We start from the raw sequence: 144179 nt of genomic DNA, 5'->3' as shown, positions 1-144179 counted from the left end.
GGTGAAAAAAAGACTGAAAGGAGCAGCTCGCAGAGTAAAAAACTTGCATCAGGCGTGGATGCTGTTTAAAAACACCATCCTGGAGGTTCAGGACAAATATATTCCACGTATTAGAAAAAAGGGAAAAAAGACTAAACGTCAGCCGGCGTGGCTAAACAGTAAGATAAAGGAAATCATTAGAGCCAAAAAACAATCCTTCAGAAAGTGGAGAAGAGAACCAACTGAAAGTAACAGGATAGATCATAAGGAATGCCAAGCCAAATGCAAAGCGGAGATAAGGAGGGCAAAAAAGGACTTTGAGAAGAAATTAGCGTTGGAAGCAAAAATACATAGTAAAAATTTTTTTAGATACATTAAAAGCAGGAAACCGGCCAAAGAGTCGGTTGGGCCGCTGGACGAAAATGGTGTTAAAGGGGCGATCAAGGAGGACAAAGCCGTAGCGGAGAAATTAAATGAATTCTTTGCTTCGGTCTTCACCGAGGAGGATTTGGGGGGGACACCGGTGCCGGAAAGAATATTTGAAGCGGGGGAGTCGGAGAAACTAAACAAATTCTCTGTAACCTTGGAGGATGTAATGGGTCAGTTCAGCAAGCTGAAGAGTAGTAAATCACCGGGACCTGATGGTATTCATCCCAGAGTATTAATAGAACTAAAAAATGAACTTGCGGAGCTACTGTTAGAAATATGCAATCTGTCCCTAAAATCGAGTGTAGTACCGGAAGACTGGAGGGTAGCCAATGTTACTCCGATTTTTAAGAAGGGTTCCAGAGGAGATCCGGGAAATTATAGACCGGTGAGTCTGACGTCGGTGCCGGGCAAGATGGTGGAGGCTATTATTAAGAATAAAATTGCAGAGCATATACAAAAACATGGACTGATGAGACAAAGTCAGCACGGATTTAGTGAAGGGAAGTCTTGCCTCACCAATCTAATGCATTTTTTTGAGGGGGTAAGCAAACATGTGGACAATGGGGAGCCGGTTGATATTGTATATCTGGATTTTCAGAAGGCGTTTGACAAAGTGCCGCACGAAAGACTCCTGAAGAAATTGCAGAGTCATGGAATCGGAGGTAGGGTATTATTATGGATTAAGAACTGGTTGAAAGATAGGAAGCAGAGAGTAGGATTGCGTGGCCAGTATTCTCAGTGGAGGAGGGTAGTTAGTGGGGTCCCGCAGGGGTCTGTGCTGGGTCCGTTGCTTTTTAATGTATTTATAAATGACCTAGAGATGGGAATAACTAGTGAGGTAATTAAATTCGCCGATGACACAAAATTATTCAGGGTCGTCAAGTCGCAGGAGGAATGTGAACGATTACAGGAGGACCTTGCGAGACTGGGAGAATGGGCGTGCAAGTGGCAGATGAAGTTCAATGTTGACAAGTGCAAAGTGATGCATGTGGGTAAGAGGAACCCGAATTATAGCTACGTCTTGCAAGGTTCCGCGTTAGGAGTTACGGATCAAGAAAGGGATCTGGGTGTCGTCGTCGATGATACGCTGAAACCTTCTGCTCAGTGTGCTGCTGCGGCTAGGAAAGCGAATAGAATGTTGGGTGTTATTAGGAAGGGTATGGAGTCCAGGTGTGCGGATGTTATAATGCCGTTGTATCGCTCCATGGTGCGACCGCACCTGGAGTATTGTGTTCAGTACTGGTCTCCGTATCTCAAAAAGATATAGTAGAATTGGAAAAGGTACAGCGAAGGGCGACGAAAATGATAGTGGGGATGGGACGACTTTCCTATGAAGAGAGGCTGAGAAGGCTAGGGCTTTTCAGCTTGGAGAAGAGACGGCTGAGGGGAGATATGATAGAAGTGTATAAAATAATGAGTGGAATGGATCGGGTGGATGTGAAGCGACTGTTCACGCTATCCAAAAATACTAGGACTAGAGGGCATGAGTTGAAGCTACAGTGTGATAAATTTAAAACGAATCGGAGAAAATTTTTCTTCACCCAACGTGTAATTAGACTCTGGAATTCGTTGCCGGAGAACGTGGTACGGGCGGTTAGCTTGACGGAGTTTAAAAAGGGGTTAGATAGATTCCTAAAGGACAAGTCCATAGACCGCTATTAAATGGACTTGGAAAAATTCCGCATTTTTAGGTATAACTTGTCTGGAATGTTTTTACGTTTGGGGAGCGTGCCAGGTGCCCTTGACCTGGATTGGCCACTGTCGGTGACAGGATGCTGGGCTAGATGGACCTTTGGTCTTTCCCAGTATGGCACTACTTATGTACTTATGTACTTATGTACCTAAGTGGTTTACAGTTTCATTTTACAGGTACTGGGTCTGTCCCTAGTGGGCTCACAATCTAAGTAGTACATTGTACTACTGTTGTACCAGGGGCAATGGAGGGTTAAGTGACTTGCCCAGGGTCTCATGGAGCTGCAGAGGGAATTTAACCTGGTTCCTAACCAGGGGCATAGCCAGACTTCGACAGGAGGGGGGTCTAGAGCCCGAGGTGAGGGAGCACATTTTAGCCCCCTTGGCGTCGCTGCCCCTCTCCTGTCCCTTTTGACCCCCCCTCCCGCTGCCAATGCCAGGTACCTTTGCTGGCGGGGGTCCCCAACCCCCGCCAGCCGAAGTCCCCTTCTGCGTCAGTCTCCAAGTCCGATGCGTTCGCTGTTCTGGATTCTGCTTCTGTGAGTCCTGATGTCCTGCATGTTCCTTCATACAGGACATCAGGACTCACAGAAACAGAATCCAGATCAATAATGCGCCGGAGACCAGCGCTAAAGAGGACTTCAGCTGGTGGGGGTTGGGGGACCCCCGCCAGCAAAGGTACCTGATGGTGGCGGGGGAGGGTTGGTGGCGGGGGGGGTGTGTGTGTGTGAAAACAGGGGGCCAGGGCTAAACCTGCAGGGGCCCATGCCCCTGTGGCCCCACCTAGCTATGCCCCTGTTCCTAACCCACTGCCAACCATCAGGCAGCAGCAGGAATCAAACCAAGTTCCCCAGGTCCACAACCCGCTACACTAACCATTAGGTCATGTAAGCATGTGTGTATTTATGAACATATTCAGGGCTACCGGGGGGGGGGGGGCAGGGAGGGGCAAAATTCCCCGGGCCCTGTGCTGGGGTCTCTCTCTCTCTCTCCTGCTCCTGACGGGACCAAGTGATCACATCCCGAAAGAAGCGAGAAAGAGAAAATTCTAGTACCGTGCCCCCCTTGGAGGCTGAGGAGGACCCGGAGCTTCCTCCAGTGTTGCTCTTCTGCCCATTGCTGAGCGGCTGCTTTTCCTCTCAGGCATGTATGCTCAGTTTTGAAACCAAGCATGCCCCAAGAGGAAAAGCAGCCACAGGGGCAGGCAGTCAGCAATGGAGGAAGACGTCTTCTGCTGACGGGGCCTTGGGATCCCCGTCAGACAAGGTATTTCAATCCTGTAGCAGCAACAGCAGTGATTCATGGGGAGGGGGGGGGCAGCAGCGGCAGCGATCGGGGACAGCAGCATTCGGAGGGGGGTGTGGCAGTGGACAATGATTGGTGGGCAGCAGCGGCCCTGCCCCGGGCCCAGTTCAGTCTCTCAGCAGCCCTGAGCATATTCAGCCATGTGATTTTAGAAAGGCCTCCTCTGCATGCAGAAAATCCCTTCAAAAATGACCATCAGGGAGTGTTTCTCTTCCAAGAGGTTAAGCTGAACTGGCTGAGCCGGCAGATGGATTTCACCGCCCAGGGAACACTTTCTTATCCACATTTCCTTTAGACCACTCATATATCTAGCAAAGCCCCCTTCAGCTCCAAATTGTTCACCTCAATCAGTCTAGAAGTTTTTTGAACTATCATTGCTTTCTGACAAATACAGCAAGCCATCTTTGTATTTTGAAAGAAGGGAATTCTTTGCTTCTAAATGTCAGGAGATTTTGCTTGTGTTAATGAGAAACATTATAGCAAAGGAGCAAATGGTACCCATTTCCATTTATATAGGAGTTTGATTCATACTTTGCTAATTGGTGCATGCAAAAAAGGGATTACTTGAATTCACTGTTCCTCACAGCTCAACAACTGTAATTTAGGACCTTATTTAGTTTTGAATCTTTTTTTTTCTTTTCGGTAATCATCTTCCTTTTGTTGAGAATAAAATATCAAAGTGCCAGACTAATTAGATCTTACTGGTACCTTGTCAATGAGCCAAGTAAAATTATGGAACATATCAATGTACATTGAACATGATTTTGAAGTCACTCACTTTGGCAACAAGTCTTTTACATGGTGCACCGGGGAAGAATATCTTATTAAGTCAATGAGGGTCAGGTATAATAGGGAAATAATAACTGTAGTCAAACGCCTAAAAGGTTGTTTTAGAAGGAAGTTTTATTGCTGTTATGCTGTACTGCCATATAGAATTTAAAGAACCAACATTTACTATGGATTACAATATTGTACTCCAAAAACTGACAATTTATTTTCCTTAACCTTAGAGCAGGGGTTCTCATTCTAGTCCTTGAGACACACCTAAACAGTCAGGATTTCAGGATATCCACAATGAACATGCATGAAATAGATTTGCACAGAATGGAAGTAGTACATGCAGATTTATCTTCTGCAAATTCATTGTGGACATCCAGGAAACCTGACTGGCTAGGTGTGCCTGAGGACTGAGTTGAGAACCCCTGCCCTAAAGGAAACTGTCTCCCATGGCTTGCAACCTATTAAAGGTGGAAAACAGGCTAGACAATGATTGCACTAAAATGTTCTAGAAGTGTGTTTTTGTTTTTAAATTATTTGATCTTTATTAACATTCTGGGATATTCATTACAGTAGTCTATAACCTGCAGTATAGTACTTGTATATAACAACTAGAATGTATTATTACAATAAACTGAAAAGCAAAAAACAAAAAGAAGAACCTACATAAGAATACCAAAAGATACTCAAAAAAATGAGAACATAAAATAAAATAAAATATGCAATCCCTCCTCCTCCTCCCAAAAGTAAGAAATCATAAATTTTTAAATACATACGTATTCATATCTTCACAATCGCCTCCTATGGCCATCATACAGATATCCCATCAGGCCCAGAACCAAGCTCATATACGAATTTGAATTACATAATAACATTAAAGAATATAAAGTACAAATCTAAAAGAACATAGTAAGGAATAACTGAGGTACATATGTTATATATCAAAACAGAACACTTAATTCTCTCTCCTCAACTACCTTACGACACCCTGTTACTCATTAACTTTAACGTAATTTACTACTCTGTATTTCTGACACCGGAATTGGCGCTCCCCATCACGGTACTATGTAAGCCACATTGAGCCTGCAAATAGGTGGGAAAATGTGGGATACAAATGCAACAAATAATAATAATAATATATTATCAGACCATAACTGTATCCCATAAACCTGGAACATCTAAACTGTAGGCTTTACCTTCTCCAAAAGTACAATGGGTAACATGCTGTATACCATGTATGGAAAGGGGAGCTGCTCCCATCTACCAAACTATTGTTTGCCATTTTCATTCAGATTTGTCCCTCTGACTTTGCAGTGTATCAGTGATTTTTTCAAACTTCTGAAGTTCTGGGCAAATAGTTTTCCAAGACTGAATTGTAGGGCCTCAGCTCATGCATTGTGTGGAGAAAGGGATGTGATTTCTCAGTTTACTTGCTAGATGAAGGTTTCCTAAAGTCCCCTGATCTTTTTGTATAACGCCCAAATTTCTGCAGAGGGGTGCCAGAAAGGCGTGCTGTCATATAAACCCACCGCCACTATAACCCCACTGTTTAATCTTGTCTGCAGTATTCAATTTAGTACAGTCAAAAATGGAGAATGGAGCTAGGACTAAACTTTCAGGTTGTACCCAATGTTTTTCCTTCCTATAGTCATAATAGTCCTTTAGAGCCCTAATGACTCTGGCTTTATATTAGCAGTGTAAATTTAGAAATCCCCCTCTCAGGAGCTAATTTCAGTCTCTGTAAAGATATTTTCGGTCTCCTACACTGCCATAGAAAGATTTATGAATCTATGAAGTTTGTCCCATGCTTTAAAATACTTAAGGGGCATCTTTATAGATAACTGGGTGAAGAAAATAAGAACTTAGGAAGGATCATCATTACTGCTATTCTGCCCCACTGATTCAACATCAAAACAGCCACCCACCTAATTGTTTCCAAATGGTCCCAATAAGGGAGACATAATTTTGACTAAATAAGTCTGCTGGAATCTGAGAGCCTTTCCCCTAAATATCAAAACCCAGTGGAGGTTGCTTTGAAAGGAAATTCCCTGTGAATATTGTTCCCACCAACAGCTTCTGTTTTGACTTTATTGATTTTATACATTGAAAATTTGACAAATGTCTCTATTTCTTCTAAATGATGGGATATAGGATCTTTAGAGTTATGTATAAAAAGTAATGTATCATCTGCATACAATAAAACATTGTGGTCATCTCCCCCAACCCCCATGGGTTGACCAGAAGTATGTTTGTAGTAAACACTTTCCAAGCTGGATTAAATATTAAATTCCTGATAGCCACTCCAGGACATCAAGTAGTGAATTTCACCATTGGACAAGAATGAGGACAGAAACTACTACCTGCAATGGAGTTTGCAACATTCAACATGGTCCAGGATTTGGATGGCACTGCACCAAATTTTGACAGGAATTCAGGCCCAAGTCTCAGCCTGCATGTCTGACATTGCTGCTTGGATGTCTCATCACCAAGACTGAGCTTCTTATCTTTCCCCCTAAACCCACCTCTCCTCTTCCTCCATTCTCTATTTATGTGGATAACACTCTTGTCAGTTCATAACCTTGGGGTCATCTTTGACTTCTCTCTCTCTCTCTCTTTCTCTGCATATATCCAACAGACTGCTAAAACCTGTTGTTTCTTTCTCTATAATATCACCAAAATTCTTCCCTTCCTTTCTGAACACACTACCAAAGTCCATAACTACACTCTTATTACCTCAAGCTTAGACTTCTACAACTTGCTTCTCACAGGTCTCCCACTAAACCATTTCTCTCCCCTTCAATCTGTTCAAAATTCAACTGCATGACTTATAGTCCATCACTGTTGCTAAGTTCATATCAGCCTCTCCTCAAGTCACTTCATGGGCTCTCTATCCATTTCCACATATAGTTAAAACTCCTCTTATTGCCTTACAAGTGCATTCATCCTGCAGCTCTTCAGTATGTCTCCATTCTTATTTCTCCCTATACCCCTTCCTGATATCTCTGTTCATCGGGCAAGTCTCTCTTATCTGTACCCTTCTCAACTGCCAACTTCAGACTCTGTTCCTTTTATCTTGCTGTACCATATGCCTAGAATAGACTTACTGAGTCAGTACTTAAGCTCCACCTCTGGCCATATTAAAATCTAAGCTAAAAGCCCATTTTTATTTTAGGCTGCTTTTAAACATCTAACTCCTATTCACTTGTTCAGTACCCATATTGATTTGAATCATTCCCACAATAAGTAATTCCTTAATCCCTTATTTGTCCTGTTTGTCTGTCCCAAACATATTGTAAGCTCTGTCAAGCAGGGACTGTCTCATATATGTTTAGTGTACAGCACTCATACATCTAGTAGCGCTATAGAAATGATAAGTAGTAGTAGCAGCAGCATGCACTAAGGGTTGTTACTGTTTTGTACCTCACTGCCAGGAAAAGTGCTTCCCCGGGTGGGTCACACAGTAGGAGTTCTATGGATAACGCCACAGAGTAGAACCCAGTTATTTCAACTCAAATATCTGTAGTACAGATGACCTAGAATCCCCAGGGGATGTTGGAATGATAGCTCGATAAGTCATGGCCCTCCAAACTAACCAGAATTTATGTCTATTTTTCTGGGAATCTGAGTCCTATGTCTGCATTTAGTTCTAATTAACAGTGCTATAAATTAGAATGAATAAATGGCTGCTTAAATGACTTGCTAGAGGCCAACAAGACCATGAAGCAAATAGCAGGGTAGTAACCTTTCTTCTGCCTTTAGGAACGTGATAGTAAATCTTTGTCTTTATTGCCTTATAGTGGTTAAAGTACATATTTATTCAGTTTTAAATGGTGTAACACAGCAAATTGATGTTAATTCAAAAACTGAGAAAGACTTTTTATTCTGTGTTCATGTTACAATAGTTTTACATCATAGTATTTTGAGACTGTTGTTCTTGAAAACATTGTACATCTGGTATGCAGTGTGCCTTTATTGCCATTTTTGAAAATGTAATCTCTGTTAACCGAAAAATGAAATAAAATGCCCATAGTCGTGCTGCAGACTGCCATGCAGAAGCCCTGAGTTAATTTTTTGGGCATCACTTTCCATTTCCAGACTATCCAAAGGTGGGGATGATGGTTGGGAATGTGTTTCATGCATCACTCAACAGTTGAGCCTAATGGATGGATTTTGGGCCTGCGTTTGAGGCAAAGACTTTCACTATAATGGTGGAGAAGGGGGGGATTATGAAATTTAAAGGACCCTTCTCCCACCCATTAATAGTGAAAGGATTCTGTCACTATAGCACACCAGAGGCTAGTTCTGATTGAGGTGGAGAAAAAACCAGGTGGACCAAAAAATAAAAATAAACAGAATCAACACAAATAGCATAGAAACATACAAATAAAAATTACTACTACTACTACTTAACATTTCTAAAGCGCTACTAGGGTTACGCAGCGCTGTGAACCATACCTATATGATTTTATAAAATGCTAGCACAAATCCTGCAGAAATCATGGCTGTAAGGAAATCACAGCAATCACAAAGCCCTTGCTCCTAGGTGGTTAAGGAAAAATCAGTTTCAGGACTGGTTTGCCTCTTTTAGGTCCTCTTTTAATGAACCGTATTAGTGATTCCTGGTGCGGCAAGCTATTTCAGCTGCAATAACATTATTATTCTGAGCACCTTCATTGTAAATTTTATATTTACATTTAGAGATTTATGTTGAATCATTTAGGGAGTCTTTCCATTATTTTGTTGGTATATATTGTTATGGAGAAGACAATTTATTCTTCCATTTATTTAGTATTTGATAGGTTCAGTTCTAGATGCCATACCCCCAAAAGTATATAAATTGGATTGAGGTAGTCTAGAGAAAGGCTATCAAAATGGTGCATGTTCTGCACCAAAAATCAAATGAGGCTTAAGGATCTGTGGAGCCCTTTTACAGAGCGGCAGTAAGCACAATACGGGCTTACCATTTGCTCTTCCGGGACTATGGCCAGCCCAACGCGGCCACCAGCGGTAGTCGCACCTCAAGCATGTGCCATTCTCAAGGGAAAAAGAAAATCCCAGGAAATGGCTTGTAGTGCAGTAACCCGTCATTATCGGGCATTGCCATGCACTGCCCGGTTACTGCCAAGTTAGCACTGGAGCCCTTATCGCCACCTCAGTGGTTGGTGGTAGGAGCTCCCTGCCACATGGCTATGCGGTAAGAGTTCTCTTACCGCATGGCCATGTGTGTCTGGGGGCTTTTTACCTGGTGCGTGGGAAAAATGGCCCCCGCTGCTAGTGCAGTGTCCTTTTTCCTGCAGCTTTGTAAAAGGACCCCTAACTATCTATACTCTAGGAAAGAGAGGAGAGAAGAGACATGATAGAGAACCTCAAGTACAGCAATACCTCGGTTTTCGTTAACTTCGGTTTTCGTCGATTTTTTTCTGCGAAAAATTTGTCTCGGATTTTGTCAGCGTGCCCACGTGACCTTGCTGCTAATTTTGCGAAAACAAAAAGCGACCCATGCGTTCTCATGCTCAGTGATTCATACAGAAATAATTGCCTCGGTTTACGTCGGTTTCGAATTTCGCCAATTGTTTTCAGACGAATTATTGACAAAAACTGAGGTATCACTGTACCTCTATGGTTGAACTCATTTTCAGAACAAGAAGCAATCATATGAAGCCCCAAGAGGCAGATTTGGGAGCAACATCAGAACATATTACTGAATGGGTGATGGATGCATAGAATAAATTAACAGATTAAATTATAACATTTTTTAAAAAAGGCATAGCATATGTGAAGAGCTCCAAAGATGTGACAGAATGAAAAGCGTTAGCCCTGCCTACTTTGTGACATCATCATCAGCAATTTTCTGCTTAACAACATGAAAAACAAAGCACAATGATGGGTGAATTCAAGTTGGGAGGCATCTCGGTTAGGGACGACCAATCATATGGACCAATATTTATGGAACAAACTAATCTGACCAAGGAATAAGGAATAATGAAGGAAGCAAAGTAACTGAGGTTACCGGATCTGTGTGCCTCAAGCTCGTCACTGAAGGGGCATGCCAAAGGGGCGTGTTCTAACCCTGTTTGCCCCTTTTTGGGTATTTATATTACATTGTGAGGGTATATTGTTAATGTTCATTGTTTTTTTTTTCATTGCAGTGTAAAATGCAGAGCTGAATATGGTATTATTATTGCTTCTATTTTTCTCAGTTCTGGAGAAGGTGAATCTAATGGATAACATCTTGTTCTGAAAATAAACAAGATCATCAGCAAAAGACCTGTCCCCCACAGATTTTACAGTTGGAGTCATTAACAACATAAGAATTGCCATACTGGGTCAGACCAATAGTCTATTCTTTGGAGGAAATATTTTTTCACTCAAAGAATAGTTAAGCTCTGAAAACTCACTGCTGGAGGATGTGGTAACAGTGGTTAGTGTCTGGGTTTAAAAAAGGTTTGGACAAGTTCCTGGAGGAAAAGTCCATAGTCTTGTTATTGAGATGGGCATGGGGGAAGCCACTGATTGCCACAGGTTTGGTAGCATGGAATGTTGCTACTAATTGGGTTTCTGCCAGGTATTTGTGACCTGGATAGGCCACTGTTGGAAACTGGATACTAGGCTAGATGGACTACTGGTCTGGCCCAGTATGGCTATTCTTAAGCTCTTAATGACTCCAACTGTGAATTCTCTGGGGCCTAGACCTTTTGCTGATGATCTTGCTGTTTACTTTCAGAATAAGATGTTATTCATTAGATCCACTTTCCGACTCCTCTATTGATCAAGAGGGAATGACAGATCCAGTGATCACTGAACCTGTACAGCAAATTCCAGTTGATCAGATCTGGGATCACTTTGGTGTAGTTTCACCTGAAGATCTGTCTAGCTTAATTTGTAGATTGGGCAAGAGTTTATGTGGTCTTGGTCCATATCCAACTTATTTAGTAAGATACATCTCACAAGAAGATATTATTTGGCTGTTGCTTTTTAAAAATCTTGCATTGTCAAAGGGGGGTGATGGATGCACTGCTTGGATATGGCATGGGTGGACCAAAAAACTACATATGCATTTTACAGTGGGAACACTATATATATAGGAAGAAATTTCCCCTTCAAGTTTTGCACCAGCTCAGAGGCAGGTACAGATTTCTACAAAGTGCTTGTTTGGGTCAAGGCTTTACACAAGGGATTAAGGTAAGGGAGGAATTCTCCATAATCCTGCAGTTTATTTTTGCCTCAAAAAAATTGTGGCCTCAGTATTTAATTGAGGGTAGTTATATATAGATATAGATATATATATATATATATGCAAGTTTGTAAAATGGGCTTCTACACATGGATTCACTTACATATAGAAGCTGCAAAATTGCCCTTCTTACATGGAAGTGCCAACACCTTCACATAGCAGCTGTTAAATTTATGCCACTTATTTTATCCATATCCTATATAATAATTCTCACCTCCAAAGTTCTGACTTGCTGCCTGGGACCGTGGCTCATTCCAAGTTGGTCTGCTAGGCTCCGTAGATCAGGCTGACATCACCGTAGCCATTATGATGTCAACTTCAGAACCCGGGGGGAAAAAACATGCCTCACAGCTGATCCATGTCCAGAGGAGGGTCGCTGGACATGGGTGGCTGGAGGGGGAGCAGGGGAGAGAGGAGGGTCGCTGGACATGGGTGGCTGCAGGAGGGGGGCAGGGGATCACTGGACATGGGTGGCTGGAGGGGGGCAGGGGAGAGAGGAGGTTCGCTGGACATGGGTGGCTGCAGTGGGCGCAGGAGGAGAGGAGGGTCGTTGGACATGGGTGGCTGCAGGGGAGCCAAGGAAAACCCTGCTAGCGCCCGTTTCATTTGTGTCAGAAACGGGCCTTTTTTTACTAGTACATATATATTTGTAAAAAGGTTGAGAGTGCTGACAAATACATTTTTATACGTATTTTACAAGGCAAAGACTTCTGTAAAACACTGCTGGAATTGAGCATGTCCACACCTGGATGTCTCAATTCCAATCTCAAAGTTCTATGTCAAAAGGGCCTTTAAATCTCATGGTAGATGACACCAATCTTTATTCACTTCACTGCTGCCATACGGATACCTTGTCAGATCAGATTTGGTCCCTTGAATCTCTGTAGTAATTTTCCATTTATATTATGATTAATCATCTTGTCATACAACACACAACATCCTCTATTCAGGAAGGCTGTTTTTATACTTGAAATGAGATTTTAGAGATGCAGATGTAGAAAAAAAATGACATCCTATACCTTACCCCACAATAAAAAAAAAAATGGCAATTCCAGCTCAATATTCATTTGTAATTTACAGATTCAACAGGAGCTGTAAGAAATGCAGAAGTGAAACAAAAGAACCAATTTACTTATATTACATCATAGATTTGAAATTTGATCAGATATACTAACATATAATAAATATTTCATTTCCTGAAAGCATAGTGTGGGCAGTTCTGACCATTGACATGGAAACTAGTTCTCACATCTGAACAATGCAGAATCCCAATGTGCAAATATAATCACAAAACTTCATAATCCTCTGCCTCTTGTAAAAACCAGTGACAAGCTGTACCACTGGTCTCTTCAACATGGCCCTTTTTCTTCAGGTTCCTTTTCCCCTAAGAGGTAAACTCAGGTCTATAGTTAAGCATAAGCAACTGTCTTCAGTACCAAATTTTGATAGGTGCTGGTGTGTGGCCCTTGCTTGCATGTCTTTATCCAGGGCTGAAGCAGAAGCAGCTGATCCTGAACAGGAGTAGCTACAAAAGAACATGCCCTTCAGATTCAGTGGGGGTCCTGCAAACACCCTCTGGTGCTGAGTTATCATTTAATGCCCCTCCCCCTCCACTCATGCTCCCAAGCTCCACACTGAGTTGTACAAGGAATGGAGGGGGCAGGGAACCTCAGGTATTGATAGCACCAGAGGGCTCATCAGCCCTGCCCTGAGCTTTACTATGAGGCAAGTTTTCATTACTTCTACTACTTATCATTTCTAAAGCCACAAAGTGAGGGGTTCTAACTGCCTATGAGAAGGGAAGATCTAGGTAGGGGAATCAGGGAGTGGAGCAAAGGAAGTCCCCCTCCCCCCCACACACTTTATGTATGGGTGTCCACACTTGAAGTCCAACCCTGTGTAAACCTGACGTAGACGTAGTGACACAGAAGGGAGAAGTATTTTCAGAGGTGTTTAACTCACTGGCCCAGGACATCACAAATGCTGCAAAAAAGGGAGAGGAAAAAAAAATAAAAAAGAGAGGAAATATTTGAAAATAAATTTCTAACTCAATACTTTGTTCTCTAGCTCTTGTTCCAGATTGGGAGGAAAACTGGAAAAGATGATATTCCAGTGGCTTTTTGTTTTGTATTCAATGTGCTGTTGCACTTTGTAAACATTATTGGATCAATATTGAGCCAGCAGTGGCCGGCACTTTTATTAACGCTGACTGCTGTCATATTCGGGCACCGCACTGAATATCTGGGTCAACAGTGCTACCCAGAAGTTATGTGACTATGGCCGATATTCACTGCCCTACTTATATAGCTAACAAGGCAAACATAGAACTACTATTTACATGGTCCTACTTGCCCAGATAGCTATGGGGACACCAGCATTGAATATCACTGGTGATCATTTAACTCTAGGCTCCACTCAACTGTCCCAGCACGGCCCAAACAGTGCAGAGGCAGTCAGAGGGGATGTTCAATGGCACTGCAGACCTGCCAAGTCTCTTGCATTCAGTGGAAGACACCCACTTTCGCAGGTCATCTCTCGCACTCCCACTTGGGAGCCCAGAACTCCCTCTCAGCCGCCTCCCCCTCTGTCGACAACAGGAGATGCATTAATAAAACATCATCTCCTGCTGCTTCAGGACCAGTCTTACAATAAGAGCTACAAAATCTCACAGCTCTCATCCTGAAACTGGCCCCGTGGCAGCATGAGATGACTTTTTATTAAGGCTTCTCTTGCTATCAGAGTGGGAGGCATTTTATTGGTGCTACAATAAGGTGTGCCAGAGGGTGGAGCCAGGAGGTAGAGTGGGTGAGGCTGGACAGAGTGGAGTAGGGCTGGGGGCATGTCCTAAAATCCCCCTATCAAAAATTGGGCCCCCCTTGGCAGCTCTGTAACTGCTGCTGAGAATCCCCTCCTGAACCACTCAGCGTGATATACCCTGGCAGAATCCTCTCCTGCCTGGTTACATTATTTTGAATATGAGGCTTTTAAATGTCTGTTAAAAAGAAGTGTTCAGGTCCTTCCCAACCATGATGGATCTTATCTAAAGAAATCTAGATCTAATTGATTAGTGTCAAAGGAAGGTCACACAGAATGGTCCAATTAACTACAGCACAGTTGTTTAAAACATGAGGCAGTGAATCATAGTTAAGAAACCACTGACAGAAAGTGAAAATATTTTAAATGAGAGGTCAGCTTGCCTATTATTTCAGGTTCTTGTTATGCATCTGCTGGTGTTTTCCCATTCATATTATAATCATTTTTGGGAGTGCTGTTTGCCTGCTCAGGATTCCAAATACTGCATTTCAATTATTGGTTTCTGAGCGAGTTTTGTTTACTATTGATGAGCTGAACTAATGCATTTATTGGGTTTTGAAAATACTAAGTTTTAGCATGAAATTTGTTTCTTTATCAAGTAACAGTGTGGTACTGTATAATCCCTAAATCAGCTAATTCGACATACACAGCTATTTTAGAAGCATCATTTTTTATGGACTTTATTTGAAATTTCATTTGAAGGTCACTTACACCTGCACACACATGCACATATTCTGTACACATCCAATATCCTGTCTTTAGAGAAGTGCTGTGCATTTTTAATGGTGTCTTTCTGCATTTTCATACAAGCAGGCTGCTACCTTTTCCTTTTCAATATATAATTTAATTGTCACTGTTCCTGTAATTAAAGCAAATGTTAAGAGCACAGAGATCTTAGAATGTAATGCAAGACAGCTGAAAGAAATATTGAAGACTGGTAAGAAAGAAATGATCAGAAATCTTCTGATGATATGCAAAATGTCTGTATATAGCAATCAGTCCTATATTAGATATAGGCCAGTCAACACATCTTAACTGTTCTTAAGTATTACTCTTTAACTGAGTCAGTTTTTGTTTACTTTCTCATTAGTTTTGTACCAGCCTGGATAGATGGTTATACAAGATCCCGGTTTTAATCCAGTGCTCAAGACATTCCACTCTCTCCCCCCCACTCCCCCCAAAATCCTATCCTTCTATAATTTACTCAGCTACAAATATGAATGAGGGTGGTACCCAAATATCCTACCTCCCAGATCCCCATAGTCTGGCTGAACAGTACCTGGTCAACACTAACTTGCTGGTATAGATTCAATTGGTTTCTGGGGAGCTATATACTACTGGTGCCACCCCAGCTACCCCATGCCGTGCAGTATTACTTGGTTGAGCTTTTATTCTCCTTTGTTTTGTCCTTATCTCTCCCCTTACTTCTCATCATGAGGTAGTGAAGGGAGAGTTGTTTGCAGTACTAAAACCTCATAACTTGTTCCTATCACTGTCATTGAATGTGATAGCACATAAAAATCACTAGATTCATCTATTCTTCACAAGTTCATTCCTGGTGCAATGCCACCTATTCAAAGTACTTAAGTAAATGTAAAAATAAATGTATATTTTAATACTTAAGTAAAAGTAAAGTGAAGAACACATGAAAAAGTTTACTTAAGTGAAAGTAAATAAGTTATTGCATAATACAATACTTATTGAGTAAAAAGTAAAAGTACTGCAGTTACAATGAATGGAACTATTGTTAACATTTTTATACAAACAGCTTAATTGCTCTACAATTCAATCCATTTAACTTTTAGTAAAACTACATTTTGAAAATGTCACTCGTGCACTTATGAGTCATTAATCCAGTATCGCTAAAAAGGTGCTCTACTGCACTAGCAAGAAGTGGATTGGTCAGTCTAATGAAAGGTTTCTCCAAATCAGGCCAGGCTCCAATATTACTGATGTCTTCTGACTGGGTCTGCAGATATTAATCAAGGGAATCTCTGTCTAAAATAATTGATTTCTGTATAGCAAAGAATACTTTATCATTTCATTGTCATTATCATCTGCATTAGAAATAGTGCTGTGTAATCCGTCACTTGCATCTTCATCTTCGTTATCATTGTCATGCTGTTCAGTTTCAGAGTAGGCTTTCACAAAGTTGAAAAAAAAAACAATGTCTGTTGTTGTTCTAACAATTTTTTTGTCTAATGGGAAACTTTTAATATCTTTAAGAACAGATGCAAGAATGTAATTTGTGTGGGAACCCTTCAGTCTTAAGGCCAGACAAGCAAATTTCCTCTGTAAAGACTCATTTAATCCAGTGGACAGTCACCCCAATATAAAATTTTCCATGAAATCCCAGCAGTCTGTTGTGATAGAGACATGTGTCTGTTCACCAAGAATTGCAACCAGCTTCAGCTTCCCCACTGCTGCAAAATGACCCAACTCATTGCTGTTCTGTTTGGCTGGAGACCAGCAACCAGTTCAACAAATACAGACAACTCCATTGTTCTCAAAGGCTGTATTCCATGAACAGCAAAATTTAAGATGACATGATCCACTGTTTGTGTGATAAGATTTTCAATTGCAAAAGCTTGTTCCAGGTTTTGCAATTTAATTTAGTTTACTGAGGAATTGTCATTTATGTCTCACGTCCACTTTTTTTTTTATTTTGCATTAGCAATACATTCAAAATAAATTAAATAAGGATAAAGGATTAATGCAGAAATATTAAATCAAATTAAAACATTAATATTTACACCAAAAACTAAAGAATTAATCCTATATAGTCCCAAAATAGGGAGAGGCAAGAGCCCCTAAACCCAAGGAAATAGGAAAATCAAAAGAATCATTAATACAAGAATAACAGCAAGTTAAATGTCAACATTATTACAGCTCAGACACAATGAGGTGATTCAGTCTCCACTTGGTGCAGAACCCTTCCCTTCAAGGAAAAACTGCAGTTGGGAAACATCATAGAATATATATTGATGATCATCAAAATAAACAACAGATTTACATGGATATCTCAACTAGAACCTACCTCCAATATCAATCACACGTTGACTAAGGGAAAGGAATTGCCTACGTCTGGGCTGAATGGAGCTTGCCATGCGTCCATTTTGGGTCCGAGACCTTACCGCAAGCCATTGACCTAGCGATAATGTCTCACGCGGTAACTGGGTAGTAATGGTCTAAGCGCGTCAAATGCCACATGATCTGCGTAACTGTCGCAGATGCATGTAGTGGACTTGCGCCAAAATTGAAATTACAGCAAGGGCCATATAGTAACTGGGCGGTAACTCCAATTTGGCACACGGGCGCATGTAGGCGCTTACGTTGCTTAGTAAAAGGGCCCCTAAATTTGCAGATGAAATTTATGCAGATGAGGAACTTTCACCAATGCCTTATTTATGTATGTAACCTTCCTTCCCACCTACTCACAGAAAAAAAAAGAATAGTATTTTATAAAGAGGGTGTTAAGAGTTCTACTCTCTTTAACTCCTCAGTCTATTTTTACAACAAGCATCACAGTATTTAATGTGTAGCTTTCCAGCTCTAAACAAAAGGTGTTTACCACTGAGTCAGGGGATCAGTTCCTGTAGCTCAGCTGGTAGGATAACCTGGTCTATGTATGCTAAATTGCTGATTTCCTTCTTCTTACATTAATTGCTTTACCCTGTCACACTGGACACAACAGGAAGCTCCCTTTTGTCACTTTTCATTCTATAATGCACTGCTGTGTTTTTGTTTTTTCCAGGTAAACACTTAAGAATGCCAAAGATTAAACATGCAATCCTCTCAAGTGCCCAGTTTGCCCAAGACTTCCGAAAAGACTAACGATATTTAATTCAACTCCAAATAAAGCCCAGTAGTTGGGATCTGCTTTAAATAAAATGTCAGCTGTGTAACTTCTAGTTTTGTTGTTTTCTTATATGATAAGTATCGGGTATAACAGCCCAAACGATAATAATCCTCTAATGGGTCATGAAGTTCTTGATTAAGGAGAATATTCAAAGTAAAGGACAAGCAGCCTGTGTCACTATAATAAAACTGTGCCAAATCTCTTTAGGTTAAAAGGGAGGGACAGATCCTTTATTGTGGAGTTCACTGGAAAAGAAGCATTCTGCCACTGGTCTTCAATGTAAAATGTGATGGAAATATTTCAGTATGTGGGCATTATGTATAGCAGCTGTCAGGAACCTGGATGTGGCTGAAGAATGTAGCATGGACCCAGGTGTAACTAGAAAAGCCAGTGTGATTAATGCTCCCTGGTCTGAGGGCTGCACAAAGCTCTGCAGAACATATTTCAAGGGTTCAGTAGTGTCAACTTTGCTCTACATGAACCCATGTAAAAGACAAGCACTCAGACACAAGGCACATATTGAGATCACAATGCAGCCTTTCATCTTGAAGGATGGACGGTCAGAGATTCTTGTTTATGATTTCACTGATGCCAGGCATTTACAAGATTTGAAATATAGCAGGGGTAACTCAGCAATGATGGATGGACAGTCATTAATTGATAAACAAGGGTAATAAATGCTACAAGAGAATGACAATAAACACACATTCACAGGGTGCTGGCTCAAGGTTCTCTAGTAGATCAATCTGAGAATCCTGCAAAGTTTGACATGTACTATCTCTGTAATGTTTTAGAGCTCTGAGCCTTTGCATAGCTTTTCAGCATTTGCCAGCTTTGTAAAATGAGCCTGGCTGAAGCGCATCTATAAATGCTACAGAATCGATGCAATACTACAATCCACAACTCGAGTAAATGAGGACCTGAACTCTACACTGTACAGGTAATTAAGAGATATCAGAGAAGAATTACAGAGAACAGGTGCCAACAAGAAGACTCTATCTAATATAATAAAACGCACCGTGAACGTTCTGAAGTCACTCAAACACTCCCTGTAGGGTTCGTGGATTCATGGTGTGAAGCCAGCCAGCCATCTCTGCCCCGCCCTCGCGTCAAACGTCATGACGTCGAGGTCGGAAAAAAAAACCCCAAACAAACGGATCGCACCCACGCACGGTGCGTTTTATTATATTAGATTTACCTCCGTGGTGGCGGTTGCAGAAGCGCAGCGTCAGGGAAGGAGGCGGAGCTCCCGACGTCTCTAAACTTCCCTTCGCTGTGTTCCGCCTTCTTCTGACGTCAAGGATGACGTCAGAAGAAGGCGGAACACAGCGAAGGGAAGGCTAGAGACGTCGGGAGCGCCGCCTCCTTCCTTGACGCTGTGCTGCCGGAACCACCACGGAGGTAAATTTAAAATAAAAAAAAAAAAGGGATGTTGGGGGGGGGGGGAGAGAAGAGGGTGGGCAGTAAAGCGGGAGGGCAGGGGAGAAACGACAGCATGGATGCAAAGGGGGGGGGGAGAAGAGGGCGGGCCAGGCTGGGACATGGGAGAGAGAGGAGCATGGATGCGAGGGGGGGTCATGGAAGGGAGAGAGGGGAATTGCTGGAAAAGGATGAATGGAGGGGGCAGGGGACAGAGGAGCATGGATGGGCATGGATTGGGAGGGCAGGGCTCAGGGAGAGAGGGGAATTGCTGGAAAGGGATGAATGGAGGGGGCAGGGGACAGAGGAGCATGGATGGGCATGGATTGGGAGGGCAGGGCTCAGGGAGAGAGGGGAATTGCTGGATAGGGATGAATGGAGGGGACAGATGGGCATGGATGGATATGGATTGCAGGGCAGGGCTCAGGGAGAGAGGGAAATTGCTGGATAGGGATGAATGGAGGGGGCAGGTGACAGAAGAGCATGGATGGGCATGGATTGGGAGGGCAGGGCTCAGGGAGAGAGGGGAATTGCTGGATAGGGATGAATGGAGAGGACAGATGGGCATGGATGGATATGGATTGCAGGACAGGGCTCAGGGAGAGAGGGGAATTGCTGGATAGGGATGAATGGAGGGGGCAGGTGACAGAGGAGCATGGATGGGCATGGATTGGGAGGGCAGGGCTCAGGGAGAGAGGGGTATTGCTGGAAAAGAATGAATGGAGGGGGCAGGGGACAGATGGGCATGGATTGGGAGGGCAGGGCTCACACTCTCTCTCTCATATACAATGTCTTTCTGACTCTCACTCTCACACACTGTCTCACACTGTATCACATTCACTCTCTATGTGCCACACAGTCACTCACACACTCGCTTGGTCTCATACACTCACTCTCACAGAGAATCTGTGTCTCACACACACTCTCTCTCTCTCACACACACACTCTCTCTCACACACACACACACTCTCTCTCACACTGTGTCTCACATACACACTTGCACACACTCTCATTCTCACACACACACTCTCTCACAAACACACTCACACCCAGACTCACTCTCTCTCTCACACACACACACTTTCACTCTGACTCTCACACAGTCACTCTCACATACACTCTCCCAAACATACACACTCCGAGGAAAACCTTGCTAGCGCCCGTTTCATTTGTGTCAGAAACGGGCCTTTTTTACTAGTTAAATTATAAGTGACTCCAGAACACAAACTCATAATTATGAACAACTGTTCCCAGAAAGCTAACTTTGAAATCAGAATGACCTGCTAGTCATTCAAATTCTTGAAGAAGCACTGGAGGTACATCCTGGTTATTTTCTTTAATGTTCCTGGATAGAAAAGAAGAAATCTTTTCTTTTTCTTTTTTGCTCTCTTGTCCATGCAACTCTGAAACTGTGGTCTTTTAGGAAGTGTATTTAGGAACAGAAATAAGATATGGGCAAAATTTTCAGACTGTCCACCTAGGGGTAATGTCTGATGGGAATTTTCCTTGGAAAGTTGCAAGTGGTAAAACTTTTCACTTACGTTTTGTGCAGATAGATTTTGTAAGGAATATAGCTTGCATGGATTTCAAGACAGAACTGTGTTACTATGCTATCAAACCCAACACAGTCCCTGGGGAAAACCACCTCTAAGTGTGACCAGAAGCACATGTGTAGTTACATGTTATGGAACACCTCACGTACGTATGGCCACAATGAAGACAATTCTCAGGTAGTCAACGCATCTGGGTAAATCACTGTTTAATCACACTGAGGTCCTTTTACTAAGGTGCACTAACAGCATGCACTAAACCCATTAGCACACCTTAGTATAAGGACCCCATAATGTATTTGAAAATTGTCCTCCAGGGGACAAAAATACTGGCTAAGTCTGGCATAATTATTTTGTTTCAGAATGGATAGCATGGTGTGATATAAGCTGAAGAACATATTGATCGATCTTCAAGTTATATCAGTCCATGTCATCCATTTTAGAATGAAATAATTGTCAGACATACCCACTATCAATTTTATCATTGACTAGATAAAGATCAGGATTAATTGCTTTACCCTGTCACACTGGACACAACAGGAAGCTCCCTTTTGTCACTTTTCATTCTATAATGCACTGCTGTGTTTTTGTTTTTTCCAGGTAAACACTTAAGAATGCCAAAGATTAAACATGCAATCCTCTCAAGTGCCCAGTTTGCCCAAGACTTCCGAAAAGACTAACGATATTTAATTCAACTCCAAATAAAGCCCAGTAGTTGGGATCTGCTTTAAATAAAATGTCAGCTGTGTAACTTCTAGTTTTGTTGTTTTCTTATATGATAAGTATCGGGTATAACAGCCCAAACGATAATAATCCTCTAATGGGTCATGAAGTTCTTGATTAAGGAGAATATTCAAAGTAAAGGACAAGCAGCCTGTGTCACTATAATAAAACTGTGCCAAATCTCTTTAGGTTAAAAGGGAGGGACAGATCCTTTATTGTGGAGTTCACTGGAAAAGAAGCATTCTGCCACTGGTCTTCAATGTAAAATGTGATGGAAATATTTCAGTATGTGGGCATTATGTATAGCAGCTGTCAGGAACCTGGATGTGGCTGAAGAATGTAGCATGGACCCAGGTGTAACTAGAAAAGCCAGTGTGATTAATGCTCCCTGGTCTGAGGGCTGCACAAAGCTCTGCAGAACATATTTCAAGGGTTCAGTAGTGTCAACTTTGCTCTACATGAACCCATGTAAAAGACAAGCACTCAGACACAAGGCACATATTGAGATCACAATGCAGCCTTTCATCTTGAAGGATGGACGGTCAGAGATTCTTGTTTATGATTTCACTGATGCCAGGCATTTACAAGATTTGAAATATAGCAGGGGTAACTCAGCAATGATGGATGGACAGTCATTAATTGATAAACAAGGGTAATAAATGCTACAAGAGAATGACAATAAACACACATTCACAGGGTGCTGGCTCAAGGTTCTCTAGTAGATCAATCTGAGAATCCTGCAAAGTTTGACATGTACTATCTCTGTAATGTTTTAGAGCTCTGAGCCTTTGCATAGCTTTTCAGCATTTGCCAGCTTTGTAAAATGAGCCTGGCTGAAGCGCATCTATAAATGCTACAGAATCGATGCAATACTACAATCCACAACTCGAGTAAATGAGGACCTGAACTCTACACTGTACAGGTAATTAAGAGATATCAGAGAAGAATTACAGAGAACAGGTGCCAACAAGAAGACTCTATCTAATATAATAAAACGCACCGTGAACGTTCTGAAGTCACTCAAACACTCCCTGTAGGGTTCGTGGATTCATGGTGTGAAGCCAGCCAGCCATCTCTGCCCCGCCCTCGCGTCAAACGTCATGACGTCGAGGTCGGAAAAAAAAAACCCCAAACAAACGGATCGCACCCACGCACGGTGCGTTTTATTATATTAGATTTACCTCCGTGGTGGCGGTTGCAGAAGCGCAGCGTCAGGGAAGGAGGCGGAGCTCCCGACGTCTCTAAACTTCCCTTCGCTGTGTTCCGCCTTCTTCTGACGTCAAGGATGACGTCAGAAGAAGGCGGAACACAGCGAAGGGAAGGCTAGAGACGTCGGGAGCGCCGCCTCCTTCCTTGACGCTGTGCTGCCGGAACCACCACGGAGGTAAATTTAAAATAAAAAAAAAAAAGGGATGTTGGGGGGGGGGGAGAGAAGAGGGTGGGCAGTAAAGCGGGAGGGCAGGGGAGAAACGACAGCATGGATGCAAAGGGGGGGGGGGAGAAGAGGGCGGGCCAGGCTGGGACATGGGAGAGAGAGGAGCATGGATGCGAGGGGGGGGCATGGAAGGGAGAGAGGGGAATTGCTGGAAAAGGATGAATGGAGGGGGCAGGGGACAGAGGAGCATGGATGGGCATGGATTGGGAGGGCAGGGCTCAGGGAGAGAGGGGAATTGCTGGAAAGGGATGAATGGAGGGGGCAGGGGACAGAGGAGCATGGATGGGCATGGATTGGGAGGGCAGGGCTCAGGGAGAGAGGGGAATTGCTGGATAGGGATGAATGGAGGGGACAGATGGGCATGGATGGATATGGATTGCAGGGCAGGGCTCAGGGAGAGAGGGAAATTGCTGGATAGGGATGAATGGAGGGGGCAGGTGACAGAAGAGCATGGATGGGCATGGATTGGGAGGGCAGGGCTCAGGGAGAGAGGGGAATTGCTGGATAGGGATGAATGGAGAGGACAGATGGGCATGGATGGATATGGATTGCAGGACAGGGCTCAGGGAGAGAGGGGAATTGCTGGATAGGGATGAATGGAGGGGGCAGGTGACAGAGGAGCATGGATGGGCATGGATTGGGAGGGCAGGGCTCAGGGAGAGAGGGGTATTGCTGGAAAAGAATGAATGGAGGGGGCAGGGGACAGATGGGCATGGATTGGGAGGGCAGGGCTCACACTCTCTCTCTCATATACAATGTCTTTCTGACTCTCACTCTCACACACTCTGTCTCACACTGTATCACATTCACTCTCTATGTGCCACACAGTCACTCACACACTCGCTTGGTCTCATACACTCACTCTCACAGAGAATCTGTGTCTCACACACACTCTCTCTCTCTCACACACACACTCTCTCTCACACACACACACACTCTCTCTCACACTGTGTCTCACATACACACTTGCACACACTCTCATTCTCACACACACACTCTCTCACAAACACACTCACACCCAGACTCACTCTCTCTCTCACACACACACACTTTCACTCTGACTCTCACACAGTCACTCTCACATACACTCTCCCAAACATACACACTCCGAGGAAAACCTTGCTAGCGCCCGTTTCATTTGTGTCAGAAACGGGCCTTTTTTACTAGTTAAATTATAAGTGACTCCAGAACACAAACTCATAATTATGAACAACTGTTCCCAGAAAGCTAACTTTGAAATCAGAATGACCTGCTAGTCATTCAAATTCTTGAAGAAGCACTGGAGGTACATCCTGGTTATTTTCTTTAATGTTCCTGGATAGAAAAGAAGAAATCTTTTCTTTTTCTTTTTTGCTCTCTTGTCCATGCAACTCTGAAACTGTGGTCTTTTAGGAAGTGTATTTTAGGAACAGAAATAAGATATGGGCAAAATTTTCAGACTGTCCACCTAGGGGTAATGTCTGATGGGAATTTTCCTTGGAAAGTTGCAAGTGGTAAAACTTTTCACTTACGTTTTGTGCAGATAGATTTTGTAAGGAATATAGCTTGCATGGATTTCAAGACAGAACTGTGTTACTATGCTATCAAACCCAACACAGTCCCTGGGGAAAACCACCTCTAAGTGTGACCAGAAGCACATGTGTAGTTACATGTTATGGAACACCTCACGTACGTATGGCCACAATGAAGACAATTCTCAGGTAGTCAACGCATCTGGGTAAATCACTGTTTAATCACACTGAGGTCCTTTTACTAAGGTGCACTAACAGCATGCACTAAACCCATTAGCACACCTTAGTATAAGGACCCCATAATGTATTTGAAAATTGTCCTCCAGGGGACAAAAATACTGGCTAAGTCTGGCATAATTATTTTGTTTCAGAATGGATAGCATGGTGTGATATAAGCTGAAGAACATATTGATCGATCTTCAAGTTATATCAGTCCATGTCATCCATTTTAGAATGAAATAATTGTCAGACATACCCACTATCAATTTTATCATTGACTAGATAAAGATCAGGATGTCTATCAATATTTTTTTCTTTTCATAAAACACCACTACTAATCAACTCTCATGGCGTTATGGCAGTCTTTTTGGAAGAGCTATAATTAAACTTATCTTGCATAAATGTCTAAGTCCCTGTTGTACAAAGCTGGGATATGCACTTCTCAATCCCAAGTGCCTGCAAATGGCAAGGGGGCATGGTCTGGGTGTGTTTTGGGTGGGATTGGGTATGGCAAGTTAATAGACATTTAGGGTTAGATTCTATATATGGCATCAGAAAAATATGCATGTTAAAAAAATATGCCTAGTCGAATTCCCTAAAGTACGCCTAAATTTTATAGAATAGGTTTAAATTTCCATGCGGTATATAGAATACACTGAGCACCTCTCCACTCAACCAAATTTGGTCACGTCCATTTAGGCCATGTTTTACTAGGGGTAAATCCCGATGCCTAAATTAGGCGCAGAGGGGGAGATTCTATATATGGCACCTAAAAAAATCAGTACTGAAATCAGTGCCAAGCGTATTCTATAATCAGTGCCTAGATTTAGGTGCCTATTATAGAATATGCTTAATTCATATTTTAGCACCTAAATCTTGTGCATTCATTTACACAAACAAAAACTTGGTGTAAATCCCTGTGTGTAGATTTAGGCGCTCTAGGCCATATTGTATAACTAGGTGCATAAATTTTGGAACATCCATGAAACACTCATTTCCCCACCTATAACCACGCCCCTTTTTGCTTGTGCACATTAGAAGTTTGGCGCACATCGTTACAGAGTACGCTTAGCAAGTTGTTTGCCTAAATTCTAATCAGTGTCAAAGCTCATTTATTGTTTATTAAGTGCTGTTATCAGCGCTCATTAGCTTGTTAAGCGCGTTAAATTACACACATTGTTATAGAATCCATGCCGATTTCAGTGCCGACATCTAGGCACACTATATAGAATCTGGGGGAGAGCAGGTGTATTCTATAACAACACGCATAGATTGCAGAAACATTGATGCTCCCGCCCAATGCCATGCCCCCTTTCCAAATATGCGACTTAGAATTTACGCACACCACATTACAGAATACACTTAGCAAGTTGTGTGCCTAAATCTTAATTAATGACAATTAGTGCTGCTAATTGTTTGTTACCATCCAATTAACAGCACTGATTAACTAGTTAACCAATTAAGGTACGCACATTCTTATAGAATACACTTTAAGGCGTGATATATAGAATTTGGGGGTTATTCCCTACTTCAGAAGCAGACAAAATCTCTATGTCCTAAAAGATCGACGTTGAGTGTTACACCTGCTACCAAGCACATTTACGTTTTTGCAAATTGCTGCTATTGAGTAGCACCCCACTGGAGGGATTACAGGAGATTACACCTTAATCTCCCAGTAGTTTTTGCCCCCCCCCCCCCCAAAAAAAAAGCCAAAATGGCAAGGGTTACCAGTCCCTGTGACAGCGCTGGGAAAGGTCAAAGTACTTAAATAAAAGTAAAAATAACTGTACATTTTAATACTTCAGTAAAAGTACTGTGAAGAACACAGGAAAAATGTTCACAATTACATTTCTAAAATGGCAAAGATAAACATATATGTGCCGTCTTAAACTTTTCAACCTATGCAGATTTTTGGACATTTTTCTTCCTGAAATGAATGCTTATGCTGCCTGCACTCAGCACATAAATATCCATATATCCTATACTTTAAAACAGAATCTGCTGACACAGAGGCTGTTCTAAAATACTAGTGAAACTTGAGACATCCTGATTGGACTTCTGACTTCTACATGCTGTCTAAAATGGGACTGCCCATGAAAAGAAAAATGAAGGTACCCCTCTCTCCATTTCTCAGCTGCTTCCTGTAGACTCATTATTCCACCTGCTCAATTTATTTCCGAGGATCCTATTTGCTTTGCTTTTTTCCTTTTGTCCAGTCCAATTTCATGATATTTTTTCTTCTTATGCTATATAAGGCCCTTTGCTTCTATGTTATCTTTTTTTCCTATGCTGATATTTACTTTGGATGTGATTGTAGGGGTATTTTCTTTCCTTTGCATGAAATAATGCCTTAGGATAATGGAAAGTGCCCTCTTTCCATAATAAGAATTTTTGTCTCATAGTGATATGAATAGTTTACTTAACTGTTAATAAGTAGGACTTTCTTCCAGTTTCAGGATAATAATCAGGATAATAACATGAGCTTTCTTCCCATGCTGATATGAAAAGCTTTCCTTCCATGATAACATAAAGTGCCTTTCTCCCCATGCTAGGTAGTATGAAGTGCTTTCTGCCCTTGATAACATGAAAAGTTTTCACCTCATGACAGAGGAACTGTCTTTTTCTTTCTTCTTGTGCTGAGATGAAGTGTTTCTTACTGTGAAATTTACTTCAATGCTGTCTCATTACAGTTTCTTTAGAGGATAATACTGCAGTGAGTTCACATAGGGAAGTTTCTTCAAAAGACACTTTACTGTACAACATTAATTTTTATTTTTTAAGCCCAGCATGTTTTCCTCCTTCTTTGGGCTTTCAATTAGAACTGAACTCTATTGAGAAATGGTCTCATGAGCCTAAGGGTTTATCCCCTCCCTCCCCCCCTCAAGTATACTCCTGCTCTTGTGGTGATAGTCCTTAGCTAGGAGCCATAACTCACAACTTCTACCAGAGCCCAGTATACATACAACTTGAGTCTAACCAGTAGATGTCACTACTGAACAATAGAAGGCATTCAATCTATCCAGAGGCTGTGAATGCTGCATCCACACAAAGCAGGGGCGTATCTGCGTGGGGCCACAGGGGCCTGGGCCCCCGCAGATTTTGTCCTGGCCCCCCTCCCCGCCGTCAACCCTCCCCCGCTGCTTACTTTTGCTGGCGGGGGGCCCCAACCCCCGCCAGCCGAGGTCCGACCCGAAGTCTTCACATTTCGTCTTCCTCCGTGGCCATGCTGCAAGGAAGTAACGCTGCAGTGCTGATTCGTTGAATCCAGTTCGGAGTCTGACGTCGCAGTGAAGACTTCGGGTCGGACCTTGGCTGGCGGGGGTTGGGGCCCCCCGCCAGCAAAAGTAAGCAGTGGGGGAGGGTTGGCGGCGGGGGGGGGGGGGGGGTGGAGAGAGGCGGCGGGGGGGGGGGGGGAAGGGAGGCAAAAATGTGCCCCCCTCTCTGGCTCTGGCCCCCCCTACCGCCGGATTCCAGATACGTCCCTGACACAAAGTACCGCAAACTGATGCGAGAGGTTGTGGCAGCCATCTTAGACCAGCACCGCAAGGGGCTGGAGCAAGGGGGCTGTGCTCCTGCCCCCAACAACCCCACTGGACCACCAGGCATACAGGTAGCCCCGGGAGCCTACCTGCACAGCTGGAGGGAGGGGCAGAGGGTCTTCTGAAGGGGGTGTCGACGTGGGCTGGGTGGAGGAAGGAAAGAGGGGACATTGTCAGGGGGTGGGAGAGTGCATGGGGCTTTTTTTTAAAGGAACAAAAAGTTGAGTGCCAGCCCGATACTCAGAGCTGGCACTTGCATAGCTGACCAGTATAGCTAAGCGGCCTTATTTAGGACAGCTCTTGAGCTGTCCTAAATTAAGCCACTTAGCTATGTGGATGCCGGCACTGAATATTGCTGGCACCTGCATATCCTAGGGCTCCTTCCTAGTGCCGTCCCCAGCGCTGCGCCTGATCTGCCCGCTTTTTGGTTGGGTGGTCTGAGGCGATATTCAGTGGCACTCTCCGGTTAAGTACTGCTGAATATCCTCACTTAGACAGCACAAAGCAATTTAAGTGGGCATAAAATCGCTTTGAACATTGGCCCTATTGAGTCAATTAATATCCATATAAAGATTTCTGGCAGGCCTATGCTTTATTTTTAATGAACTACTTTTTCACCACACTGAATCCTGTCTGAGTGCATCATCATACCTCTGCTGTGACCAATGCACTCTAGCACAAAATATAATTTTACTTTGAATTATTCTTACTCTACAATATTAGGAAGGCATAACAGCATATTACGGAACATACAAATACATTTCCTTCCCAAATGAAGGAGCATAGGATATTTTCCTCAGAAAGACTGATAGGTGGGGCTGACAGTTTTACACTTACAGCAACATTTATTAGCTAAGTAAAATTCACAAATCTTCTTTGAGGAAATGTTCAGATGCCTGCAATTAATATTTTCAGCCCCCACTGAAGAAACTTAATTAAAAACGTCTTTGCTTTTGAGGACTTCAAATTCACAAATGATGCCAGCAGAAGATGTAATGACTAACAAGAATGCTGGTTGTCATGTATTTTCATTAGCTGAAGTTAATTGGAGCAAAATGCATTAAACAAAGTAGTAAATGCAAGCAACAAAATGAAACCATGGTCTTTCGCAGTTAAAGGTATGGAGAGCAATCAGTGGGTATACTATATGGTCTGATAACAGGCAACTTCAGACTCTGACAGTTACTGTCTTACCACATGTTATATATATAAGACTAAAACCAAAGTAAATCATGAAAGATAAAAGAACAGCCAATCAATGAAATTTTATTAAAGGGTTTCTTTGTAAAGCATACGAGTTACATAATAATTTAATTAACAAATTTCTATCTTGCTTCTCCATAAAACTGCTCAAAGCAGTTACAACAGTTCAATTGCACTGACAGAATGCAATGATGATCCTGTAGTGCTTCTGTGTAAGCACTTTAGGGCTCCTGATGGCACTTCCCAATGGCTTGATTTTTTTTTTTTTCAAAAATGGCCTGAAAATATAAACTCACAGAGTACAAAACCTTGTTACAAACAGTACTTTTGAAAAAGAAGAAAGATAGACGTTTTGCTTTTTTGAAAATAATTACATTTGCTATTTGGATTTGGGATGTTTAGCACAAAACTTCCAAAGACCGACTTAGACGTCATATCAAAAATGCCCCTCTATATGTCTGAATTGACAGCTTTACTTCTGACACAGACTTTATAAAGGTGAAACGTGGCCACGCTGGGTGCTTGTTTGTAATAAATTGCACACTTCTACACCTGCTAGTCTGCTACATGTTGTTTGCTGGTGCTCACATTTACGACAGCTCTGTGGCTTGCATAAATATTAGCACCTAAATGCGACATTTACATGCACAACTTACCATATTCTGTAAATAGCCCATGTAAATGTTGGCCTTGCCTATGCCCCACCCTTGCCATTCTCCTGTGAATTCCCCTCTAACAATTTCATGTTAAGCCATTTTCGCACGCAATTACAGAATTGTGATGAAGTGCACTACTGCCATTTATGTGTGTAAATGTATACTTACCTGTATGAATGGCAGTATTCTATAAATTTAAGTATGCCAAAGGTACTTAAATTTAGGCAGGGCTTTTTTTGAGGGGGTACTTGGGGGTATTGAGTACCGGCACTTTTTCCATTGTCTGCTAAAATTAACCCATAGTCCCCAAGTTTTAATGAAAGAGCTCAGGTTCTGCACACCAATTCTGCCTTGTCATAGATTCTGTGACTGCTTGCAGGGGGCATGGCCATTGTGGTGTGGGTCCCTCAGTGATCACCCCACCCCTGAAGGCTGGCCTGGCATTTGAGTACCGGCACCTTTTCACTAGAAAAAATGCACTGAATTTAGGTGATCTGTTATAGGAAAAGCACGGATAGGAACACTCTGTTACATTATTCAAGCTTCCATCATACAGCGTTAAGAAAAGGGGTCCCTGTTGGACAATATTTGAGATTACGCAGGTTATGTTCTTCTTTACAAGAATTTAAAAATCAGGCTTACAATATGACGGAGAGATTTCTCCAACGTGGTTACCCCATATCCGTACTTAAACGGGCTTATAAAAGGGCCCGATATGCCCAGAGAGAGTGGTTATTTGTCCCAAAACAGAGATCTAAGGTTAAACCTATTGCTTGTGTCCTTCCGTTTTCCCTTAGAGCCCCGATGATCGGACAAATTATTCATAAGTTTTGGCATGTTTTAAGTATTCACCCAGTTTTTAAAGAACATCCAAAAGTGGCATATAGCCGCAAATCTAATTTAGGTGAGCTGTTAAAACGACCTAGCGGGAAACGAACTGGAGGGCATCATTCCTCATGTAACAATTGCGTGTATTGTAAACATGCGATTGTCGCGAATGCTATAAATATTCCAGGATTCCAAAATAGGTATTTTTATCTTCGGTTTGTTACGAATTGTGATAGTGAACGTGTAGTTTACTGCATAATTTGTCCATGTAAAAAATACTACATTGGACATACAAGGAGGAAATTGAAGATCAGATTAGCGGAACATATCAGTAATGTTAGAAACATGAGGGATGATGCTCCTCTGGTTTCACATTGGAAGGAACACAAACATACTATAGAAGATATAAAATGCATGGCATTGTTACAGGTCCCCGAGGGGAATCGAGGAGGCAATGTAAGTGAGACTTTATTTAATATCGAACAGCGTTTTATTTATCAGTGGAACACTGTAACCCCCCTGGGATTAAATCTTGAAGTAGAATGGCTTTGAGCTTACTATGTAATTAGGGGGCGGGGCCGGATACAGGGTATATATACGTGGTATTTAGATCTTTAAGGACAGAGGAATTTTGTCATTTCCTGTTTGTTCGGACAGAGAAATTAGCCCGTTGGGTAAGTTGCCAAGTAATTGTTATTAATATTAAAAGATGAATCATGAATAATATATTTATTAATTAAAAGATTGCAGAAAAGTGAGTTGGCGTTATGTTATATAGGTTTTTATGTTTGTTTAGGGCGTTGATTGTGGTTCTCCTGATGAAGCTAAGTGCGAAATGCGATCTCGCATTGAGAACCGAATGAAAAAATTGTGAACTGAATGAGAGAATAAAGTGGAGCCGCAGGTGCTCAAAGTAACTGGATTTTTCTACATCTGACGGACGGAAAAATGAAAGAGTACTATGCAAGGAGTTGTCCCATATAAGGTCTCGTTATACAAACTATCTCATGCTCCCGACTTTTGGGGAAAATATGAGTAATTAAAGTCCGGTGACTCCATACTTCTATAAGAAAGTGAATGACATAACAGCTATATGGATTATGATTAACCATCAAAGACACATTTATATTTTCATAGGGTATGGATTGAGGAATAGAGCTATATAAGCTCTATATTTACAATTAGAAGATGTATGTATGTATGATTAATATTAAGAAAAAAGAAAAAAATCTCCAGTGACACTGAAAGCACTGTTGGTGTATATATGTTGTATGTTATAGGGTTTGTGGTAATATGTGTATTTCTATATTAAACTATTAAAATAATTTGAATGGGTTTATAAAGAATTAACAGGGAGTACAAAGGAATTTGTGTTATGAATATAGGTACTTTGTTTCTGTAGAAAAATTTCCCCAATAGGTGTAATTATAGAATGAGGAAGACCAGGTCTGGGGCAGGAGCTAACCCCCTCCATTCCTGCATGACTACTGCCCGGCTTCAGAATGGAGGCTTTCTCCCCTAGTGGTAGTCTCTTGGTACTACCACTAGGGCTGCCAGTTAAGGAGTGATTCCCTGGGATCTAATTCTAGCTTTACAGCTTATTCTGTGTGTTTCCCTGAGGAAAGTTTTTTTTTATATTTATTGTTCCACAAAAATCTGAAATGCCTATGCTGAAAATAGACTTGAATTTCAACTGCAATTTCCTGCATAAATTACATTAATGTCACATGATTTACTCCCATTTTCAATCAAATCATTATGTCCTGGATAGTAAACACTTGGGTCATCATATGGGCCCTACTTCAAAGAGCAAAGGAACTCCAAGTGACGACTGACTGCAGGAATTGCGGGCTGGACACAGGAGCAGAAAAACATCTTAAAATGGGTTTCAAAAACAGCAATTTTGACGTTTTGGCAAAAAAAGTCCATCTGCCGATTTGTGCTGCATTTTGGATGTTTTTCTGTTTCGAAACTGAGCCCCTTAGTGTTCTATCATAACGAGTGCTCTTGCACCAGTAGGATGGATTGAGGTTTTTTTGTCTGCAATATTTGTTCATATCAGGTGATCAATGATTATGAATAATCTTTGGTGAGGCAGTTTTACCAGTGAAGTGCTTCTTCCTCTCTCGTTCTCAAACTACCTCTGCTGTGTCTGGCCCCATTAACCACATTGTTCTGAAAAGAAGAGGCACAAGTAAGGATGAGGCTTACCCTTGGCCTGCACTCATTTGTTTTGTTTAGAGACACAAGGACTAAAAAATGGTCTTATTTGTCATATTTTAATATTAGTTTTAAAAGGAATGCATATCATTCCTCCTCCACCACCATTGACCTAACATCTTTCAGGCTCCTTGAGCCTCTAGGGGTAAATAGATCTCTATTGTCTAACTTCTTCTGTTCTGTAAGGGGCCCTTTTACAAAGGTGCGCTGAAAAATGTTCTGCGGTAGCGTTGCTGCATGTTTTGGGCACGCGCAGAATCATTTTTCAGCGCACCTGTAATGAATACCTTTTTTAAAGTTTTGCCTAAAATGGACATATGGCAAAATGAAAATTGCCACGCGTCCATTTGGGGTCTGAGACCTTACCGCCAGCCATTGACCTAGGCGTAGACTGGGGGGGGTGAGGGGGGCAATGCCCCCCCAAACGACGATGAGGCGCTGCCGCGCCATTAGTTAAAAAACAAAACAAAACATGCAGGCACGCGCTCCTCTCCATCCGCTTGGCTTCCCTGCCCTCTCTGTCTGCGTCCCGCCTTCCTCTGACGTCAGAGGTGGGAACAGGAACTTGAAGAGAAGGCTTCCGGGGCAGACCGAAGGCAGCGTGTGCATCGCTACCGCTGCCAGGAACGCTGAAAAAGCTGAAGACTGTTGCCTGCGCCGGAGGGAGGGAGGAAGAGAGGGGGTAAACTGAGTCATGATCTTGGACCTCGCGGGGGGGGGGGGCAGTAGAAGGAAGATGGATGGAACTGGGAGGGGTGGGGAGCAGAGGGAAGGAGCAAGAGATGGTTGGGACTGGGAGGGGTGGGGAGCAGAGGGAAGGAGCAAGAGATGGATGGGACTGAGAGGGGTGGGGAGCAGAGGGATGGACCAGGAGATGGATGGGATTGGGAGAGGTCAGGCACAGCAGAGGGAAGGAGCAGAAGATGGATGGGATGGAGGGATGGTGAGCAGAGGGAAGGAACAGAAGATGGATGGGACTGGGAGGGGTGGGGAGCAGAGGGAAGGAGCAAGAGATGGATGGGACTGGGAGGGTGGGGAGCAGAGGGAAGGAGCAAGAGATGGATGGGACTGGGAGGGGTGGGAGCAGAGGGAAGCCTACTGGAAAGAAGACACTGCATAAAACAGAAGACCCTGGGACCAAAGCGAATAGAAAAACTAAATGATCAGACAACAAAGGTAGATAAAAGTATTTTATTCATAATTTATTAATTGAAATGTGTCAGCTTTTTGAAATGTGCATCTGATATTTTGCCTGTAAATTTCAATTCCTTCCTCCATATTAGCATATTCATTTGCATATGTATATATGCAAATGATATGCTAATATGCTCCGCCCATTCTTTGCCCCCCCCCCCCAAATGAAACAGTCAAACTACGCCTATGCACTTGTGGTGCTAAGTGTTGAGCCCTCCAACCCCCCCCCCCCCAAAACCCACTGTACCCACATGTAGGTGCCCCCCTTGACCCATAAGGGCTATGGTAGTGGTGTAGAGTTGTGGGGAGTGGGTTTGGGGGGGATTTGGGGGGGCTCAGCACCCAAGGTAAGGGAGCTATGCACCTGGGAGGTATTTGTATATTTGTTTTAAATTTTTAGAAGTACCCCCCTAGGGTGCCCCGGTTGCTGTCCTGGCATGTGAGGGGGGCCAGTGCACTACAAATGCTGGCTCCTCTCTTGGATTTCGCCAGGTTTGAGATGGCCAGCATTTTTTTTCCATTATTGCTGAAAAATAAAACTGGCCATCTCAAACCCGGTGAACTCTGGCATTAGGCCGGGCTAAACAGTATTATCGAAAGAAAAGATGGCCGGCCATCTTTTCCGATAATACGGTTCCGGCCAGCTGTAGCGCCGCCGCCAAAATAGATTGCCAGCAAATTATTTGGCCGGCGACGTTCGATTATGCCTCTCTATGTGGCTTAGTAAAAGGGTCCCATAGAGACCTGTCTGCCAGTTTTGGTTAGTCCACACACTCTGACCCTGAATGCTGATCCTAGCCAAGCACATTTCTTTTCCCAAGTCCTGACATTTCTTCATTGATATACTGCCGATATAATACAAGTCTAAATGGCTTACAAAATTATAACAAAATAAAAAGGGAATCAAGTGGACAATACAAAACAAAAAGTAAACAAAACGGTAATGGGAGAATAAGGGGCGAGAAAAGAAATTACAGAATTTTCTGAGAAGGGATGAAAGGGAAAGGTTAGAACAAGAGGTAGATAAGATATCGCTCATTCAGTTGGGAAATACAAGCCAATCTGGAGGAAACAATCAGTTTGGCAAGGCCTCCATGCCTCAAATATAAGAATACTCCTCTCTTTTTCCTTGACCCCCATCAATTTTGCATTCAGGGCCTTCAATTCCACATAAGGCCTACAACTCCAGACAGGTGAGATCTTAGCCTGCTGATGGATGGTAAAAAAAAAAAAAAAATGACCAAAATAATTTCCCTTGCAAATTAGGGATATTAGATCTTTGCCTGACATCACATTTCCATATCCCCTCCCTAGGGCAAATATATCAAATCATTAGGGCATATTGATGACTCTGTCACACATATATTCAGAAATGTACAGACATGTAGAACAGTTCATCTGAATGATATATCCTTAAAGCAGAGATCCTAGACATTTGTTCTTTTAGGTTGCATTAAAATCAAAATGCTGAGGGCACAGCTGCTTTGTAATATATATACAAGAGCACAAAATATGCCTTTGTGGTAAACTAGAGATGATTGTGCTCATTTTCAAAGCACATAGACTTACAAAGTTACATAGGTTACAATGTAAGTCTATGTGCTTTGAAAATGAGCCTCTTAATCTATCAAAACTTAGCTCGGGAGAGGAAATTACAGTACGAAGCTGCCATGGGAGTAATGGAAAAGGACAGGTGGGTCCTTAGTATCGTGCAGACATCATGTTTATCTATGTTATTGAAATGTTCTAATGGGTGTCTATTAAAGTATTTCATTTGTATTGTGCCGACATTGTACCATATCTACGTTATATGAATCTTCTTCATGGCACCTGTTATGATGCATCATTTGCACGCTGCTGACATTTATCATGTTTTTATTATATTACTGTTTTACTGTGCTATTTATGTATATTTCTGATAATATATCATGTTACTTCTATTTCTAGGATCTAATTTGCTATGTCCAAGTTCACCTCATTGATTGTATTTATGCATATGCTTGATCATTTCACTATTGTTAAGCTGTTAACAGCATTGTAAGCTTTATGCCAAGCTGTACCTGCTGAACATCACCTTGGGTGAATCTCTTCATAGAAGTTGTTAATAAATCCCAATACTTACATACATACTACACTACTGCCACCTAATGGCAACAGTTGGGATTATAAGTAAATCCATTACCAGCATTTATACTGAGAGCTCTCCACACTTGTCTGTATAGACCTGGGATGAAGATGCTTCAGACTGACAGCTTTCTCTTTGGTTAGAAGCTGTTCTGCCTCCACTCCCAGATTCTATGCATTGTCTGTGAAAAAGACTGTAATATTCCCTCATAAATGTATCTTTGCTACCCAAGTACTCAGGGATCTTTCTTTTTGAACACAGTTTTGGACCACATCCAGTAAATGGCACTCAAATTTAAGAACCAAAAAAAAAAAAAATCACACGCGGCACTAGTCTATAAATCATGCTCTGAGCTGTACATCATTTATTGAATAGCGCTTACAACCAATTTCTATGTGACTAGGATTTACACCAACTGAAACCTGGTGTGAATCCTGACGCATAAGTTAGGTGCAGATCCCTGGTATTCAGTAATACTATGTGTATCTTTAGTGAATGCCCTGACCCACCCATAGCCCTCCCAATGCTGTGGTCCCTTTTGAGTTGTGCACTAAAAGATTTATGTGAGGATCTTTATAGAATTGTGCTTAGTAAGATGCACCCGCAAATCCATTTCATCTATTATTTCCCTCTTTCATGGGTATCAGATTCAAACAAACTTTAGTCATCTTTTTGTTTCCAGACACCTCAGTTTTGGTTATCTCTTCCTCAGGTATTACGAGGATCTACTTGCTATCTTTCTTTCTTTCTTTCTTTCTTTCTTTCTTTCTTTCAGGAAACAGTTAAAGACATACCTGTTCAAACGTTCTTTATCATAATTTTTAATTGTCTCTGTTACCTCTTTTGTTAAATTGCTTTGAACCTCTGTTCAGAGAGAAACATATCACATCACATCACAAATTGTTGCAAATTATTGCCAGTAATTGATTGCATGCACCTAGTTATTGGTGTTTATTGGCTTGTTTAGCAATTTAGTTCCATGCCTATCTCAGAATAGCTCTTAATTTTGCATGTGTAAATTTGTTGCCCCATTTATAGAATCTGGGGGTTTATATGTGGCAAAATGCATTCTTTCTTCTTGATGGCTATCAAATTGGCATGTGATCTTTTAGTCCAGGCTACTAGATTCTAATAATTTGCTCATGTCTGGAAGATTGCTCCCAGCTGCAGTAAAGTATGAATGTCAATGGTGGAGTAATGATCATGTGCATCCTGGTGCAAGTTTTCATTTTAGGCCTTCCCCTATCTGTCCAGCATCACTTTTTTTTTTCTCTTTCTCTATCTCTGCTCCCAACAGCACAGTTCCTGACCCTGTAGGCGTCAGGACAGGCACTGAAAACAAAAGCAAGCATGGGGCCTTAAGTTCATGTGCACTCAAAACTCTGTCTTCTTCCTGTCCCCTAAGTAGGGTTGCCAATTGGCCGGGTTTTGAATAGGCCAGCTGCAGGCACAGTATTACAACCAGCAAAAGAAAAACAGGGGTTTTTTTTTGTACCTTCAGTCTCCCTGTCCATTCAGTCTGAAAGCTACCCCTCTCTTACCTCCTTTGGATCCAGCAGCTCTCCATCTACCTCTCCTCTCATCCCCAGACGCCTGCAGGTTTCGGCAGCATCTCTCCCTTCTCTCCTCTTCCCTGCAGTCCTCCAAAAGCAGTGACTTGCAGGTAGTGAGTAAGACACACTACTTCCAGCTGCCCTGGGGCTTCTCTCTGCTGCTGTCCCACCTCTGATGTAACTTCCTATGAGTGGTAAGGGGATCTACAATGAAAAGCATGAAAATATCTAAATTGTTAAGAGGAAAAGGCCTCGAGAAGCCCCCAGCAAAAACACAGCTGTTAGGGGCTGGACTTCTTCATCATCGGCCCAAAACCTCTACATCTAATTTAAATGTTATTCTTTCTTTTTTCTTTTTTCATTTCATCTCACTTGAAAATTGAAAACCACCGGATTATATTTATCTTTATCCAGTGTTGTTTAGTGTGGATTCTTCTAACACGTTGGCCATGACCAACGATGGCTGCCGTTTCGTGGACCTGCTTCAGGATTTGTGATCTGCAAGATACAACAACGGATAAAGATAAGTACAATCCGGTGGTTTTCAATTTTCAACTGAGATGAAATGAAAAAAACAAAAAAAGAAAGAATAAATTTAAATTAGATGTAGAGGTTTTGGGCCGATGATGAAGAAGTCCAGCCCATAACAGCTGTGTTTTTGCTGGGGACTTCTTGAGACCTTTTCCTCTTAACAATTTAGATATTTTCATGCTTTTCATTGTAGATTCCCTTACTGTTTGGATATAGTTTCATATTTTATTAAAAGGGTGATCACCTCCCTTTGAGACCTATAGTTTGCTTCCTATGAGTGGGACAGCAGCAGAGTGAGGCCTCCCAGATCAGCAGAAGGAGCATGTATTCTTTACTACTGGTGGCTTATCACATTTGAAGGACCACAGACAGGAGCAGGAGAGGGAAGTGGTGCCAGACATGTGGAGGGAGAGGGGATGAAAGGAGAGATCCCAGGTGGGGAAGGGACAGAGGAGAGAAAGGGAGACACTCTCCCTCTCCCCCCTTCTACATGTCTGGCATCCCCCTCTCCCCCCACATCTGGCACCGCTCCCTCTCCTGCTCTTGTCTGTGGCCCTTCAAATACAATAAGCCACTGGCATCAAGGAAATTGCCTAGATAAGGGGAGAGATACATGGAGAGCTGCCGAACCTGAGGGAGCAAAGGGAGAGAAAGCTAGTGGACCGCAGGGGCAATGAGACTGAAGCCACAAAAAAATTGGCTTTTCTGTTCCCAATTTTAATGCTCTGTCAGCAGCCAGCCTGGCTATTCCAAAACCAGCCAGTTGGCAACTCTAAATATATCTCACTCACATATCCACCCCACAAAAAAAGTTCTCCTCTCTGCATTCCTGAATTTTCTTACTTCTACTCCTCCCTCTGTGCCCAAGCTCTCCTCTCAGTCTCCTTATTTACTTCCATCCTTGAGATCTCTTCTCCTCTTCCTCCTCCACAGATACCCTAAACTCCTGCACCCACAGAACTCCCCAAAGAACATTACACAAACACACAAGCAAGATTTGCAAGCTACTAAATGTTATTATACAGATTCGCATTACGTAATGAGCAGAATGGTATAGATTTATGTAAATACTTCAGAATTGTTGCTGATGTTACCAACTTTTCACTCTTGCTAGAAAATCTACTCCTGAGCTTCCACAGAAAACTGGGAGCTATTTATATTACAACACATTAAACATTCCCATGAAAGTTCTGAAACCAATTGCTATGCTGCCATCTAGGGGTAATATACCAAGCTGCACGAAACTGAAAACTCCAGTGCAGTACCTTAAACCATACTTTCCTGTATTTCCAGTAAATTCCCTGAATAATCACTGAGCACAGGCAAGGGGTGATGTAATATACCGTGCAGTAGAGCAGTGTGCTGACCTTTAGTTGAAATTTTTTTTATTCTAGATACAGTATATTAATTGCTTACAAATAACAATGTGACAAGGCAGTGGTCGTAGCCAGAAGCCTGTATAGAAAGAGTAGTAACCAGCAGAAAAAGGAGGTGTTGATGCCCCTGTACAATTCATTGGCGAGGCCCCACCTGGAGTAGTGTGTTCAGTTTTGAAGTCCTTATCTTGCTATAGATGTAAAAAGGCTTAAAGCAGTCCAGAGGAAGGTGACAAAAATGGTATGGGGCTTGCGTCAAATGATGTATGAGAAGAGATTGGAAGACCTGAATATGTATACCCAAGAAGAAAGGAGGGACAGGGGAGATATGGTACAGGCATTTAGATACTTGAAAGGTATTAATATAGGAACAAATCCTTTCTAGAGAAGGGGAAATAGTAAAACTAGAGGACATGAATTGAGGCTGCAGGGTGATAGACATAGGAGTAATGTCAGGAAATTCTTTTTCAAGGAGAGAGTGGTTGATTCCTGGAATGCCCTCCTGAGGTGGTGGAGAAAAAAAACAGTGATGGAATTCAAAAAGGCATGGGATGAACACAAAGGATCTCTAATTAGAAAATGAATAGTATAAAAAAAGAAAACTTAAATGGTTGCATGTCAACTGGCGCTTAGTTGGTGACTCTGGCTGTGAATACCTAAGGCCAATGCTGGGCAAGCTTGTACAGTCTGGGTCCTGTATATGGCAAACTGGTTTAGGATGGGCTAGAGAGGGCTTCAACAGTAATTTGAAATGTGAAGACGTGCCGGGTAGATTTTTGCGGTCTGTGTCCCGCAAATTACATGATTACTTCTACAACTACCCCAATCACTCTCTTTCTTCCTCTCTCTTCCCTTCCCTGATCGCTACACATTACTAACTGTATCTGATATCCTGAAATGATAATGTTAACAAATCTATGTAAGCCACATTGAGCCTGCAAATAGGTGGGGGAATGTGGGATACAAATGCAATAAAATAAATAGGTTAGAGTGAGCTTTGACGGCAACTTCAGTGGTTGGAATCTAAGGACATGACTGGGCAGACTTCTACGGTCTATGTCCCAGAATTGCCAATGAGAGACAATGATCATGTATTTTATATATATCACATAGGCACATTCATTGTTGCTGTATGCTCTCCAATATGTATTATTGTCAGTCTCATAGTTTCTATCTTTGATCTCCTCCCAGGTATTTTGTCCCTCTGTAATTTACCTTCTCCTCTTCCTCTATGCTACACCCCTTGCCTAAGGCCCCTAAAGTTCTGTTCTCAGTATGACTGTCATTTCTCGTCCTCTCAGGAGGCGGAATGTGCAGAGTGACCGCTGTAATACTGGACAAAGAAGAACCAGATTTGGGATAGTAAGCTACTAAAGAGTTAAGTTGTTGGAAATAAATTGCTGGAAATATTCAGCCCTCTAGCAAATAGGTCAGAACAAGAAGATACTTTGTTTATCCCAGCTTTCTATTATTTTCTAAGTAAATAAGTAATTTTGGTGTAGTATTTGGTAAGTATTCCTCAGTGGGTAGGTGTTTGCGTGTGAGGGTTGGGAAGTATTGTGTCTCCCCCCCCCCCCCTTCCTTTTTTTTTTTTCAGGGAGCTCACTACTGCTCCTTATTTCTCACACACATGAACCTTTTGTGTCTACTAAATAGGTGTCGATAAGAGCTCACATGCTATTGGCCATGCGTTAATTTGGACATTAGCGCCTGTCCCTTAATGGGAAAAATAGAAATGCAGACATTTTATAGCTACACTAAAAGGGGCCTCAGCGCATGGAGAAACTAGTTCATGGCCCCTCTTAGCACAGCTTAGTTAAAGGACCCATTAAATCGTAAGCTTTCTGTTAAACTGTACCTTCTGCAATCTACCTTGGATTAATTTCTACACAGTTAATAAATCCCAATAAATAAACATACATACATTTGCACAGCTAAATGTTAGCGTCTGTTTTATAGACTTGCTGCACCTTCAATCTAGGTGTGATTTCTACGAGATTTGTACTAGACAGAGAAGTCTTGAAGTGATTAACGCTGGGTGCCTTCCGGCCCTATTAACCTGACACCTGTTATAAAATTACCCCAGAAAGGGTCATTTTACCCTGTTTTATGCATATATGACCAGATACATTTTAGCATGTATCTGGCCATATGAGCATAAAACAGCTCTTAAAAAAATTGCAGCAGCCATAAAAGCAAGCATGATGGCATGAGCGCAATACTTTTTCTGTCGGCATTGCTAGGGTGTGGTTTGGGTGGAATGTGGGTGGAGTCACCAAGTATGCATATTGATTATAAAATACACTAATCTGCTCATGTACTGACATATTGCACATGCAGACATTTATACCTGCTCTTGAGCAGGTGTAATGTTTACTCTTTCCAAAAATACTAGGACTAGGGGGCACGTAATGAAACTACAAAGTTGTAAATTTAAAATGAATCGAGAAAGTATTTCTTCACTCAACGTGTAATTAAACTCTGGAATTTGTTGCCAGAGAATGTAGTAAAAGCTGTTAACTTAGCAGGGTTTAAAAAAGATTTGGATGGCTTCCTAAAGGAAAAGTCCATAGATCACTATTAAAATGGACTTGGGGAAAATCCACTGCTTACTTCTAGGATAAGCCACATAAAATGTATTGTACTGTTTGGGGATCTTGCCTTGTACTTGTGACCTGGATTGACCACTGTTGGAAACAGGATGCTGGGCTTGATGGACCTTCGGTCTGTCCTTGTAAGGCAATATTTGTGTACTTATGTATTTTATAAAGTCACATAGGCACCTATATGTCTTTTTAATAGTGCCAACATAGGCACCTTCCTGTTTATTTAAGCCTAGGCCCTGTTATACAATTACACACTTACCAAGCAACACACTATCATAATAACTGTTCTGGAAATGTATTGCTTGGTAAATGGGTAACTGTTCATATACTGAGATGTACAGATCTGGTTGAAGAGTGGTGGTTCTGGAGGAAGGGGAAGAGTGGTTAGAGCAGGGATCATGGTCTGGGTGGGCCTACCATAAGACATCACTGGTCTGAACCACCAGGGGGTCATGGTCATAGAAAGATTGATAAATAAGGTTAGAGCAAAGGGCAGTAAACTAAAATTGAAATCCTGCTTCTCCCACTGCCACTCCTTGTGACCTTTGGGCAATTCACTCCATCTTTTTTTTTTTTTTTTCAAGTATCCACATACAGCATAAGCTCTTTGGGAAAGGTATAAACCACTTTGAGCTCACATTGGAGAGGTACACAAACTGTAAAAATGTGTATATTTTGGCACAGTTTCATGGTAGTCCTATTAATAAGTTTAAATTTGCCATTTCCAAGTTTACTTCATTTATTGTATTTATGTTTATATTTGGTCATTTTACTATTGTTATGCTGTTAATAAAATTGTAAATCTTCTATTAAATGTACATCGCCTTGGGTGAATCTCTTCATAAAGGCAGTTAATAAAACCCAATAAATAAATATGTGCGCTGATATATACATTTTTTTTTAACCCAGTGCTTACCAGCACAGGAATGTCAGATTTACTGCATCTGGTACTTTTGACTCCATTCCTGTCACAGCCTGAGCTTACAGGTCATGCGCTTACAGGGAGACAAAAAAAAAAAAAAAGCCCAGTAAAAATTCTCTTGTGCCCCCCTTTACCAACCTTGTACATCTCTCACTTGTGGCCCTAGTGGGCCCCAAATCACCCACCCTGCAAAGCGCTCTCTGGTGGTCCCAGACTTACTTCATCCCTGACCACCACCTCTTCCCCCCCCCCCCAAAAAAAAAAAAAATATATATATATATTGCTGTTGAGAAGCAAGAGTGATGCCCACTCGTTCTCATCTCTGGAACTGACATCTCACAAAATGGTGGTGCCTGACCCAACAGTGCATTAGGATGTACCACTAGGGCTTGGTCTGCCAAATAAGTGAAGCATTCCACTAATGAGATGTTCATGGGGGTTGGGGCAGAGGGGATTAGAGGCCCACCAAAATGGTCTACTAAAAGCTATTACTATATCAGGAGTAAGTTTGGCACCAGAAAACTTAGAGTAAAACTGGCACACTAAAGGATAGTACAGCTTACTACAGGGCACCATAGTGTAAACAAACATGCCTTCCATGTGATTCACACAGCACTGGCTCCTGCAGTCCTATGCTGAACATTGGGGGAGTACCTGTAACCTAGGCTACCTACATAAAATTTGTTCATTGACTTTCTGCTATATGTAAATGGCATCAAGAGTGTACATTCTTGAAAAGGAGTGCACATGTGTAAAGAAGGAACACTTTTACTGCTACTATTTATTACTATAGTGCTACTAGACATATGCAGCACTTTTCTTAGTTTGCACTGTTATGCGTGTAATATTGAGAAAGAGTGTACACTCTTAAAAATGTGCTCTCTTTACACGAGGGGGGGGGGGGGGGAGAAAGGTGCCTAGAAAAGTACTGACACGCACAAAATTGAGCGCCAAAATAGCACATGAATGCTATGAAGGGCACATCGTGGGGTACACCATTTCTAAAATACATTCCAAGTGCAGAATTGTAGGTGCATACTAATGTGCGTGTAGTGTTTAATGACATCACATGCATAGGGACAGTGTAGAAAGTGGTCTCAGAACCAGCAACCAAATTTCAGTGAGGAGGACACCCTCTTACTAGACAGGCAGAAAAAGCTATTCAAAGCGATTGGCCTCAAGAGGAACTTTCTGACAATAAGAAGTGCATTTCACAGGCTGCACAAGTACTACATCCTACCCAAGCGAGCACGGCGCTACCGCATATTCATATTCATTTCAGCCCCACATTGTGCCCCAAATACATTATTTCTGTTACAATTAATCAGCTGAATAGTGATTTACATTTGAATATGAATAATCTGGGGTTCTACTGTGATAAATCATACTGAAATAAACACTTGATTTCTGATTTCATGTTGCTTCTTTTATTATTTGCTATGTTAAAGCTCCATGCCCATTGTTTGTATTCAATATTCGTATTCAGCCAAATATTTTTCATCATTCATATTTGCCGAACAGTGAAATATGCTTGTCAGTACAGTTCCACTAGAAAGGTAAATGCAAGCACAGGGGTGCACAGTACAGAAGGTTCCAGATGGCATATGCATGAGAACTAGAACAAGAAGACTTTATTCAGGAATGATAGATGAAGGTACAGGGGGGATGGATTTCCCCATGTTCCATGCACACAGCACAAACACATAGTCACAGCTCTATTGTACTGGGCCTGGGGAAATAAACACAGACAGCTCTGAACCCCTTCACAAGGAACACGTGATCTCATGACACCCTACAAGGGCACATCCCACATGCACAGACCCTACAGACATATACACACATGCATCAGTATTGCATATGTGCGATGCAAGTACTATCACTGCCTTACCCCTACCTCTTCCATGGCAACTCTGAATACGAGAGACATATCGGCACAGCATTTGCCCTGAATGTTGAAGCTTGCACCGGAGAGATACAAAGTCAGGGACCCACCCAGTGGTGTGCTGGTAAATGTTTAACAACAGGGGAGAGGAGAGTTGCTGGACATGGATGGAGCAGAGGGAAGGGAGAGAGAAGAAATGCTGGGCATGGATGGAGAGGAGGGAAGAGTGAAGAAGGAGATGAGATGAGATGAGGGAAATGGAAGAGAGGAGAAAAACTGCACATGGATGAAGAAAATAGGCAGAAGCTGGATCCACTGGACAGTCAAGTCTGCGGAGGACCAGAAAGAAGGAAAGGAAAGAAATAAATGGAAAGAAGCCCTGGAAACGGAGTTAAGAGGACAGATAGCAGCAGAATCGGATACTGGGCCAGCATGATCAGAAAAACAAAGTCACCAGCCAACAAAGGTAGAAAAAAATCATTTTATTTTCATTATAGTGTTTGGAATATGTCCACTTTGAGAATCAGGTGCTCAACATTAAAAGTTTATATTTATTTACTTATTTATGGCATTTTATCCCACATTAAACATGAATTAGATTGGAACCTGGGATCATAAAATATTTTTTGCCTGGAGTAATGCATTGCCCTCCCCCCAGGCTCTCTCCCCAGCTATAGCCAGCTCTGCAATTTGGGGGGGGGGGGGGGGGGGGGTGCAGAGGTAGACCGGGGAGAGAGCCTGTTGTTAAACATTTACCAGCACACCACTGGCTATACAGGAAGGGGAGATGACCTGATAGTCAATCAGGAAGGGTGGTAACCTTGGGATGGTGGTGGGCTTGCATGATCACATCTGTAGCCACCCAATACTTTTTATCATACCTGGCTAAATTCATACTCCCTGATGAGTGATGCAGAGCACCATCTATTATGCTAACACTCCCAACTGTGAAACTCCTGCCAGAAACCATGTCCTGTTTATGCAATGTGCGTGCATTCAAGCACATTAAAGTCAACAGGATAATTAGTATGCAGCCCCCTCAGACCTCATACATCATTGACATTGGTTGCTGCTGCTAACAGACAGGGATACTGCGGTTGGTAGCACCCCTCAACATTTATAATACATTTACATACTATGTACTGCTGTATCTGATAGTGTGTAGGCAAACATTCTGAAAGAGGTTTAATCCCTCTGTGCAACCACACTATACTACAACTACTACTACAAATCATTTCTATAGCGCTACCAGTCGTACGCAGCGCTTCACAATTGAACATGAAGAAAAGACAGTCCCTGCTCAAAAGAGCTTACAATCTAAATCATACCCCCAAGTCACCTGTATTGCTGTAATGACACATAATGTCACCCTCACCCTTCTAAACCACTCTTGCACCTGGTCCAAGACAGCACAGCGGATGCGTGGTAGGGGCTGACCCATCTGTAGCCAAAATGGCAGCCCCTTCCCCTCAACCCCCATGAAACAAGGTATTGTCTTTAGGATCTATTACCACACTTGAATAATATAACAGTATCAGCAGAAAGTGCAAGTACAAAATTGTACAATCATTCAGGGCTTAGTATCTTACCTGCATATATCACATTTAACTCCCAATCTACAATGCCAAGACAATAATGTCATGCCTAATGCACAGCTGAAGGAGAGCATGAGTCTAATTTCATTTTTTCTTTATCATATTCTCTGCAATTCAAGCAATTGCTGCACCTTCTGCATGTGCCAATGCAGGGCCGGGCCAAGCGCACCTTAGACAAAAGACAGATAAGGAGGAGGAAGAGATTGAGCAGGAGGAGATGGCAAGAGAGGAAGAAGATCATGATGTGGCCTCTCCTCACCAACTAGAGCCCGCACTACATTCCTAACCCTCCAGTGCTCACCCCAGACACCCTGTACAAACAAACAAGGAGAAGTAGGATCTGCCTCAGGAGGTTACTATGAACTCCAATTGGGATGGCAATGGCATCCCACAATGTTCCCCATCTCCTCCACCACAGAAAGCTAAGGCTCACCCCTCCTCATGGACACCTGCGCTACCTTGGCCAGCAGATGCCTCTGCAGATAGGCAAATTGGAGAACTGGTAGAAATGGATAGGATGCAGGATGCCACTGACTGCAGACTCGGTCCTCAAAGACAGTATGGAAAAGATCCACTACACCCTAGGACAAATGTTAGGAACATTGGTACACCTAACATTTGCCCTAGAGCATGCTGAAATCCTGAGTCTGCCACTTTGAGGGCCCTTAGTCTACACAACCCGATTCAGTTCCTGTTGCTTCTGGGATGGCCTTCCCCCCTGCCTATCTCCCCCTCCCCCCTTTACAAAATACATGTTCCATGTATGAACATTATAGTAAAATATTTAATCACATGAAGCACCTCCCCTTGCATTTCCTCCTGTACAGTGCAAAATATAGACAACAATTGTAAATCCTCAATTATTCCAATTACTAAACAGAAAATAAATGTATTCTTCTTACCTTTGCTGTCTGGTGATTTTATTTTTCTAATCATCTTGTTACCTGTCTCTGGTTCTTCTACCCTATGTCTGTGCTCTGAACTCTGTTTCCAGGGCCTCCTGTCCATTCACCATTTATTTTCTTCTTCACTTCCTGCCCTATATCTCTCTTTCACATTCAACTTTCTTTCATTTTTCTGCCTTCTTCTCAAATCTATCTAGTTTCTATCTCTTCCCTTCTGATCCCTGCCATCCAGGGCTGCATCTTCTCCCTTATCTTCCCTTCCCTGCCATCCGTATGCATTTCTCCTCTCTTCCCTTCTGTTCATGTCCAGCACCTCCCTTCTTTTTTTTTCCATCCCCCATTTCCAACATCTGTCCCTCACTTTCAACACTATCACACATCACCCTTTTCTCTCTTCCTGAACCATCCCACACTGCTCCTCTCTCTCCTCAGCACCCAGCGTCAACTTATCTCTTACCCATCATCCTGCATCACCCCCTTTCCCCCCCCACCATCCAGTATCACCCCATCTATTTTCTCTCACAAGCCACCACCATTCAGCATTGCCCCATCTCTATTACTCAGCCCTGCCCCCAACCATCCAGGATCAGTCCATCTCTCCCCCTTCTTCCCACCACAAAAACAAAACCATTCTCCCACATTGCCCCCTCTCTTTCCCCAATCATCTAGTATTGCTTTGTCCCCCCATAGTCTGCACTGCTGTCTCTCCCCATCTCCCATATATTGAACTGCTCCATCTCTTCTCCCCCCTCCCCCTCATCTATCTCCCTTTCCTCTCCTATTGGCTCAATCAATTAGGTGGTTTTTCTGTTCCTTTGGATCTGCATGCTGCTGATGCGTCAATAGCAAGCAGAAGGCAGGTGCAGAGAAATTCCCTTGTGTGTGTTGATGCTAGCTCTGATGGACCCAGAAACAGGAAACTCTGATGTAATCTCATGTTTCTAAGTCTAGCGGCGCAAGCAGTAGCACTCACAAGGGAATGTCTCCACTTCTGCCTTCCGCTTGCTGCTGACGCCTGAGCCAACTGCAGACCCGGAGAATCAATGGGTCCGACACAGGAACAGGAAACCATGTGAGTGAGCCTGTCAGTGGGAAAGGAAAGGGAGGCAGACGAGGCAAAGCAGGATACAGGGAGAAATGGTAATAGTGGATGTTTGAGGGTGGGAGAGAGAAAGAGTGGGATGATGTCATTAATAGCATTAAAATTTTTAATGTGCGTTAAAAATTTAACACGTTCATTACCCTAATAATTTTAGCTAAAAGGTTAAATGTTACCCTGTTGCCATGTGATCTTATTGAAATGGGCACCAAAACTGGAATATAGCTCCTGAACAGAGAAAAGGAGGGATAAGGAACACTGTCACATTGCCCAGTCTGCTGCATGCAGCACCCTAAGTATTCCCAACTGGCCTCAGATGATAACACAGTGGGTCCAGTCCTGGTGTGACCCCATGTCATACAGAGACATGTTGAGTACATATGGCACGTATGTTGCCTCTTGACCCCATATCTTGGAGGGACATTGTGTCTTGTTGTTACAAGGAAACGTAGGTGACATATGTATCTAATATGCTCGTCCAAAGCATGGGAGAAGCACGATGTAGGCAAAGGTGAAGACACATGGCAAACCAAATCCTCAATCAGCTATCCCTACACTCACAGGTGCTGTATGGGTGTTACATTGTGCCATTCTGCTCCCTGCAGAGATCACTGGCCATGGTGCTTTATGTTACCTAAATACAGGGCTTTTTTTGTGGGGGTACTGAATACCGGCACCTTTTCCATTGTCTGCTAAAATTGACCCAAGGACCCCACATTTTAATGAAAGAGCTCAGGCTCTACACACCAATTCTGCCTTGTCATAGGTTCTATGACTGGTTGCAGGGGGCCTGGCTATTGTAGGGTGGATCCCTCAGTGATCACCCCACCCTTGAAGGGTGGCCTAGCATTTGAGTACCGGCACCTTTTTTGCTAGAAAAAATGCAGCACCCTAAGTATTCCCAACTGGCCTCAGATGACAACACAGTGGGTCCAGTCCTGGTGTGACCCCATGTCATACAGAGACATGTTGAGTACATGTCACGTATGTTGCCTCGTGACCCCATATCTTGGAGGGACATTGTGTCTTGTTGTTACAAGGAAACGTAGGTGACATATGTATCTAATATGCTCGTCCAAAGCATGGGAGAAGCACGATGTAGGCAAAGGTGAAGACACATGGCAAACCAAATCCTCAATCAGCTATCCCTACACTCACAGGTGCTGTATGGGTGTTACATTGTGCCATTCTGCTCCCTGCAGAGATCACTGGCCCTGGTGCTTTATGTTACCTAAATACAGGGCTTTTTTTGTGGGGGTACTGAGTACCGGCACCTTTTCCATTGTCTGCTAAAATTGACCCAAGGACCCCACATTTTAATGAAAGAGCTCAGGCTCTACACACCAATTCTGCCTTGTCATAGGTTCTATGACTGGTTGCAGGGGGCCTGGCTATTGTAGGGTGGATCCCTCAGTGATCACCCCACCCTTGAAGGGTGGCCTAGCATTTGAGTACCGGCACCTTTTTTTGCTAGAAAAAATGCACTGCCTAAATATAATGCAAGAGCAATAACTGACCACATAGTCCTCTGACATTCCTCTTTCAGCTCCATGCCCCAAACTTTTGGACTCGTGTTCTTCATAAAAGAATCAATTTGTTAGGCTTACAAAACAACATTTCAAAAAACCTACAGAAGAACAGTTAATTGAACCTCTAACATGGTTATCATAGTAGATGATGGCAGAAAAAGACCTGTACAGTCCATCCAGTCTGCCCAACAAGATAAACTCATGTGTGCTACTTTTTGTGTATACCTTACCTTGATTTTTATCTGCCATTTTCAGGGAACAGACCGTAGAAGTCTTGCCCAGCACTAGCCCCACCTCCCCCCACCGGCTCTGCCACCCAATCTCGGCTAAGTTTCTGAGGATCCCTTCCTTCTGAACAGGATTCCTTTATGTTTATCCCATGCATGTTTGAATTCCGTTACCGTTTTCATCTCCACCACCTCCCGCGGGAGGACATTCCAAGTTAGTTGCTGTTGAGACTTGGAAGGAGGAGGAAGTGCTGCCAGAGGCTCTGCAGGCTTCCAGGGGGAAGGGAGTGAGGCCTAGGAAATGAGGAAGGTCCCTGGGGCGCGGTCCTCAGGAAAGCCCCAGGCCAGGGGGTCTCCTGGGGCCAGGGACCAGAAGGCCAGGAGAAGTAGTTCCCTCTCTGGCAGGGCTCCAGAGAGGAGGGAAAGGAGCCCTGTGGATCGAAGAGTGCAGGCTTCCACGGGAGGAACCCAGACCGGTACCCCCCTCACAGTGGCACGCTATCTAGCAGGTGAGGGGGGGAGAGAGCTGGGGGAGGCCCCCGAGAACAGCAGATCGGAGAAGGAGAGGGAGGAGAGAGCAGAGGTAATGGAGATCTGCCGGGAGGCCCTACCGGTGTCAGAGGAGGAGGAGGACAGTGACTCCTCAGAGGAGGAAGGTTTCACGGACTATTGTCAGGATCCAGAGGACCCGACCAGTGGCTTGATTCAAATGGTGAGAAAGATAAAAAGCACAGAAAAACAGGTGGTGGAGTTGGGGAAACAGGTTAAAATGGCAAAAGCCCTGTGCAAACTAGCCCCAGTGGAGCACCGCAAGACTTATACAAAGGAGGTAACCCGTTTACTCAAGCTTCTTCAAAAGAAAGAACATTTGCTGGGGGCATTGAAAAAGGGCCCTGGGAACCCTCTGAGAGAAGTTTACATCAACCGAGAAAGAATGGCCTTGGGGGAAAAGGCCCTGACAACCTTCAAACAGTCACAACAGCAAACAGAGAAGGAGAGTAGGAGCTCAGACCTTGGACCCCAGAACACCCAGGGGCCAGAGAAGCTTCCTGGGCCCAGTACCCAAAAGACATTACAGTATATGCAGTACCTTGCTAGTCAGTCTCTGGCAGCTTCTGGAGCAAGCAAGACTGGAGGTGGGGCTGGAGAGGCATCCTCGTTAAGGGAACCTGAGGCTGGAAAAACTGAACAGGAAAAAAGTTTTAAAACCCAGACTTTTCATCTTGTAGAAAGAGGGGCTGGAAGTTCAGGAGAGAGACTCTTTTCTACACCAGTGATGGTGGAAGCAGAACTGAAAAACTTACTTGAGCAAGAAGCAAGAGGTCAGCAGAGGCAGTTGCAGCCACAGGTTTTGTGCCCATTGCCTGCAGCAGGAGTTGAGAGCAGGAAACAAACACTGATTCCATTGCAGTTGGGGAGGCCCCGCCCACGCAGCACTGAGGGGCTGGAGGTCACGGCCAGGCAGGCTGCAGCACTGCCAAAGACTGAGAATGGTGAGGTTTTAGCAGAGGAAAACCTGGTGACAGAGAGTGCTGCAGCTGGACAAACAGCAGGTGAAAAGGAGGGGTTCTCGATGAAGAAGGCACAGGAGGATCAGGAGTGTTTGCAACAAACCGGCCTGGCAGCAGAGCAAGAGGCTCCAGCCAATCGGGCTGTGGGAGCAGGAAAGACTGCAGAACAGCTACAAAGGCTGGCAGGGGAAATAGCTGCAGCGCCAGAAGATTCCCCATGTGTGAGAGGGCAGGCACTTCTGGAGTGTGGGAAGCCTCGTCCGCTTGGTGAAACAGCGGGGCTGGAGGATCCGACGGAGCAGAACATTGGGGGAAAAAGGGACCCGGTCCAGAGAGCAGGTTTTGGGCGGGAGGGAGGGGTGCTTGCCTTGCCATGCGCACCAGAAGTAAACTTAACTGGTGGTACTAGAGATTTTGATTCCGGCCAGGCAGCGGGGTGGTTGGTTCTGGGGGGAGCGGTTGATTCGACGGGAGGGGGAGGGGGGCAGGGACACCGGGAGGGGACCGGTTATATAGGGGAACCTGCTCTCAAAGTTCATATGGACCAAATTGATGGGGAGACAGGCAGGGTTTCTGTTGCAGGAGGCATTGAACTGATGGACACTGTGACTGCAGGGGATACGAGTGCTCGGGGGGTGAGGGGTGCAGGGGACCAAGGTTTGCTGGTTGAAGGGGTACAAGGCATGTTGGGGGGAGGGATAGGGAGGGAGGGGAGGGAGGCTGAGAAACGGGGAAGGCAAGAGAAGGAGGATATGGTGCATCAGGAGCGGGGGGGTCCGTCCTTTGCGGCGGTGGTGTGTGGAGGAGGCGGGTGCAGGGGAACTAGGGGGGTAGGGGGCGAGGCCAGGTTCCCAAAAGGAGGAATGTGGTACAATTGAGATGGGTGGGGGAGGGGGGGATGCCAAGCAGGGATGTGGTCCTGAGATTGGTCCTGGGTCTAGGATTCCTCCCAGAGGACCTCTATGCCTGTATTCATCCGGTGAATATACCAGAATACGATATCAGCTTTCTAACCCAGCGAGGCATGGAGGTCTTCTGGGAGAGATACGAAGGGGTACGGGGGAGAGGGGACTGGAAGAACTACCGGGCCGTACCAATCAGCAGACCCGACCTGGTGCAGGTAACCCTTCTGGTTCGAAATGAGTCTCTATCAGGGGCGGACCTGGCCTTCTGGCTACAACGGTACGCAGAATTGCGTACCCCCTTGTCCAAACTCCCGGACCCCAGTAGGGTGTGGGCGGGAGGTTGGGGTGCGCAGGTTAGGCTGAGGCAGGCAGGGCATGTCACCCAGCACATTCCCTCTGCGGCGTTCATCGGCAGGGATCAGATTCTCTGCTTTTATAAGGGGCAGCCACGGCAGTGTCACAAGTGCGGGTCGTTTAGACATTTTAGTATGTCATGCCCGGTAGTGCAGTGTGGAAAGTGCAGGTCTAAGGAGCATCCCACGGAGTCCTGTCTGTCTATTCGGTGCAACTTGTGTGGGGGTCTGGGGCATGCATTTCGAGCCTGCCCTTGGGCCTCCCATAATGGGGGAGAGGAGGAGATAGATAGGGATGGTTCAGGTCAGGGGGAGGGGGGAGGGGAAGCAGGCCATGATCAGGTTCCTGGGGCTGGGGGGAATGGGTCCGGGGAAGGACAGGGACAGGCAGAGGGGGGGGGGGGCTTGGGGGAGGGTCGGAAGCGGCAGGAAAGGGAGGATGAGGGCTGGACGCGGGTGTCCAAGAAACAGTGGAGAGGAAAGGGGGGAGGGGGGTGAGAATGGGGATAGAAGTAGGGAATAGATTCAGGGGTTTGGAAGAGGAGGGAGGGGTTGAGGAACTGGCTGGTGAGGAGGTAGAGGATGGGGGTAGCCGGCAGGACGGGTTGGGAGGTAGGGGAGAAGGAGTGAAGGGAACAGCGGGTAAGAGGAAAGAGAAAAGGGGGGGAGGTGGGTGGATCGGGGGAGGCGATGGCTGATGCAGGGAGGGAGGGAGAGGAAAGGAAGGTAAGTAAGGATGTAGTAATGCAGGCCCGTGAGGGGAGGGAGGAAGGGTCGGAGGCGGGATTGATGGGAAGGGTGGAAGAAGAGGAGGTAGTAGGGGTGGAAGAGGGGGGAGAGGAGGGGGGCAGGTCGGTTGATGATCCCCAGGGAGGGAGGGAGGTGGGTGAAGACAAAAAGAAGATAGGGAGGAAGAAAGCAAGGGTGGGGGAAGGGATGTTTAAGCTAGGGGTCCGGGATTGGGCGGAGGAGGAAGAAGAGGGTGGAGGGGAAGGGACCGCGGATGATGGTGTGGAGAGAAGGGAAGGCAGCCAGGAAGGCAGGGGGTGTGGTAGCGAGGACTGATGGCGGGACTGCTATTGGTGTTCGCCACACTTAATGTGGCTAGTGTCGCCTCCCAGAGGGCAAGAAGCTTGGCATTTGATGGCCTCTCTGCTGTGGAGGCGGACTGTTTCCTCCTCCAGGAGACCCGGTTGCAGACGCTGGAGGACATCCGGCGGGCAAAGAGGGCCTGGGGATGGGGACCCTCTATCTGGGGTCTGGCCGGGGAGAGGTATGGGGGGATAGGCATCCTCTTTAAAACCAATAAAGTAGAGATTCAGAGGGTGGTGGAGCTGGGTATTGGTAGGTGTTTGGTGTTGGACGTAATATTGCGGGGGGTGGCCTTGCGGGTGATTAATGTGTATGGACCGCAAAGCAAACAGGGAAGGTCTGCATTGTTCAACAAAATTAAGCCTTACCTATACACTTCAAGGCAGTTGGTGTGGGGAGGAGACTTCAACACTATCTTACGGAAAGAGGATAGTGGGGGGCGGGCAACACAAGTACGTTATGATGGGGTTCGACTAGCGAGGATTATGAAAGGAGCAGGGCTGGTGGATGTACACATTGCACTTGGTGGTGGGAATCAGGGTTTCACCTTTTCACGGGGCACCTGTAGGAGCAGAATTGACCGGTTTATAGTTCGGGAAAGGGCATGTAGGCAGGCACCTAGGGTGGTGGAAGTAGATTTCTCTGACCACAGGATGGTGATGATAGAGTTGGGGGGAGGGGGTGCGTGCAAGCTAGGGAAAGGGTTGTTGAGATTGAATCTCAAATGGTTGAAGGAGGGGGTGTTGCACCAGGAGTACCTGGAATTCCTAGCAGACCAGGTGTCCATTCAGGGTGTCTTCCCTTCCCTCAGGGACTGGTGGGAAGTACTGAAATACCGCACCAGAGGGTTTTTTCTCTGTCAGGCAAGGCGGCAGGGAAGGGAGGCCACCCGGTTGGGGATCGCCCTGAGAAAGCAACGGGATAATCTAATTTCCCGGGGGGGGGGGGGGGGAGGAGGGAGGATATTGAGGTACTGCAACAGGAGGTTGAAAGAGTACAGTACAACCGGTACTCTTCCCTCGTCTATGAGCGGGACTTCGGGAAGCTGCTTGGTCTGGACCCGTATGACTGCTGCAAAGAACGAAGGGAGAGGAGGGTGGTGGTGGGGTTTAGGGATGAGGGGGGGGGGGGGGGTGCTCCAAGAGTCCAGGGAAGGTATTTTGCGGGTGGTGGGGACGCATTTTGGGTGGGTTTTCTCGGACCTACAGTTGGGGACAGAGGCCATGGGAAGATATATTGAGGGGACCCCGGGGGTGGGTAACTGGGGGCCCCATCTTCAGGTCTAAACGCAGCCGTGGACGCTGGGTGAGGTGGAGGAGGCCATTGGGGCCTTGCGGCGCAGAACAGCGCTGGGGCCGGACGGACTTCCGGCGGAGTTTTACCAACGGTTCAGGGACCAGCTGGTGCCGCTCTTGCTGGAACTCTGGGAGGAGGCGCGAACAGGGGGATCCTTGCCGGAGTCTATGGGAGGATCAGCATTGGTCCTCCTTAGCAAAGGCAAGGATCCTCAAGACGTGGCGAACTGGCGACCAATAGCACTATTGAACAGCGACCGGAAGATCTTCGCCCACATGCTTCATGCTCGCATGAGGAAGGTCTCCGGTGAAGTGCTGGCAGTCCCGCAGAGGTGTGGGGTCCCAGGAAGGGGGGGTGCTGGAGGCAGTAGCCTGGGTGAGGGAGGGCTTGGAACATAGCCGGGTGGGAGATGGTAGGTTGGTTGTGGCCTTGGACCAGGACAAGGCTTTCGACCGAGTGTAGTGGGAGTTCTTGTGGAAGGTCCTGGATTACTATGGCTTCCCGGGGGAGTGGATCGCACAACTGCAACTGTTGTATACTGGGGCGCGATTTTTCCCCCTGGTGAATGGATGGAGGGGGGCGGAGGTGGGGGTCACGGCAGGGGTGCCCATTGAGCCCCCTGCTGTACGCTTTCGCCATAGATCTCCTGGTGCGGAGGCTGGGGGGGGGGGGGGGGGGGGGAGGGCTCAGAGGGGTAGAGGTTGGCAAAGGGAACGTATTGAGAGTCATCGCTTATGCAGACGATGTCACCGTTTGGGTGGCAGACCAGAGGGAGGGGAGAATGCTGCGGGAGACCCTTGAAGAATATTCCAAGGCATCGGGGTCACGGGTAAACCTGGGTAAGTGTACTAGCTTGTGGGTGGGTCCAGAGGAACGGCGATTTAACCTAGGGGGCGGGTTTCCTGCAGGGATTGAAAGAATGCGGGTGTTGGGAGTGTATTTTGGGGGGGGGGGATTACGGGCGGGAGAGTTGGGAGCAAAAGATATCGGAGGCAAGGGAAAAGGTGGATCGTTGGAAGGGGTGGCGGATGTCCATGGCAGACAGGGTCCGGTTGTTGTAGACCCAGATAGTCCCCATGTTTCTCTTCTTGAGTTACATCTGCCTTTTGCCGGAATGCTGTTTCACTTCATTGTACAGCGTGTTTTTTCAACTTTTGTGGGGCAACAGGATGAACCTGGTAAAACGCAATATTACTTACCGTTCGCGGGAGGAAGAAGGGGGTGGGGATGGTAAACCCTGTCTTGCTATTCTCCTCCCTGTTCATCCAGTTTAACCTTGGGCGGGGGGGGGGGGGGGGAGGGCTGGAGGCCCCAGGGTGGGCACAAAGTGTTGTGCAGTGGTGGGAGGGATTTTGGGGCCCTTGGTGGGGGGGGGTGGGAAGGTGGGGAGGGTGCGGAAGGGTTTCCCGGAGGGGGTAGGCTACTACAAATCCTTAGTAAAGCTGGTCCGGTTGTGGGACATTACATGGGAGGAAATAAGGGCGGGGCAGAGGGAGAGCTGGGTGGAGCGGGTTCGCTCCCAGCATTTCTCATCTCCCCTGACTCTTAGGGATGCTCCAGGGCCCGTGCTGAGGCAGGACCTGCGCTTTATTTCATCTAGACGACTCCCGAACAAGTACAGGGACATTGCCTGGCTGTCCCTTCATGGTAAATTATATGTTAGGGCAAATATGCACCGAAGCATGCAGGACCGAAACTGCCCGAGGGGGGAGTGTGCTGGTCAGCTGGAGACGATGGACCACTTCCTTATGGAGTGTCCATTCTCCAGAGCAGTTTGTGGAAGAGTGGCCGCCTTGTTGGCCATCCCCAGCTTCACGTCCTACACCTATGCAGACTGGGTGTACGGGAGGCAGCAGGGGACGGGGCGGCTGGAGCCAGGTACCGCCTTCCTCATATCAGTTATTATCAGGTACTGCCTGTGGGTGGCCCGATGCGGGGTGTCTATGCACCAGGAGTGCAGGTCTGCTGAGCAGGTTTCCTGGGATGTTGTCCGAGCCATCCAGGAATTGGCACGCTGGGAAACGGTGAAGTGGGGGGGGGGTACACAATGTTGGGGTTTGGTGGAAACATGTACGCTTGAAGTTGATTTGAATGTATGGTGTGGGGGGGGGGATTTGGGGGGGACGGGTTTTGTCGGGTTTGTATTTTTTGTATAATGTAATGTCTTGAATATTGGTTTTTTCCGTTTTATTTAATAAAGGAATTCTCCAAGTATCCACCACTCTCTCCGTGAAAAAATACTTCGACATTTTTCAGACATAATACAGAACAGGTTAAGTGCTTCATCCCCCCCATCATGCACATATATGTAAGGTCAAGTTAAGCCACATATACACGATTCTCCCAGGCCCCACACTCAGCAGACATGCAAACAAGACACACACTCAAATGTGCCATTCAGTGCCAGATGGTACATCAATGGTAACAGTGTTAAAAGGGACAAATTGAAGAGTAAAGCTTCCACACATCTCTGCCAGTGATTGTCAGGACATGAACAGCACAGATAACATATTAGAAAACATGCCCTATCACCATGGTTGTTAATCTCTCCGAGTGTGTGTGTGTGTGTGGGAGGGGCAGGGAACTGTTAATATGTGTTGTAGCTTGAGGCCTATCCACTGGAATGGTGGCGGGCCAAGTTACTGGGCTTTGGCCAGCTGAGCAGCCCACCAATGGCCTTATAGATGGGAACCTGCAAAAGCAGGCCTGCATGATGGGTCTTAACAAAATCTGGTAGAACTGTTAAATTGAACATAACACCTAAGATGTAGAAATAATGGACAAAAATGGATGAAGTTTGGTTTTTAAAATGAAGTCTGTGTTTCTATAAGATTGGCACTCAGATCATAAGATGATATGAAAGATGATATGAAACTGAAATGCTAGTATTGAGATATTTTTGTATCAAGAGGGAGAAAAACAAGTGTTGACAAAAGCGGAAATGTCATAATCAGGTGCAGATATTTTTGTAACAAGAAAAAACATGTTGTTGACAATAACGGAAATCTTGCAATAGCTAAAACGGAAAGAAGAGGGTACAGATGGACATCTGCCAGAAAGGAAAGTGTGAATCAGAGGTTGGGCAATATTAAGGAAAAAAAGGGGTCTTGCCATTGACTTGCATGTAGACCTGCGCCTATAAAAGGGAAGAGATTTTGGCAGATCGTTGGAACTTTCCCCAACACATCCTCAGAGCCAGAACTCTGTGCAGTTGAACCTAGGATCTGTCTGATGAATGTATCAAATTGAAGATTTGATTTTGGTAAGAATAAACACTTTATTTCTGGCAACTATCTCTGTCTTTATTTCTAATTCATTCTTTACCTGTCATTTGTTCTGCAAGGTAATCCACACACAAGTAACACTCAGTCTCTGAACTAATTTGGGTTGGCTTTTAATAGAATATATGTGGGAACATAAATGGCCAAAGATCCACCTACATCCTAATAGACAGAAAGCTGTGGTCATGGGAATTCGATTTGAACTGAGCCTTCTGATGCCTCCCCAGGAGCGATACCCATGGCAAGGGGTAAATCAGGAATTCAGGGAGGCGGTCTACAAGGTCATAGAAGAACAGACTCTCTGTACACCTCCGTGTGGAAAGATCAGACGCGGGTCTACAGAGGGTCAATAAAAACAGAACCAACTCAAGTATGTCTAGATGCCCAATCTACTGCCTTATATGCTATACATACCAGCACTCTTAGGATACAATTATGGCCTAGATTGGATCCAGAAGCAAACAAAACACCCTTCCCCACCACTGTAAGGGCTGTGTCCAAACAGTGAGCCTGTGTATCATAAAGCAATAATCAATGTGTGATTATATGCCCAAATCACAACACACAAAAGCTGCTGCAAAGCCAGAGTCACTACAAACCCAAATGGAAGAGAATGCCTCACAGAGGCCTACACCCACAAGAATATAATAGAACCAGTTCTGAAGCTCAGAACTTCTGAGACAACTTTATGATAGAAGTAGCAGCAGGACCTCCTCACAAGAAAGTCTAGGGAGGGGTGAAGCTTGAAGATAAATTCCTTACATAGGCTTGTTTGCTGCAGACTTAACTTCTGCCCAAGTTAGAGAGTGTCAGCACAGCTGTTACAAGGAATTACCCTTTAAGATTGGGACACATGCTATGAAGGGACACAAAGTATATTAAATTCCCGATGCCTGAGGCTGATCAACATCAATGACTGATTTCTGTCAGGTGGCAGGCTTTAAAGGAGAAGCCAGGTGCAGAGCATGTATAGGCCCTGAAACATGTTCATGGACCTGAGTGATAAAGCTGCACCTGCTCACACATTGCTCAATAAGGAAACCACATGTGTTTGACTTAGGGGGGTTCCTGACTTGAAGATGAGAAACACTGATGTAGTAAGAGATAAAGTGAATTGACAAGGCATTACAAAATATGAGAGGCAAGTTAACAGTGATAAAATGTTGCCAAGAGAGCATTAAAGGAAGGAGAGAAGGAAAACAAGCCAGGAAAAGCATTCAGAAGTCAAGTAAGAGGAAATACTGCATTTTTTAAAACAATTATCTTTAAAGGTTTTTTTTTTTTATTATTGTGGTAATTATTCACTATCTAATATTAAAGTACTATATTTTTCATATGCTTTTAAATGATTAAAAAGTGTGTCTGCAATAACTGACAAGTGCCTTCCTTTTACAACATACACACATTGTTGATACTTTACATAAGTACATAAGCACCGCCATACTGGGAAAAGACCAAGGGTCCACCAAGCCCAGCATCTTGTCTCCGACAGCAGCCAATCCAGGCTTCAAGAACCTGGCAACCCCTCCCCCCCCCCAAAAAAAAAAAAAAAATAAATAATGTTTAATGGACTTTCCCCTCAGGAATCTGTCCAAACCTCCTTTAAATTCCGTAAGGCCAGCTGCTGTCACTACATTCTCCGGCAACAAGTTCCAGTCTAACTACATGCTGAGTAAAGAAAAACTTTCTCCTATTTGTTTTAAATCTACCATATTCTAACTTCATCTTGTGTCCCCTAGTTTTGTTGTTGTTTGAAAGTGTAAACAAACGCTTCACATCTGTCCGCTCTACTCCGCTCATTATCTTGTAGACTTCTATCATATCACCCCTCAGCCACCTTTTCTCCAAGCTGAAGAGCCCTAACCTTCTCAGCCTTTCCTCATAGGGAAGTCGTTCCATTCCCTTTATCATTTTTGTCGCCCTTCTCTGCACCTTTTCTAATTCCTTTATATCTTTTTTGAGATGTGGCGACTAGAATTGGACACAATACTCGAGGTGCGGTCGCACCATGGAGCGATACAACGGCATTATAACATCCTCGTGTTTGTTTTCCATCCCTTTCCTAATAATACTCAACATTCTGTGCGCTTTCTAAGCCGCAGCAGCACACTGGGCAGACATTTTTAACGTCTTATCAACGATGACTCCCAGATCCCTTTCTAGGTCCGTAACGCCTAACGCGGAACCTTGCATGACATAGCTGTAATTCGGGTTCCTCTTACCCACATGCATCACTTTGCACTTGTCAATTTTGAACTTCATCTGCCACTTGGATGCCCAATCCCCCAGTCTCGCGAGGTCCTCCTGTAATCTTTCACACTCCTCCTGTGACTTGACGACCCTGAATAATTTTGTGCCATCTGCGAATTTAATTACCTCACTAGTTACTCCCATCTCTAGGTCATTTATAAATATGTTAAAAAGCAGCGGTCCCAACACAGAACCCTGCGGGACCCCACTAACTACCCTTCTCCACTGAGAATACTGACCCATTCAACCCTACTCTTTGCTTCATATCTTTCAAACAGCTCTTAATCCATAGTAATACCCTTCCTCCGATCCCATGACTCTCCAGTTTCCTCAGGAGTCTTTCATGAGGCACTTTGTCAAACGCCTTTTCAAAATCCAGATACACAATATGCACCGGCTCCCGATTGTCCACACGTTTGTTTACCCCCTCAAAAAAATGCAGTAGATTGGTGAGGCAAGACTTCCCTTCACTAAATCCGTGCTGACTTTGTCTCATCAGCCCATGTGTTTGTACGTGCTCTGTAATTTTATTCTTGATAATAGCCTCTACCATTTTGCCCGGTACCGACGTCAGACTCACCGGTCTATAATTTCCTGTATCTCCTCTGGAACCCTTTTTAAAAATCGGCGTAACATTGGCTACCCTCCAGTCTTCAGGTACCACACTTTGTTTTAGCTGGCTAATAAATTTTGCTATCAAATTTAAGACGTTTTTGGAAACCTCAATTTATTTAGGGCTAGATTTTCAAAGGTCAGCTACTGCATGTTAACGCAGTTATTACAAACTCTCAGTATCTCTCAGCTACAGAACCACAGCTCTGTCTGTATATCCAAGGCAGTTAAAGCAACTAATTTCAAAATAACATTTTAATCTATGAATAGAGTAAACAAAAGCATGCGGTACTACAGTACTACTAAATTTCCTGCCCTTATCATAGCTTCAATGACTTTTTATAATCTCAATCTTGAGGGGAAAAAGAAGTCATCAGATACGTTTTAACACAAATAAGATTTTCTTTGTTTTTTTTAATGCAAGTTGAACAGTCCTATAAGATCCTGCTATTGGGGGATAGGAAAGCACTCAGGGGTCCTTTTACTAAGCGGAGGTAAAAGGGGACCTGTGCTAGCATCGATTTTTGGCTTATGCTGAGGCCCCCTTTTACAAAAGCCTTTTTTTTTTGGGGAGGGGGGGGAAGAAATGGCCAATGCGGTAAGTGAACTACTTGTCACAGGCCATTTCGCTGCCTGATTACTGCCAGTAAGCACCAGCGTTAAAAAAAATTAAAAATATTTTGTAGCGCTGGAAATGGCACGCACTGCAGGTGGGAACTACCACCAGGTTCCTGCAGTAGTTCTGTATTGGCGCACGGCAAGCCTGTTGCCATGTGCCAACCATTTAGTAAAAGGGTCCCTCAGTAAACAGAAAATCCCGGGTTACAAGAATACGTTCATAAAAGTAGCGATCCTGCTAGTTAAGAAAATCATATTGAGGTTTTGGGTGCATGAGATAGTCCCGCCATTTGAATGTTGGCAGAGAATTATGTCGAAGACGGCTGAGCGGGAGCTTCAAATAAAAAAAATCCTATATACTAATTTGTACCTCCAAAGTTCCATGGCTGGCTGGCTGGGTTTGTAACACCTCCTGACGTCAGCTAGCCTCCAGCGTTCCATTCACTCTCACTGTCCCGCCCTCGCGTCAAAATGTAATGACATCAGAGGAGGGTGGAACAGTGAGAGGGAAGGGAACGCCGGAGGCTGGCTGACGTCAGGAGATGTTATGAACGGAATGTTAAGGAAGCCAGCCAGCCAGAGAACTTTCAGGTAGAAATCACTGGTGAAGGAGGGGAGGACAGAATCGCGGAACATCGAGGGGAGGGGAGCAGCACCGCAAACATCATCTTTCACTTTCAGTAATACTAGCGATGTTAGGCTGTGTGTATGCGTTTTGAGACCTATATGAACATCACTCCCCTCTCATCTGACCAGCTGCTGTACATTTCTCTCTTCATTTCGAACTTGCAAGACATGATTTGTTTTAGAAAAATTTCAGCTATAGCCTTTTTTTCTATATGATCTTTATCACAGGCCTGCTGTGATACGTATCTTCAATCAGAGCTGCTGTAGTACATAATGCAAGCACACTGCCAGTTTTTCATATGCAGCTACTGGATGGGAGGACAGGGACGAGGAGAATCGCTGGACATTAGCACGTGGCCATTACAAAAGATTAGTGAATGAGCTTTTACCGCCACCTATGTTGTAGATAAGGGCTCACGTGCTAATTAGTTAGCACACAGTAATGTAGCTGCGCTGATCACCACAGAAACATCCACTCTCCTTCCCCAGACAAAAATGTTTTACTGTCTAGGGTACGCACACTAACCCTGAACTTACCATAAGACCCCTAAGTGTGTCCCGCAGTAAGCCCTTTTAAGCTGCAGTAAGATTAGTAAAAGGACCCCCCCACACACACACAGTTTTTTTTTAGGTAAAAATGTACTGTGACTTGTGGTAAATATAGGACAAAATTCTCCCAAAGTGATTTCAGGGAGATTTAGGTTTTAGTCAGGTCTTCCCCTAACACCACAGGCACAACCAAAATAAAAGAACAGTATTTGTAGCAGTAGGTGGACTAGAATTTTTTAAATAAATAATAAATCTGAACCAATCTGGCTAAAATATCATATATTTTCTCAGTAGTACAATTATGAGTCTTTCTTTACAGAAACATCTGAATAAATTTGTACTCCTAGAAGTACAAGGAACACAAAGAAAATGCAACATGAACTGTGGCATGTGAAGGCTGGCGGGCACCTCTTTCTTATTCAGGCAGATGTCAATAGTCATGACTTGTTTTCATGTACAGGACACAGTATTGGACAGTCACCGACAGGGCCATACTATGGAAAGTCTATCAATACATCAGGAAAAAAACAAAAAGATCCACCACAAACAGGGCAATCTTATCCTTCACTAATCATAACTTAAAAGAATTCTAAATGTCTAGACACCTAAAAGCCTGATCTTCTAGCACTGATCCCATTTACGTCCATTGTAACAAGAGCTCTGAAGGCAATCCCTTCCTTCCATCTCTTAGGTCCAACCCTTCTGCTTCTAAACCAAACCACCATCAAAACAGTCCTCAGCAGTGGACCACAAACCAGCTTCCTTGGACATGAGGCACATGTAAACAATTTCTTCAACTGATGCCACTCAAGGTGTACATGTGCATTCTAACTATAAAAATTACGCAGTTCACTTGTCTGATATCCTATACAAGGTTTAGGTACTGGTACCCCACCCCCAAAGGCATGCTGTCCAACAATTTTAAGGTTAACATATTTGATTTTCCAATTGTTTTCTGCAAGGGGGCAGCGAATGAGTCCAAATACTTGCTCAAAAATACCCAAGCAAAGATTGTTTCTGTGCACTGTTCCAGCTACTGCCACCACAACCAATCCATGGGGAGAATTTACAGCCCTTAGCCCACTGGCATCCAGGTTGGGGTTCATAAAGAGACATTCCTCTCGTACTAGCGCTAGTAACCGAAGGCTTGCCATCTGTGCTCCTTGGTACTCTTCTGTGTCCTGCTCAGATGTTTTGTAAGAAAATTTGAGAACAGCATTTTCCCAGAAATGATGAGGGCCCCATTCACCTTGCTCCTGCCCCAGTGAAGGATTCTGAGCATTCAGGAGATTAAAGAACCACTGGCAGAACTGCTCCCCCAGCACCTGATAATCCAAGGCTCCAGTGTCAGCTTCAGTGGGCTGCAAAATCATGAAAAATACCAATGATTCTTCCCATACAGTGAGAACAGGAAGTTTATTTTGCATCATAGAATTCAACAAATGTAATTATCAGTTCTATTCCAAATTTCAACTCACTGAATTATATAAGAATCAGCAACAATCAAGGTCATCTGATTTAAGGTTAAATTCAACTTTTAACCCTGAATATTTTTTAAATTAACATTAAATCTAATATCATTAAAAAAAATGCCTTTAAAGCTAAATACATTACCTTTTTCTTACAAGCATTAACAATATAATAAGGATCGACATTCAAAATGTTATAAGAAAATATAAAACTATAATCAAGAATTTTTTTTATAGTTACACATTTAAACTGAGGTTTTAAAAAGTGCTTGATGCTATAACTGCTACTCTAAGTTCAAGCTATAGGTTTGTTCATTCAGTACCCATCTTGACACACACACACACCCAGGAGCCCAGCGGCAGTTCCAGGTTTCTCATGCGCCATTTCTGGTGCTACAAGAAGCGAAGATACTTACCTATCACAGATATTCTCTGAGGACAGCAACCTTTATATTCTCACAAGTGGGCAATGCCAACCCGCGTCGCCCAGTCCAGGACTAATGATAAGCATTTAGCATAAGAAGAGCTTTGTAGAGGAAGAGATTCTCCACCACGCATGAGCTAGTGCCTTCCTACCCACCGCGAGAACGAGGTCTCCTCAGTTTTATACTACAGCAAAAAAAAAAAAAAAAAAAAAAGTACAAATAAGAAAGGAGCCAACTCCAAGGGGAGGTGGGAGGGATTGTAAGAATATAAAGCCTACTGTTCTCGGAAAATACCTGCTACGTAAGTATCTTCGCTTTCTCCAAGGACGAGCAGGCTTATCTATTCGCACAAGTGGAGAATCCCTAGTATCCAGGTTCACCAAAAACAACAAACATTGATCAATTGGGCCTCACAATGGCGAGGACATAACACGGATTAACCTAAAACTATATACAATTTGAATGAGAGTGCAGCCTGGAAAAGAATAAAACAGGCCTAGAAGGGTTGGATTTCAGACCCCAAACAGATTCTGTAACACTGTCTGCCCGAACTGTCACGTTGGGTATCCTGCTCAAGGCAGTAGTGTGATGTGAATGTGTGGACTGAACACCACTTTTCGGCCTTGCGAATTTATTCAGTGAAAGCTGACCTCAAGTGAGCTACCGATGCAGCCATGACTGACACTGTGAGCTGTGACATGACCCTCTAGGGCCAGTTCAACCTGGGCATAAGTGAATGAAATGCAATCTGCCAGCCAATTAGAAATGATGCGTTTCCCTGATGGAGACCCCCATCCTGTTGGGATCAAAAGAAATAAAAAGTTGGGTGGACTGTCTGTAGGGCCTGGTCCGCTCCATGTAGTAGGCCAATGCTCTTTTGCAATCCAAGGTGTGCAAGCTGCTTTCGCCAGGATGGGCATGTGGTCAGGGAAAGAATGTTGGCAAGACAATCGACAGGTTCAGATGGAACTCCATTTTCAGCAGGAACTTAGGGTGTGTGAGGACTACTCTGTTGTGATGAAACTTAATATAAGGTGAATCCACCACTAAGGCCTGAAGCTCACTGACTCTATGAGCTGAAGTAACAGCCATCAAGAATATGAACCTTGAAGTCAAATACTTCAGATGGCAAGAATTCAGTGGCTCAAAAGGAGCTTTCATCGGCTGCGTGAGAATGACGTTGAGATCCCATGACACGGGTGGAGGTGTGACAGGGGGCTTTGACAAAAGCAAACCTCTCGTGAAGTGAACAGCTAGAGGCTGTCCACAGATGGGCGTACCTTCTACACGCTGATAAGCACTAATTGTACTAAGGTGAACCTTTATGGAGTTGGTCTTGAGACCAGACTCAGATAGGTGTAGAAGCAGGGTCTGTGTAGAGCAAGAGGATCTAGGACCTTGTTCTCATACCAGACGGCAAACCTCCTCCATTTGAAAGAATAGCACCTCTTAGTGGAGTTTTTCCTGGAAGCCAGCAAGACCTAGGAAACACCAAAGAAGCAAATTCTAGGCTCTCAACATCCAAACAGAGCCAGAGACTGGGACGTAGAAGAGTCCCCTCGATCTGTGTGACGAGAGTCGGAAAACACTCCAATCTCCACGGTTCTTCTGAGGATTACTCCAGAAGTAGAGGGAAACATATCTGCCGCGGACAGTAGGGTGCTATCAGAATCATGGTTCCGCGGTCTTCCTTGAGTTTCAACAAAGTTTTCCCTACTAGAGGTTTGGGAGGATACACACACAGAAGACCTGTCCCCCAATTGAGGAGGAAGGCACCTGATGCTAGTCTATCGTGGGACTGAAGCCTGGAATAGAACTGAGGGACCTTGTGATTGATATGAGTGGCAAAAGGTTTACCCTCAGGCATGGCAGATCTTGCGGACTATGCCCATATTGAGAGACCACTAGTGTAGTTGCATTATCCTGCTCAGTCTGTTGGCCAGGGTATTGTTTTTGCCTGCCAGATGTGGCCGGAAGGAACATACCATGGTGGTGAGTCCAATGCCACATCCGGACAGCCTCACGACACAGAGGGTGTGATCCGGTGCCCTGCTTGTTGGTGTAATACATTGCAACCTGATTGTCTGTTTGGATCAGTACAATTTGATGAGACAGCCAATCTCTGAAAGCCTTTAGAGCATTCCAGATCTCCCGGAGCTCCAGGAGATCGGAAGATTTGTTTCCTGGGTGGACCAAACACCTTGGGTGTGAAGCCCATCTACATGAGTCCCCCATCCCAGGAGAGATGCACCTTTCGTCAGCACCTTTTGTGGCTGAGGAATTTGGAATGGGTTCCTAGAGTCAAATTGGATCGAATGGTCCACCAGTGAAGGGAGCGTGCAAGCTCTGGGGACACTTAGAGGACATCTTCCGGGCTCCTTATGGCTTGACACCACTGAGAAACAAGGGTCCACTAAGCTGATCTCATGTGAAGAAGTGTCATGGGTGTAATGTACACTGTGGAAGCTATGTGGCCCAACAATCTCAACATCTGCCGAGCTGAGCCCTGCCGAAAGGCACGGAAGCGAGTGTGACAAGTGTCCGCTCTCATCTCCAGAAGGTAAGCTCGAACCTTCTCAGTTATGAAGCAGGGCTCCTACGAACTCCAATCATTGGACAGGGCAAAGATGTGACTTGGGGTAGTTTAAAACAAGCCCTAGTAGCTCGAGCACCCAAATAGTCATCTGCATGAACTCCTGAGCACCATCCGAAAAGGTGCTCTTTATCAATCAATCATCGAGATACAGGAACAAATGGACTCCCAGTCTGCATAGCGATGCTGCAACTACCGCTAGACATTTGGTGAAAACCCTAGGAGCTGACGCAAGGCCAAAAGGAATCATGTGATAGTGAAAGTGATGTGTTCCCAGCCAAAATCAAAGATACTTCCGGTAGGTGGAAGTATCAGGATGTGGGTATATGAATCCAGGCATAGCCAATCGTTTTTCTGAATCATTGGGAAAAGGGTGCCCAGGGAAAACATCCTGAACTTTTCTCGGACTAGGAATCTGTTCAGGGCCATTAGGTCTTGGATGGGACGCACCCCCCCCCCCCCCCCCCCACACCTGTTTTCTTTTGCACAAGAAAGTACCTGGAATAGAATCCCTGCCCTTCCTCCCCTGGTGGAATGGGCTCGACCGCATGGGCCTTCAGAAGGGCTGAGAGTTCCTCTGCAAGTACCTGCCTGTGCTGAGAGCTGAATGAATAAACTTTCGTTGAGCAATTTGGAGGTTTTAGAAACCAACTGAGTATCTGAGAGGGACTATTTGAAGAACCTACCAGTCAGAGGCTATAAGGAGCCACCTTTCTTGGAAAAACTTCAGCCTCCCCCCAACTGGCAAGTCATCTGAGACAGACACTTTTACTGCGGCTATTATCTGTTGGAGCCAGTTAAAAGCTCATCCCTTGCTTTGTCTGGGGAGTGGCAGGGGCCTTTTGGCACATGCTGTTAACATGAACAAGCACACTGGAGTTGAGCCTGTGCAGGCCTGCGAGCCGAGGGGTCACTCCACAAAGCTCTACTAATGCTAATCGTAAGTCCTGGACAGGCGACGTGGGTCAGTGTCACTCACTTGTGAGAAAAGATAAGCCTGCTTGTGCTCAGAGAATACCTTTTTATCTTCTAGCACAGTGGGACATGCCTGGCGATAATGAGGCAGCGCCACACACTGCCCAACTGTTGCTGGGTAAAAGCTTCGGCAGTAAATAGCCATGTGGCAATTTCTTAAATTACTGCACGGCCATTTACTGGCCCTTTTAAAAAAAAAAAAAAGGCCTTTTTACCAGCGTGGCCTCCGCACGCGCCAATGACACCAAAGGCCATCTTTTACTACTGTTTGGTAAAAGGGCCCTTTAATTTGGAAAGAGAAGAAATTTCACTGTATCTGATTTTCAATGATTCTTGGATCCAAACTTGGAAAAAATAAAACCCCAAAAGCAGACAGGTACCTATCAAATAACATAACCTGCTGACTTACCACACTGTGGGACTCTTTTACTAAAGTGTATGTGCCTAAATTACCATGAAGTGCAATGCCTGTGTGGTAATGACTGGAAGTGTGCTTCCCAGCTACCACATGGTACAATGACAGTACAGATGCACGTAAGGTAATACATGCATCAGCACTATCTTCAATGGTGAAAGACATGATAAGTTATCAAGCAGTAACCGCAAGGTGAAGTCCACACCCATTTGCTTGCTCATTCCAGGATATACAGTTAGCGTATGCTGTCATGCTAGCATGGCAAGAGTTACCACAACCATTTCCTATTAGTTACTACATATGCAGTAATTAATTACAAGGAACACAGCGACTATGACACAGAAAAGAAGGTCTTACACGATGTATAAAAGTCCACTTTATTGAGTCCAGTAATTATCACGTGACTTACTATTATTACTAAAAAGGATCTCTGTGTCTGATTAAAAATGTGACTGGAAGGCACGTTATCAAAGTTTTCCAGCACTGATCCTGTTCACCAGCTTTATAATACTGCACTGATGGGATCAACATACCGCGTATCAATACCAGCCCACTAACCCGAAAAACTTTTGCCTTGATACCAAACAGCAGCACAAACCATATACAGAGCTCTAATAGGTATACTGCTCATGCAGAAAACTAGAATCTTCACAGGTTTTGACACATATTATTGGAATAACGTAAGACCAATCAAAAGATATTGCAGAACAGTAGATAGAACTCATGTGTTCTCAGCTCATCGGGTCAACATTGTTGATTACTCTTATGCTGGGCCATTAACATTCCACATCCCTTCAACCATTTTTTTGTTGAAATTCTGGTAGCTACTATCAGGGATAGTGGATAACTTGCCTTTTGTTGTTGCTCCTCTGTTACTGGTTCCTTCCAATACTCTAAAGCCTGGTCAATGAGCTGGTTCTTGTCCGATGATGGGAGTGCCACAATGCCCTTCTTTCCAAGGTATGTAAAAATGATATCCCTCTGAACCTTCCTCCGCTTTAAAAGCTCTTTTGCACTTCCACTGTAGGTTACTATGGCATGAATGGCTTCTGGAATTAGAGCAAAAAAGTGTTAGCTACAGTAAATTGACTCGCACTGTCAAATCAGCTAAAGTTTTGGAATATGCTATAGCTCTGGTACACAGCACACCTTTGGTACTCTGACATTTGTCAGAATCCTGTTTAGAAGGAATGGATTCAAAGAAGCTTAGCGGGGATTAGGAAGCAACACCAATAATTGGGTGTAACAAGATGTCAGTTCAATTGTCAGAATTAAATATGCAGCAGAATTATTGAAATGTGTAGCATAATATTGATTATGCTGAATCAGATACAAAAATACAGCTTTAAAAATATATTTGAAACTGCAGCAGAAACTGGCTTTGATAGCAGGGCTAGTCAATTACAAACAATTAACAGAGACAAAAGCTGGCTGGGAGGATCACCAAGACATCTCTAGAGAACAAAAAACTGAAGCAGAGAGACTCCTATGACTCAAACTGAAAAAGCCCATCTATTTGACAAAAGAAACTCCACCTATCACAGCAGACTGAAACCTGTGCAAAAGCCCTCAAGCTACAGAAAAGCCATTTGCCAGCAGATATCCAGGAAACATGTGACCATGCTTCCCTGCAAACTACAATACCCAAGATCCCCTGCAAACTACAATATCCAGGACTCAGGGAACATTATAAAAAGCCTGGAAACAGCCCAGCTCACCCTCTTGGGACCTGCCAGCTTCTTGGGACCTGACCTGCAGCTCACCTGCCTGCTATGAGGACCTCTCCTAACCATGTGCTTACCTCAAGCTGCTCATACTTTGTAACCAGGACTTGTAAGTAACATAACTTTTGATCTAGACCTGCTACCTGACTTTAAGCACAGATTATCTAGAAAGATCTCTTAAAAGAACTATCTCTCGCTTGTAACCTTATTTATACGATTGCATTAATCATATTGCAACTTAATAAACCCTTTTGAAGCTAAATATATATATGGTCTGCTCTTTCTTAAACCTGGTAATGCAGGTTAAGGCAATCCAATAAATATATTTAATTCCTTTCATTCAGTGTAAGTGTAGATCTTGTTGCTTTAATCGGCAACTGGTGGAGAATTTAAAATAAATATATATATATTAAAAATTATAAATATTAGCGAGTGCTCTAGAGCTCTTTCCCCCAAGATAAATCATTTCTTGCAACATTTAATGTTCTTGCAACATGGGAAGCAAAGCTAGTACTGGGCAAACTTTTACGGTCTGTGCCCTGAAAATGACAAATCAAGACCAGGTATGCATATGAAGTATTACATACCATATGTAATGAGTTTATCTGTTCGGCAGATTGGATGGACCATCATCTACTATGTTAATATGTTATTTAAATGAAAGTTTAATTATTGTTTTTATATAAATTATTGCGACCTCCCTTACTAGGAGTGAAACATCCACTTCCTTATAAGCTTTTGATGGTTCTTTCAATGTCTGTTTTTTTCATGGAAACCGAGAAAATAAGGGGAGTTAAAGACCATGAGGGGCATTTTCGAATGGGGCCGGCCATGTCTAAGGGCGGCCATCTCAGAGGACGGCGCCACGAAAGGGCTGGGCAAACCGTACTATCAAACAAGATAGGCGGCCATCTTTCGTTTCGATAATACGTTTGGGGCCGGCCAAATCTCAAAAGGGCACCCGGGGGGGGGGGGGCACTGCAGTGGACTTCACAAATTGCTCCCAGGTACATAGCTCCCTTACCTTGGGTGCTGAGCCCCCCAAAACCCCCACAACCATCCACCACTACCATAGCCCTAAGGGGTGAAGGGGGCACCTACATGTGGGTACAGTGGGTTTCGCGTGGGTTTTGAAGGGCTCCCATTTTCCACCACAAGTGTAACAGGTAGGGGGGATGGGCCTGGGTTCGCCTGCCTGAAGTCCACTGCACCCACTAAAACTGCTCCAGGGACCTGCATACTGCTGCGATGGACCAGAGTATGACATTTGAGGCTGGCATAGAGGCTGGCAAAAAAAGGTTTTTAAAGTTGATTTTTTTTTTTTTTTTGGTGGGAGGGGGTTAGTGACCACTGGGGGAGTCAGGGGAGGTTATCCCCGATTCCCTCCGGTGGTCATCGGGGCAGTTCGGGCACTTTTTGGGGACTTGGACCTAAAAAAAAAAAAAAAAAGGGACCAAATAAAGCGGACCAAATTCTCGCCAAGGCCACCCATCTTTTTTCCATTATCGGCCGAAGCCGGCCATCTGCTAACCACGCCCCCATCCCGCCTTCGCTACCCTGCCAACATGCCCCCGGGAACTTTTGCCGGTTCTGTGACGGACTGCAGTTGAGGCCGGCCAAAATCGGCTTTCGATTATGCCGATTTCGCCGGCCTTGAGAGATAGGCGGCCATCTCCCGATTTGTGTCGGAAGATGGCCGCCCTTCTCTTTCGAAAATAAGCTGGCATATGGCCTAGCCAGTCTGCTCATCCATACCATATACTCCTTCCTCTCCCTTACAGAAAGCAGTCTTCTTTACTCTGAACACACACTGCACCTTTTCACTTCAAGCAGAACTGCTCATCACACATTACATGATGAGCAATGAAATGTAACAACAACAAAAAAAAACCCCTACCTCATCACAAAACAAAACAATCTTTCCCCTCTCTTATTACTGAAAGATTTTTCATAAAAACCTCCAGCCAATAAACATGACATCAGAAGCTTTTACAATATGTTTATCATTCCATTTTGATATTATGTACTGACTTGGACAAAGGCTACTAGCTAGCAACCTAACATGCTCCTCCACACAGCAATAAGAACAAAAGCAAATATGAAAACTCTCAAAGAGAAATCACAGGTTTTCTGCTGGAGACAAAAGGGAGCCCTGTGCTTTACCTGTACCTTGAAATGTGACCACTAATGTGGCTCCATTCTCCTCTTCCCTTGCAATCATTTAGTACCCTAAGCTGCAAGTGCTTAAGACCCTCAGATGAGCTCCCAAATGTGTTGTCCGACTCAAAATTTTAGACAGAGCGGTATAGAAAATTCTAGAAATAAAAATAAAATAAATAAAGTTGCTTTCCTGCTAGACTGGTCCGGACCATTAAGTTGTTCCCCAACCAGCAAATGGAGGCAGAGAAGTTAGATTCCAGTAGCATCACCAGTACATTAATGCCAAAGCTAACATAATAGTAAAACAAACAGAATTGCCACTACAAAAAAAACAAACAAACAACTATTTCCTCCATAGGAAACCTCTGCAGAACATGAATAAACTCAAGACTGAGTGTTAAGCAAGTGGCCCAAGGATTCCTAAACCCTTGGAATCTTCCAAGGTGGATCCTGGACTGGCTTAACAGCAATGGAGGAGGACAGGATGGAGGAAATATCCGCCTGACAAAGGAACAAATTTTGATCTGAACACCAGCACTCAAAAAACTTCAAGACTTAACAAAATGACAGCAAGTGAAACATAAAGCAAACAAACACAGCGGAGGCAACACGCAGGTTGATGCAGAACAAAACATCAAATAACCTCAAAGAGTTCATATCAGAAGCTTTAAAGTAAAATAGACTTGACACGAATCGTGTTTCGGCCACAAAGGAGTCCCTGTGAACTGTAAATTTATGGTTACTCAGCGCTCTGAAGATATAGCAGCCAAAGTTAACCTTATCTTAATGTGTCAGTAACAGGAGCGCCAAAACAGAGTTGCTGCTAAACAAACGGCACTTCTACATCATCCTGTGCCACCTCCACTGTATTTGTTTGCTTTAGTTTTCCTACACGGAAGACTTCTGTTCTTCTGTATTTTGTCGAGTAAGTGAAGCATAGCATTACTGACCAAAACGATGGAGGGTCCAGTAGCACAACAATCAATGGAATATTTGATGCACTTCTCAATCCTCCACAACTCCCATCAGGTTTTAGACCACTATACAGCACAGAGACAGTCATAACTACGCGGACAACAAAATTCAGAAGACTGATATGCCAAGGTCAGAAAATTCTTCCACTAAAATTTCATATGTCGAGTGCTTTTGATGTAGTAGACCACACAACACTAATGACCCTGCTAGACAACATACTACTACTACTACTACTATTTAACATTTCTAAAGCACTACCAGGGTTACGCAGCGCTGAACAAATTAACAAAGAAGGACAGTCCCTGCTCAAGGAGCTTACAATCTAAAGGACAAAAGTGCAGTCAATCAAATTGGGGCAGTCTAGATTTCCTGGATAGAGGTACAATGGTTAGGTGCCGAAGGCGACATTGAAGAGGTGGGCTTTGAGCAAGGATTTCAAGATGGACAGGGAGGGGGCTTGGCATATGGGCTCAGGGAGTTTATTCCAAGCATAGGGTGAGGCGAGGCAGAAAGGGCGGAGCCTGGAGTTGGCGGTGGTGGAGAAGGGTACTGAGAGAAGGGATTTGTCCTGTGAGCGGAGGTTACGGGTAGGAGTGTAAGGGGAGATGAGGGTAGAGAGGTAGTGAGGGGCTGCAGATTGAGTGCATTTGTAGGTTAGTAGGAGAAGCTTGAACTGAATGCGGTACCTGAATGGAAGCCAGTGAAGTGACTTGAGGAGAGGGGTGATATGAGTATATCGATCTAGGCGGAAGATAAGACGCGCAGCAGAGTTCTGAACGGATTGAAGGGGGGATAGATGGTTAAGTGGGAGGCCAGTGAGGAGTAGGCTGCAGTAGTCAAGGTGAGAGGTGATAAGAACGTGGATGAGAGTTCGGGTGGTGTGCTCAGAAAGAAAGGGGCGAATTTTGCTGATGTTATAGAGAAAGAAGCGACAGGTCTTGGCTGTCTGCTGGATATGGGCAGAGAAGGAGAGGGAGGAGTCGAAGATGACTCCGAGGTTGTGGGCAGATGAGACGGGGAGGATGAGGGTGTTGTTGACTGCAATAGAGAGTGGAGGGAGCGGAGAGGTGGGTTTGGGTGGAAAGACAATGAGCTCGGTCTTGGCCATGTTCAGTTTAAGGTGGCGGTTGGACATCCAGGCGGCAATGTCGGATAAGCATGCCGATACTTTGGCCTGGGTTTCCGCAGTGATGTCTGGTGTGGAGAGATAAAGCTGGGAATCGTCGGCATAAAGATGATACTGGAAACCATGAGATGAGATCAGCGAGCCCAGGGAAGAGGTGTAGATTGAAAAAAGAAGGGGTCCAAGGACAGATCCCTGAAGAACTCCAACAGAGAGCGGGATGGGTGTGGAAGAAGATCCATGAGAATGTACTCTGAAGGTATGGTGGGAGAGATAGGAGGAGAACCAGGAGAGGACAGAGCCCTGGAACCCAAATGAGGATAGTGTAGCAAGAAGTAAATTATGATTGACAGTGTCAAAAGCGGCAGATAGGTCGAGGAGGATGAGGATGGAGTAGTGACCTTTGGATTTGGCAAGGAACAGATCATTACAGACTTTAGTGAGTGCCGTTTCTGTCGAGTGTAGAGGGCGAAAACTGGATTGAAGCGGATCGAGGATGGCATGAGAGGAGAGAAAATCAAGGCGCGTTCAAGTATCTTGGAGAGGAAGGGTAGGAGGGAGATGGGGCAGTAGTTGGAAGGACAGGTAGGGTCTAGTGATGGTTTTTTGAGAAGTGGTGTGACTACAGCATGCTTGAAGGTGTCAGGGAGAATCAGAGGTACAGTGGCAGCCTCTTGGATCCCAGAACGTCGGGCAACACCAGGTTCCCCAATACCACCTTTACTATTTAATGTCACGATGGCTTCACTGGGAAAGGAATTGGAAAACATGGGATTTAATACACACACAGATGAGGTCACTATTTATGTGGCTTTTAATTACAATATCACAGAGTTAGCGGACCAGACAAGATTAAAAAAAAAGATACAGACCTCATGGAAAACTGGGCCAAAACTTTCAAATGTAAACTAGAGATAAAACCAAATTACTGGCACTGTCTAGCTCGCACAATCCCATTTCCTAACAAAATCTCATAATCGACCAAACAACATACCCTATTGAATCACAACTAAAAATATTATGAATTATTCTCGATAGACACCTATCTCAAAAATCAGGTCTTAGCAGTAACATCAAAGAGCTTCACAATTCTAGACTAGACTAGACTATTGCAACACAGCATACATAGACTGCAAAGAAAACATGCTAAAATCACTGCAGACTGTTCACAAAACAGCAGCAAGACTAATATTCAAAAAGTCAAAATACGATAGAGTAATTCCACTGCATGCAATTTTACACTGGCTCTCAATCAAGGCTAGATTATTCTTTAAAACTAGAACTCTAATTTTCAAAATACAGTTAGGCATGTCTCCCGATTACATGCTAGACCTGATTGAATTATCACCAAGAAACGCAAATCCAGGAACCAGCAATTATCTGTTACCCAACTTACCCAACTGTAGAAACATCACCTTAAAATCCATCTACACAGTTGGATTTAGCTATCCGGGTTCCAAATTGTGGAACTCAATTCCCAAGGCCATATAAAGCATCAATAACTATCTCCAGTTCAGAAAAAAACTTAAAAAAAAAGTATTCAAGAAAGTTTGTAGTTAATCATACATGCCACTAATGTTCCATACCGCTTGGAATTGAATAATAACACTGTAATTTCTCCCAACTGTAAGCCACATTGATCCAAAACTTGTTTTTGGATAATTGTGGGATATAAAAATGAATGAATGAATAGCAGTAAAAGACACAGGAGGAGCCCACTGAGAAAAATAAGTCTTCATTCAAAAACTTTTTTTTTTTAAAAGAGACTTCCAGCTGGCAGTGGTCCCACAGACCTGTGGCAGAAAGCTTCACAAAGGTCCACAGACCACTACTCAGGGCTGCGAAGAGGAGAAAAACCCCTCCTGTTTCCACCATGGGAAAGTGTGGTCCAATCTCTGGGAGACTTCACCAGCCAGACTGCAAACAGGTTACAGGCCTACTCCAAATGTTTACAGCTCCTTATACCAGTGATGTCACTAGAATCTTCTCCCTCCATCTGCTGGTAGGGGAACAGAAACCATTACTAGTCTAGCACTATTTGTTTTCCAATTTTACTTCTATCATGAACTTTAATAACATTTAACTACTTTTGGAAACTCATACTATATATAACGTATCCCAGACCTAAAGCTGAATAAAGTATGAGGAAACCCCCTTTTCATCAGCCTCATTCCCACAGTATGCCTCTGCTCTCTGCGGTATCACAGAGCTATTATAAATCACCCCCCCCCCCTAAAGTTTCCAGAATAAAACTACAGCGTTTCGCTGGGCCTGCAAAGAATACGAAGCGTCGGCTCCTAGCTAAGGAAACCAGAGTATTGGAAATGAGGGGATGTAAATTATCTCCCGGGAACGTATATAAAGGGGGTCCCTTTCCCGGGAGCTGGAGATCATGGTTGGTGTCCTGGTTGCCATCTCGCACCTGTCCTGCTCGTCACATAGATCATGCGTTTTGTGACTGTCTCGGTGAGCGCCAGCAGGTCAGCGGTAGACAGCACGTCCAGCAGTTCCCGGCAGCCAGCTTTCTCCTTACTGCCGAGACCCGCCATACCGGAAATAGTGACAGCCGGAACTTGCTGACGTCGGCCAATGATAAGTCAGGCGGTGGAGGCAGTGCGGAGTGACTCGGCTTGGCCGGATGTAAGAATGACGGCGTTTCGGACCTATAGGAATGGAGCAGGGTCAAGAGAGGGGGCGGAGCAGTAAGTAGCGACGGCCGCGGCGCTGCCTGGCGGCGGCTGGGAGTGAATACGCGCAAGTCGGCTGGAGCAGCATGGCGGAAGATGAGAGCGACCAGGAGTCGGAGAGGTTGGGGGAAGAGCTGGAGGCGCTTCTTGGGCTTGGCAGCCGCGAGTACTGCTGCCGTTTCTGTCAGGTGGGTGGGTGGCCGGTACAGCCCCCGTAGTCGTCGCGGGGCCTGGGCTCCTTCTCCCCCGGCCGCCCCGACTCTGGTGGAGGTGGGACGGGCCCGCTCAAAAAAAAATCCCAAAGTTACTCTCGTCATCTGTAGCCAGTGCAGTTTTGTTTTCTTCTAGTCGTTGTAGGGTAAAATCACTTTTTTGTTTGTAAGGATTATGCAGGAGTAAAGAACAAAAGTTACAGGCTGCGTTGTGCAGATATCTGGGAAATGTCAAAACAGAACATGGTGCAGTGGAAGCAAGGGATCTTTCTCTTTCCTGTTTAGTGTTTCAACTGCATAACTATTTTGTTCATTTAATTAGGTTTTTTTTAAGGGGGGTGGAAGGAGAGAACCTGTCACTGTATCACATTGGTTTCATTGATCAGCTGAGGTGAAAACATGTCAATAGAAGTTGTGAATTTTCTTTGTTTCATATTGTTCTTTTGTAGTACATTGTACGTGTTTACTATTGTTGCTATAAAATGTCAGCAATTTGCGGGTCCTTGAATTTTCTTCTCCAGTAATACTAAACTTAGTAACTTTGTCTCCAAGAGCCGATAGCGATGTTTACTGCTCTGCAAAGTCGTAGCCATAACCGTACATATATTTTGTTATATTTTAATATACACTCGTCTTTGAGCAAACTGCCAGTCTCGTGTATAGTTGCAGTTTTCTTTCCCTTTAATATAAACGTAAACAGAAATAACTTATTTTTGTAAGTGGTAAATACAGAAAAGTCAACTTTGAATTCTAGAAAAAGAATACGGTATGCAAGAGCAGAAAACAACAACCTGTGCAGTAAAGTGGGTTGTATAATGTTTGAGGATACCTTTTTTTTTTTAATAAAGAAATATAAATGTAATTTTACTGACATGTTTGATTATACATTAGCATGTTATAAGATATTATTTTGTAACAGAAAGTAATTTAGAGGGTAGTTCTTCATGTTAGGGCCTAAAGTTTTATTTTCAAGCCTTTTACAAATTTCTAAATATATTTGCATGCATCTGTATAAGGTGCTGGCTATAAGTTGTTAAAGAGCTGTAGGAGCTTCCCAGAGTATTCTGTAGACCTTGCTCACAATGGGGCCCTTTTACCAATCTAGGTACCAGTGCGTGCTTACCACAGGGCACCTTAAGGTGTCCTGTGGTAAGTTCCAGGTTAGTACATCCACACTATGGGCTAGATACTACATGTAGCACCTAGAAAATCTGCACGGAAAACATTTCTGCCTAAGTGTATTATATAAGCGGCACCTAGATTTGGGTGCGGTACATAGAATATGATTAGTTGATATCCTAACGCCTAAAACTACATGCTTCCATTTACACCAATGAAAATGTGGTGTAAATCCTGGTGGGTAAATTTAGGCACATAGGGCTATATTCTATAACAATGCACGTAAATGTTGAAATGCCCATAAAATGCCCATTTCCTGCCTCTTTTTGCCTGCGTTCATTAAAATTTAGGCGCAGTGCATTACAGAATACACTTGGGGAGTTGTGCTTGTAAATTCTAATTATTGCCAGTTAGTGCTGTTAACAATGCAAATTAGCTTGTTTAATTAAGTTATGTGCATTGTTACAGAATATGCTTGGATTTCAGCACAGATTTCTAGGCACACTATATAAATTTTGGGGGCATGCACTAAAAATTAATTTAATTTACTTTTTTTTTTTTTTTTTTTTTTTACTGTGTAGAGGGTGTGTCTGGGGGGGGCGGAGAGTGGGTGTTTCTATGGTAATCAGCACAGTTACCTTGCTGTGCATTAATTGATTAGTGTGTGAGCCCTTACTGCCTACAGAATAGATGGCAGTAAGGGCTCTCATGCTAATCTTTTTTAACGGCTGCCTACTAATGAGCATTGCCATTAATACAAAAATCTGAAAATTGTCCATTTTAGTGCTGTGCTAAAAATGGCTTTAACTTGTGGGAAAGACTTAAGGGCACACTAAGACCACTTTTTAGTGCTGCTTTGTAAAAGGGCTCCAATATCTTTCTATCACATAGAGAGGGCAGTACGCTTTCTGAGTTGGGACTCCTGACCGCTCTCATTGTAGGGTTTTTTTCCTTTTGCACTAAGTAGGGTGCACACATAATCTTAAGATCTCTAGTTTTGATTTTTCTGTACTTCTAGATAAAAATATGCTAATGTTCCTACATTAATAATGAAATAAAAGTAATTAATAAACTGTGTTCTCTTCACATGACCTTTCTGTTTCATTAGTTACATCGAAGAGAAGCAAAAAGAGGGAACAATCTCCACAGATCAATTAACAACTGCAAAACAGCGGAGATGACCAAAAAACCAGCATGTAGCTAAATTAATTTTCAAATAGATACTTTATACAATCATACATGGAGGAACAACCATTAAAGGAGTCGACACAGGCCATGTTTTGGCTTTATTGCCTACATCAGAAGTTCAAATTTTAATCCAGATATACACATATCAAATGCAGAGAACTGTATATGAATCACAGTGTACAACAGAGAAACCTATAGAGGGATAAAAAAAGGCACTCCCCTATTGCAGAGAAACTGTTATATCAGTTACAGTGTCCAGTGGTCAGTCCAGCAGCACTACTTCTCCATTCTACTCCCGTGTCGAGTCCTTTGATGGTTGTTTAAAGATTTTAGGTCATCTCTATTGTATTGCTTTTGTCATTAGTTATATTGCCAGTGGTAATAGACTGCAATTTTTCCTTGACCTTCTGTTTTCCTTCACGAGATGGTTAAAACTATATCATAAAGGTTAGAAGTAAAATCATTTTATAGTTTTTAAATTCCTGATTATAGTATCAGGAATTTAAATTTATAGAATTGATAGAAATGCAAGGCTTGAAAGTAAACACTAGCTCTTACTGATAGAGCATTTACTTCTGTTTTGTGCCAATAAGAAAATCCTGTTCTAAAATTCAGATTCAGAACTTTTAATAGGAAAATATTTATTTAAGAGCCCTTTTACTAAAGCTTAGCATGTGCTAAATGCTGCACGTCCTATTTTTATATCTCTGGACTATGTGGCACTTAGCACAGGCTAGTGTCTGTTAGTGCATGCCAAGCTTTAGTAAAAGGGCCCCTTAATTACTTAGGGTCCTGTTTACTAAGATGTGCTAGTGTTTTTAGTGTGCGCTAATGCTAGACACACCCATAGGAATATATGGGTGTCTCTAGCTTTAGCATGTGCTAATATTTAACATGTGCTAAAAACGCTAGTGCGCCTACAGCATGGCTTAGTAAACAGGGCCCTTAATGTTGTTAACCACCAATACTTAAAAAAAGAAAGCTCGGCAATTTACAAAACATACACTCCAATTTCTCTTTCTGTGAAGAGAGCAGAAGGGACTTGGGGCCCATTTTACTGAAGTGTGGAAAAGGTTTGCACTACAGTTCAATGCAAGAATTTACTTGTAAGGGATGGCGTTTGGAGCAGTCAGGCGTTTGTTGAGCTCCTGAGTCTCTGTGATTGTGCCAGATGCTTTGGATTATTTCTCCGTGCTGGACATGGGGAAAAGAAAAGGGAAAACCAGGGCTTTTTCCTCAAGCCCCGGAGAAAATCCTAGCTTGCGTCAGACCACTCTGGAGAGATTCGGCGTTCAAACACTGGAAGAGCTGGCACTTGCTTCAACTGGTTCCGCAGTTTTTTTGGCAGATCGCAGCATAGAGGGAGTTTCGCTTAGCCCTCCCTCCAGCGCAGCTCCCCAATGACCCGGAAGCAGATTCGCAACAACTGAGATGCAGCATGGTGAGACGCCTTAAGTGGAGTCGGTCCACTTTGCTGCAAGAGGAGGACCCATCGCTGCCTAGTCCCCTGGGATTTTAATATCTTTCTCAACCTGGGAACTGCTTCTTGTGGTAATGGATTGAAAAAAACGGCTGTGGTGACCATGGAGTCCTTGTGGGATGCAATTCAAGGTCTGAACTCTTCCCTTTTTCAGGTATCTAACTCCTTTAGGGGAAAAGTTTCTGATATAAAACAATCATATGAAGCTCCTCTGTCTGGAAAAGTAGATCTTCAAGCAACTAAAACTGATTCATTAGAAGGTGAAGTTAAGCAATTACAGAGCTTTGTCTCGACAGTCACCAGGGAGAGAAGATATCCAAGCTCGAAAGCTTGAATATTTAGATAACCATGGAAGAAGGAATAATTTGAGATTCTTAAACTTTCCTAAATCACTGCTAATTCCTGCATTGGAAATGCTGAAAAAATATTTCTGTGAAATACTGGGAATTCCGGCTGAGGGTTTTCCACCCATAGCCCAATATATAACGGGATTTTTGAGAACTTCATCTGTGAATCCTCAACCTGAATTAAATCTGACTGAATTCTTGGAAAGCTCTTTAGAAGTTATAACTGAGCAAACTACCCTCCTAGTGACTTTTGCTTTAGATCTAGACAGAAATAATATATTTCGTTCAGATTTTCATCATATGAATGCTCTCTTTTTTGGGGATCTAAGGTTCAAGTTTTCCATGATTTAGCTAGAGACATGCAAAAAAGATGATGAGCATTCTTGGCTTTAAAACCAAGAGTTCTCAACTTAGGTGGATCTTTTGTATTAAAATTTGCTTGTACATGTTTATTGTCTCTAAATTTGATTAATTATGTTTTCTTTGACCCAAAGAAATTGCAGGAATTCATTATTTCTTAGGAAGGTGAAAGAGAGGTTTCCTTGAATGCTCCCCACCTGTTAATAATATGCTGTTTAAATTGGCTGCAAGTGTTTGCTGCTCTCCCCTGCTCCATTTGATTATAATGTACTTACTTTATATTTCCTTATATCTGGATCTAACATATTGTGGACAAAGTTGAAGGATAATTTTTCCTTTAATTCCATTGCTGATATTTGCCAAGCATTTATGTTTGTTATATGAATGTAATATTAAAATCTATTTAAAAAATTTACTTGTAAGTGCACAGTCTGTGTGTTACCTGTTGAGAGGAATACTCCTAGCATTTCCTATACTTTTCTGTACAATTAGCTAACTGCACAAGTGACTTGCATGTGGTAGAGTAGCATGTGCTAACTGCAATAGGGCAAGGATGATGCCCCTGTATAAGACTGGTGGGATCTCATTTAGAATATTGTGTGCAGTTCTGGAGACAGCATCTTCAGAAAGATATAAACAGGATGGAGTCGGCCCAGAGGGCGGCTGTTAAAATGGTCAGTGGTCTTCTTCAATGCATATGGGGACAGGCTTAAAGATCTCAATATGTATATTTTGGAAGAAAGGCAGGAGAGAGGAAATATGATAGATATATTTAAATACCTATACAGCATAAATGCACAGGAGGTGAGTCTCTTATTTGAAAGGAAGCTATGGAATGAAGGGCATAGGATGAAGGTGAAAGAGGATAGACTCGGAAGTAACCTGACGAAATACTTCTTCACGGAAAGGGTGGTGAATTTGTGGAACGGCCTCCTGCTGGAAGTGGTGGAGATGAAAACAGTATCTTAATTGAAGAGAGCTTGGGACCAGTACATAGGATATCTAAGGGAGTGATAGGGAGAATAGATGGCATGGATGGGCAAACTGGGTAGGCCATCTTTATCTGCCTATATTTTTCTATGGTTCTATGCTGTCCGTCCATTTCCTGCCCCATAATACACTATGTCAGTGGTATTTGCTCCCAACCCTGGAGGGCTTCCAAGGGGTCAGGTTTTCAGGATATCACTAATGCATACCAACCACATCCATTGTATTCAAATCTGTCTCATGCGTATTCATTAGGTATATCCTGAAAAACTGACTTGGTGGCAGCCTTCGGAGTGGGAGTGAATATTACTTTGCTGAATAGTTAGCATATAAACCAGCATTTTTGGTTTTGCCAGCAAGGTGATGGATACCCTGCTTGTGTGCTAATTCACGTTACCTGCATAGTGTATTTTAGTAAACAGATGCCTGTGCTCCTACAACAAGGAGTCATTTGCCAGTAATGTTGCTGCTGTGACTAATGTACATAAACTTTTATCTGGAATTATTACCGTCAAGGGCAGCATTATCAGAACAGCTATAATATGTTATTGTAGTAAATCTGTTCCTAAACATGCAGGATTTGGGCAAATGGATTGATTGTCAGGTAGCATCATATAAGAATTGTAAAGTATGTCATATGCATGCCGAAATTTATGAATGATTGTGAGCAGAGCTTCATGATGTTCAGGACCCTATTCGATTTTGTTTACATTTTGTAAACTGATTTTTTAAGAAATTCTGCAGTTGGTAACAATTCCATTGAAGTCCAACTCATTTGTTTCGTGACTTGGGAATGACCCTTGGTGGTTTTCAAAGTAGTGAACCTGATACTTAAGGTGTTTTGTTTTGTTTTTTTTTAGTTACATTTATACCCCACGCTTTCCCACTCATGGCAGGCTCAGTGCGGCAGGCAATGGAGGGTTAAGTGACTTGCCCAGAGTCACAAGGAGCTGCCTGTGCTGGGAATCGAACTCAGTTCCTCAGTTCCCCAGGACCAAAGTCCACCACCCTAACCACTAGGCCACTCTTCCATGTATTACATAGAAACATAGAAAATGATGGCAGATAAAGATCATATAGCCCATCCAGTCTGCACATCCATACCATCTACTATCTCTTCCTCTCCCTTAGAGATCTCGTGTGCTTGTTGCATATTTTCTTGAATTCAGATGCAGTCTTCATTTCTACCATTTCCACCAGGAGGCCGTTTTACATATCCACCATCCTTTTCATAAAGAAATATTTTCTTAGATTACTCCCATATCTGTTCACATTCCACTTCATCCTATGCCCCTTCATTTCATTGCTTCCTTTCAGTTGAAAGAGACTTGCCTCCTGTGCATTTATAGAACTATTTAAGGGGCCCTTTTACTAAGTTCCGTAGGCGCCTACGCGCACCCAATGTGCGCCAAATTGGACTTACCACCCGGTTACTGCATGTCCCTTGTGATAATTTCAATTTTGGCACGCACCCGCTATACTCATCTGAAAAATATTTGTTATTTTATGATGCATGTCAAGTGACATTTGATGTGTGTAGGTCATTACCGCGTGAGACCTAAGTCAATGGCTGGCGGTAAGGTCTCACACCCAAAATGGACATGTGTTAATTTTTATTTTGCCACACGTCCGTTTTCATCAAGAATAAAAAAAGGCCTTTTTTTTACAGGCATGCTGAAAAATCAATCTGTGCGTGCCCAAAACCCATGCCTACACTGCCTCGGTGGTCACCAAAGGAAGCAGATACGTATGTGGAAAACAATATTTAATTGATATGGATCAATAAAAAATTAACAAGCCCGACACAGGCCATGTTTTGCCCCACTGGGCTGCATCAGGGGCTACAAAACAAACAATCATATAACAATTAGAACAAAAATAAAAGCAAGTAAACATAAAAATAGATATAAAATAATAATTACATTTCATTACCATAATCTCATACTCAGCTGATAGTAATAGAACACCATGGTGATACAGTTAAATAGAAATTAAAAAAATTAATTGAAATATCAAAATATTGTATAGAACTTAATTGTACACATTGTATAAAAAATATGAATAAAAATATAATGTAAATCACTATATGTATATGCTGTTAAAGAGACATCAAATAAAACTCATGTTAATAAATAATCAAAAACTTCATAATATATTTAATATATAAATAAATGAATTAAGTAAATTGAATTAAAAGGTCAATGAAATATATGCAGCGTAAATGTTTAAAGTAAATTTGACACATACCTAATCGATATCTATAAAAACATATAGTCTCCACTTGAGTATCTAGAGAATATTAAATAAAAAGTGAAAAATAATGAATATAAAAAATAGAAATACAAAAATAATTACAGGAAAATAAATACCAAAAATTATAGACAAGTATCCAAATCTAAATCATTAAATATATATATACACACATGCATATACATATACATACATACACATATATACATACATATGTGTATGTATATTTATCAACTAATCCACTTCAAAGATTAAATTTATAAATTATGAATATCTTTTATATATATATATATATATATTTTTTTTTTTTAGATAAATGATCAAATATAATTAGAATATGATGTAAATTACCTATTTGTTGAACTCGCAATTAAAATGCACACTTTGACAGATGGCACTTCACAAAAACAAACCTGTAACAATGTATCAGGGATATAATAAATAATAATTCTTACAGTGGACATGTAACAATGTATCAAGAAAAAAATGCTGTGTAAGTAGAGAATCAATAATGGACATATGTAGGCTCTCCCATATCAGATCGTATCTTGGCCATTTTTCTTCACACATTAGTAAAAGGACCCCTAAATGTTTCTCTTATTACAAAACACTGTGGGCTAGATTTACTAAAGCATGGGTGGGCAACTTGCAGCCTACCAATGAATTTTATGAGTTCCGCAAGACTAGGGGAAGTATGCTCAAAAATTGTGATAAACCATAGTTTTGGTAATTCTAAATACTGTATTTTGCAAATCAAACATATAAACGGCGAGTGACCGTACTCACTCGCAAATGCGCAGTAGAGACCTCTGCCCCGCCCCCACGTCAATACGTGATGACGGGGGGCGGAACACAGAGGGTCTGTACTGCGCATTGCTGAGGGAGGGACACCGCCGTCTAACGCTCCCCCCACCCGAGTCGCCGCCGCCGCCACCCACCTTCTACCTGGTTGGACCCTCGCTCCACTATTGAAACAGCGAGGGTCCGGGAACGCAGCACTGAGCTCTGCTGAGCTGCCGACATCGCCCTTCCTTCTTCTTCTCTGCCTCTGTCCCGCCCTCGACGACGTTACATCACACGAGGGTGGGACAGGCAGAGAAGAAGAACGAAGGCCGACGTCGGCAGCACAGCTCAGTGCTGTGTTCCCGGACCCTCGCTGTTTCAATAGCGGAGCGAGGGCCCGGCCGGGTGGAAGGTGGGTGGTGACGGCTCGGTGGGGGGGCGCGAACTCAGAGGGGGAGGGGCAGCGGCGAACTTGGCTGTGGGGGCGGGCCTTTCAACCCCCCCTTCAGAATAGCCACTCTAGCAGTTTGTTTACATTGTTTTTGGTTAAACCTTTACTTCTTTATCACAGAAGGTCTAGGGAGCTCTGTACATTCTCGGTTCCAACATTATGAAGTGTTGCGATTTGCTAGAGATAATGCTGACATTCATGCGGCCCTTTGTGTATAAAGGTGGCTCACCTGTACTAAAGGGTGCTACTGTGTATCCATGCATTAATGTGCATTATTTACCTTGGGTCCCTTTTAATGCAGTGGGACCTATTTACTAATAATGTGTGTTAATGGTGTTAGCACACTTTAATAAATCTAGCCCTATTTGTAAACTGATGAGAAATGCAAAGGGAATCATTTGGTATTCTATATACTTTTACAATGGTTGTTGATTTTAAACAACTGAAAATCTGAAGAATTGTCATTTTATTTATCATTCCAGTTGTTCAAAATATCGGTTGATATTTTGATTTGGAATGCAGTTTCTCTACATGTTGGATTATTTTCATTTCTTCTTGAATTTATCAGAAAAAGGAGATCAGATTGTGGGCTAAAAAGGATTTGACTGAGTAGGGTTCTCACTCTTGGACTTCAGGCCATTCACATCTAGCAAAATAAAACAGACTTGCTACTTCTATTATATAATAGGCATCAGAATAGTGCTGTAATGCTTCATGTGCATAAAATAGTGAACAGCGTGCATCATGGTCCTCAGTCGCGTTATAGGCATGTTAGCATTTTTAACGCATGTTAACTATGTACGTACCTACAATATTCCTATAGTTGCCTACACGGTTAACGCACAAGCTAATTGTAGGCGCGTTAAAAATGCTAACGCACCTTAATAAACAGGGCCTTATGTGAGGTCAAGGATAAACTGCTAAGGTGCCGCTTGAATTGTGGAACTGATGTACATATATATACTTGGAGGCCTATGTACCAAACTGCTTAAACTCATAAACACTATCAGCATGTGTTAACTGTGTATGTGCTTTTAAACTGTATTATAAGACTTTCCATAAGGGCTCCAGACCAATCTCCACACAAAAAACGCAGAACAGCACAGTAGAGATAAGGGATAGAAACTTAGCAATGAAACTTATAGGTATATGAACATAAATCTATACTAACAATAAAAAAACTAAACAGTGCAGTGTGATATCAACTATTGATAAATAATACATCATAAAACTCAATATACAATAGTAGTTAAAAAAAAATAAAAGTTAATAATTAAAATTCACAACTAACACCAGGTCTGTAGATTACAGATTTGAAAGTGTACAACAATGTGTAATGACAAGTGTTAACATAGTAACAGACATAACTGCATTTCCTTGTCATCAACAGCAGATGAATCCATTAACTGGTGGGTTGTATTCGCCTACCAGCAGGTGGAGATAGAGAACACTGAAAGCACATGATGTTCCTGGACGCCCAACCCCACTGCCTTCAGTATATCTCTTATCTACCAGCAGGTGTGGACGCTTTCTCAGCTCCTGGATTTCTGCCTGGGGTGGCTCCTGTGCTTTGCCAGTAGAGCAGGGGGTGTTGGGGCTGGTGGTGCCCACTTTAAAGGCATACTTGGTTTTCCCTGTCCCTTTCTTACCCCATTCCCCCTCCCCCCGAAGTTCCTCTGTCCCCCCGGAGTTCCTCTGTAAAAAAAAAAAAAGAGAGAGAGAGGCTTTCTCCAGAGCTCCTGGTTCAGTGCAGCTTGACCGAAGCTTGTTTGACTCGGTCTTCTGAGGTGAAAGTGATGCCCAGCTCCTCTGGGGAGGTTCCCGCTGACAGCACTCCGTGCGGGGTAAGTTTTGGCACGAAGGCACCATTTTGTTTTCTATATTTGATGGCTGCTGAAGGAGTTAAGCGCTGCTCCCACTGTGGGAAACGCAGATCAGCAGCGGGGCTTTGCAGCACATGCTGCCTAGATGCTAATGCTAGTACGAGCATGGCGGGTGGTGATTCTTCCCGCCCGACGGAGTTGGCAGCGGGCGCCATCTTGGAGGCGTTGCGTGACTCGACCCTCGCGGTTGCAGTGGAGTCAGCGCAGGGGGACGCCTCGTTTCGAGGTTTCTAGAGGAGCTATTGCCTCCGCTTCCCCCAATGTGGGGGCGGATGTACAGGATGAATTTTTCGCTCCTGAATTTGTGCTGCTGATGCATAAGGCTTTTATGTTAAAAAGAGCACTGCCTGAGGCTCCTGACAATTCCGTTATTTCTTCCCCTGAGCTTTCGGCTGTCGCTAAGCGTAGAGGAGTGAATACCCCGTCTGAGGGGGACTTTTCACCCTGTTCTCCCCTGTGGTCTAGTTTTGGGGAGTCTGAGGGGTCTGGCAGGCCCTCACGCACTGATGATCCAGACGAGGGTGGCTGCTTGCCACAGGAGTCGGATGACCCTAAAGCGGTTCGGATTTTCCACCGCAACGAGCTGCCAGCTCTCATTTCTGATGCCTTACAGGCTCTTTGTATTGAAGATCCTGACGAGGGCGCTGCCGCTTCTATTAATCCTAGGATATCTAGTACTAAGAAGCCGTCTTGGGCTTTTTCCGTACATCCATCCAAGAGCTTATTTCAGCTCAATGGTCTGACCCTGATGGTCTCTTGAATGTGGCCAGGGCCATGTCACCTTTACCCTCTGAGTGAAAGTCAGTTGGCATTCTTTGGGATGCCTAAAGTGGATGCGTTAGTTATGGCTGTGACTAAAAAGACTACTCTCCTGGTGGAGGGAGGGTTCGCTTTGAAAGATATGCAGGACTGGTGGCTGGAATCCGCGGTGAAGCAGTCCTTTGATATCTTGGGCCTTTCCTTACGGGTGGCTATTTGCAGTTCCTATGCACCCCGGGCCTGCCTTTCCTGGTTGCAGCAGGTGGTTGAGCAGTCCGCCGACGGAGCGGGTTCCTTCGCTGAGGTCGGCCCACGTATGGAATCTGCCCTGTCTTTTTTGGCTGATGCCCTTTATGATCTGGTCAGAGCTTCGGCTAAGCAGCCCACCGCCTTCTTTGGCTCCGGCATTGGGCGGCTAACCTGGCCTCTAAACAAAGGCTGGTGAGGTTACCCTTTTGGGGCCTTCTTTTATTTGGGGAGGATTTGGAGAAGATTGTTAAGAACCTAGGGGACTCTTAAGTCCCAACGGTTGCCTGAGAATAAGCCGAGACCTTCTTCCAAAAGTCCTTCTTTTCCCTCCTCTTCCAGGCCACGTTTTCGCGAGGCTTGCCGGTATCGCCCGGGGCGCTCTGCGGGGTTTGGTCAACGTACCTGTTTCCAGCTGAGGAACTCCTTTCGTTCGGACAAACGCGCTGCGGCGTCCGGGCAACATCCAGGAGTTCAGGGGAGTCCTCCACAATGATGGAGTGCAGGTCCACTCGTCAGTTCCCGTAGTAGGGGGTCGTCTCTCCCTCTTTCTCAAGGAGTGGACCAAGATTACTTCGGATCAGTGGGTCCTGGACCTGATCAGAGAAGGTTACCGACTAGAATTTGCTGCCCCGGTGGGAGACGCGTTTTTGGAGTCCCGATGCGGCACTGCCTTCAAGCGGGCGGTGGTAAATGAGACCTTGCAGGTGTGGCTGAAGCTCGGAGCGGTGGTTCCGGTTTCTCCCGCAGAACGCGGCTGCGGTCACTACTCCATCTATTTTGTGGTGCCTCGAAAAGGCGGGTTCAGACCTATCCTCAACTTACGCAGAGTCAACGAGGCCTTAGGAGTGCGACACTTCCGCATGGAAACTTTGCGCTCTGTCATTGCGGCGGTACAGCCAGGAGAGTTTCTCATGTCTCTGGACCTCAAGGAAGCGTATTTGCATATTTCTATCTGGCCGCCACATCAGCGGTTTCTCTGGTTTGCGGTATTGAGCCAACATTTCCAGTTTCGCGCCTTGCCGTTCGGCCTGGCAATGGCCCCTCGGACTTTTTCCAAGGTGATGGTAGTGGTGGCTGCCTATCTCAGACGAGAGGGTATAGAGAGCACCCTTATCTCGATGACTGGCTCATCAGAGCGCATTCGGCAGATGAAAGCCGACTTGCCACAGCAAATCAGTTCTTTAGACTCTGGGCTGGGTAGTCAATATGCCCAAAAGTCACCTGACCCCCTCTCAGTCTCTCGGGGTCTGGTTCGACATGGCTTCGGAATTCATTTTTCTTCTCGACAACAGGCGTCTCAAGCTTCAGAATCAGGTCCGCCTGCTCCTGCGGATGCCTCGCCCTCGAGCTTGGGACTTTGTTCAGCTCCTGGGATCGATGATGGCCACCATAGAGGTGGTTCCCTGGGCAAGAGCTCACATGAGGCCGCTACAGCTTGCTCTTCTTCAGCAATGGTCTCCGATTTCCCAAGAATACCAACGCAGACTAAGGTGGCTTCCTGTGGCCCAGCGCAGTATGGATTGATGGCTTTCCGACAGCATGCTGCGGTAGGGGATGCCACTGGCTATTCCTTGTTGGTGTCTGATGATAACGGATGCCAGCCTTTTGGGCTGGGGCGCTCATTGCCGGGGGACGCTATTCTCAGAGTCTGTGGTCCACCACGGAAGCGGGGATGGTCCATCAATCGCTTGGAACTGAGAGCGATATTCCAGGCTCTTCTGGCCTTCCACAGAACGCTGAAGGGTTTTCCTGTCCAAGTTCTGTTGGACAACACGACAGCAGTGGCCTACATCAATCATCAGGGCGGCACTCAGTGCAGGGCCCTGGCTGCAGAGGCGTCTCTGATCTGCGACTGGGCCGAGCGCCACCTAGAGCTGCTGTCCGCGGCTCACATAGCCGGTCAGAGCAACATACAAGCCGATTTCCTCAGCAGACATCAGATCGATTCGGCGGAATGGGAACTGGCAGAAGAAGTTTTTCTTCAGATATGTGCCAAATGAGGGACTCCAAGCCTGGACCTCATGGCGTCAGTCGTAAATGCCAAAGTACCTCGCTTTTTCAGCAGAAGGAGAGATCCTCGCTCGGCGGGTTTGGATGCCCTGGCTCAACCTTGGCCCTCGGGCCTCCTGTATGTGTTCCCTCCTTGGTCCTTGATAGGGCGAGTACTACTTCGGATTCGCCTGCACTGAGGATAGGTGATTCTCATCGCCCCTGATTGGCCAAGGCGTCCATGGTACGCGGATCTCCGGCAGATGCAGGTGGACGCGCCTCTTCCTTTGCCTCGGGTTCCGAACTTGTTAGTTCAGGGTCCGGTGACTATGGAAGATCCTTGCCACTTTGGTCTTATGGCCTGGCTCTTGAGAGGGCGCAATTGAGGGACAAGGACTATTCTAATAAAGTTATTGCCATGCTCTTGCAGGCTAACACATGGTCTACCTCTGCGACTTATGCTTGGATGTGGCACACTTTTGAGGTGTGGTGTACTCAACTCTATCACGCCGACTCTGGCGACAGTCTCGCTTTTGCTGGACGTTTTGCAGGACGGGCTACAAAAGGGCCTGGCCTACAATTCCCTTCGAGTTCAAGTGGCAGTGTTGGCCTGCTTCTGGGGGGAGGTCTCCGGCTTGTCCCTTGCTGCTCATCCGGATATTGTCTGATTTCTCAGAGGAGCGCTTCGTCTCCGTCCTCCTTTGTGGTCGCCCTGTCCGGCTTGGAACCTGGGGCTTGTGTTGAAAGCGCTCCAGCGATCTCAGTTTGAGCCTCTTAAACGGCCTTCTGAGAAGGATCTGACTCTCGACAGTTTTTTTAGTGGCAATGACGTCAGCAAGAAGCGTGTCTGAGTTTCAGGCTCTTTCCTGTCGGGATCCTTTTCTACAGTTCTCGGAATCCAGGGTAACTGTTCATACGGTGCCTTCCTTTCTGCCTAAGGTGGTTTCAGCTTTTCACCTGAACCAGCCCATTTTTCTTCCTTCCTTTTGTAAGGAGGAGTTTCCGGACTCCTTTGGGCAATTGCGCCTTTTGGATGTCCGCAGGACTCTGGCAGTATCTGCAGATGTCAAATGAGTTTAGGAATTCTGATCATTTATTTGTTCTGTTGGCAGGCCCCGACGGGGGTATCCGGCGTCTAAGGCCACTATAGCCCGCTGACTTAAGGAACTCATTTTTTCTGCTTATCTGCTTTCAGGGCGGTCGCCGCCTGACGCGTTTAAAGCGCACTCTGAGGGCAATGTCCTCTTCAAGGGCTGAAACTGGTGTCTTTTCTCTTTAAGAGATCTGTCGTGCAGCTACCTGGGCTTCTCAGCTCTCTTTTGTGCAGCATTACAGGCTGGATGTGGCAGCGTGGCAGGATGCGCATTTTGGAGCGCAAGTGCTTGCTCGCGGAGTTGCCTGTTCCCACCCTACTTAGGGAGTGCTTTGGTACATCCCATAAGTTAATGGATTCATCTGCTGTTGATGACAAGGAAGGGAAAATTAGGTTCTTACCTTGATTATTTTCTTTCCTTTAGTCACAGCAGATGAATTCATGATCCCTCCCTGTCTGACTTTAGTTTTTGTACAGGTGTTGCATACAGACATTGTGCCTCAACAGGAGTACTTGAAGACACGCTATCAGGGTTTCTACATGCTGTTTTTATTACAGGAGGTTGATAACGTCCCTCCTTGGTTCGGTTATTGCTCCGGTTCTGGGGCATTTGTTCTCTGTGAGGAAAGTTTGTTATTTTGCCTTTCTTATTCACTCTGCTTTGGAAATTTCATATACGGAAGGCAGTGGGGGTTGGGCGTCCTGGAACACCATGTGCTTTCAGTGTTCTCTATCTCCACCTGCTGGTAGGCGGATACAACCCATCAGTTAATGGATTCATCTGCTGTGACTAAAGGAAAGAAAATTATCAAGGTAAGAACCTAATTTTCCCATATGTCACAGCATACTAAGAAACACCATATAAAAGAAATTAGTTGTTATTTGTCAATTTCAAACCAGACAAAACTGTTGAAAAAGCAGTATCAATGATACAGAAAAAGTGACACTTGAAAAGAGATCCCTAAAAGAAAGTGAAGTGTAACTTGAATGAACAGACTGAATACATTTGTCTGTAATACTGTGGCATAGATACCACAGGCAGGGATCCTATTGGCATATTTCTTATTACTCCCCCCCCCCCCCCCCCCAAACCAGAAACAAATCCCTTAATGCCAACAAAGGCCCCAGAAGAAAAGATTCCCTATCAGGTTGTACAGATTAACAATATGGTGCCTTGCTGTGCCAAAAGGAGTAATTCAGGTTGGGTTTTATCTATGGGTTTTTTTTGGCTTTATAATTATTTTCTAGTATTTGTGAGTGCTTTCTCCTTTGTACACTGCAGAGGACGTGTTTTGAATCCGTTTGATTTAACTTAAGAAGCTGTGCCATAATTTCTGTGTTTAGTTTCATGGCGCAGTTTAAGTATGTCTCTCTCCACTTTCTTGTTTCTGGTGTTACAATTCTACATGATTCAATGGATGTTTGCATATCTTTTTTCTTAAGTGTTTTCAGTTTGTTCTTTCATAGTGCCAATGTAGCATTTTACTTCTTTTGCTTTGTAATTGTTTTAAAGTGTTTGTGAGCACTTTCTTCAATATATAATTTGAATCCATTTGAGTTATTGTTAGAAGTTGTCATGCTTTAGCATCACAGTGTAACAAGTGCAAGTCTCTTTTCACGTTTTTTTCCATTTCTTTGTTTCTGGTGTTGCAATTCTACATGATACAATGGGTGTCCAGGTTACATTGTCACTTTCTTTTTGGGATCTCTCTTTTTCAGGTTATATATATATTCATCATCTTATTTCTATCCCTTATTTTTATTCATATTGCTTTTTTGTCTTTTATTTTAGTTATGTATTTTATAGACTCCTGAAGCAGGCCTTACAAGCCGAAACATGGCTTGTCGAGTCATTTGAAAGCATTTAATAAATTCAACATTACAGCATTGACCACTTCTGGTTGTCTGTACAGTGCTGTTTTCCAGACCAAAAGGGTCATCTATTTATTTATTTTGCACACTTGATATAATCCTGGACAGGCAACTATGTGGTTCACAAAGGTAAAAAAAAAACTCTGGACAATGCTGATGATAAAGGGGGGGGGGGGGGTAGGGAGGAGAGAGAATGATGCAGTGGTAGAGGGAAAGGGGAATAATGGAGAAGTAAACAGGCAAGGAGGCAGAATCAAAGGAATTGGAGAAGAAAAGAGACTTCAGGCGTGCTTTAAATGACAGTACGAGTATTGGGACTCTGAGGGAAGAGAATTCCAAAGCTTAGGGCCTAGGTAACTGAATGCAGTGTCTCAGGAGAGTGAAAGGTGGAGAGCTGAAGGGAGATGGAACAAAAAGAAGTTGATCAGAAGAAGAACGGAGACTCTGGGACAGGTGATAGGGGATGAGTAGTGTAAAGTTGTTTAGTGCATTACATCATGTTTGATCTATTCTTACTGTACACCGCCTTGAGTGAATTCCTTCAAAAAGGCAGTAAATAAATCCTAATAAATAAATCCAATAGCCTGTTAATAATGGCTAATCCTGGTCAGAAGTGCCTGGCAGGAATCCAAAAGGTAGAGATTCCATGCTGCTTATCGCAGGGGTAAACAAAGAATTTCCTTAAATTTACTTCAATAATGGTTTATAGACTTTTCCTCCAAGAACTTGTTTGAACTTAAAAACTTGGCTACAGTAACTGCGTTTACCACATCCCCCTGAAACAAATTCCAGCGCTTATGTGCTGAGTGAAAGAAATTCTCTAAATAGGTTTAAAACAATTACTTTACTCTATTGTTTGCTCCTTACACTTTACTTTTGAAAAGATAAAACAAAAATTTGTGTACCCATTCCATTCCACTTATTTTATAGACCTCTGTCATCTTACCTCAGCCATCTCTTTTCCAAGCTGAAGAGCACCAAAATCTTTCGCTTTTCCTCTTAGGGGAGTTGTTCCATCCATTTAATCATTTCTGGTTTCCTTTCCATTTCTAATTTTGCTATAATTTATTTTTTTATTTTCAAGTACAATATAAATTTTATTTATTTATTTGTTGCATTTGTATCCCACATTTTCCCACCTATTTGCAGGCTCAATGTGGCTTACATAGTACCATAAAGGCATTCGCCAACTCCGGTAGAGAAACAAATACAAGGTGATATTGTGGTCGAATAAGGTATTTGTGTTTCAGATACAATGGAGGTTGAGGGGAAGAAAGTGTGCTTGATTAGGCAAACAAGCCCATCTGTAACATTTTATTCTTGTTTTTTTTTTTTTTACAACTAGCAGCAATCCAGTAAAAATCAGACTTATCTTAAAGGAAAGAGGAAAGAGATCCAAGATGCAAAGAGAATAAGGGAGGTGGACAAGCATAGCAATCAAAAAAACTAGGCTGGTTACAGAGAACTTTCGCTAAATTAGTGGCATTACTCGGTCGGCTGCCACCTGGAGCGGATTGCTGCAGCACATAAGCACCACCACGCTGGGAAAAGACCAAAGGTCAATCAAGCCCAGCATTCTGTCTCTAACAGCGGCCAATCCAGGCCCCAAGAACCTTGCAAAAAACCCAAAATTTAATAACGATCAATGGACTTTTCCTTCAGGAATTTGTCCAGACCCCGCTTTAAACTCAGCAAGGCCAGCTGCCATCACTACCTTCTCCGGCAATGAGTTCCAGAGTCTGTCTACGCGCTGAGTAAAGAAAAACTTTCTCCTATTTATTTTAAACCTACCACATTCTAATTTTATCTTGTGTCCCCTGGTTCTATTATTCTTAGAAAGTGTAAGCAAACGCTTCACATCTGTCCGCTCTACCCCACTCATTATTTTGTAAACCTCTATCATATCACCCCTCAGCCGCCTTTTCTCCAGGCTAAAGAGTCCTAGCCGTCTTAACCTCTCCTCATAGGGTAGTCGTCCCATCCCTTTTATCATTTTTGTCGCCCTTCTCTGCACCTTCTCAATTCCTTTATATCTTTTTTGAGATGAGGCGACCAGAACTGAACACAATACTCGAGGTGCGGTCGCACCATGGAGCGATATAACGATATTATAACATCCTCATGCTTGTTTTCCATCCCTTTTCTAATAATACTCAACATTCTGTTTGCCTTCTTAGCCACCACAGCACATTTGAGCTGAAGATTTCAACGTCCTATCCACGATAACTCCCAGATCCCTTTCTTGGTCCGTAACTCCTAAAGCGGAACCTTGCATAACATAGCTGTAGTTCGGGTTTCTCCTTCCCACATGCATCACTGTGCACAAGTTGTCAACGTTGAACTTCATCTGCCATTTGGACGCCCAATCCCCCAGTCTCATGAGGTCCTCTTGTAATCTTTCACACTCCTCCTGCGACAAGACGACTCTGGATAACTTTGTATCATCTGCGAATTTAATTACCTCACTAGTTACTGCCATCTCGAGGTCATTTTATAACCCCTGAGGGACCCCACTAACTACCCTTCTCCATCGAGAATAATGGCCATTCAAACCTACTCTCTGCTTCTTATCTTTTAACCAGCTCTTCCATAGTGTCCCACAGATCAATCCAGAGACTTGTGGGTTATGTCCCTCTACCAACAGGTGGAGATAGAACTTCAGAGGTTTACTATATGTGGTCATGTGCAGCCAGTCACCTTAACTTCAGTATTCTCTCTATCTAGCAGGTGGATGGTCATATCTGTGCAGCTGTGGATTGATTGGCTCCTGGCCTGGTCCCCTGGGTCTAGTTGAGCTTCCGGGGTCTGAGGTGTCCCAGTCCTGGGACTTGGGTGCACACCTGGTGGTGCCAGGTCCCTCCCTTCCTACCCCTTCAACCCCTCTTCTCTGTCTGACTGGGGTTAGTGGTTCTCACTCTCCTGACTTTAAAAGGAGACTGAGGCTTCTTTTGCTGCGGCGTCTTCTCCTGCCTTAATAAATAAATAAATAAATGAATGCCGTTTGAGCACTGTAAAAAAAAAATAAAAAATCTGTCTGAGGTTTGTCCAGCACGGCAAGCTCATGCCGGTTTGCAGTCGGTGTGAGCACCGACTTGGCATGTGACAGCAGTTCCCGAGGGGGTCAGTAGTCATTATCCTATCTGCGCCACTGGACAGAGCAAAAGTGGCTCCCAGTTTCCTGTGCTGGAGTTCCACTGTACAGCCCAACTCCCTGGCGCTATGTGCTCCTTGGTTCCCAGCTCATTTTGGTGGGCGCAGGGCACTTGTTTTCTTGGGTGTGCATGCACGCTTGATGGCTCCATCTTTCTTGCCACTCCACATGGCAATGCTGAAGCCCCAGCGCTCCCCTGGGGCCTGATCTGCTTGCGATTCAGGCAGTATATGTAGGCTTTTCAGAAATGTGACTGGGGAACTGGTGTGGATCACTCCCAGTTTCTTCATATTGGTTATTTAAGGGCCTCTAAGAAAGGAGGCCTGGGGAGGTTTGCAGACTCCTATGGGAGTCCTCGGGTCTCCCACAGCTTTGAGTCTTCCACAGCTTTCCAGGGGCGCGGTCGGAGACTCATTAGTCCCCTGCAGCTGTTCTGTGGCAGTGAGAGCCTTAAGCTGCAGCTTGGAAAGTACTGACTATCTCAAAGTCTTCAGGTAGAGATGCCTGTGCTTCTCTAGGTGATATACAATAAGAATATTTCTGGACCCTCCTTGAGGAGGTTCAGGGTGTGTGTTCATCATTAATGGAAGGGAGAAAGAGATCAGGATTAGGGATCCTACTCTAGGTTTTTTCACTCTTTCCCTCTTCCCCTTTCTCAGAGCATGGCAGTACAGTTTGTTTACTTAGCAGGCTTAGGGCTGTTGACTCCATGTTTGTGAGAAATGTTACATTTTGAGGCTAGTACAGGCCTCTCAGGTTTCTCTCGGTTTCCATGGTAATCCTGCACCCTCTGTGCTGCCCTGGTGGCATTTGCTCTGTGTGTACTGTTTACATCAAACTAGTTTTATTCAGGAGGGTGGCTGGCCTTTCAGCCTGAAGGTTACAGGTTCAAGGCTGGTTTTATTCATCCTATTAGAAACTGTGGGCTCAGCTAGATTTCCAGTGGGGCATATTTTATTTCATTCTCTCATTGCTTGCCTGGCCAAGTAGTTCTTACATGACTGGAACAGTTATCAGAACTGTACAGTACTAAAGATTACCCTTCTCTCTCTCTCTCTCTCTCTCTCTCTCTCTCTTTCCACACTGATACTGGCCACACCTTTGCAAACTAGCCTCAGTTACCCCGGTATCTGCAGCGTACCCGGTACCTCTAATTGCTTCTATGGTATTTTTGGCATCTTTTCGTGGTATGCGGTACCTAAATTTCATGAGGAGTGGTCCAGGAGCTACTTCAGTGTAGAGGTAGCTTAATAGTCATTGCAATCAGCTGAGAAGTAAGCACAGAGCTCTAGGGGTACTGCTTCACAACCCACTGCAGCTTTCTGTCTGTAGTGCGCAATGGTGCAGCAGCCATATTCTGCTACACCATCTGTCTCTGGTTCTCAGCTGCACTTGTTAGTTCCAATGCACAGCAGTTTTAGTGCAGTTACACCAGCCAATTTTTGTCTCTATCTGGAGAAGATCTAGGGCAGTTGGGTAAAGACCTGAGGGACTTCCAAGTCTCGGAGATTGCCAGGGAATGAGTTTAAGGATGATTTTTAATCCGCTTGGTTTTGATGTAGGTTTTGTGGGGCCAGGAAAACCACTTTCAGGGTTTCCACTTCCACTACGACAAGCCACCTGGCTGCTGGTAGAATGAGCTCTGTTTCAACTCCAGGTCAATCTATGCCTGTTGCATCTTCCAATGATGGGAATCTCAGTTCACTCCTCAGGCAGGACTCCTGTACTGGTGTCAGGAAGAGTGGACCAAGATTACCTCAGCTCAGATGTGACTTAGTTTTTCTATTGCACAGTTACAACCTGGACTTCACTACAGATTTTTCTTGGAGTCTACATGCAAGCTCAAATGCTGTCAGGCAGTTCTTGCCACCTTGCCAGTGTTTCTTCCTTTAGGCACAGTTGAGTCTGTCCCCAGTGAAAAAAGCTGTGAAAAGCTGAACCGTAAACACCCTAGACTCTTATGATGTCCAAACTCAGCTGGAAGGAAGCTCCCTGGTTGGAACTACAAAGCAAAGGGAAGTTGTTCCCTTTGCTTTGTAGTTCCAACCAGGGAGCTTCCTTCCAGCTGAGTTTGGACATCATAAGAGTCTAGGGTGTTTACGGTTCAGCTTTTCACAAATGGGAACCTTGCAGTGTGTAACAGTTCTGTCTGGTGGGGAGAGTTTCTAGCCTCCCTGGACCTCAAGGAAACTTACTTTCATATTCTCAGTGCTTCTTCCTGCAGAGGGATCTTAGCTATTTATGACCATGTCATTCAGCCTTTCCATGTTGCTGAGGACATTTTTGCAAGGTCATAGTGGCAGCTTTTCTTCGTGAGGATGGATTGCAGGTTCATCCATACCACGTGACTGACTGATTTGTGGCTCTCTCTATCAAGAGACTCTGCAAACTTACCCAAGATACCTACTCGTCTTCAGTCCTTAGGATTGGTAATCAGTGTCACCAAGAGTCAGTTGTTTCCCTCACAGATCTTGGCTTATCGGGGAGTGCTGTTCCATTTAGGCCTGGGAAGTCCTTTCTTTCTTTCTTTTGCTCCTCAGCAACCGGTGCCAACCCAAGTCAGGTTTTACTTTCTTTACCAGGTCCAGGATATGGGAATAGGTTTAAGTTATGGGCACAAGGTTCTCTTTTTTGGACGTTCCCCCATGGGCCTGAGTCCGTATCAGACCACTTCAGGGGTTCCTTCTCTGATTTGGTCCCCATCTCTATGGTTCCCTTCAAGCCAACTTAGTCTCAATGGGGATTTCAACACAGCTTTCTGCTGATATTTCAGTTCTGTCTCCCTGAAGGTGGCTATCTGCAGCTTGTAGGCTGCTAGGCTGTGCCGTAGCTGCCGGCAACAGATTTCGGATCCCTTCCAGAAGGCAGACAGTCAACCGCCTCACTTGCCAGATGTAGAGTCGAGGCCGGCTTATTTGCCAGTTTTCTTCTGATTTGTTTCGGGTGTCAAACAGACATTTTTGGCAGTCACAGCTTGCCATTTGATGTGGTTGCGCTGCTGGGTGGTGAATGCAGCTTCTAACGATGGCTGGTTCATCTCACTTTTCAGGGCAACCATTGTTTGAGGACTCCGTGAAGTTGGTGGAAGATCTGGGTGACTTATAGACTCCGCGTCTTCCTGAGGACATGTCTACAAGTTCTTTTCGGTTGGGTCAGGCTCACCCTTATCTTTACGACACCAGGGCTGTCGTCCTGGGCAGCCTAGTTTTCTTAAGCAATCCAGTCCAGGTAGGTTCTCGGAACTCCCGACTTCATCTGTTTGAGATCCTCTGGATTTCTACTGGTGACGGGCGCACAGTACTGTCTTTTCTGCATACGGTGGTTTCTGCCTTCCATGCCTTTCCACCTTTTTCTCTTCCCGCTTCTTGGATGTTCACCATATACTCCTATTTGGAAGTGACCATCGAGTCCCGTTGGTTAACTCTTTGCTTCTTGCTTTGCTCAGGACCATAAGAAGGCTCACCATTTTTAGATTGGCAGATGTGGTCATAGTGGTTTTGATGTCAGGAGGAGCAGACCTTTTGTAGAATAGGTGTCAGTGTGAAGCTGAAGAGCTGTTTCGCATAAGTGCCATTTTATTCAAAATCCTTTTAGGGGAGCAGCTGCTCCCCTTGCACCCCACCTAGCTATGTCTCTGCATAGTGGGGCAGTGCCTGGGATGACCTACTGAGCAGAAGTGACTTCCTACATAGCCTTATGCACTGCTAAAGACTGTAGTAGTCTTCTAGTGCTCACCATTTTAAGTTTAGTAGATGTAGTGGTGGCAGGATCAGAAGCAGACATATTCAGTACCTGGAGAGCCTTAGGTTTATAGGAAGGTGGTGACTCCTTATGAAACACCCACACTGCGGTAGGATCATCAGATTCCTGGCCTGCTGAGCAGAAATGCCTCCCGGCATACCGTCATGTTGTCGTCTGGCTGGTTTCAAGAAAGGGAATCTGGCTTCAAGTGCTGCAGTGGCTGTTAGCCGAGAGAGGCAATTTCTTTAGCTGGCCTCTGTATGGGACAGTCTCTCCCATTGTGGGTGGCAGCGCTTTCTTCCAGAGCGCAGTTGACTTCCTTTTCCTTGTCCCGTCTGGCTTTTGTGGCTGCCCTTTGCAGTTCGGCCACTTGGTCCTCTGTCCTTCCGTGGATGGCTTTTGCAGATCGCCCACTAAATCTGCTGTCCTTCCCTTGCCAGGCTTTGCAGGCTTGGCGTGGCAGCGCTAGGCATTCCAGATTTGACGTGGCAGCGCGTGTAACCGCGGCCTATGGATTATTGCTCTAGTCTGCTGAGGTTGTGGTACCCCGCCCCACTTGAGGACTGCTTTGGTACATCCCACAAGTCTCTGGATTGATCTGTGGGATGCTGTGGAAGGTAAAATTAGTTCTTACCTGATAATTTTCTTTCCATTAGTCCCAACAGATCAATCCAGAGGCCCGCCCTCTGTTATTCTGGGTTGAGTGTTTTCTTCTAGTTGCTTCAGTTTCATCAGATTCCTTCATTTGATTTTTGGCAAAAAAAAAAAAGGCAAAACAAATCTAAACATACAGGAAACCTTCTGTTACCCTCCCGCAGGAGCGGTTGAGGAGCTTACATGGGCTTTATGCAGGCAGGAGAGGACTTCTTCCTTCTTCCACTGCTTTGGTATCGACAATACTGAAGTTAAGGTGACTGCACATGACCACATATAGTAAACCTCTGAAGTTCTCTCTGTCTCCACCTGCTGGTAGAGGGACATAACCCACAAGTCTCTGGATTGATCTGTTGGGACTAATGGAAAGAAAATTATCAGGTAAGAACTAATTTTGCCTTAATCTATAATAATACACTGCCTCCGATCCCATGACTCTCCAGTTTCCTGTGGAGTCTTTCATGAGGCACTTTGTCAAACGCCTTCTGAAAATCTAGATATACAATATCCACCGGCTCCCCTTTGTTCACATGTTTGTTCACCCCCTCGAAAAAATGCAGTAGATTTGTGAGGCAAGACTTCCCTTCACTAAATCCATGCTGACTTTGTCTCAGTAGCCCATGCTTTTGTACGTGCTCCGTAATTTTATTCTTAATAATAGCCTCCACCATTTTTCCCGGCACCGACGTCAGACTCACCAGTCTATAATTTCCCGGATCTCCTCTGGAACCCTTTTTAAAAATCAGCGTTACATTGGCCACCCTCCAATCTTCCGGTACCACACCTGTTTTAGGGATAAGTTACATATTACTAACAGTAGATCCACAAGTTCATTCTTCAGCTCTATTAATACTCTGGGATGAATACCATCCAGTCCCGGTGATTTACTACTTTTCAGTTTGCAGAACTGCCCCATTACATCCTCCAAGTTTATGGAGAAATCATTTAGTCTTTCTGACTCGTCTGCTTCAAATACCTTTTCCGGCACCGGTATCCCTCCCAAATCCTCCTCAATGAAGACCGAAGCAAAGAATTCATTCAATTTCTCCGCTACGGCTTTGTCTTTCCTGATCGCCCCTTTAACACAATAGTCGTCTAGCGGCCCTACCGATTCTTTAGCCGGCTTCCTGCTTTTAATATACCTAAAAAAAATTTTTGCTATGTGTTTTTCGCTTCTAACGCTAACTTTTTTTCAAAGTCCTTCTTGTCCCTCCTTATCTCCTTTTTGCATTTGGCTTGACATTCCTTATGTTTTATCTTATTGTCTTCAGTCGGTTCCCTTCTCCATTTTCTGAAGGATTGTTTTTTGGCTCTAATAGCTTCCTTTACCTTACTGTTTAGCCATGCCGGCTGACGTTTGGTCTTTTTTTCCTCTTTTTCTAATACGCAGATTATATTTGTCCTGTACTTCTAGGATGGTGTTTTTGAACAGCATCCACACCTGATTCAAGTTTTTTACCCTTTCAGCTGCTCCCTTCAGTCTTTTTTCACCGTTCTTCTCATTTTATTGTAATCACCTTTTCTAAAGTTAAACGCTAGTGTATTTGATTTCCTGAGTTCACTTACTTCATAGCCAATATCAGAACTGATCATATTATGATCACTGTTATCAAGTGGCCCTCGCACCGTTACCCTCTGCACCAGATCATGAGCTCCACTAATGATTAAGTCTAGTATTTTTCCGTCTCTTGTCGGCTCCTGAACCAGCTGTTCCATGAAGCCGTCCTTGATTTCATCAAGAAATTTCACCTCCCTTGCGTGTACCGATGTTTCATTAACCCAGTCTATATCTGGATAATTGAAGTCACCCATTAATATTACATTGCCCTTTTTATTTGCTTCCCTAATTTCCCTTGTCATTGCTGCGTCCGTCTGCTTGTCTTGGCCAGGCGGACGGTAGTACACTCCTATCGCCGTCCTTTCCCCCTTTTCACAAACCCCCCCCCCCCCCCGGTGCATTTTTCTTACCTGCTGGGGTGCTGGGAGCAGCTGCATGACTGTTCCCTCTGCAGGTTCCCTACTCCCTGTGCCCCAGAACAGGAATTAACAGCAGAGGGAGCAGGGAACCGGCGGAGCTGACAGCTGTGCGGCTACTCCCTGTACTCCTCCTGCAGTAAGTTCCTGGAGCGGACTGCCCCCCCCCCCCCACCACCACCACCCCGCCCTTGGAACACCAGTGCGCTTAATATATGCAACACATTCCTCTAACTTGGTGGTATTTGGATTGCCACATTATCTGGCTGAGTTTAAGGTAGATCTTAAATCGATGAGGCTCTAAAGATATGTAGGAGTTATTCTGAAAAGTAAACATACATTTAGAAGGAAAACATAATGAGATATTGCTCAAGATATTGCTTTTTCTTTCACTAACATAAAATTCTTTCTCTTTTGCGCTACTCTTCACAAATGAGAGAAATCGATGTTTTTGATCTCAAAAAGAAAACATCCTTATAACGGAAATATAATTTTTTAGAACCCAGTTCTAATCATTGTCTAGAGCAGGAGTTCTCAACCCAGTCCTTGAGACACACTAAGCCTATCTGGATTTCAAAATATTTGTAATGAATAAGCATGAGACAAATTTGCTCAATGTTCCTCCACTTTGTGGTATTCCTTTGCAAAATATAGATAAATAATGGAGCTTCAGAAACTTTACATTCATTTAATCTTTCTCAGGAATAAGAGAAAAATCAGAAATATTAAAATAGATACCTGGATTTTATTAGTTTTATCTACTATCCTACCATATAGGAGAGGATAGTTATTTACTGCACCTTGATTTACCATAGGATTAGTAACCTGCAGGATAACAGTCCCCACAGGTTGTTGAATCCCACAGTAAAAGAATAACACTGCTTGAGAGCCATCTCGCAAGAAGTTATTCCAATGGCCTGGGAGCATCGAGCCTTAAAGCCTCTGGCTCGGGAGCATCGAGTTGCAGCTGAGGGCTGTCGGAACCTTTCCCCACCCCTAGGAGGACCTACCAAATGTATTCCTTAGTGGTCCAGTGGTGATTTGGCAGTAACAACTGGTGATCGCTTCTGCCCGATCACCTCTGGACTGCCAGGGGATACATTTGGTAGGCCCTGCTTGGGGGGTGGAGGGGGGTAGGACTTGGATCAGGGCATGGGGATGTGATTGGGGAGGGGAAAGGCTCTGGATATCCTTTAGTCTCCGGCCCAGGAGCATTGAGCTGTGACTTTGCAGTACAATGCTCCTGAGTGGTAAAAGCATCTAGCTTTTATCTTGCTGTGATTTCTGGCCCATAATGCAATGTAATATATCACTGCAAGTTGAGTTAAGGTATTTGCAAAGTAATCAGATGCAAATGTTTTGCATCTCATTACTATATAACCTAGTATATTAAGACAAGCTGCAGTAATAAGTTGATAACTTCTCCTTTTAGTCTGTGGGAACATAAGTGGTGTACAATGCCTCTTTTCATCCTGTTCCTTATTTGTTTAATTCTCGGAGATGACACATAAAGAGAGGAAAAATATTAACCTTAAAAAGTACACTTACAGTAGTTTTGTTAATTGAGAGGGATTTTTTTTTCTTCCTTTTTCTTAGCTGGTTGAAGACTATACTGGAAGATGGCAGGTTCCTCTACCCCAGCTCCAAGTGCTTCAGACTGCTCTCTGTTGCTTTACATCTGCTAGCGTATCATTCCCAACTGAATGTGAGCACGTACAATATGTTTTGAGTAGACTAGCTTTGTAAGTACAAAGTACATTTTTCCATTTCTTGTGTGAGTTTAGCAGTATTGCCATCACTAGGGTTTGGTCAAGAATGTTTTTGTAAAATGCCAAAAGTTGGCAGCTATCTTTCTTAGTCTTTCTTGGTAATGTTTTCAGTTAACTGTACATAATTTAGTTTTTATATATTAAAATGTAATTGGGGAAAGCAGGTTCTTGAAATAAAGCATTACATTTTTTTTAGATAAATATCATTAGTTTTTATTAATTAAAAACATTTTCTGGGCAAAATAAATTCCTGTATTCAACAAATGTGCTTATTGAGATGTGCTTGATTAGCTATCTTGACTCACTGTATGACTGACTGATTTTCACTAATCAGCACTCTCGTGGCATCACTGCTTCGGGAAATAAAGGTTCTTTGCATTAGTTGAGTGCAATTTTTTGATGGCCATGATAATCAAGTTGTAGGTTTCTTTAGGGTTATGTTTTCAACTACTCAACAGAGGTAGAAATTTGGTGGTGTGCCACTGATTCTATAGTGACCTCATAACAATTAACCATTTCCATTATCAGAAACTGTGAGGTCATTTGTCGTGGTCCTAGCACATCTTTAAAATGTCTTTTCTGGTTTTGATACTGTTGTGACAGCTCAATATTCAGAGACTTCAGGGGAAATATAGAGACCAATTAAGAAAAAGATAAGCCCTGCTGTCAAACTATAAACCCTTAATTTTCCATGTTTATTTTTATGCCATTACTCTCTGTATGTATTCAGACACTTTCTGTAGCTCTTGCAGCTGGCAGATTTATTTGGGAAATTTGCGCACTATTGTAATGATACCCTGATAGAATAATGCCTGCAAATGAGCTTAAGGCCTGTATTTTGCTCTACACTAAGTGATGAACCTAAGTTTGATTTCAGATTTTCAGAGGTCCTTCTGCTGAAGAGTTGGGGACTTCAGAGTGTTTTATTTCTGTTCCACCATCTTCTGCTTTGTGTTCTTACTAGGAGTCTCTTTGAGCTGCTTTTATTTTTTGGAAAGGATGAGTTCTATGAGGTTCCTTTGAAAGATATTCTTGGCTCAGTCCAGGTAAGTCTACCTGCTATAATGTAAATAGTTTAGGTGCATACACTGATTTGCCATCTTGCTCTGTTTGTAAGAGAATTGGTAATGAGTAAGAAAAGCAATAACTTAACTCTTAAGTCCTTTTGTGTTTTTGTTTCAAACTATTTTGATTTTTAAAGTCTTTTGAAATGCAAAATGTCTTTAATGAGAGGCATTGGTTTCCTGTGATTGTATTCCCTTGTCTGTCAACTTTCCCTCAAACATATTACCCTTTAATCCTTGTATTTCATTACAACTTGAAAACAAGCACTGATACTGTAATAAACAAATAATTCAATTTGCATTCAAGCTTAAACCTTCAGAGTCAGCACCTACCTCTCCTGAAATCCAACGTGTGCTGCGTGCCACAATTTCCTCTTGAATTATTATGGTCTGGGTCTGGGAAGGAAGTGGGAACACCTCAGACAACCACTGTTAACCAGCCTTGAGCGTTGAGCCTTCCCTCCCTACTCAGTGACGGCCCCTCCCACGCGGAACAGGAAGTTGCATCGCTCTCGCGTAGGGAAGGCTGACTGGCTGAGAGCCTGCACATCACGAATATCCCACCCATCGTCAGCGTCAGTCAACCCTCCGAGGCTCCGCCGATCCATCTCGCCCCTTCCCCTCGCCAGCTCTTACTGTCCCCATCCGGGATCCCCGCGTCATTAATCTCTAGGCAAGAAGAGGAGGAGGAGGGACGCGGCGCAGTGTGCCGGAACTGGGCATGGCACTCAGAGCACTGCAGAGAGGACGGGTCTAGAAGAACAGAAAAGATAAAGACGGCGTGTCAGGCCGGCGTCGCGTCGGAGAATGAGACTGCTGCGGGCTTAGCTTCCCCAAGCCTCTTATACCGGGTTCTTATGAACCATTATAAGAGAGCAAAGATAAAGGATAGGTTAGAACCATTATAAGAGAGCAAAGATAAAGGATCTAGGCACCCCCCACCCCCTCGAAAAATCCTTAACACATGTCAAAGAACATGGCTCTCAAATTGTACTGCATCAGTTCAGGTTTCCATGAAAGGAAAGAGAAGAACAACTCTAGAGTGTGTTTGCAAACTATCACTTTGTATTTCTACAGGGCTATCTCTTTTCCTCCCATGATTCCTGCTTGCAGATATGTGATGACCAGGAATAGATGGCTTGGGAGCTGCAAAGGGTTGAGTAGAAATGGGTGTGGTCAACAACCCCCCCCCCCTCCCCGAAAACACTTTCTTCAAATAAAGACATACACAGCTATATTAGCAAGAGGAGTTAAGCCAGTAAAAAGACATGTCTTTTTAATAAATGTATTGATTATAACCAGAGCATGTAATACTACTACTACTACTTAACATTACTAAAGTTATGATCTCTTTGCTTTTGGAGAATTCCATTGGAGGCCAACCGAGTTTCAGATTCGGCAGCAAAACTGGACTGAAATCCAGGTTCAGGTTTCTGCTGAAAATGCCTGTGCATTTTCAGCTGAAACGGAAGTGCTCTTTCCCCTCCCAACCCGCATGACTACCTGTAGGCCTACCTTACAAAAGCCCCAGTGGACTCTTGGGGGGGGCAGGAATGAACCCCACTTGTTGCTCTATTGCAATGGCTGCCGAGACTTCCTGCGGCAGCCTCGTGAGACACGCCTCCTGCCTGTGCTGGTTGCAATCGCAAAATGGCTGCCGGAACCTCCCGCAGCATTAGTCAGCCATTGTGATGGAGAAGTTACATGGGGCAGGAATTAATGGGGTTCGTTCCTACCCCTGAAGAAGCTACTAAACCCCCAGAGCTTCATAAAGTAGGCCTGGATAGGGCCTACAGGTGATCAGGTGGGATGGGGGAGTGCGGGATGGGGACTTTTTTGGTTGGTGGTTGGGGGGGTTAGTTTCTGCTGAAACCGAGCTGCCAAATTTCAGTCACAGATTCAATTTTGGGAGAAACCAAAGATCCTGGGTTCAGTTGGGCTCTAAATTCCATTGAAGTGAAACTTTTTATTTTTATGTATTTATGTTTTTGTTTTTGTTATTTTAATGATGTGTTGTGTTAAGATATGTTTGAGCCATGTGATTGCCCCATGGGTAATTCCATAATAGTCTTGTCTCTGCTTAGTGGACTGACATTCATTTTTATTTTTTAGGAGTGCCATGATATTTTAAAAAGATATGAAAACCTGGACTTAAGATTGGTGACTGTAATAATAAGAGATGGTGGGCCATGGGAAAATCCAGTATTACAAGCAGTGCTCAAAGGAAAGCCTGAATCTCTTGACTTAGGTACTTCCATTTGTGTTTGAAATATTAATGTTAAAAGGAGCTCTGTGCAGTGGACCTCTGTCGTGGCATTTTCCAGCTACCTTAAGGTTGTATGTGGAACTAAGTACTGAAAGAATCGGTCCTTGTCTTTTGGAGGATTTTTGTTGTACTGTATGAGAGAGACTGGGTGTGTGTGTGTGTGTGTGTGTGTGTGGGGGGGGGGTGATCTGAAGATGGAATGTATTAAGAGCTCCACCTGATGTAACTGGAAACACCTGGGAAGGAGCTTAGCTGATACTTCCCACTTCTTTTCCTAGTATCTTCTCCCCTTTGCTCTTGCAACAGAAAGTTTGTTCTATAACAAATGTATAATCTGTTAAGATTTCTCAGTAGCATAGTGATGCTTACTCAAAAGAACTGTACTTTGATGGTGTGCTGCTGATAATTTTCTTTCCATTTATGCAGTGAACAAATACTTAATCTCTGAAAATCAGCTGTTCTTCGAACTACGTGCCAGATACCTGATTGCCTGTGAGCGTATTCCTGAGGCACTGGCTCTGATCATATCGTGCATAAATCATCCCATTATTAAAAATCTGTATTATCATCAAGCGTACTTCACTTGTCTTTATATGTCACGTTCAACAGATGAGCTGTTCCGAGAGGTACTGTACCCCATTCTCAGGATTGTAGTCATGTATTTGTTAAACTTGTGATCATATTTTCTATGGTTTTGTTACAACTTGAAGAAGACATAGTCTGGGATACCTGCTTTCCTGTGAATTGATCTCTGATTTGATATCTGTGATCAGAGGAATAGGAGTAAACTGGATTTAGAGCTTCCTCATCAGTGATGAGCTCCCAGAGCATAGGTACCTGATGTCGGCCTCTTGAGGGCCAGTGAATTACTGTAAAAGAAAAGGTTCCTTTTACACATGATCTCAAAAAGATGTCAGTGGCCTTTGCAAAGTTGCACAGCTAAAGTTAAACAGTGCTGCTTTTGTCCATTTTAGAAGGCCTAGCTTCATACAGATATAATCTAAACTTTGATTCTTTTTCTTTGTTGTCTAGTATGTAGCAAGGATAGACTGCAGTGATGGAGTTGAAATTATCTGTAATACTGAAAGAGAAGGGAAGACTGCCCTGGCATTATTTCTGTGTGAAGCATTCCTTATCCCACAACTTCAGCATGGAGACATGTATTGTGTTTGGTGAGCATCCATTATTTGTTGTATACTGCTTCCTCCTCCTTCCATATTGCCATGTTCGCTGGGTCCTGTTTCATCTTCTGTTTAGCCTTCTGGGCTTACTACGTCAAAAATGAAGTGCGAGTAGACACACCTTAAGCATCTGTATAAGAAATCTTGTACAAGGAGTCAGATGTATATTGCACAAGAAAACAGGCGAGGTGCAGCCCTTAATACTGTTCTTTACCAATAGAATTGAAAGGTAAACAACCAGCTGTGATGTCAGTAGCATTAATAGTCTCACTGTGGGCCTGTGTTCCCATCGGAGCTGCTGGGCTCCCACTCTCACTGTGGGCCTGCATTTATTTTAGAACTTTCCTCAACAATTTAAAATGATTTTCCTAAAATTATTTATAGTCATTCATTCTTTAGCTCTTATTCATGCTACCTCTAAAACCCTACCATCGGAAATTAACATCATACCAGTTCTTCATTACCATAGAAGACCAAACAAGCCAATCATTCCTTCAAGAACTGCCCACAATCAGCAAAATCCTTCAATTCCCAACCAACCATCACAAAAAACAACTACAGTTTCATCTAAAGCAGAAAACAACTTTACAAACACCACAGCATCAAAAACGCATAGTGTAACCAAAATTGAAGTTCAAAATACTAGACAAATCATAAATATCCAGCCATCCTCCCATACAACTGATTCTTACTTACCAGTCCGAAAAGGATACATCAATGCTAGGTCGGCAGTTAATAAAGCTGAAATTATCACTGATTGGATCAAGTCTACCAATTTAGACCTATTCATCACAGAAACTTGGATCTGTGACTCTAAAGATCTCATCATACTTGACCTTTGCCCTCCTAAATACAAGATATTACACTGGCCTAGAAAGGAAAAATCTGGAGGAGGTACAGCATTAATCTTCAGATCTAACTTCATTCTTGAACCCATCTCAGAAAGCCTTACTCCGCAACTTGAAATTGCTTCAATAAAACTCCACAACCCAACACGCCTATGATCATATAACCTGTATTTTATTCTACAGACCCCCTTGTTACTGGACCCATAGCCAATCCACCTTCATGGACTTCATATCCAATTCATGCATTAATAACCCTAATGTGGAGGAGTGGCCTAGTGGTTAGGGTGGTGGACTTTGGTCCTGGGGAACTGAGGAACTGAGTTCGATTCCCACTTCAGGCACAGGCAGCTCCTTGTGACTCTGGGCAAGTCACTTAACCCTCCATTGCCCCAGGTACAAATAAGTACCTGTATACAATATGTAAGCCGCATTGAGCCTGCCATGAGTGGGCAAGTGCGGGGTACAAATGTAACAAAAATAAAATGTAATATTACTTAGGTGACTTTAACCTACATTTGGAGGACTCCAAGTCAGTACATACCCAAGATTGTTTGGATCTTTTTGACATGTGTGACCATATTCTACTTCCTCCACAACCCACTCACATCAAGGGTCACTCGCTTGATGTTATCTTGTATAAATTCTCTACTGATCAAAATTTAATTATGTCCGATATTGACTGGGCTCCTACACCCTGGTCTGACCATTACAAAGCATTTCTAACCTTAAAATGGAGTAAAAAGGGCCAACCTAAATTACAAGACCGCAAGACGTTTCTTACCAGAGGAAGGATTGATAATGATACTTTTTGGAAACTTATTTACGCCAATAATTGGCCAACGCAACCCAATTCTGACCTCTTCCTTACAATCGGGGATGAAAGATGCAAAATGATCTTAGACAAAATAGCACCACTTCGTCCCCAAAATTTACATATACGCAACCCTTCACCGTGGTTTAACGATTTATTGAAAAATTTGAAGTCACAAACTAGAAAACTTGAAAAGGCATGGAGTAAATCGAAGAATCACTGTAACTTCAATGCATGGAAGCAATCACAAAGAAATTACAAATATGCCATCAAACATGCCAAAAGAGACTATTACACACAAAAAATTACAGTGACTGGTGCAGATATAAAAAAACAATTTCAGATTATAAAAACGCTCCTAAATATTGATCCAGTAACTTCATCACCTTCAAATCGTCCTGCTGATGTATCAGCTAAGTATTTCAACGACAAAATCATTAATCTTTGCAAGTCTATCTCCCAAGTTACTTCCACTGTAGACACCTTTCTTGATGAACTGGACCCTGGCTTAGTAGAAGTACCGGCTGACTGATATTGGACCAACTTCACCCTCCTTACTAATGATGAGGTCTCCAAAACCCTCACCTTCCCATGCCCCACTGTTGAGGACAACAGAAGGCACAAGTCAATGGACAAAGAATTCACAGCCACACTTCAATAATATCTTTATTAACATTTTTGGCGAGCGTGAGCTAAGATGCATGAAGTGACAATCCTGGACAATATAAAACAGTGACTGTGCATGAGACACATAGATTTGTTCAGTATATCTGCCACGAAGGTTATGAGCTGTGATTTACTACACTGTATGGGTTAGATGGCATATGTCATCACGTACGGGTGTTATAGGAATTATTATTGTGTACCATATGAACTATGAGAGAGAAATTTGCCTTTAACAGTGTGATTGAGGTATGGGAGTGGATTGAATGATTGTTTTAATCAATATAACACTATGGTATGATATGTGAAGATACACATAGACAAAAGGTGTGTAATAACGTATATAGTTCTGGAGTCCTTTTGAGTATTTATAATCTATATATAAGACTCCGGTATTCAATTACTATCCCCTAAAGACATTATTGATATATTACTAACACCAGTTCCAAAGAGCTCCAAGAAACCTGCAAATGATATTACCAACTACCGTCCAATTGCCTCCATTCCCTTAATTGCAAAACTAATGGAAAACAGAGTGACTTCGCAGCTTAATGAGTATATTCAAAAGTTTTCCATCCTGCATGAATCACAATCGGGCTTCCGTTCGGCCCACAGCACAGAAACGGTCCTTATTACCTTAATATCTAAATTCAAACAAGAAATAGCAACTGGTAACCATATCCTCCTTATGCAATTCGACTTATCCAGCGCCTTTGACATGGTTGATCATACCATCCTAACCAAACTTTTGGACAAACTTGGGATAGGTGGCAACATCATTAACTGGATAAAAAGCTTCATCACTACAAGATCCTACCAAGTCAAAGGGCCTACAAACGTCATCTTCATGGCTATCTGAATGTGGAGTGCCACAGGGATCTCCGCTTTCTCTGATATTATTTAACCTTATGATGATTCCTCTGGCCAGATCACTAGCCAAATATGGCCTTAATCCCTTCATTTACGCTGACGACGTCACCGTATTCATCCCTTTTAAATCCAACGTATCTGAAATCTCCGATAAAATAAACACAGGTATGACCACTCTAACCTCTTGGGCCGATGCTTTCAAGATGAAATTAAATAAAGAGAAAACACAGTGTTTAGTCCTCTCATCTCAACACTCTCCACTCCTCCCAACTACTCTTAGCACCCCAGAGGTTAAACTTCCCATATCAGACAACTTGAAAATCCTGGGAGTAACGATAGCCATTTATCATTTGAAAACCATGCTAAATTCATCAACAAAAAGATGTTCAACATAATGTGGATTTTAAAACGAGTGAAATTGTTTCTTCCCTTGGACATCTTCCGGAACCTAGTACAATTCACTGTACTCACACATGCAGATTACTGCAACAGTGTTTTTTTAGGTTGTAAGTCCCTAAAATTGAAAAAGCTCCAGACTACCCAGAACTCGGCAGCCAGACTTATTTTCGTTAGGTCAAGATTCGATAGTGGAACACCTCTTCGAGAGAAGCTTCACTGGCTTCCCATCAGAGAAAGAATTAAATTTAAAGTCCAGATATTACACGGAGAAGCCCCCACCTAAATGAATAACCTTATCGACCTCCCAGCCAGAAACAGTTTGACGTCATCCCGTACTTACCTTAATCTACACCTTCCCAACTGCAGAGGTATTAAGTACAAATCCTACGCATCCAATTTTTCTTTTTGGGTGGCCAGCTTTGGAATGCGCTAAGATCCATCCAAACAATCAACGGCCTTTTGCCCTTCAGAAAAGCATTGAAGACCCATCTCTTCAGGAAAGCCTACCCTAACGATTCAACTTAACTAAAGCCTGCCCACATGATTCTTACCGACGATTGTTATACATTATCCTTCTTTCCCATTATCCTTATTGCTATCCCACATCTATTCCTCTCCATCTTCCTATGCCTACCTCCTAACACTCTTTTCCTTCTGCACCCAATTCCTTCTATGTTCAATTTACTTATCCATTAACCCCATTAATATTGCATTCACTACAAATTGTTTACTCTTTTTACGACTTTGTAATTCTTCATATTGTTACCATGTAAGCCGCATTGAGCCTGCCATGTGTGGGAAAGCGCGGGGTACAAATCTCTCTATATAAAAGACAACTCCAACGTTCTAATTGAAGCCTCACTCAACGTTCTAAAAGTGAGGCGGCATAGATCGATTTTCCTACATGAGTGTCGGCCCCGCCCACACGTCAAACGTGATGATGTCGAGGGGGGAGCAATGACACCGAACGTTTCCAGCATGGACGCACCACACAAAAACACGGCCCAGGCAGGGGGAGGAGTCTGTGTGTTTCCCTACTCCTCCCCCTGTCACCCTCCCAGGAGCTCAGGCAGAACTGCAAATTAAAAGGATTCCCTGTGGTAGCCGAACACTTTTACCACGCGTCCGAAGATTGGTGAGCCGGGGAGGGGGGATCACGAGATCTGCTTCACGCACATAATATGGGCCAAAGAATAATTTACAGCGCTGGTGCGGAGCGGCTGCAGCCTCCATTGCTCCCCTTCGCTCTACAGTGCAGCCACCCCTGATAGGGAGATATTGAGGCTCTACAACCCGTACACACTCAGTGGACAATCGGCGACACAATCCGCAGATCACACTCGGTACAACAGGGACAAGCACCCAACTACACATCCCCAGCAAGACGTCGCCAACCTCCCTCCAATGCACACAACCAGAGGGCACCATCGCTACAAACAATAATCCCTGTCTTCAAGTAGCAACAAAGAGGCAGGGAGGAGGCAGGGCCTGCAATACACACATAAGGAGAGTGCACTCTCACATCATAGAAGCCATTACGTACAAACAATCTCTATCACACACACACACACACTCTTTCAATCCCTCTGTCTCTCTCTCACACACACTCACTCTCGGACTCAGTCTGTCCCTCTGTCTAACATACACACACACTGTCTCTATGACCGCCCCTGTAGTCCAGCACACACACATTCTCACATCAGACGGAATTACAGCAAGAGAAGGAGGGGGTCATGCAAATCAGTTACACACACACTCAGTCACACACAGACACACTACTCTCTGTAACTCTGTCACACAAACACACAGTCTATCACACACACACACGGACACACTCTTTCAATCCCTCTGTGTCACTCTCACACACACTCACTCTGCGACTCACACATTCTGTCTCTCTGTCTTACACATACACAAACACTGTCTTTATGACCGTTCCTGTGCTCTGGCACACACATTCTCTCACCACAGACGGAACTACAGCAAGGGGAGGAGGGGGACATGGAAATCGGTACCACACACAATCTCTATCACACACACAGACACACTTTTTCACTCCCTCTGTATCACTCTCACACACACACACACACACACTCACTCACTCACTCTCAAACTCACACAGTCTGTCTCTCTCTGTCTTACACACACAAACACTCTGTCTCAATCACCACCCCTGTGGTCCTACACAGGGCCTCCTCCGTCCTCATTATACACACTTCACTATTACTCCATCTCATTACAATACTTTAATATTAACTATTTGGTTAACAAAAAACAACTAATCAATATAACCGTGCTAGCGCCTGTTTCATTACTAACAAACGGGCCTTTTTTACTAGTGTAATAATAATAATAATGCTTTCTTGATGAAAACTAATAATTTATTCTTCTATCATTTCTGTGGCCAATCATGTCTGTACCCTTAACATAAGTATGAATAAGCAATCCACCAGTTGTCTATTAAAGCTGTTGATTGTAATGTGTTAATTTAAGAGTTTTGATATAATCACGCACAGGTTTTTGGGTTTATTTTAATAATATTTATTTCTCATACTTGTTTTTTGAACATCTAATGTGTGGAGAGAGAGAATCCAAAGAATACCATTAATTGAACATGGTACTTTGGTGAGATTGTTTGGACTGATGGAGCAATACCTTGAGGCAAGGTGTGTGTATGTAATACATAACAACACAAAAACAGTGATGATCATATCAGGAGACAAATCAGCACGAGAAGTTCCAAACAGTGTGATTCCAAAATGTATTCAACCGTGTGTATCAAAGATCTGACAACGCCCATATTTTGGCTTGTGTTGCCTACGTCAGGGGTTTGTTGTATTAAATAGATGTCAGGGGTTTGTTGTATTAAATAGAAACAAACAAAACAGCGAAGAGGACCAACAAAAGAAAAAAATAATAAAAAATAAAATAAAAAAGTAAAAAATATAATAATAAAAACACAAAAAAATAGGGCGTCAATGCTGGTTATTGAAATTCAAAAATAAACTTTATTTGTCAATGGATAGCAAGGAGAAAGGGACTCGACACAGCTGTGTTTCGGCCATACAGGCCTGCGTCAGGAGTCTTCTCACTGTATGCTGATCTTATATACTATCCAATTAGGGAGAGAATGTGTATATCTCTTTCTAATGTGATTCCCGCCTGATTCTGGTTTGAATACTGCACAACGTTATCACATTAGAAAGAGATATACACATTCTCTCGCTAATTGGATAGTATATAAGATCAGCATACAGTGAGAAGACTCCTGACGCAGGCCTGTATGGCCGAAACACAGCTGTGTCGAGTCCCTTTCTCCTTGCTATCCATTGACAAATAAAGTTTATTTTTGAATTTCAATAACCAGCATTGACGCCCTATTTTTTTGTGTTTTTATTATTATATTTTTTACTTTTTTATTTTATTTTTTATTATTTTTTTCTTTTGTTGGTCCTCTTCGCTGTTTTGTTTGTTGCTAGTTTTTGCGAAGACTGGTTTCTTCTGTTTTTTTGTAGTATTAAATAGAAACACATGAATGCCAGTGTTGAAATCCAAAGACACATTCAGACTACTAACACTGCAGCAGCACTCCGGAAGCTTTTTGATAGTGGTGCTTGCAGGCAATGAATGTCATTCCTCTACCTTTTTCATCCATGCAACATATTAAGGGGAGATCCAAGATGGTGCAGGCAGATGTACAATGGAGCTCCTGCAGTGTGTGGGTGTTTCCTTGTCTGATTAACATTTACCTTGTTATTGCAATGGTCAAACTCAGGGGAAAGTCAAGGCTCAGCCTCGAGGATCCTCTCGTCGAGCAGACCACTATTCCACAGCTAGTGGCAACTTCAAAGCTGATGCCATCAGGAGCAAGCCTTGCTGTCCAGATGGATATGAGAGCATCTACTGGTCTTGAGGCATCTCTGAGCCCCTAATGCCAAGAACCACCTCTTTATTCAGAGATAGTAGCATGGTGGCAACTTTTGCTGCTGGAACAGCTGTGAGTGAAGCGGGCAACAGTTTGGTCCCAATTCTGGATTCTCCGACAATGACCCCAGCAGTGATTCACCTTTTAACCCTGGAGTTGTGTGGAGGCAAGCCAAGTGACAGCAGGAGTGGTAGGCAGTGCAGTTATGATCTACTGTAGCCCGAGAGACCCTGGTGTGGACTAGAACCTACTAGAGCTCCCAAAACCTGCCATGATTACATCTGAATGACGTTAGTAACATTTGAGAGAAATGAGACAACTGTAAGTAAAAGAGTTGCTTTACTTGAGGAGGATTTTGCTCAGATGCATGATAGGATGTACACCACTGAAGGGAACATGTTTAACACAATTTTGTTTTTCTGGCCCAATGCATGTGGACCTTTCCAGATGTTTGCAAGCAAACAAAAGATAAATGCAGAGCTTTTTTTCAAATGAAGCAGGAAATAATCTCCACAGGAGGGACCTTCTTTCTCGGTTTTCCTGTTAAATGTGTAATAGAATTTGAGATATATACTTGTGTTTTCTGGTATCCAAGACAGCTTAGGTCATTTATAGATTCTGAGAGGCATCAATATCCATTAGGCCTTGATGAGATCTTTTTTGTAATGGTCTGCCAGTGCCTAATTTGCTTAGCTTAGTTTATTATGATTTTTGGAACTGTGTAATCTCTCAGTTTCTGAGATCTCTTCTTTTTCAAATTTTGGGAACTTGGTTAGCATTGTCAATTATTAATTTGTACGGTTGCTTTTTATTTCTTATTTCAACAATTTTGATGTATAATTAGGCAATGTGATTTTTGTAGCAAAGATTGTTCTTTTTCTTTGTAATTTAAAATTAAAAAAAAAATCTATGCATCACAAAGCAGCTGGCTGCCAGCAACTAAGGAAATATGCAATAAGGGTTGAGAGAGCACGGGCACTTGACAGCTTAGCCTTTACAACAGGATCTTCCTATCTCAATGTGGAAACTTAAATGAGTGAAACCTTTCCTCCTGAGGGTCTCATTCCGTAACCTAATGCAATCAGTGGTACTAAGCCACGCAGACTACTGTAACGGAATCTATGCGGGATGCAAAGAACAACTCACAAAGAAACTTCAGACCACCCAGAACTACTACTACTACTACTATTTATCATTTCTGTAGCGCTACAAGGCGTACGCAGCGCTGCACAAACATAGAAGAAAGACAGTCCCTGCTCAAAGAGCTTACAATCTAATAGACAAAATATAAATAAAGTAATCAAATCAATTAATGTGAACGGGAAGGAAGAGAGGAGGGTAGGTGGAGGCGAGTGGTTATAAGTGGTTACGAGTCAAAAGCAATGTTAAAGAGGTGGGCTTTCAGTCTAGATTTAAAGGTGGCCAAGGATGGGGCAAGATGTAGAGGCTCAGGAAGTTTATTCCAGGCGTAGGGTGCAGCGAGACAGAAGGTGCGAAGTCTGGAGTTGGCAGTAGTGGAGAAGGGAACAGATAAGAAGGATTTATCCATGGAGCGGAGTGCACGGGAAGGGGTGTAGGGAAGGACGAGTGTGGAGAGATACTGGGGAGCAGCAGAGTGAGTACATTTATAGGTTAGTAGAAGAAGTTTGAACAGGATGCGAAAACGGATAGGGAGCCAGTGAAGGGTCTTGAGGAGAGGGGTAGTATGAGTAAAGCGACCCTGGCGGAAGATGAGACGGGCAGCAGAGTTTTGAACCGACTGGAGAGGGGAGAGGTGACTAAGTGGGAGGCCAGCAAGAAGCAGATTGCAGTAGTCTAAACGAGAGGTGACAAGGGTGTGGATGAGGGTTTTGGTAGAGTGCTCGGAAAGAAAGGGGCGGATTTTACGGATGTTGTAAAGAAAGAAATGACAGGTCTTGGTAATCTGCTGGATATGAGCAGAGAAGGAGAGAGAAGAGTCAAAGATGACCCCAAGGTTTCGAGCTGAGGAGACGGGGAGAATGAGAGAGCCATCAACAGAAATAGAAAACGGGGGGAGCGGGGAGGTGGGTTGGGGGGGGGAAAATGAGAAGCTCGGTTTTGGTCATATTTAATTTCAGGTGGCGTTGAGACATACAGACAGCAATGTCAGACAAGCACGCTGAAACTTTGGTTTGGATGCAAGGTGAGATATCAGGGGTAGAAAGGTAGATTTGGGAGTCCTCAGCATAGAGATGGTAGGAAAAGCCATGGGATGAGATTAATGAACCAAGGGAAGAAGTGTAGATAGAAAAGAGGAGGGGACCAAGAACAGAACCCTGAGGTACGCCGACAGGCAGAGGGATAGAAGTAGAAGAGGATCCACCAGAGTGAACACTAAAGGTGCGGAGGGAGAGGTAGGAAGAGAACACAGCAGCCAGACTGATATTTGGCAAATCACAATTTGACAGTGCCAAACCGCTCTGAGAAAAACTGCAGTGGCTTCCAATCAAAGAGCGCATCACTTTCAAAATCTGCACCCTGGTCCACAAAATCATCTATGGCCAAGTCCCAGGTTATATGACAGACCTTATAGACCTTCCACTCAGAAACATAACCAGATCATCCCGAACGTACCTAAACCTTCACTATCCAAACTGCAAAGGACTTAAATACAAAGCAGTCTACGCATCCAGCTTCTCCTACTTAAGCACACAACTATGGAACACACTACCAAAATTGTGAAAACCACATATGACCACCTAAACTTCAGGAAAGCATTAAAAACCAACTTGTTCAAAAAGGCATTCCCCACCGACCCAACATAACTATCTACACACTGCAACACAGCAAAACCAAAGATCGTATTGGACACTACACAATCTCCTCTCCTCGATCCCCATAATAATGGACACTATTCAACCTTCCTCTCTTCTATCCCCATTGTACCTACCCACATGTATCTATAATCGACTCTATCACCTTGTATTTGGTTTTTCTCCGAGGACAAGCAGGCTGCTTTTTCTCACGACTGGGTAACGTCCACGGCAGCCCCAGGAATGCACATCTTCCTAGCAACAAAAGTTTGCTAGAGCCTTTGAGTGTGTGTACCGCGCGTGGGCGCAGCCATCTTCCCGCCCGTCGCACAAGAGTCCCGATTAGTTCTTTTTTTCTCTGCGGTTTGAGAGTGACTGATTGCAGTGTCTCTCTGTTCGCCCTGAAAGAGCCTTTGCTGATTTTTCAGCTTATTGTTCTCTTTTTCCTTATTTTCTTTTTCTTTACGTTGTTTTCACTTAGTTTTTTTTTAAATAATTATTTCTGAGTTTTGGTTCCTTCTAAGTTTCCTTTTGTTTTCGTTGCAGTTTCTCATTTTTCTGCCCTCCTTTTTGGTACAATCGAGAATTTTGACTTCGCCGCCGCTATTTTTCCATCCATGTCAATGAGGACGCCCAGCGGCTTCAAGAAGTGTAATGTGCAACCGGACGATCTCAGGTACCGACCCCCACGCATGGTGTCTTCAGTGCCATGGGTCCAACCATCGCCCACACTCATGTAAGTTGTGTCTTAGCCTTAAAAAGCGGACACAGGCGTCGAGAAAAGCTCAGGGGATCTTCTGTTTGGAGCTTCGTCCGGTTCGTCGGTGTTGACATCGATATCGGCACCGGAGATGGCATCGAAATCGGGAGTGCAAGTAATGGCTGTCCGGAGACCACCACATGTTGGGAGCAGTGAGCCATTGAGTGGGCCTCTACCTGCCTCGAAGACTCCTGCTGAGCAGGCCCACCAGGACCTACCACTTTTGGACCCGACCCTGAAGAGGCGTGTGGATTCCACGTCCTTGTCGGTACTGAGGTGTGCCAATGACGTGCATCGAGCGAAGGCTAAGAAGCATCGTCATCGATCTCCTTCCAGACATGATACCGGGAGCTCTGGGGCATCGAAGGATTCGGCAAACGTGAAGTGTCGACGCCAGGAGGACCGCTCACCCTCCATTCAAGAGGTGTCGGTCTCCAGACAGCCCGGTACCGCCTCCTCGCCCTTCGCAGGTCCTGCCTCCGACTCCCCAAAGTTTTTCCCGACAGAGACTCTGGACGAGTGCATCCGAGCCATTCTTCCAGGTCTCCTGGAAGGGCTGCTGAGTCAGTCTGTTCCGGTACCGGGGGTGCTTGCACCCTCGGGTACTGTTGATGGAAGTGACAGCTGGCTATCCGCCTGTGGTGAGGTCTTTGACGCCGGTGCCGCTTGCAGCATCGGCCTCGGCTGCCACCCAGGTCGACTACCCGTCGACATCGCTGGAGGGAGCTTCATTGCCGCCGGCTCGGGAGTCGACTTCTCGCCATCGAGGACGTGGTTCCTTAGAGTCGAGACGGGCCCAGTTTCAGACTGCAGTCAGAGAACTCCTGTCCGATACCGAGGAGGATGCTTCGTGGGAGGAAGAGGAGGATCCCAGATATTTCTCTTCTGAGGAATCTTGTGGTCTTTCCTCTGATCCCACCCCTTCACCAGAAAGAAAGCTTTCTCTCCCGGAGAGCCTTTCTTTCTCCTCATTTGTCCGGGAGATGTCTGTGGCTATTCCCTTCCCTGTGGTATCTGAGGATGAGCCCAGGACTGAGATGCTCGAGGTCCTTGACTATTCTTCGCCACCTAAGGAGTCATCCACGGTCCCTTTGCATAATGTCCTTAAGGAGACATTGCTTAGGAACTGGGTGAAACCACTAACTAATCCCACCATTCCCAAAAAAGCTGAGTCCCAATATCTGATTCACGGAGAACCTGAGTTGATGAGGTTGCAGTTACCTCACGACTCTGATTGTGGATTCCGCTCTCAAGAGAGCAAGAGTTCTAGAGATTTCGCCTCGGCGCCCCTGGGACGAGAATCTAGAACCCTGGACTCTTTTGGGAGGAAGACCTATCAGTCTTCTATGCTTGTGTCCAAGATTCAATCTTACCAGCTCTACACGAGCATCCATTTGCGAACAATGTGAAGCAACTGGCGGACTTGGTGGACAAGCTCCCTCCGGAGCACGCCAGGCCTTTTCAGGAGGTGGTCAGGCAGCTGAAGGCGTTTCATAAAATTCCTTTCTAGGGGTGCTTACGACTCTTTTGATGTTGCATCCAGATCTGCTGCTCAGGGTATAGTGATGCGCAGACTCTCATGACCTGGACAATCGAGTCCAGCAGCGGCTTGCGGATGTCCCTTGCTGGGGGGTTAATATTTTTGGCGAGAAAGTCGAGCAGGTGGTAGAGCAGCTCCACCAGCGGGAAACCACCCTCGACAAACTCTCCCAATGGGCGCTTTCAGCATCTACCTCTACAGGTAGACGTTTTTTCAGGGGAAGGAGGAGTGCTCCCTATGCTTACACTAAGCGTAGGTACAATCCACTTTCCCAACAGCCTTCTCAGGCTCAGCCCCAGCACGCTCGTTCTTGTCAACAGCGTGCGCCTAGACAGGCCCCTGCAGCTCCCCAGCAAAAGCAAGGGACGGGCTTTTGACTGGCTCCAGCTGAGCATAGCCGCTGTAAAAGTGTCTGTACCGGACGATCTGCCGGTCGGAGGGAGGTTAACATTTTTTCACCAAGGGTGGCTTCTCATAACCTCCGATCAGTGGGTTCTCCAAATAGTCTGGCTAAGATACTCCCTCAATTTGATTTCCACACCTCCAAATTGCCCACAGGGAGTTCATGTCCTTCAGCTTCCAGCACAGTCAGGTACTTGCAGAGGAACTCTCCGCCCTTCTCAGCGCCAGTGTGGTCGAGCCCATTCCACCGGGGCAAGAAGGGCTGGGAATCTGTCCCAGGTACTTCCTTGTGCAAAAGAAAACAGGGGGGGATGCGTCCCATCCTAGACCTAAGGGCCATGAACAAATACCTGGTCCGAGAAAAGTTCAGGATGCTTTCCCTGTGCACTCTTCTTCCCATGATTCAGGAAAACGATTGGCTATGCTCTCTGGACTTAAAGGATGCTTATACACACATCCCGATACTTTCAGCTCACAGGAGGTATTCCGTCTGGGAGCACAGCACTTCCAGTATTGTGTGCTGCCCTTTGGTCTCGTGTCTGCACCCAGGGTGTTCACAAAATGCCTGGCAGTAGTTGCAGCGTCGCTACGCAGACTGGGAGTGCATGTGTTCCCTTATCTCGACAATTGGCTGGTGAAGAACACCTCAGAGGCAGGGGCTCTACAATCCATGCAGATGACTATTCAGCTCCTGGAGCTACTCGGGTTTGTTATAAATTACCCAAAGTCCCATCTTCTTCCAGTTCAAAAACTAGAATTCATAGGAGCTCTGCTGGACTCAGACGGCTCATGCCTATCTCCCCGAGGTGAGGGCAGACAATCTTCTGTCTCTAGTTTCCTTGGCCAGAGCATCTCAGCAGATCACAGCTTGGCAGATGTTGAGACTTCTAGGCCACATGGTCTCCACAGTTCATGTGACTCCCATGGTGCGTTTTCACATGAGATCAGCTCACTAGACCCTAGCTTCCCAGTGGTATCAAGCTGCAGGGGATCTAGAGGATGCAATCCAGCTGTCCATCGCTTTTCACAATTCCCTGCAATGGTGGACAGTTCGATCCAATTTGACCTTGGGACATCCTTTTCAAATTCCTGAGCCACAAAAAGTGCTGACAACGGATGCATCCCTCCAGGGTGGAGAGCCCATGTCGATGGGCTTCACACTCAAGGACGTTGGTCCCTCCAGGAAAAAGGTCTTCAGATCAATCTCCTGGAGTTGTGAGCGGTCTGGAACGCTCTAAAGGCTTTCAGAGATCAGCTATCCTATCAAATCATTCAAATTCGGACAGACAATCAGGTTGCCATGTACTACATCAACAAGCAGGGGGGCACCGGATCTCGCCCCTTGTGCCGGGAAGCCGTCCAGATGTGGCTTTGGGCTCGCTGTCACAGCATACTTCTTCAAGCCACGTATCTGGCGGGCGTAAACAACAGTCTGGCCGACAGATTGAGCAGGATTATGCAACCTCACGAGTGGTCGCTCAATTCGGGCGTGGTTCACAAGATCTTCCGAGAGTGGAGCACCCCCTCGGTAGATCTTTTTGCCACTCAGGTCAATCACAATGTCCCTCAGTTCTGTTCCAGACTTCAGGCCCATGACAGACTAGCATCAGATGCCTTCCTCCTGCATTGGGGGAAGGGCCTTCTGTATGCATATCCTCCCATACTTCTGGTGGGGAAGACTTCGCTGAAACTCAGGCAAAAACACGGAACCATGATTCTGATTGCGCCTTTCTGGCCCCGTCAGATATTGTTTCCTCTTCTTCTGGAGTTGTCCTCCGAAGAACCGTGGAGATTGGACTGTTTTCCAACCCTCATCACTCAGAACGCGGGGCGCTTCTGCATCCCAACCTCCAGTCTCTGGCTCTCATGGCCTGGATGTTGAGAGCGTAGAATTCGCTTCCTTGGGTCTTTCTGAGGGTGTCTCCCGAGTCTTGCTTGCTTCCAGGAAAGATTCCACTAAAAAAAGTTACTCTTTCAAATGGAGGAGGCTTGCCGTCTGGTGTGACAACAAGGCCCTAGATCCTTGTTCTTGTTCTACACAGACCCTGTTTGAATACCTTCTACACTTATCGGAGTCTGGTCTTAAAACCCAACTCAGTAAGGGTTCATCTTAGTGCAATTAGTGCTTATCATCACCTTGTAGAAGGTAAGCCTATCTCTGGATAGCCGTTGTTCGCTTCATGAGAGGTTTGCTTTTGTCAAAGCCCCCTGTCAAACCTCCACCAGTGTCATGGGATCTCAACGTCGTTCTCACCCAGCTGATAAAGCCTCCTTTTGAGCCACTGAATTCCTGCCATCTGAAGTACTTGACCTGGAAGGTCATTTTCTTGGTGGCTGTTACTTCAGCTCGTAGAGTCAGTGAGCTTCAAGCCTTGGTAGCCCATGCTCCTTATACTAAGTTTCATCATAACAGAGTAGTCCTCTGCACGCACCTTAAGTTCTTGCCGAAGGTGGTGTCTGAGTTCCATCTGAGCCAGTCAATTGTCTTGCCAACATTTTTTCCCCGTCCTCATACCCGCCCTGCTGAATGTCAGTTGCACACATTGGACTGCAAGAGAGCATTGGCCTTCTATGTGGAGCGGACAAGCCCCTACAGACATTCCGCCCAGATGTTTGTTTCTTTTGATCCCAACAGAAGGGGAGTTGCTGTCGGGAAACGCACCATTTCCAATTGGCTAGCAGATTGCATTTCATTTTCTTATGCCCAGGCTGGCCTGACTCTTGAGGGTCATTTCACGGCCCATAGTGTTAGGGTCATGGCAGCGTCAGTGGCCCACTTGAAGTCAGCCACTAAAGAAGAGATTTGCAAGGCTGCGACGTGGTCATCAGTCCACACATTCACATCTCATTACTGCCTTCAGCAGGACACCTGACGCAACAGTCAATTTGGGCAGTCGGTGCTGCAGAATCTGTTCTGGGGTTTAGAATCCAACTCCACCCCCCTAGGCCCACTTTTGTTCTGTTCCAGGCTGCACTCTCAGATATTTCTTCGTAGGTCAGTTCTTATTACGTCCTCGCCGTTGCGAGGCCCAATTGACCTTTCTTTGTTTTGAGTGATCCTGGGGGCTAGGGATACCCCAGTCGTGAGAACAAGCAGCCTGCTTGTCCTCGGAGAAAATGAAGATACATACCTGTAGCAGCTATTCTCCGAGGACAGCAGGCTGATTGTTCTCACATACCCGCTCGCCTCCCCTTTGGAGTTGTCCTTATTTTTGTTTGCTTTGTTATTGAACTAATCGGGACTCTTGCACGATGGGCGGGAAGATGGCCGCGCATGTGTGATGTGTGCGCCCACGCGCGCTCGAAAGCTCTAGCAAACATTTGTTGCTAGGAAGATTTCCGTTCCTGGGGCTGCCGTGGACGTCACACAGTCGTGAGAACAATCAGCCTGCTCTCGTCGGAGAATACCTGCTACAGGTATGTATCTTCATTTTCTACCGGACTAGGCGAATGCCTTTACGGTATTATGCAAGCCACATTGAGCCTGCAAATAGGTGGGAAAATGTAGGATACAAATGAAACAAATAAAATAAATAATAAATATGCATAATTCTGTTTGTATACCTGGACTTCCACTTTATACAGTGATTAATATAATCTGTCATCAAATTAATTATTTACCTTTATAATTCCAAAATGGAACATTTATTGGTTATTCAAAACATATAAATCATAAAAAACAATTCCTGACTAAATTACTTACTAGCTGATTAGATTAGCACGTTCTCATGCTCATTGAATTAGAACACGTTCCTCAATGTAAATGACTATCCAAGTCCTTTATAATGTCTTTATCAGATTGAAGAAACTTTTACTACACGTCCCACTGTTCAAACCTGTGGCATTCCACGCTTTATACTCTTACCTAGTGCTGTCTGTTGATCAAAAAACTTACACCACCCCGAATTCAATTGGCTTCCATTGCTCGCAATAAGACCTCATGAACCATACTGACAAAGGTGACGGACACATCCGAAAAGTCAGTCTCTACTGCACCATGAGATTCCAAAAAAAAAAGCAAGTGATCTAATGTTGAAATCGGCAGTCTTCTATTATAAGACCAGTTCTAAATCTGAATTGAAAATGATTCAGAAGAGTTAATTTAGGCACTGCAGAACTGCCTGATCAATTAAATTAGCCAAAATAGGTAACAAAGAAATAGGACAGTGGTTACTCAGATTTTGTAATTAGCAAAACCGGTTGAATGGTAACCTGCTTCAAATAGTTTGGAAGACAGGCTTCCATAGAAAAATTATTGATAATCCTAGTTAGACTCAGCTAGTTCGTTTTTCAAGCTTTTAAGAATTCAAGGAGGTAAAGAAATGTATTTTCAAAGCACTTAGACTTACAAAATTATATAGTAACTTATGGAACTTTGTAAGAGCTTTGAAAATAAGCCCCTAAGAGTCTAAAGCACATACTGAATTGGAAACCCTTTTGCAAGCATCCAGTCACTTGTTCTGTGTATGTTGTGGAAAAATCAGACCATTGATCAGCAATATTTGCTTAAATGAGTTTCATAAAGCTGTGATTCTAAAACCATATTATGACTCAGTTTTGAAACAAATTAACCCCTAACTACTCGCATGATATCACAATATTGGGTGATGTTGCAGTTATAAAGCAAAGATCTTACAGCACTTATAATTCTCGCAAGTTGGTGACGCCGACCTGCTTCATCCAGTCCGGAATTTAGAAAGGTCTAACGAGAGCTTTGTGGAATACAAGACACACTCCACCGCGCATGTGCGAGTGCCTTCCCACCCGCCACGAAAACATGGTCTCGGTTCTTTTTCTACCGTGGTGAGGAGAGGGTGTTTTTTTACTGTCTCCTCACGTCGCTCGGTCCTAGAGAACTTTTCTTGTGCCTTTTCATTTTATTTTTCATATTTTATTGTGTTCCTGTTGTGGAATCTCTGTCCTATTATTTTCCCTTAAGTATTAGTAATTTTGCCCGGTTTTAAGTTTCCTTTTATTTTCCGTCATCATCAAGCTGCTTTTAAGCCTTGACTGCGGCTGGAAGCTTTCCCTTTCTTTTTTGCTGTGCCTTGCCCCTTTTTCAGGCACCATCACTTCATTTAATTTAGCCGAGGAAGTTTTTCCTTCCGTGTCCATGAAGGTTCCCAGTGGCTTCAAGTGCTGTACCCGGTGCAGTCAGACAATCTCTGGGAAAGACACCAATTCTTGGTATCTACAGTGTCTTGGGCCCGACCATAGCCCCACTAACTGTGTTTTCTGTCTTCGCATGAAGAAGAGGACCCAGGTTTTCAGAGAGGCTCAACGAGAGAGGATATTTGGAGCCAAGTCGGTTCCTCGACGTCGGAATTGGCATCAAGGTTGGCGGTGTCTGCATCGATGTTGAGCATTGCATCGAGAGTGTTGGTAAGCATGGCTGCTGCTAAGACCCTTAGACACTGGGAGTAGTGAATCATCGAGTGGGTCTCCACCTGCTTTGAGGCCTTCTGCTGTGCAGGGCCCCCGGGACAGTCCATCGTGGAACCCAACCCCAAGGTGACGTGGATTCGTTGTCCTGTTCAGCATCAAGAAGCCTCGGTGACACGCATCCGGCAAAGGCTAAGAAGCATCGTCATTGGTTGCCCTTGATGCATGGTGCTGGGAGCTCCAAGGCGTTGAAGGATTCGGCACCCGAGAAGCGTCGGCGCCAGGAGGATTGCTCCCCCTCCATACAGGAGGTGCCAACAGGTCGATCTCCCAGCAGCCAAGGCCCTGCTCCTGTATTGACCCCGGCAGTTCTGCAACCTGCGCCTGAGCTAGCACTCCTGGTTTTCCTGGTCTTTCCTCGATGAGTGCATCCAGGCCTTGCTCCCTGAGCTGCTGGATGATCTCATGCAACAGTGTAGTCTCTGATGCTGCTTTCGGCCCTGGTGTTGACTGCCACCCAAGCTGGTACTCCCTCGACATCTGTGGAGGAAGCTTTGCTGGAGTCGAGGTGGGAGCTGATTTCCACAAGGTACTTCTGGCAGTTGTCGGGAACTGGTAGTCCCCCTCTGTCAGTACCTGTCATTAACACTCCAGTATCTGATTCACTGTGTACCTGGTTTTGATAGGCCTCAGTTGCCTCACAATTCCATGGTGGTGAAATCCGCTCTCATAAGAGCCAGGAGTTCCAGAGACTATGGCTCGGCACCTCTAGGCAGAGAAACTAGAACCCTGGATTCTTTTGAGAGGAACATGTTAGGTTTCAATGCTCATTTCCTGAATACAATCATACCAGCTCTTCACAAGCGTCCACTTGTGAAACTCTGTGCACAAGTTGTCCAAAACTGGCTCAGACGCTCCTTCCAGAGTAGGCTGAGTCAGCTCGCCAGTTGATCAAGCAGCAGAAGGCGTGTCAAAAGTTCTTGGCCAGGGGCACTTATGACACTTCTGATGTGGCATCCAGGATTTCTGCTCAAGTATAGCAATGCACAGACTCTCATAGCTGCATGTTTCTGACTTGGAACATTCTGTTTAGCAGAAGTTGGCAGATTCCCCATGCCAGGGGGATAACCTTTTTGGCGAGACCAAATAAAAAAACACACTGATACCATCTCTTCTCCTGCTGGGCATCTTCTGCATCTGCCTCATCAGCTAGGAGGACTTTTGGCAAGCCAAGGAGGAGTTCCTATTAATATCCTAAGTGTAGGTACAACCCATCGGCTCGCCAGCCTACTCGGACTCAACCCCAATGCGCTCGCTCACGTCAACAGCGTGCGCCTAAAGCCCCTGCTGCTCCCCAGACAAAGCAAGAGATGAGCTTTTGACTGGCTCCAGCAGAGCATGGTCACAGTAAAAGTGTCTGTCCCGGACGACTTGCCAGTCGTGGGGAGGTTAAAATTTTGTCACGAAAGGTGGCCTCTTATAACCTCTGACTAGTGGGTTCTTCAAATAGTCCATCTGAGATACGCCCTCAGTTGGTATCTCAAACCTCCATATTGCCCACTGAGAACTTTGTTCAGCTCTCAGCACAGGCAGGTACTTGCAGAGGATCTCTTAATCCTTCTGAAGGCCCATATGGTTGAGCCATACCACCAGTGGAGGAAGGGTGGGGATTCTCTTCCAGGTATTTCATTGTGCAAAAGAAAACGGGTTGGGGGTGCATCCCATCCTACACCTAAGGGCCCTGAAAAAATTCCTAGCTTGAGAAAAGTTCAGGATGGTTTCCCTGGGCACCCTTCTCCCAATGATTCAGAAAAATGATTGGCTTTGCTGTCTGGACATAAAGGATGCATATACTCACATCCCGATACTTTCAGCCCACTGGAAATATCTTCGATTTTGGCTGGGAACACATCACTTTTCAGCATCACATGTTGCTTTTTGGTCCAGGGTCTTCACCAAATGTCTAGCAGTAGTTGCAGAATTGCTATGCAGACTTGGGGGTCCATGTGTTCCTGTATTTTGATGATTGGCAGGTGAAGAGCATCTCGGAGGAGGGTGCTTAGGAGTCCATGCAGATGAGTATTCAGGTGCTCGAGCTATTAGGGTTAGTTTTAAACTGTCCAGCGATTGGTGTTCATAAGAGCCCTGCTCGATACTTAGAAGGTTCGGACCTACCTCCTGAAGACGAGAACAGACAGTCTGATGGCACTTGCTTCCAAGGTTCGTACTTCTCAGCAGGTCACAGCTCGGCAGATTTTGAGATTGTTGGGCCATGTGTCTTCCACAGTGTACGTTACAATGATGACCCATCTTCACATGAATCAGTTCAATGGACCCTGGCTTCTCAGTGGTGTCAAGCCACAGGGAGCCTGGAAAATGTCATCCTAGTGTCCCCCCAGAGCTTGTATGCTCTCTTCAGTGGTGGACCATTCGATCTGATTTGACTCTGGGACTTCCATTCCAAATTCCTCAGCTACAAAATGTAGTAATGATGGATGCATCTCAACTGGGATGGGGGGGGGGGGGGGGCTCATGTAGATGGGCTTCACACTCAAGAAGCTTGATCCTCCCTGGAAACAAGTCTTCAGATCAATTTCCTGGAGCTCCAGGCAATCTGACATGCTCTAAAGGCTTTCAGAGATCAGCTATCTGACCAAATTTTTATCATCTAAACAGACAATCAGTTTGCAATGTATTACACCGACAAGCAGGAGGGGGGGGGGGGGGCACCGGATCATGCCCTCTGTGTCAGGAGGCAGTCCAGATGTGGCATTGGGCTCACAGCCATGGCATGTTCCTTCTAGCCATCTGTCTGGTTGGCAAAAATAATACCGTGGCTGACAGACTGAGCAGGATAATGCAAAAGCATGAGTGGTCTCTTAATATGGGCATAGCCCACAAGATCTTCCAAGCGTGGGGCACCCCCTTGGTGGATCTTTTTGCCACTCAGATCAACCACAAGGTCCCTCAGTTCTGTTCCAGGCTTCGGGCCCATGACAGACTAGCATCAGATGCCTTGGGGGACAGGTCTTCTGTTTGCATATCCTTCCATAAGAAATGTTGAAACTCAAGAAAGACCATAGAATTATGATTCTGATCACGTCATACTGGCCAATACAGATATGGTTCCCTCTGCTTCCGGAGTTATCTTCCAAAGAACAGTGGAGATTGGAGTGTTTTCTGACCCTCATCACGTAGAATGAGGGGTCCCTACATCCCAGTCTCTGGCTCTCACAGTTTGGATGTTTTGAGCCTAGAATTCACTTCCTTGGGTCTTTCGGAGGCTGTCTCCCGGGTCTTGCTGGCTTCCAGGAAAGATTCCACTAAGAGGTTCTATTCTTTCAAATGGAGGAAGTTTGCTGTCTGGTGTGAGAGCAGGGCCCTAGATCCCCTTGCTTGCCCTACAGAGACCCTGCTTTGAATACCTTATACACTTATCATAGTATGGTCTCAAGACCAACTCTGTAAGGGATCACCTTAGAACAGTTAGTGCTTATCAACATGTAGAAGGTCAGCCCATCTCTGGACAAAATCGGAGACAAAATCTGGACAGCCTGTAGTTGCTTGCCTCATGAGAAGTTTGTTTTTGTCAAAGCCCCCTGTCAGACCTCCACCAGTGTCATGGGATCTCAACATCGTTCTTACACAGCTGATGAAAGCTCCTTTTGAGCCACTGAATTCCTGTCATCTGAAGTACTTGACCTTGGAAGGTCATTTTCTTGGTGGCTGTTACTTCAGCTCGTAGAGTCAGTGAGCTTCAAGCCTTAGTAGTGGATGCACCTTATACTAAGTTTCATTACAACAGAGTAGTCCTCCGCACGCATCCTAAGTTCCTTCCAAAAGTGGTGTCTGAGTTCCATCTGAACCAGTCGATTATCTAGCCAACATTCTTTTCCCGACGTCATGCCCATCCTGGCGAAAGCAGCTTGCACACCTTGGATTGCAAGAGAGCATTTGCGTATTATGTCGGTAGCGCATTTGAGGTCAGCCTCCATTGAAGAAATTTTCAAGGCTGTGATGTGGTCTTCAGTCCACACATTCACATCTCGGTACTGCCTAGAGCAGGATACCCGTCGCGGTAGTTGGTTCTGGCAGACAGTGTTGCAGAATCTGTTTTGGCTCTAGAATCCAACTTCACCCTCCTAGTCCCATTTTATTCTGTTCCAGGCTGCACTCTCATTTAGATTGTATAATCTGTGTTATGTCCTCACCGTTGCGAGGCCCAATTGACCAATGTTTTTGGTGAGCTTGGATGCTAGGGATTCCCCAGTTGTGAGAATTATAAGCCTGTTTGTCCTCGGAGAAAGCTACGTGGTAGGTTTCACGTTAGGAATCACCGACCAGGAAAAGGATCTAGGAGTCATCGTTGACGATACTTTGAAATCCTCTGCTTAGTGTGCTGCGGCAGCAAAGAAAGCAAATAGAATGTTAGGTATTATTAGGAAAGGAATGGAAAATAAAAACGAGGATGTTACAATGCCTTTGAATCGCTCCATGGTGCGACTGCACCTTGACTAAAGTGTGCAATTCTAGTCACTGCATCTCAAAAAAGATATAGTGGAATTAGAAAACATACAGAGAAGGGCAACAAAAATGATAAAGGGGATGGGATGAGTTCCCTTTGAGGAAAGGCTGAAATGTCTTGGGCTCTTCAGCTTGGAGAAAAGACAGCTAAGGGGAGATAGGATAAAGGTATATAAAATACTGAGTGGAGTGGAATGGGTAGATGTGAATCGCTTGTTTACTCTTTCCAAAAGTTATGGGACTAGGGGGCACGCAATGAAGCTACAAAGTAGTAAATTTAAAATGAATCAGAGAAAATATTTCTTCACTCAATGTGTAACTAAACTCTGGAATTTGTTGCCAGAGAATGTGGTAAAAGCAGTTAGCTTAGCGGGGTTTAAAAAAGGTTTATATAGCTTTCTAAAAGTCCATAAGCCATTATTAAAATGGACTTGAGAAAATCCACAGCTTATTTCTGGGATAAGCAGCATAAATGTATTGTACTATTTTGGGATCTTGCCAGGTACTTGTCACCTGCATTGGCCACTGTTGGAAACAGGATATTGGGCTTGATGTACCTTCGGTCTAGCCCAGTATGGCAACTCTTATGTACTTAAGTGCTGAATGCTTTGCTCAAAAACCTCATGAAACTCAAGGGTCAAAGCAAACCCCTGCCATTACGTCTAAACAGATTCAATCAATATAGTGACAGGAGTTACTCAATTGCAGTCTGAATTTGGATGCATTGAACTTGCATATAAAAATCATTAAAATAAGTTTTAGGGGCAATTTCAGAAAGATTTACATAGCTGAACAGATGCTTACCCATGAAAAAAAAAACCTTTCTAACTCTCCCCCCCCCCCCCCCCCCCCAAAAAAAAAAAAAAAAATACAGGAATGTGTGCACACTTCACAGTACATGTACTGTATTTTTCCTCTAGGTTGAAGTGGTGGGATTAGAGAAAACCTGCTCAAATACATATGGGCATATGTGAAATACAAGTATGTGCTTTACTGTTCTTTACCCTCTACTTTCAGCTGAAATGTACATTGGGTAGGAAAATCTCTATATCACCATCTGCTGCAGTAGTTTCAAAGAACATGAGTTTCTCCTCCAAAATTGGCTTGTAATCTCTCTGGGCTCTGAAATGTATTTTCTTAATACCATTTTGGATCAGACAAATGTATGTGTTATTAAAACTTATAGACCTCATAATCTACTATTTTAAACGGTTAACAATTATACATACAAAATGATCATACATATATATATATATATAATATATATTGCATTGTTATACATTAAAACAAAAAAGAAACAGCTAGTCTCCAACTGTTTTATAAGTTTAAACTTTCAGTTGACCATATTGAGTGCATTCTGGTACAAACAAGTTTTTAAGGCCTTTTTAAACTGGTCTAGCTTTGCAATCATCTTCTGTGACAAAAGATAGACCATTCCACAAGGCAGGCCCAATGACATAAAAGATGGAAGATCTGTATTCCTTCAATCAGATCATTCTGAAGGAGAGCACATCTAGTAAATACAATGATGCTGACCTTAAAGACCTTGTTGGTTTGCATAAGTGAAAGGTTGCAAAAATTTCAGAGGCATTAAATCCATTAAAACTTTGAAAACCAATAACATCTTATATCTAATCCTAAATTTTACTGGCAACCAATATAGCCTAGCTAACACTCCAGATATGTGGTCATACCTAGACAATCCACACAGGACTCTGGCAGTTGCATTTTGTGCTAACTGTACAGCCCTTAGCACCTTTTTTTGGTATGCCTATCAATAAACTGTTGCAGTAATCAAAATGTGATGATATAACACTTTGTATTACCATCCTTAAATTTTACACAGAAAGTAAGTCTTTTAAAAACCTCGCTAGTAGTCTGTTTATAAAAAATAGTTAACATCTTTTTAACATGATCCCTCGTCGTTAAGACCTGAATCAACAATCATTCCTAATGTCTTAATCTTGTTACTATTGAGAGCTTCTTATTGTGGGTTTCTTAAAGCGTAATCTCTAAGCATTTTGAAGAAAGTCTCAAGATTGTTATTTTATTTTAAAGAAATATTCATAAAAATTCTTCTATATCTAGTTTCCCTTTATCAATAAAAGAGAGGCTAAGAGAGTCCTTTAGACATGCATGGTTTTAATTTATGCAAGACAACTCCTTTTTGTGGCTGAAATTTATACTGGTACTCATCTTAAGCTATTTTATTTGTAGGGATTTAATCTTCATTTGGAGTAAACTACAAGTTAAATCCAACCCTTCAAAGCAAGTATTTGTAAATAAAAGCTTTCAGCTTTTAAGGACTGCAACAAACATCAGAATAATTTTTCCTCTTATGAAGGTCCTTGCTAATGAAGTAAGTATTGAAGCTTTTTAGTGTATTTAATGCACCACTTTTTTGCATATATTAGTACAGTGAGTGGTTCTGAACACAATCCTTCGGACGCACGCAGCCAGTCAGGTTTTCAGGATACCCTCAGTGAGTATGCATGAGACAGATTTGCATAGAAAGGAGATTGTGTGTACACATTCTCATGCATATTCATTGTGGCTATCCTGAAAACCAGACTTGACTGGTGTGTCCAAAGGATAGGGTTGAGAAATACATGGAATATTGTTCCTTCTATTTGTTTTATTTTTAGTTCACCTTTCTAAATGATGCTTAGGGTGGCTTATAATATTAGAATTCAGGTAGCCTGCTCCAAGGTATCTAAATCTATGAGAGATAGCATGCCTAAGGTAACAAACATCATTGTGAGATTTGAAGCCTGGTTTCCCTGGTTCTCATAGTATTGTTTCCAACCACTAGGTCACAGCTCCATGCATTAGTCTACATACTCCAGATTTTTGTGTGAGAACTATAAATGAATTAATTTACGCAGGATTCTTACTGTTTATAATCTTGCAGAGTGTGTGATTTTAGGATAAAACACCTATGATAGAACTGGTTTTTGTCAGTTGAACTGTTGAAAAGAGCCATTCTAACACAATTGGAATTATGTAGTGATTGGTTTTTATTTTTTACTATCACCAAATACATCTTGGTGTTCTGATAGTTCTGTGGTATTCCTGAAGACTTAATTTCACTGTTCTGTTTGTCCAATGAATTGAAAGGACCTTGATACATTGGGTACCCTATATTTTAGTTATTGGAAGACTTAGAAATTGACAATTTTAAAGATAAGTTTGGATAGTTTTGCAATACTCCTGAATCCTGGGGTGCAAACATTTTGGTACTTCAGGCATGAACTTAAGAATAATTGTGCAAACAAAATTCTGTTGTAGGAAAACATTCATGTACTGTATATATCTTCTTCCTGTTAACTAAGACCTTGGTCTTCACTCCCACTCCTTGAGGGCTGCCTATGGGTCAGGTTTTCAGGATGTCTCTAATGAATTTGTTTGATGAAGATTTGCATATAGTGGGGGTGATTGGTTTGCAAATTTCCTTCCTGCATATCCATTGAAGAGATCCTGAAAATCTGACCTTTTGGTGGCCCTTGAGGACTAGGGGCAAAGACCAAGGGACTAAGGTGCATGTTATTGTGCATATTGTCTAGCTTTATTACCTGGATTTTATGATTTGGCAACCTTACATAGTTCTGTACTAAATCTATTTTGTTTGGCAGCTTGGAGAAGCTGGTTTGCAGATTTCTGTTGAAATATGTGGCTGTGCATTGCAACAGGATCTTCACAATGATCCCAGTACTAAAGCTCTAATTTATAAAAGTATTGCTACTCTACTGCCAACTGACTTGGAAGTCTGCAGAGTTTGTGCACTTTCAGTTTTCTTCCTTGAATGTTCAGTGGAATCATATATAACTGTTGAACGTTTGTATAGACGTCCTGATGAGGAGTACAATGAACATACAAGTTACGTTCAGAATCGTGTACGCTTTGAGTTGCTTCCAATCTTAAAGAAAGGCTTAATGTTTGATCCTGAATTTTGGAATTTTGCCATGATCAAGCAAAAATGTACGGCACTTCTAGGGGAAAAAGCAGCTGTTTTATCACAAGAACATTCCCTAGAAAATGCCTCAAATAATACAGAAAAAGCAATGGAACAGCAGGTTTTGAACAGTAACCCCCTGTGTCTTACAGATAGAAGCAATGGAATATTACGTTGTAGAAGCTCATTCAGAATGCGATCCAGAATTCTTAATAATATCAAGAAAAACCACATGGTGCTTGGAACACCTAAAATCGACCATAATGTTCCTATGCATCATTGTATACTGTGTAACAAGGAATTTCTTGGTGGTCACATTGTGAGACATGCACATACCCACCAAAAAAGTGGGTGTTTTACATGTGTAATCTGTGGTAGGAAGTTCAGAAACCAAGGAATTATGTTAAAGCATTTAAAGAATCATGTCAAAAAGATGCAAAGACAGTATCTTGCTGCTCTCCATCAAGATGTTCAGGAAGCTCCAACTGCAGGTAAAGTCAATTGTTCAGTTTCCATGCCATTGGAAGAACAATCAGAAATTTGCAGGGACAACGAACTGGTTACGGCTCTAATTTCACCTACTGATAATGAAGAAATAGTCCTTAAACCTATCCCCGAAGATGTTGAAAATCAAGTGAGTGAGCTGCATGTGAGTGAGCCTGAAGATATAACCAATAAGGACAGTCTCGACAACACTTCCGAAAATGCTCCTGAGCCCCCTACTGAAGAAGTTTTAGCAGAAATTGCTGAAGAGCCAAATAAAGATTCTCCTATTCATTGTAAAGTAAATGGATCTATGTCCCCTCCAAAAGAAGTGAGTGTTAAGGAGCTGCAAGGTGACTTCAAGTGTCCAGCTCAAGGGTGCAGTCGAGTCTTCAAAAAGATACGTTTTCTAAATAAACATGCACGGAAAGCTCACCCGGGAGACTCAAAAGTCCAACAGCATATCATGAACTGGAACAAAGGGAAATGTCGGTTCTGCCAGCGGACGTTTTCAAGCTCACAACATTTCATAGACCACTTAAAGAGACATGTCTATCCGAATGTTCACGTCTGTTTGCATTTTAATTGTAATCGGAGATTCAAACTTGCAACTGAACTCGCTGAGCACATAACCAGTCATGAGGCTTTTAAAGCTCAATGTGATTTTCCAAATTGTTGTGAACTTTTTGAAGAGCTTCCTAAGCTGTATGAACATGAGGCTCTACATTATTTAAATAGAATAACAGAATCTTCCACAGAATTAGAAGAAATAAATCCTTCAGTTTCTGTATCAGAGCCATCAATTATTTATCATGAGGAAAATGTTTCCAAAAGTGAAAAAGAGAATGTGGATTTGTCAGTTCCAACTTGGAAGGCAAGAAAAGATTTGGTGGAACCAAAGACCTACATTCAGAGTAGTGAGAAAAAAATGAATAGCATAGTTCAAAATGGTAAAGCAAATGAATGTTCATCTGATGATAATGCTTCCCATTTAAGCCCAACAGACCAAACATCATCCGCAGTAGAACCAAACCCTGAAAGAAGTGGCACCGTCAGTGATCAGCTTACCAATGGCCACTGTGATCTGGAACAGACTGCGTTCGTCTTAGCCAATACTGCTTCAGAAAATGAAGGCACTGTCCCTCTCACAGAAAAAGAAGCAGAGTTGAAGGGCTCTGATGATGATCCACAAGTGAGCCATATTGCTGGATGTTCCAAACCAAATGTCAACACTGACTCCAGTTCATATGGCTCAATGTTAAGGCCTTTTACTCGGCCGTTACCTCCCAGTTATTTGGATGAAAGGTATATCAGCATGCCAAAACGCCGAAAAGCTGTGCATAATGAAGAGCCATCAAATGATGACACTGTAAGCATATCAGTAGAGCGAATCAGATGCGGGAACTGTTTAACCACCTATTATAACTCAGAAGCACTTCAGGCGCACCTTGCACAGAAGAAATGTCGACCGTTATTTGGATTTGATTCAGATGATGAAAGTAAGTCCCTTAAATATCTAAGGATTGTGTGTATGGGGATAGAAACAAATAGATGTGTGGTTAAAATGCCTGACTCAACTCAGGTGATTGTTCATTTGCAAACTGTAGAGTCAGACTAGAAATCATTTAAGTGATAATTCTGAGAAACTTTCCTTTAGTCTGGAATGTAAGGGAAACAAAAAAGAGGAGGGGGAAAAAAGTCCTCACAGAAAAGTGAGTGTCAACCAAAAAAAAAAAAAAGTGAGGCAAATATAAGGAGGATTCCAAAACAATGGAATTTTATTGTAAAAGTCATAGAGAATGACCAGACATGGCTGTGTTTTGGCACGTAGGCCACCTAAGGGGTCAGTTGGCCTGCTGATGAATGAAATGCTCTACCAAAATGCATACAAATGGAGGATTAAAATATGTTTTCCAAATGCCCCATTGCGTGTTGTTCAAATTCTGAAGGAACGAAGATTTCTTAAATGGATTCTGACACCTATGGGACCGAGGCTACCCAAATTGGTATTTTAACCTTTCACATTATGAGCACTTGCTAGTTTAATATATGTATATTTCTTTCATCCATACATGTTATTTCCACATGTAAAATGTTTTTGAATCCTCCTTATATTTACCTCACTTTTTTTGGTTGTCTGGAATGTAAGAACAGAAATAGAACATCTGCTTGTCTTAATTGTTATAATAAACCTGACAGTTGTCTAACCTGGGGATTCAGTAATAATGCTGTGGGCTGCCATGCAGAGGAACTGGAGTGAGATTTCCACTTCTGGTCCTCTGCTCCCCAGGTGGGCTAGGGATGCTGCATTGACTGTATTCAGACTCTTTGAAGAAAGAAATCATAGCCATTTCACAATGGTGGCATTTGCTGGCCAGATTCAGGGTTCATTATTGCATGGTTCTGGATAAGTCCCTGATGCTTTGGCCCTGGTCAAGAGTTATGTCTCCAATGACTCTGGAGTAAGATAAGTTGAGAGAAGATATAACTTAGGTGAGAAATGTTTAGGTAGTTGCAAATGAAGGCTAAGAGTGCCAGATAGCCTGAGATCTGCCTAAGCTGGAAGCCCAATGGATCAGAAAGAACTGCTAGGTCAACAAAAAGGCAAGTCATTTGGGTTTAATTACTTGTTTCTTCCCCCCCCCCCCCCAAAAAAAAAAAAAAAAAACCAAGCTCAAGGCAAGTTGCAATCAGGTTCAGTAGATAGCTCTTTGCTCCAAAGGGATTACAGTCAAGTCCATACTGAGGCAGTGGAGGGTGAAATGATTTGCCCAGGGTCATAAGGAAATATCAGTGGGAGAAGCAAGAGTTGAAACCTGGCTTTCCTGGTTCGTAAACTGTTTCTCTGCTGCAGTTAAAACCCTTTAATGTCCAATGTTCCCGTAACAAGCCATATGGGAACAGATTGATGGGAACATTGGACACTAAAGGGTTAATAAAATTATTTCAGAGTGGAGAATCAGCAGTCAAAGACAACAGAGTCCACTAACTAACAGAATCAACACTTTCCTGTAAAAAAATAAAACAAAAAAACCCCCATTGTGTTCTTATTTGTTTCACAGGTGCCTGGTGAGATTTCAGAGAGATCTATCGTGAGAAGACGCATGCAGAAGCACTACAAGAAGATATCAGTTTGATGGTTCAAAACTGGCCTTAATCAGAGATCTGATTTCTCTAGAAAACTATAAACCTTTAAAGCACGTTTTAGAGAAAAAGCTCAGAGAGAACAAGAAGGCAATATGCAACTTCAAATCCAGAAAGAATGCAAAAAAAATAAAAGGCTATTGCTCAGAAAGCAACATGGTGGGTGTTCCTGTAGTCAAGTAGATGAGCACTTGCTACTTTTATGTCGAGTCTTCTGCTGGATGTCTAGGGCTGCTCATTACCTGGAAGAAAGAAAGCAGTCACTATGTACCAAAGGTTTGGTGGGCCATGAGCCACACACTACAAACATTCCAAATCTATAAAAAGCATACTGAGCCTGAAGAATTTCAGCTCAGTATGTGATTAGTACAGCTAAAACCATGAACCAGGAAATGTCATCACCTGAACTGATGTTTAAGGAATTTAAAAATTTATTAGTAGAAATGCTCAGTTAAATCTGTACCCTTAAACATTCTCTTTAATTTTATTACACTTTGCTTTCAGAAACCTACAGAGTATACTATTAATAGGTGATTTGCTAAAGTTTTTTTACACTGTTCTATTTTACCCCAAGTTACCCACTTAAAAAAAAAAAAAGTGGCAAATGTAGGATTGTCAGTTCTAAATCTAACCTGGTTGTTGTGGTAGAAAGCATAGATGGAAAGGGTAGTACAACGAGTCACTTTTTTCTAATAACAAGGGAAGAAAATGCACCATGACATTTCTTGTTTTAAGAGTAGCATACACATTCTTTTAGTAACAAGTACTGAGATATATGATGCCTGGATACCTGCTGTAGGCTACATATGTAGATTGTACAAAGGCTAAAAGCAGAGCCCTCTTAATCATTTAAATGCACTACAAAAGTTAAAATGTAAAGAAAGTGAGCTGTGACTTGGTCCACTCCTCCGTGGCATAAGAGACTAAGGCACCATTTGCATGATTTTCGATTGGACTCTCTTAGGGGAACACAGGTGGCATTCTGGGATAGACCTAGTTCATCAAATTCTGCATCCTGTCTCAACAGTGCTCCTCCTGAGAGCATCTCTTACCTGTTGTTCACTCCTAGACATCAGTTGTAGTGATCCCCCATATCTGCATGTTTAATTATTAATAGACATGCCCTCCAGAAACTTGTCCAAATCCTTTGGAAGTATTAAATGGAGAGGGAGTAAGAGATGCCCCTGAGCAATGTTCCCTCTAAGCGGAGCACATGAGCAATTGCTCATACGTTTTAGGAGCATCACTCACAGATTTTACATGGCTGCTCACAAAATGTTTTGGCTTTTTTTGTGCTATATACAGAAATACATTACTAATACTGGCACTCAGAAATTGTTGGTTTTTAAAACTTATTGCTCTGAAAAAAAATTTGCAAATTTGCACAAACCAGGCCACTCCATAGAGGAAACATTGCCCCTGAGTAGGGTCCTATGTTTTACTCTCCTACTTTGGTGTTTTCTGTAATGTAGGCAAAATGCTGTCATACCCAATTCCTCTTCAGCATCATGCTCACTCTACATTTATATTTTTTGTACAACATTTAGGAAGTATTGCTGCTTTAGACTTGCTGGGATAAAAATCTGACATTTCTTGTTTCATAGACTGTTTCTGGAAGCTTTTAAGTCAGTTTCTGACAGACATTCAGGAACATGAAAATGTTAACTCTGTGTGCCTGAGGGCCTGTTTACTAGGCTTTTTTCTCTATAGAGACTTTGAGGAAGGGGGAACACTTCTGGCTTGAAGCAAGACCATCACTTTAAATGGTACCTCTATCTGAAAATGAGATTTAACAGTTGAATATGGATCCAAACTGAAACACCAGGCTTAATTGGTAGTGAAATTTTAGTTCTATATTCAACATACACATCGTTCTGGAGATTGAAATATGAGAATGGAGAAACCTGGAGATCAAATAGTTGTTGATTTCCACCCCTCCCCCCCCCCCCCCCCCCCCCCCCCCCCGAATCATATAAGTCTAACATCATTGAAGGACTTAAGCCTGCAATTGAGCCTTAACCAAGCAGAATTTGAGATATGCAAATGACCCAGGATCAGAAGTTATTTTGCTTGTGACATAAAGAAATTATCCCCATCCCATTAAGATTAGCATTTTTTACACACTTCAGAATTTCCAGAAGAGGGGAGGCCTGCTTTCTAAGTTTTAACATTTACTGACTTGAAAATAAATATTTCATGGCTTTTATACTACTTTTTATATAGCTTTTAATTTTTGCTCTTTGGAAAATGTAGGGTATGCTATAATCAGAATACAGTTAGATATTTTGATTTCCATATTTTGCA

The 144179-nt window shown here is 43.7% G+C and overlaps 2 protein-coding genes across 3 annotated transcripts; one reads left to right on the top strand and one right to left on the bottom strand.

The window, feature by feature from the left end:
* Positions 1-64124: 64124 nt before the first annotated feature.
* C5H3orf38 (chromosome 5 C3orf38 homolog) lies at positions 64125-78438 on the bottom strand. The gene is made up of 3 exons (XM_030205124.1): positions 78312-78438; positions 70760-70956; positions 64125-65391 (listed from the first exon to the last, which is right to left on the bottom strand). Exons 1-3 carry the CDS (start codon positions 78436-78438, stop codon positions 64858-64860), a joined length of 858 nt encoding a protein of 285 aa, XP_030060984.1. The 3' UTR covers positions 64125-64857.
* Positions 78439-78523: 85 nt separating this feature from the next.
* On the top strand, positions 78524-143809 carry ZNF654 (zinc finger protein 654). Of its 2 annotated transcripts, none has more exons than XM_030204247.1 (9): positions 78524-78591; positions 106715-106823; positions 107852-107933; positions 110064-110199; positions 110644-110843; positions 111250-111389; positions 136514-136655; positions 137929-140230; positions 141794-143809. In XM_030204247.1, coding segments are annotated over exons 2-9 (3015 nt in total). In that variant the 5' UTR covers positions 78524-78591; positions 106715-106821; the 3' UTR covers positions 141805-143809. The 2 variants fall into 2 exon arrangements, with proteins under 2 accessions (XP_030060107.1, XP_030060106.1); XM_030204246.1 differs by lacking the exon at positions 78524-78591 and adding an exon at positions 78611-78764 and having other exon boundaries at positions 106715-106860.
* The last annotated feature ends 370 nt before the right edge of the window (positions 143810-144179 follow it).

This window comes from Microcaecilia unicolor, chromosome 5 (assembly GCF_901765095.1).
Source record: "Microcaecilia unicolor chromosome 5, aMicUni1.1, whole genome shotgun sequence".
In the NCBI taxonomy this organism is placed as follows: Eukaryota; Metazoa; Chordata; class Amphibia; order Gymnophiona; family Siphonopidae; genus Microcaecilia; species Microcaecilia unicolor.
This window is presented reverse-complemented; position numbering and strand designations above follow the sequence as displayed.

Bases quoted from the DNA above. Each gene is read 5' to 3' on its own strand.
- C5H3orf38 (XM_030205124.1), bottom strand. From the start codon at position 78,438: ATGGCGGGTCTCGGCAGTAAGGAGAAAGCTGGCTGCCGGGAACTGCTG. The intron at 70,957-78,311 runs GTGCGAGATGGC...CTCTAATTCCAG, and splicing joins CTATGTGACGAGCAGGACAG to AAGCCATTCATGCCATAGTA. The intron at 65,392-70,759 runs GCAAGTTATCCA...ATGATTTTGCAG, and splicing joins CAGAGGAGCAACAACAAAAG to CCCACTGAAGCTGACACTGG.
- ZNF654 (XM_030204246.1), top strand. From the start codon at position 78,663: ATGGCGGAAGATGAGAGCGACCAGGAGTCGGAGAGGTTGGGGGAAGAG. The intron at 106,861-107,851 runs GTAAGTACAAAG...TGTTCTTACTAG, and splicing joins GTTTTGAGTAGACTAGCTTT to GAGTCTCTTTGAGCTGCTTT. The intron at 110,200-110,643 runs GTACTTCCATTT...CCATTTATGCAG, and splicing joins GCCTGAATCTCTTGACTTAG to TGAACAAATACTTAATCTCT.